Source organism: Anser anser, assembly GCF_964211835.1.
Source record: "Anser anser genome assembly, chromosome: 35".
NCBI lineage: Eukaryota > Metazoa > Chordata > Aves > Anseriformes > Anatidae > Anser > Anser anser.
In genome coordinates this window covers 1-134,606 of record NC_139756.1, presented here as the reverse complement: position 1 = coordinate 134,606, position 134,606 = coordinate 1, and the positions used below count along the sequence as shown (strand labels likewise).

Below are 134,606 nucleotides of genomic sequence, written 5' to 3'. Positions count from 1 at the left end.
GCCGAGGACGTGGTCAGCCTCTGGAGCCTCTGCCAGCGACGTGGGCAGGTCCTCCTCCACTTGGAGCCCTCCACCTGCAGCTGGCTGGGTGCCACGGCCCGCGAGCAGGATCCAGGTGGGAACCCCTGGGTGAGAACACAGCAGGAAAGGGCTCTGGCTACACGATCGTTACGCTCCAGCCGGGCTTGAAGTCCAGGAACGTTAATAACCGAACGGTTGGTCGCATGTCACTTGTTCCCGGCCGGTCCCAGAAAGCCACGAGCACGGATTGGCTCTCTTGTTGGGTTGGGTTGGTGGTTTTTTGGGTGTTTTTTTTTTCTTTTCTTTTTTTTTTTTCCTTTTTACTATTTCACTTCTGCTGTAACAGAAGGATGTCGGTGTTAGGAAAGGGACAGGTTTGGACTCAGCCCAGATTTGGGCTGGGCTTGTGCCTGAAACACTCTCCCAGCTTGCTCCTTCCGTAAGACGCTGAGGTTATGGCTAAAAGGCTGCTCTTTACTCCCCACAATTCATCTCAAATTCAGTTATTATTTTTCAAGTGTGAATTAGAGAAAGACAAAGAGGAAAGGGAGAGAGGGAGAGGCAGGGCGAGGAACGTGCGTGCAAACGCACTGACACAAAGGAGAGAGAAATCCCACACCATTCCAGTTGGAATGTCCCAGGCACCGCAGCCGAAAGCCACTGCACAGCGCAAATCCATGGTGGTATTTGGAAGGGATGAGCCCACCCCTGTAAGCCTCTTCATCCTGCTCCACAGAGTTTGCCAGGAGGATTAACCTAGTCTTGTTCTCAATCCCAGTTTATGAGTTCCCTGCTGGTGGGGAAGATCCTGTGTGTTTAAACAACAGCCTAATTAATCCCTATTTTATTACTTTCTCTTGTCAAGTGGCTAAATAGAAGCTGTCAGCCGGCAGCCACCGCCGCTCACATTTGTTTAGATCCCAAATTACTTCATCAGAACCATCTGCTCGGTGCGCGGGGCGCTCGCAGTTGTTTATGCCTCTCTCTGGACACGGAGTGGGGCACAAACACCTCCCGGTGGGACTCCCCGCGCCAGGCTCCGCCAAGCCCTGGGGACTGTCCCGGAGGGGTCTGCAGAGGAAATCTGCCATGAACCTGGCGAAGCCAAGCAGCCAACAGCCCTAGAGAGGAAGAGGGGACACCCAGCTCTGTCCCGATGGGCCAGGCACGTTTGCGTTCCTCCCTGGGGTTACAGGTGGTCAGGAAGCCCCTGAAAAAGACATTTTTTGCTGGATACGAGGCTCCACACATCCACCCGCTTCCTTCCTTGGCTTCCTGAGCCCCTCAGGGATGGAAGGAGTTGGGTGTTTTCACCCTGGAGAAGAGCAGGCTCGGGGGGACCTCATCACAGTGTTCCAGTACTTAAAGGTGGATACGAAGTGGATGATTCTCTCCACGAGGAGCCATGTGGAGAAGACACAGGGCAATGGGTACAAGCTGCACCAGGGCAGGCTTCATCTTAATGCGGGAAGGAAATGGTTTACGGTGAGAGCAATCCCTGGAGGAACCTCCCCAGGGGTGTGGTGGAGTCCCCATCACTGGAGGATTTCAAGGTGCTGTTGGGCAGGGTGCTGGGTAACCTCATCCAGGCTCCCTTTTCCCACCAAAAGCTTGGACCTGGTGAGCTTTTGGGGTCCCTTACAACCTGGGCTATTCTGTGGCTATGTGATTCTGCCCCGGCAGCCCCGCGCAAGTGCCTAACCCCCAGGACCTTCCTTGCAGGCTGTTCCAGACCAAGTGCAGCAGCTGCCTGAAGGCGATCGCCCCGTCCGAGCTCATCATGCGGGTGCTGGAGAATGTCTACCACGTCCACTGCTTCTACTGCTGCGAGTGCGAGCGGCGCCTGCAGCGGGGGGACGAGTTTGTGCTCAAGGAGGGGCAGCTGCTGTGCCGCAGCGACTACGAGAAGGAGAAGGAGATGCTGAGCGCTATCAGCCCCGCGCCCACCGAGTCCGGTGAGGGGCCGGAGCAGTGCCGAGGGCGGGGAGCGGGGCAGGCAGGGTGGGCTTGTGGGGTATGGTGGTATTTGGGAGGGGTGAGCTCATCCCCGTGAGCCTCTTCGTCCTGCTGCCAGTCCCTAATTAACTCCGAGGAAGGCTCCGGAGGAGGAGGAGGAGGTGGGTGGAGGTTGCAGCGCCTTGTCCCCTCGGTGAGGGCAGAGGGGCAGCCCAGGGTGTACCTCGATCTATTTGGTGTGTCTGGAGAGGGTTGGTTGGGCTGATTTGAGACGTTATGGGATGGAAGGTGCGGGGCCAGGCTGGTTCCTCAGCACCACCGCTTATTGACCGTGTTCCCCTGAGCCGCAACTCAGCCCGTGAGCTCTCCTGGCTTCGTTCTGCGCTTCTGGCCCAAATTGCTCCTCGTGAGGAGCAAAACTGAGCGTTTCTCTGCATCCTTGCCCTGGGAGATGGCCTGGAAAGGCCACTCTCTGCTGAGCCACCGCTCCCGACCTTCCGTTGCAGTGAAAAGCGAGGACGAAGACGGCAGCCACTCGCACGGCAAGGGCGGCGAGGAGAGCAAAGACCACAAGCGCTCCAAGCGCCCGCGCACCATCCTCACCACGCAGCAGCGGCGGGCCTTCAAGGCTTCCTTCGAGGTTTCCTCAAAGCCTTGCAGGAAGGTATAACGGGGCCGTTACACGATCGCAGGCTTGGACCCTTTTAAGCGTAATTAATTTCTGATTCAGCTCTCCGCCCCTTCGTTTTGCGGACAGGTGAGGGAGACCCTGGCAGCTGAGACGGGCCTGACCGTGCGGGTGGTGCAGGTCTGGTTCCAGAACCAAAGAGCCAAGGTGAGCAACGGTCCCTGCCCCACAGCTGTGTTCCCAACACGGCTGGGATATCACACACTCATCCAATTCAGAGGAAACACAGGACAGCTTAGGAAAAGAGAAAATGGTCAGAACAGAACAGCTACGTGGGACCAAACCACGGGTGCACCTCGCTGTGCAACAGGGATCTAATAATAGCAAAAGCCTAGAGAGGAATGTAAGAAACCTATAGATGTTTGCAGAGCTTCAATGTTCTCCTTTTTTTTTTTTTAATTATTATTCATTTGCTACTTGCTACTTTTTCCCCCTCACTGTGAGACTGGGAAGACTGGAAGGATTTCCCACTTCTTCCCTCTAGAAGTTGCAGGGAAAACGTTTCCAGCGGTGCAGGATGTACAGGGTGGAAGCAGAACCTGCCTTTGTAGTAAACCAAAGTCCTTTGCTTTTTAAATTGTGCGTGGCATCCCCCGCAAAGATCCTACAGCCTTTCCTGCCAGCCCCGCTGCTCACAGGGCTTGTCTTGGCCGGGCGTAGAGGATGCTGACTGCGGAGGAGTCACCCCGAGCAGCCTGGCAGAGATATACCGTGGCAATGCTCGGTGGCGACGAAAGGCAGGTGGCAGTCATATGCTGCCTCTCCCCCCGCTCAGAGCCGCCTCAAATCTGGGGTCTCGGTCTCCTTGCAGATGAAGAAGATCGCTCGCAGGCAGCAGCAGCAGCAGCAGCAACAGCAGGAGCAAGACCAGCTGGGCAACCCTCGCCTGGGGAGCGGGAGGGGGACCGGCCGCAACAGCAGGCAGAGCAACGATGACAGCGAAGGTGAGGAGCTGGGGGGCACGCCGACAGCGCTGGGGGCTGCAGGCTGGGGCGGGGGGATTGGCTCGAACAGATCGGAGAGGGAACACACACGGGGAGTAGCAGAGAGCAGGCAGGTTGTCGCCGAGTTGGTGCGCAAGTTGTCGGTGACCACAAAGGTGGAATGATGCTGGGTAATGCTCGGCGGGACTCAGGGGTACTCACGATGCGGCGTGCCTGGCCTCTTCTTGGGAAGAGGATCCTTTTTATAACATCGCGTGGATGTTTGTAACCTTGCATCCATGCTGCATGGGTGCCCTGAGCCTCGTGCAGTGCTGACCCCGACTGGGACTGCCGCACACCGCTGCAGCGACGTGAATAACGTTCCTGCACCTGCGCTGCGCGCCCCTTCTCCAACCCGTCCCACTGCTTGTGTCTTTAGACGGTGCAAGCGTTCACGGCCTGGACGGGCTGATGGTTCCCTATCCTCGCATCCCCCAGCAGCAGCTGCTGCCCCTGGATCAGAACGGCTACAGCACAGACTTGTACAGACAAGGGCTCACACCGCCCCAGCTGCCAGGAGACCATCTGCACCCCTACGGTAGGAGAGCGCCGGGGAGCTTGCACCGAAGCCGTGTCCCTGCGCCAAAGCTGCCCAAGCCATGAATCCAACCCTGCCAATGGTCCACGGGACTTGGACGTAGCTCAGAGCCTTTCTCAGAGGAAGTTTGGCGAGGCCACAGCCTCGGGCTGAGCTCTGCTGGAGGCTGGGGAGTGAGCCTGGGGTCTTCTCTCCAACGGGAGACGTTTGGGTGAGGGAGGGAAGAGCCGTGCCCAGTGCCGGTCCCGGTGTGGGGTCCCCTCGTGCTCACAGTGGTTTGTTTTTTTTGCGATGCAGCCACACCCCAGCTCCCCCCGTGGAACGTGCCCGCGCCACGTCCCCACTTATTTCCCTCTCCTTCCTCTTCCAGACTCAGAAGGAGTTTTCCACGACATGGACAGCGACAGCATCAGCCACCTGGGAGACTGCCTGCTGTCCACGGCTGAGGCCAACCTCCTCCAGGCCCGTGTGGGCAATCCCATCGACCGACTCTACTCCATGCAGAGCTCCTACTTCACCTCCTGACCATAGAAAAGCTCCCGGCTCTTCGCGAGGATCTCGGGTGGATGCTGCTCCAAATTCAGAAGTGGGGGTGAGGGAGGAGAAACCAGACTGAGACCGTCGGAGACATTCCTCGAGCACTGCACGGCGGAGGAGGCAGCTGGGTCCGCCACACACACGAGCACTAACCCACAGGGACCTTTCACAGCCTGAAGGACTTTGGATTGCCTCTCTCCTTTTTTTTTGTCTAGCCACGAGTAGATCAATGGTATGATGTTGTTTAGCTGTACCTTTAGCAGTTTGTCCAGTGTTTAAGCTTTTGAGCATTATGTCCTTCAAACAAAGACTGGCCAAGCTAACCAGGGTGGCCCCCCGAAGTAGCAGGTGCCCTTCGCACACAAACTCTGTTTATTTAAGTCCCGGTTGCAGCTGAGCTGCCCGCCGGGCTGTTTTGCCTCATTTCCCAGCCTATGGGACAAGGTTAATTTTCAACATCAAAAGCCAAGGTCCTGAGGCGTCTCCGAGGGATGCCACTGCTGCTTCGGAGATTCTCTTCGTGGCTGTTGATCAGTTGGCACGGTACGGTTTTTTAATGGTTGACATTTCAGAAATGCACGACAGCCTGGCTCCGGAATGAAACGGCTGTGCTCGGGTATCTGCTTCAGGAAACAGCAGTATTCGTGCTCCGTCATGCTCAAGGACGCCAAGAGAAGTGTAACACATCCACAGCGAGCTTTCTATTGCCTTTACGTCTGCCTGTCTTTCTCTAAAGGGGCACTTCTACTCCCTTTATGGGCGGAACAAAGACTGTCTTCTGTTTGTTTCCTTTTTAAAACAGCAGAGTGAAATGGTTTTACTCTAAAAATATTCCTGCTAGAAAGCCCCTTCTCTATAGCAGGATTTCCCACTCTGGCTCCTCTTTCAGGCATCCTAACACCCCGCTTCCTTCCAACAAGTGATGGGAGAAAGAAATCGCGTTGCATTATCTCACTTACCTCCAGCAGGCTACGTCTGGATTGTGCTTTGAGGACAGCCCAGCGGTGACAGCAGGACTCAGCCAAGAGAAAAGCGTGTCTCCGCTGTGGATAGCGAGCAGAAATCCATTTTCTCCCAATTTTTTTCTCGTGAAAGAATCCATTTCTTTCATCACGATGCCCTCCTGCATGAGGCAGGCAAGAGTTACGAGACGCCGACGGGTGCCGATGTGAATATCCACAAAAACTAAAATGGGCAAGAAAGAGAGAGCAGAGACTGGGAGCCTGAATTATTACCAAAGGGAAATCCTTCAGTCTCCTGCCCAGGACCCAAGCCTGGGATTTGGTTCTTTGTATTTGTGAAGGACAGCCAGTATTCCTAGAAAGGTCAGGTTTCCCCAGGAGCACGCCAGCTGAAGGGACAAGGGCCTTCAGAGCTTCAAACTGTCTGTTTGAGCAGTGACTAACTGGCAGGCAGCTCCAGAAGGAAATGACGGCTTCTTTTCACATCTCCATCTCCAGGGTTGTGAGCCTAGAAACGCAACCTGAGAACCTGGCTGGCTGCTGTTTCTGTATGTGGTGTTTTACTTCTACGCCTCCACAGGCTTGCCGGTCTGATTGTAAAAGGTGTGTATCCTCTCAAATAAGAAAAAAAAAAAAAGAAAAAAAAAATGGCTAATTAGTGTTGTCTGTGGTTATGGCGGAAAATACCCAGGAGCTATATAATCCTGGCTTTGGGGATGAAAGGAGATGCAGTCCTGATGCATTTTGCTTCTTATCAGGCATTTTTCACCTTCTCAAGACTACTTATAGAGAACGGACACAAAGATGCTGTGTAACAGAACCGCAGCCCTATAAAGCTCACGCCACCATTGCTTCACCTTTAATAAAGCTGTGTGAATGTGACACGTCCCGTTGTGTTTGCAGCGCCAGATTCTGTAGCTGGACTCTCCTTTGCTCTCACCATCAGCCCGTGTACATAGTTTACAGACACTTTGGCATTTCTTTTCAGGAGGGAAGGGGGAGCCTTTTGCAGAAACAGGCGTTTCTGACGTATGTTCGCCCACAAGGACGAGTTCTAGGCCCAGCTACTGCAGTTGGTTGGCTTCCACCTTTGTTGTGTGGTCATCCGCCCGTAAGAAATGAAACTGAAAAACTCCTGAAGCTGCACGTTTCTTTTTGCACAAAGACGGCCTCAGCTTAGACTAAGTTTTAAGAGAATGTTACGGTGAACTCTGTGCAAATTGGTGTTTCTCCCGGACGCTGGAGCCAGCTTCACCCGCCGAAACCCTCCCTTCTCTTCGTTGTGATCTAGTGCTGTGATGTGCCGATGTTTTTTTTTGCATGTACGTTTGAAAATAAAAAGCAAACCCTAAGTGGAAACCTGAAGCTTGCCTCAGCGCAGTCAGGCAACCTGCATGCACAGGCAGCCCCAGTGAAGGCTGGCCTGGGCTCCTCGGATGGCCCAGCCCTTCCCTTCCCCGGGAGCGAGGTATCCCGGAGCAGCTGAGGAACTCGTGCTGGCAGCTCTCCACCTCCCCAAGCAGCCAGCTCAGCAGCAGGAGTCCCAGGCAGCTGCTGGAATCCCAAGGCGAATAAATAAATACGGTGAGCTGCTGTGAGGAGCTGTGCGAGACCCGGAGCTGCTGAGAAAAGGAGTCCGATGGTGACGAGAGATCGAGTGCAAAAGCCACTTCAGGGTTATATCCTATAGAAACGACCGGCTGTTAGCGTGCAGGTGCTCTCCAGGTCTGGATTCTGCCCGAAAGGAGCAGAGGGAAAGCAGAAAGGTGGGCACCAGAGCCACAGCCGGTGCTGTCCGTGCCTGGGGAGCTAACGGGCTTGCCAAGCGAGCCCTGACGCCTCTCCTGGCATCAGCCCGAAGGACAGGGCTGCTTTTAGCGTCGCCAGCATGGCCAGGTGTCCGGTGATCGCAGGTGAACCTGCTCTCTCCTGCAGCTCTTGCGTCTCCATTCTTGCAGACACGAGGGGCCGGGGGAGGCACGGAGAGGAGCGGCAGCGAGCACCGACCCTGACCAAGGGGAAGAGGCGGAGGCAGCTTTGTGACCATCGCCCACCGTGGCGCAGAAGGGACCTGACCCTTCTGCACCTCGGGGGTAACGGCGTGCATCCCAAAGCTCCCGCGGACGTCGGGGAGCTAAGTCTCACGGCTATCACGGGCCCTGGAAATAATTCCAGGAAAAGGCTCCAGCCACTCGCTGGCAGAGCGAAGAACAGAGCCACCTGCACCCAGGCTTTCCGGCTTCCCCCTTTTGCTCAGCATTTTCGGAAGATTTGCTCTCCTCACGCAGGGAGACGCAGGCTCTTGGCTGCGGGATGCCAACGCAGGAGGGTCGGGGAACGCCCACAGCGTGCTGAAACACCCGGCCGTCCTCTCTTTTCTCTCCAGAGAGAATAAAGGTGAATGAAAGCGGATCAAGGTGACCGCCGGGTGAAAAACGTTCCCCCTCTGCCCATCCAATTCCCCTCGTGCTTGCAAGGGACTCAGAAACCAACTGGACAACGGCCAAGCAAAGCAAACGTGTGTGCGGATGGAATGTGGCCCTGCACAGCTCCCTGCCCTCGGCTGCTGCCCATTTCAGCCCTGGCCCTGCCAGCAGCACTAAATCTCTCCCGGTGACTGCAAACACCAAAGGAACACGCTGATTTATGGCTCCTTTAAGTAAGAGAAGCAGAGTGTAAAACGAGAATATTTTCTGGATGAAAAATTAAAGAGATGTTTTTGTTAGTTCCTCATTCTAGGATCGTGTGTAATTTACCTTATTGGTTTTAGAGTTCCACTTGAAAGGAAAAGTGACATCAACAGGAGTTAAAGCAACAGGCTGAAAAAAGCCCTGACATACTTAACTTCGTATTCTGAGATCTAAACCTAAAAGGAATTGAGCAAAAATAAAGGAGAGAATGAACCTCGTGATTCTTAGCTTTCTCTTAGTTAAGGACCTCAGAACTCCTTGCATATATTAATTAATTATCCCTCACCGCTCCCCAGCCAGGTAGGTGTTATTTATTTCAGAGGTGAGTAAACAGAGGCACAGAACACGTCATGATCAGCATCCAAGGCCCCACAGAAAGACAGAGGGTAAGTGAAAACACAACTGACATCCAGGTCGCTTAAACTACCAGCCAAAGCGCACATCTGCCTGAAAACAAGCGCTGAGAGCAATTAAAAGCGGAGAAAGCACAGGACCAGGAGAGGATCACCGAGTGAGAACGGAAAAGCCCGTGCCAGAAGTAACAGGACACAAAGACTTGGTGAATGACGGATCGTTTGCCCTCAGAAGTCTGACACGGCCTTCCTGGTCCTCAGGCATCTCAGAACTTGGTCCTCTGGGTTCTTCTCCTCGCTGCTGCGGGGGTTTAGTGTTTATTTCGGCTATCTTACGTTTGTGAGGACGTGAGAGGTCCAATCTAGCCAAATCCTGGTCTAAATCTCTAAATCTTTTTTTTTTTTTTTCTTTTTTTTCCCCTAAGCCTCCCTCTCTGGGAAAGACGGGCTTATTCACTTATCGATTTCAGCCACTTGGCGTTAATTTAGCCGAGTCTTTGCGGCCTTTGGAGATAAAGCTGAACCTACCAGTTTGATTGACTGCCTGAGGTCTTCTTCCCCTCGCTCGGCTTTATGTCAGTATCTGTCGTACCTGTAACCGCTTCCCGCGCTCGTTTCCACACACCTGGCCTAACCAAACCCGGCGGCGTGAGGTGCTGTCATCTTCCTGCGGTACAGGAACAAAGAAAACGCTTCCTGGGTCCCCAATTCTTGTCCCACTCTCAGGTTTTTCAGACCTCTCTCTTGGCAATTTGCACCTGGGGAAAGATAACGGAGCAACTGATGCTCCTTTTAGGAAGCATTTGTGTGGCTGCGTTTCCAATGACAGGACTAGAAAACTGGATTTGGAAGAGCTTTTTCCTACACTTCCAGGGACTTGCCCTCTGCATCTGGCTTTGCCCAATTTCCAGCCTCTATCACACACCCACAGCCCTTCCCTCACGTTTGCCGATACCAACAGCTGCGGTAATTGCTACTCCGTTTTTATTCCAGCAGCCAGCAAGAACAGGTAGCCCATAGCAGTTAGAAAAAGAGCTGCAAAACTCCTGCTCCGTGCTCAGGAGAGGGCTCAGACTTAGCCTGCTCCAGCATGCAGCTACAGATTCCCTTCGGGCTATGAAGCAAAACACCCCTTGGCTTCTTCCAGCCATTTTCTGGCGCGGCCCGTTGCAGGAAAGAGAATCGCCGATATTCCCTTCACTTTTCACGACATTCGCCAAATTTGACGAGGCTACAAATGGATTTAGCCTAGAAACTCTTCCGAGGGCGCTGGTAAACTGAAGAAAGCACCGATTTCAAACGGCAGCCACCACCCCAAGACTTCCCTACGTGGGCAGGTTCTGTCCCAGTTCTCTGTTACGTGACATTTGTGTAGCGGGAGCTGTACGTGGACATTCCTTATTCAGAGCAAAACTTGCAGCTGCCTCACCGGTATGTTCTCAGAAAGCCTTTATCTCCTCGATTGCACACAGAAGCGGGATGGAGCAGCATCCTCCTCTGCCCCCTCTCCCTAGGAACGAGTTTATTGAACCCCCACGAGCGTTTGGCTGGTCGATGGCAACGGCAGCTCAGCGGTTAATGCGCCCGAGCAAGTAATAATAGAGCGGCTCAGGCTCCTGAGAAGGAGGAGACATAACCGGGCTTAAGAGGGGGCCCAGTGCACCTTAAACATAATGAAAAATGGCTTTTCTGCTGACAGGCTGACATTTCAATACAATGTCAACAACATGTAAAGCACCTTCGCTCCCGTCTAACGGCACCCTTAATAAAGCTATTCACGCCACAGACATTTCTGACTAATAGGGTCCTGCCCAGCACAAATAAATTTCAAAAGATTTCTCCTCCTTTTCTGGTAGCACTTGCCTCCTCTAAATTCACTTTGAAGCGAAGCCACCGTCACCTTTTTCTCTCAGCTTTTCCACCAGGAGATAAAACATGCTTTATCTTTACTCTTTTTTTTTTTTTTTTTTTTTTTAACATTTGCAGCATTTTTACGTTTGCGGCATTTGATAAAAGGAAACAAAGTGTTTTTTGCAAGTATACATGTTGTTAAGACAGGGCCCCAGCAGCCAGACACACTTCGAATCCCATCACTGCTGAAATGCAGCCACCTCTGTGCGGCAGACAGCAACGCCGACGGCCAGCTTCGTGATTCGGGCTCTGCTAGAAGCTGGAACAGATCAACTTCAATCTGCTGTCCCTCTCCCCAAAGGAGTTAAACTCTGCCCAACTGGAAAATGCTAAGTGATGTTTGCCAAACACCACAGGCTCGAAGGCAAAAGCTTGGACTTGTGCCTGGCTGAAGCACGGCTAAGGATTAATGTGTCCCTGGAAGGGGGGTACGAACCCCTGGGAACCAGGTCAAAGCCAAGTTTCCTGCTCCGTGCCTCACCCTTAGGGGGACAAAAACCTCACACTGAAAACACAGCAAAGCTGCGCTGTGCTTCCAAAGACTGCTGGTGCCGTACACGACACTTTCTGCACGTGCTCTGCTGGCTGCACGCTTCTGGAAAGTGTTGGTTTGTGGTTCCCTGGAACTTTTCTGGAAGCTGCTACTCTGGACAGCAGCAAAGCCCTCACTCAGCAGACGCTGCGTTGTGTAAGCAGGCCGTAGCAGCTCCTTTCTCCCTCTCTGTAGCTGGCCTGCGAGTATCCCAAAGGGCTTTCTAAACCTCAGAGACCCGTTTTTGGCTAGGGGGGATTCTCAGTCCCACCTTACACACTGCACATCAGCAGACCCACAGCAATTTTCAGCCGCCGGCACGCTGGAGTAGGGCCACAGCTCGCAGTGCCTCCGCAGAGTGCTCACAGGTCTCACGAGCCCTGGCTCTTAATTCACTCCTTGTAAAACCAGCTATTCTTACACCACTATATATTTTTCCCCCCACCAGTTACAGCCCAGAAACCACCCTTCCTCCTAGCTGGGCTCTTTGTGCCCCTGTGTGAGAACACCGGTGGTGGCCCCCCCCTGCACTCAGAGATCATTGTGCTGCTGATAGAGCAGCAGGGTTTGAGGAGAGCTCTCGAGTCCACAGTTATTCTGCCGTCTCCGCTGGCAGGAAGACTCCCTCTGCTGTTCTGAAACAGCAGAAGAGCCAGGGCACCCCCAAAACTGGGAGCTGCACAGCAAATTTTCAAGTGGGAACCTTTGCGGTCAAGGAAACGTCACCGTAGGCAGTCCAGCTCTGAGGGCAGCTTCCATCATCAGCGGGAAAAGCCAGAACTGGCCTTTGATCTTCAGGAGCGATTTTTATTGGGACGAAGGAAAACACTGTGCTTAATTATCAAAGAAATTGTTGAATACAGACTGCAGAAAAAGAGGTAAAGGCTGATTTTAGCTTTTGGTTCCTATTCAAGTACATCTGCAGGTTGCTCGCTGATCCTTTGGTGTTCAGCGCAGCTCTGTAATTTTTTTTTTACTTACAAAGTTGCTAAGGGCATGGAGCACCAGCAGCGAAAACCCAGCATTAGCAGCACACAAGTACCAGCAGATCAGGAACGCTCCGACAGCTGTGTCAGAGTCCAGCTGGTCGTTGAAGACAAGCACCAAGAGAACCACGTCACAGGGCTGCACTCAGTTTTTCAGAGGGGAGAAACAACCCATCTGAGCATTGGAATGAGACTCCAGGGTACGGAAAGAGTTTTCATTCACTCCTGAGGATGAACTTTAATTCCGAGGATCCCCTATGGAAAAAAAAAACAAAAAACAGCACAAATAAAAGAATCAGGTATGCAACACCCCAGTCGTGAGGCAGAGTAAATTACCTTTTCAGGTGACAGGCAGATGTCACAGTCAGTCTGTTCCTATATGCTTAGTAGCACATTATTTGCTTTAATGTAGCTCCACGGAAGTTTACAGGATCTTTATCCCAGTGCTGTGTGCCGCAGCCTGACCCACCCCACAAACCCATTCTGCATATATTACCGCGCAAACCTGATGAGCCAGTCGATTAATAGAGTTGGACCAATTAAACCAAGACTTTACGTCAGAACAAGACTGCCTTCATCCCAGGGTCTTTTACCGCAGGGCAGCACCTTAGTCCAACACAGAATGACCACTTGGAAAAACACGCTGCTGCGCTTGTGGTCACAAACAGAGGAAATACTTCCCCTGATGAGCCATGCCAATGGGTTTAACCTTGATATAATTCCCTGCTATGCTTTCAGAGTAGCTGGGGTTGGAAGGGACCTCGTGGATCACCTGATTCCAACCCCAACGCCACCCACTAGATCAGGTCGCTCAGGGCCTTGAGCACCTCCAGGGATGGGGCATCCACAGCCTCTCTGGGCAACCTGTTCTAGTCCTTTATGCTTTTCTGAGAGGACGCTAGGTCGGAATTTACAAAAGGTGGGAGAGAAACATGGGTGTAAACAGAATTTGGGCTGGCCTATTGCGATATTGCTGGGCTGGCCGATAGCAGCACGGCCGCTCCAGCTGTTTAAATGAGAGAAACGGAGCGCGGAGGGCCCTGCGCAGCAGGTCCCGAGCGAAACCAGCCCCCGCAGCCCCCGCTCACCTCACGCGGCGACCTTCACCTGCTCGGCGCAGCGCAGGAAGGCGGCGACGTGCTCGCTGCACTTCCCCACGGCGGCCTCGTTCTCCTGCAGGCACCTCTCGAAGGCGGCGAAGGGCTCGGCGCAGTCGCTGCGGATCCTCCTGACGATGGGGCTGCGGGGACACCGCGGCCCCCTCAGCCCCCCGGTCTCCTCGGCCACCCTCGGCCCCCCTCGGCCCCCCCGGTCCCCTCCCTGGCTCCCTTCGGCCCCCCCGACCCCCCCCGGTCCCCCCCGGTCCCCTCGGCCCCCCCTCGCCCCTCACTCACTGCGCGGAGGCGCACCGGGAGATGCCGAGGCGGAGGCTGTGGCAGTCCCGCTGCCACGAAGCCGGGCTGGCAGCCACGCAGCGCCCGTACTGCTCCAGCTCGCTGCGGCAGTACCGCGCCGTCACCTCCAGCGCCGCCTCCCTGAGGGGCGACACCGGAGTGAGCGCAGCGCGGCGCGGCGCGGCCCGGCCCGGCCCAGCTCCCCCCCCCACCGCCGCCCCCTACTCACATCCCGCCGCTTCCTCCTCACTGCGCATGCGCCGCCACCTCGCCCTCCTCACTGCGCATGCGCCGCCGCCCCTCTCTCCTTTCTGCGCATGTGCCCTCTCCTTGCAATGCCACCAGGCTGCCAACGCGCATGCGCAGCCTCCGCAGCTCCCCGCCCGCTGTGCCCTTCTCGGTTGTGCGCACCGCGCATGCGCGTCGCCTCGCGGCCCACGCCCGGAAGCGGAAGCGCGCCGTTGCTAAGGGGAAAATGGCGGCGGCCGGCCCGGCTGCGGGCCCCGCGGACGAGCTGGTCTCGTCGGTGACGCTGTACCGCCGGCGGCCGCGGCTTCTCCACGGCACTGTGCTGCCCTTCGTGGCGGGGCTCTACCCGGCCTGGCTGTGGCTGTGGGGGCCGCGGGTGTGGGCAGCGTGGGGGGAGGAGAAGGCGGCGGCGGAACAGCGGGAGGGCCCCGCGTCCCCCGAGGCCGCGCTGCTGGCCCTGGCCGCCATCGGCGTGGTGCATCTGCTGACGGCGCTCTCGGGGCTCTGGTCGGTGCACGCGCACTGCGCGCTCACCTGCGTGAGGGTGAGTCCCGGGTGCGGTGCTGGCCGCGGGGCCGGGCCGGGAGGTTGGTCCCGGGGACCCCACGGAGCCGCCTCAGGCACCCAGGGAGGCGCGGTGGGTCGCTGTGCACCGAAACGTCGCCGCTTCGCTCGGTCCGACCCAAATCTGGGGTGATTTGAGCGTTTGGAGCGGGGCTGGCTGTCTTTGCGACCGTCAGCTCTTCTGCGCTTCCCTGAGGGGTGATCCCCACGCCTTCTTGGTGGTCGTTGTTGCAGCCGTGCCTTCGTTGTGTGTGCTGTCTGCCAATAAAATATTGGTTTATAATTTCTTAACATAGTCATAAGCTGGGGACAAGCCTACGGATAACACTAGTTGGTGGGGTTCTGTTTTGAGGAGGGATTATGATACCCAAAACATCCTCGATTGTCATGCGTTTGGTCTGCAAAAACACCTTGCTGCATGGATTTCTTTACTCTGTGTGTCTTAACGTGGTCCAGAAATGGTTCTTCCTGTCTCTCAGAGTATAGTCTTCTTTACGACGTGTGATGTGATGTCTGTGTTTCAGGAACCTAGTCCTAAGAAAGCCACATTGGCTAAAGTTGTGCCAACCCCAAATAACGGATCTGTAGAACTAGTGCCGCTCCACAGAGACCAGGTAAGGACGTGGCCGTTGCAAGCAGAACTGAAATCTGTCACGTGCCAGGAAATGGCATTTTCGTGTCAAATATGCAGACTCTTGGTGACATTTCTTAGCTCCTAACTTAACTTCTTAGGGAAATGTCAGCTGCAGTCAGTCACGGGTGGGGATGTTGAAGATTGCATTTTATTTCCTGCTGTCTGTACCACAAGCAGAATCGTACAAGAATTAGAGATGTGAGGGATTGGGATTTCTTTCCTTTTTCAGCTGTAAAGTGAGATTTTTGATGTGTATTCAATTGTTGTTTTTTCCTCTTTGCAGGATGAGGATGGGCAGGAAGCTCTTTCCTTTGAATTTCAGAAAATCAAGTACTCGTATGAGATAAACGGCAAGAAACAATTTCTTCCTGTAGCTTTCCCCGTGGAGCATCCCCTGTGTTATTACCAGAATGCCCGAGGCTATCAGGAAGACAAAGAGATCCGAGCAGCTGAGAAGAAATACGGCACAAACAAGTGAGTTTTCCAGGCACAGATCTGTCTTTTCGGAGTGAGAGGGGACCAAGGTATCTCAGTGTGTCAGTAACCAAGGGGTAGAACTACAATCCTGGTGCTGATTTTCAAATGCTTGCTCCTGGCACTCGCTTTGCACAGTGTCCAACTTCTTTAAGGCCCTAGAACGGTGTCAGAGAAGATTGTAGATGGAAAATAATTGTGTGTAGCAAAGTGACTGAGACAAAGCAGCTGAGAAGAGGGAGATTGTGCATGGATAGTGTGAAACACAGCTTGGACTGACACCAGGTGGCTTTGGGGTTGGGCTCTTGTTGAGAATCCAGAACTTTTAGCCTAATAAGGATTCAACTCTTTCCCAGGGCTGAGATGGTGGTGCCAGAGTTCTTGGAACTCTTTAAAGAAAGAGCTACAGCTCCATTCTTCGTCTTTCAGGTAAAGCGAGCAGACGTAAAGGGCTGTAAATACTTTGTCCTGTTACTAAAGGAAAAAATTCCTTATAATCCTTATTTGAGGATCGGAATCAGTTTTCTAAAATCAAAAGTACGTGCTGTTCTCACACCCTTAGAATGATTTTATTTGCCTGTTGTGGGAGTGAGCCTGTTTTTCCCTAATGAGTTAATACAATTAAATGCATACCAAATTAGCTGGAAAAAAAAAAACTGGAAATGGAAGGCTTTTGTTGTCTGAGTGAGATTAGAACAACTTCTGCATTGTTTTTCTCCCTGCAGGTGTTCTGTGTGGGTTTGTGGTGCCTGGATGAGTACTGGTATTACAGCGTTTTCACCCTCTCCATGTTAGTTGCATTTGAAGCTTCCCTGGTCCAGCAACAGATGAGAAACATGTCAGAGATCCGAAAAATGGGCAACAGGCCATACATGATCCAGGTAATCGGAATGAGAGAAGAAATGGTCACAAACACTGGAAAATTGGGTACTTGGCAGTGAGACCAAGAGCCTAGAAATGGGAAAGATCATCGCTGGCTGTGAATCTTCTTTCTAAAAGGGGCAAAAGTCCAGTGTAAATGGAATAAATTATTGCTAGTTTAATCTGAAATTCTTCATCTTTTTGTTCCGTTAATTCTTATAGTTCTGGCTGTATTTTCTATCACATGTTCTTTCATGGTTGAGTTGGTGTTTTTTGTTTTTTTGGATTAGCTTGCTTTGCATAAAGTTCTTGACGGAGCTGTCTTTCAGCTGGCTTGCTGTTTCTTTTTCCCATCTTTTTCCTCTGTCCTTTTTGACTACGCTGATGCACGCAGGGCTTCTCAAAGTGCTTTTTTTTTTTTCCTGCAGGTTTACAGAAATCGGAAGTGGCGACCCATTTCCAGTGATGAGATTATTCCAGGGGACATCGTTTCCATTGGTAATGGCTTGCATGATGGTTGTAATCAAATCCTTGTTTAAAATCAGATTCCTTCTGGTGTGTGAGGTTGCACAGTGAATAAAAATGTAACAGTCTTGGTTAGGTGCTTTTGGAGACTTTGGTTCGTAAATGTCACGATTCAAGGGTCTGAGGGATTGATCCTTGGGCTGGATCTCTTGAACTTTGTACTGTCTTGAAGAAAGGTAAACAGCTAGATCAATCAGCTGCAGGTTCCTACCTCAGCTTAGGATTGTGAAGGTGAAGAGTTCCCTTCCTCCCAGCAATATCTTCCTTGAATGGAACAGGGAAGGAAGTGCAGGTCTCTGTCTTAACCGTACTTTCTTTTTTGAGGTTGTATTACCTCAGGATGCGTTCCCAGTTCAATGGGAACTAAGTGACTTCATTTTGAAGCTTTCCTAGCCCGAATAAAGTCCTAACCTTCAGGGCCTCTTGGTTCTCAGCAATGTGGAGTCAACTGAGAGACTTGTCAGCCCTTGAGTGGTTTGAACCTTTAGCAAACTTCTTTATCTCAGCTAAACTGGAGGAGATCTGTTCCCTTCCGGTCAAATAGCCAAGCAGTAGTCATTTCTGCCTTCAAACTTCAGCGTTCTCGTGTATTAATTGCAGGCCGATCTCCTCATGAAAATCTAGTGCCGTGTGATGTGCTGCTGTTACGTGGAAGGTGTATTGTAGACGAAGCCATGCTGACAGGAGAGTCCGTGCCGCAGATGAAGGTCTGTGGGAAGCATCTTCTATGATTTCCCTTTGTTACAACCTGGAAAAGTAAAAATATTCAAGCCACTGTAGTAGTCATGAATGCAAATGAATCTCTTTGTGTGAATGCTGGCCCGGGCGACCTGGTCTGTTTGTTATCAACTCCCTATCAGTGATTGATGGTCTCTGGTAAATGAGAAACAGAATGCCTGTTTTGTCTGGCTGCCTCTCCAGCCTTTGAGCCTGAACTGCAACATGTGGGCACGGCATCGCCCTCCTACGCATTCCCCCCAGTCTGGATTCTTTTGGCTGGGTAGGGGGTGGGAGGAACAAGTGTAAAGCACTTCAAAACCCTGCACCTTCCTTCTTTTTGTGCCAGCGAGTGACTTAAAAATGATAAAGTAGTGCTTACAGAGCCTCCCTTGCTAAATTCACTGTGCCAAGGGTGAACTAGTCCTCTGAAACCAGAATTTCCACATGAACCAGGCTATAAATCAGAAACTGAATGGCACGTTCATGTCTAGATTCAGTTCAGGCCACCTGTGGCCGAAGCGAAGCTGAGAGCATCTCGTGCGAGATAAAAGAAAGCAATGCGTGAAGATTACTTTAGATAGCTGTGAATCTGAGACCGATCGTTGTCCTGCAGGAGCCTGTGGAGGATCTCAATCCAGAGCACGTCTTGGACATGCAGACGGATGCCCGGTTACACATCATATTCGGGGGAACAAAGGTGGTGCAGCACATCCCGCCCCAGAAAGCCAGCACAGGACTGAAACGTACGTACCTGCGCAAATTCCCTCCAAGAGGGCGCATAGTATGCTCGCAGGTTTATTTCATGGGGCTTGGTGCAACTTTTGAAGGTAGTTATTGAGTTAAGTCTCCTTGGCCCTGCTTACTGTGATTATTAGACTGGTTTTCTGCTCAAGTTGACTATATCCCCTTGTAAGTGAGAGGAGGCTGTAATTTCAAGTGTATTCTCTCTGTGATAAACCTGTAAAAGATTTGCAGTAAACTTACTGTCTTCATTCCTGCTGCTGTTCCAGCTGTCGATAATGGATGTGTGGCATACGCTCTGAGGACAGGCTTCAACACATCTCAGGTAAGACGTGAACGTGCCTTCTCGCCTCTGTCTTGTCAGTGACGTTGGTTCTGTTGTTTAGTGCTTTGCTATAAGGAAATCCTCACGAAATACAGCAGTGGAAAATAGAAATCAGGGCATCAGAACTGCTTGTTTGGTTGGAAGAGGAACAAATAAAGTTGGTCTCTGGCACTCTGTTCTGTGCGCGCCAAATAAGTGGTCTGATGTTTGATGCAGAAGCCTGGGAGTCAGCATTTAGGGCTGGTTTTGTGACTGGCAGCGTTATATATATTATAGTCCTTAGCTCCTGGTTATCCCTGTTTGTGTAATGAGAATTGTCAGGAAGGGGTAACTGGGGTGTGTTTGCAGAGGCTGGAGATGTGAATGTGAGCTGCTTAGAAGTCGATTGAAAATTTAAGACTGATTAAAAAGATGTAGTGAACTTAAGTGGCTTAGGAGTGGGTTTATTTTTTAAATAGATTAATTGTGGGTGGCTCTAGGCTGATGGCTATTAAGAGGATCACAGAACTGGGAATAAGTTTCAGGCTCTGGCACCAGCATACCAGAGTGTAACTTTAAAATTGGGTTTCAGACGTATTTTTAACAAACCACTGCATGCTGCAGAGATAGCTTCTTGCACTGAAGGCTGTTCTTCTCAGGGGAAATTGCTACGTACAATCCTCTTTGGGGTGAAGAGAGTGACAGCCAATAACTTAGAGACCTTCATTTTCATCCTGTTCCTGCTGGTCTTTGCCATTGCTGCTGCAGCATACGTCTGGATTGAAGGTGAGCTTTCTTCTTGCCTCTTCCAGGTGTCTGCACAGGAGTTGTACCAAAGCTTGTGGGAAGGACAGTTGACGTAATTTCTGAGAGTTACAATAGCTGGGTTGGGCTGCTCCAGTGTTTCAGTGTAGGGGCCCAGACTGCATTCTGGATGCTTTTCTTGCCCTCCCACAGCTCTTCCTAGGTAGGTGTGCTTCTTTGTGCTATTCGTCTTAGTTCTGTGGGGCACACAGTCCAAGGGTGAGGAGTTACAGGTGGTCTGTCTCATCCTATAGGCACGAAGGATCCTAGCAGGAATCGTTACAAGCTCTTCCTCGAGTGTACTTTAATACTGACTTCGGTTGTCCCACCTGAACTTCCCATTGAACTCTCTCTGGCTGTCAACACCTCCCTCATTGCCTTGGCCAAGCTCTGTAAGTACCAAGCCTAAACGCAAAACCAAAAATCAGACTGCTTTCTCGCACCTGGAACTGTGGGGGATGTCGGTGAGAAAATGGGTGTGAAATTCCTGTAGTCTCCTCATTTCTATGCGGCAGCAGTATCTGACGTGGGTTTTGGAGCTGGTGTATGAGAGTGGGGCGTAAACCCCAAACGCAAGAGCCTAGGAGGGGTGTGCTTTGAAGTGGGTCCAAAGTAGCTGAACCAAAATATTTACATGAAAGCCTGCTTGCTCAACAGTCGTGCAGTTCTGCACTGAGCAGGTTCCTGTATGCGGATTAGGAAGGTCGGTGGCTTCTGTGTTGGACTGTGCTGCTACAACTTCATGTCCGTTGTGGTTTTAAACACTACAAGATTTCAGAGCGGAGAGCTGAACGCCATGTTTATAGCTTCTGTCCTGTGATAAAAGCTGCTGATCTGTCCTGGCGTTGTCGTAGCTGATCTGTCACAGGCTTTCCTCTCCTCTCTTCTAGACGTGTACTGTACAGAGCCCTTCCGCATCCCCTTTGCAGGCAAGGTTGAAGTTTGCTGCTTTGACAAAACTGGAACGTTAACCAGCGATCACCTTGTAGTGAGAGGAGTAGCTGGGCTCAGGTAGGTGACTGTCGTTAGAGTGACTTGCTGTGTTCTGGGCTTTGGGCACGGCAGCACTCCTCAGGCCCAGCTGAAATCGCAGTGGGGAAGGGAAGATGATCGGGGATTCAGAGGGTGAAAGAAGTGGCTTGAACTGGAAGGGGAGAGGGTTGTTAGTCTCTGGCAACAACGCTCAGAAAAAGGCTTTCTGGCCTCTGGATTTCAAAACGTAGTTGTCTCAGGGGATTTCTCACACTGAGTTTTTATGTAGCTGATATATTTGCAGCCTTTCCGTGTGGTAGCATCCTGCCTTCTCGTTTGCCGCCTTAATGAACTGTGCTAGAAAGCTAGACGCCACAGCAGGGGGATCTCTTGGTCCTTTGATTCTACAGCTATTTAAATGTGTTAGTTCAGTCTTCTGTTTTGCGTGTTCTGCTTGAATCAAGTTTGCTCTGGAGAACTGGTAAAAATTATAGGGTTTGGCGCTGTTTGCAGTTGAGACAGAGCCAGGTTTCCCATGGCTTTGATCTTGCCATGAGAAGCTCTGCTGTTTACTGTGTTAGAGTAGATTTATTTTATTTTTTTTGCTGGGAAAAACTCCAGGGTTTGTTTGAGATAATGTGAATGGGTCTGTTAACATGGGCAGTCTCTTTTATGTCGCAGGGATGGGAAGGAAGTGACACCAGTATCTGACATTCCTGTAGAAACCCACCGAGCGATTGCTACTTGCCATTCACTTGTACAGCTGGATGACGGGACGCTGGTGGGAGACCCGTTAGAGAAGGCAATGTTGATGGCTGTGGACTGGACCCTGACCAAAGGTAAAACCTTCGTGTGTTTGTTTTGGGAGGGTTGATGGTGATAACGCTGCTTTTTGTCAGTTGGTTTGAGCATGAAATGATCTGGTCTCTGGAGATCTCCTGTGCCTCATCCCGGCTTTCTGCAAATCGTGAATTTGATCTAGTGAGGTCCCAGGAACTGGCTTGGGGCAGTGGAAATCCTTGCACTGCGTGTCTCGGGGACAGCAAATAGTAAAAGGCTGTTCTCAGGACTGCAGATAATGCATTCTGCAACCAGTATGCTTGGGGTGGTGCCTTTTGGTTCTAATTAAGCAAACTGCAAAATGGGGGCGTGACTGGCTAGGGCAGATCGCAGTTGTGAAAACACAACAGTGTGTGTTGTAGCACGGTCTGCATGCAGTCTCTGGAGGTTTTCTGCTCTGCTTTCTTGGCTCTGGCACACGCAAATAACTAAAGTAAGAACCCTCTAGAAATCCTGAATGCATATCTCCCTGAAACCCATGCGGTTGTGTTTTCTGCTTCTGGATTTTGACCTGTGATAAAACTATAACGGTGTAAATGCACCTTCGACCTGCTGCGTTGCTCTTCATATTAATGCACTTAGACATTCTGACTGGTTATGTCCCTTAATCCTTGGCGTTAGAATTTCCAGCTTTGTATGCTTGTATCTAAGGAAGAAATTCTTAAGCTCTCGGTGATCTGTGGGTTCCTTTGGGACCTGAAGGGAGGGGTGTTGCCTTTGATACCGAGAAACCTTTCAGGATTTCCTGATCTGTTTGTTTCCAGATGAGAAAGTTTTCCCCAGAAGTATTAAAACTCAGGGACTGAAAATTCACCAGCGCTTTCATTTTGCCAGTGCCCTGAAAAGAATGTCTGTCTTGGCGTCGTATGAGAAGATTGGCTCGACTGACCTCTGTTACATTGCAGCTGTGAAAGGGGCCCCAGAGACGCTGCACAAAATGGTGAGCGCAGCTCTCTAGGAGAGGGAAGGCCTTCTCCAGCACGTGTGCTCGTGCCCTTACACCTCAGTTTGTCCCTGCAAAGTCTGGAGCCTGAATGCAGGACGTAGCTCTTTTGCAAGACGAAATTCCTTACCGAACCCGTGCCTGAGAACAAACTCCACCGGGGAGTTTCAGTCTACCCAAATGTGCCTCTTTTCCCTCTCAGCATATTTAATGTGAAATACTGGAATGTGCTACTGAATTGTGTTTGGAACCATCTTAACGCGACTTTTCCCCACATCTTCTCTAGTTGTCTCAGTGCCCAAGCAACTATCATGCTGTCCACACAGAAATTTCGCATGAGGGGGCGAGAGTGCTGGCCCTTGGCTACAAGGAACTGGGGCACCTCACTCACCAGCAGGTATGCCTCTCTTCTTAAGCCTTCAAACTGAGCACCTGTCAAAGGAAACAGATGGCGTGAGCAGGGCTGCAGAACAGTGAGATCTCTTTTGGTTTGCTGTTGCCCAAAGCTGCAATAGTTGTGTTGATTTTACAATATGGATCTTCTGGGAAGATCGCAGCCTCTGCGTTGTGCTCCCAGCTTTGACTCCCACGTTGCTTCATTGATGCATAATTTTTTCCCCAGTTTGTAAAGCAGGGTCAACTCTTTTCCTTGTAGCAGCTGGGGAGAGGCTTAGCACTGAACTTCTCAGCTGTGAACCTGTTACTGTGTGGGGATGGGCACGTGTAACTGTGCTCAGGGCCATCTCTGGAGCTTTTTCCCAAAGAATTCTTTCTGGTAGAGCAGCTGACGGGTTGCTCTGTGCATCTCAAAGCACCAGTTTTCTTTCTAGTGATGCTTTGATTGCCAGGAAGCACCCACTGGAAGACCAGATTGCTGCTCTGAAGCACCAGGTAATGCTCTGGTTACTGATTTGCTTTGTCAGGTGCGAGAGATGAAGCGTGAAGCTTTGGAGTGTGATCTTCGATTTGCCGGATTCATTGTGGTTTCCTGTCCTCTCAAAGCTGACTCCAAATCTGTCATCAGGGAGATCCAGAATGCATCCCACCACGTAAGCATCAGCAGCATCCGAGCCGTTCTGGCAGACCTGGTGTTCAGGAAGTGGAATTTCAGTGACAGAAACTTACGTGGAGTGAGGGCAAAGGCTTCCTTGTGATGAAGGCAGGGAAGCTTTGTGGATGTGATGTTACTTTTGTGACAGGATTTGCCTTGACCTAGAGAGAAAAGGCCTTTCTGCAAGGTGCTGCACAGAGCTACATCTCATAGGGAATGTGTCCAGCATGCCTGCTAGGTGGAACTCTTTTCGGTGTAAAGGAGTTTCACTGAGAATGGCCGCTTGCCCTCCCGGAACTCATTTTGAACCTCTTGTGCTTTCCCCTCAGGTAGTGATGATAACAGGAGACAATCCTCTCACTGCCTGCCACGTGGCCAGGGAGCTCCACTTCCTCCAGAGGGAACACACCCTCGTTCTGCAGCCTCCTGTGAGCAAAGGTGACTGATTCCGTGCAGGAAAGGGTTCTGCATTCTGGGGGATAGCAGCCAAAGCCCTCCTGGGACTGTATCCAAGTTAGCCACGTGACGGCAGCGTGGCTGCTTGATGCCGATAATGGAAGCTGCTCACTTGCTTTCCAGAGCCCCAGACAACCCTCTGTTCTTTGCCCCTTTCTTCTCTGAGTGCTATGAGAGCTCTGCCAGCTCCTAACCAAGCCACCAGAGCACCAAAATTAACAAAAACAGCAGCAGCTGGAAGGCCTCTATCTTGTGCAGATTCAGAGGCCAGAGCTGACACAACAGGAGTGAGCTTGTCCATCTGTTAAAGCACGGCGCAGCCTGGGGAAGCTGAGAGCGCTGTGTCACTGTCACTGACTGCCAGGGGCTGCAGTGCAGGGAGTCCACATAACGACTGCAGCTGGATGGGAGGCGGGGAGTGTCACTGTCACGAGAAGCAGAGGAGCCTCGCGTCTTTAATGGCGAGGGGCTGCAGACAGCAGGGTTAGCGTACGTTGGGTGCCTGGGAGCGTTACTGACAGCCAGGCACCTCACAGGCACGTTCACGTCAAGCTTGTGCTTCTCTTTCCAGACTCCAGCTGGCAATGGCAATCCATCGATGGTGCTGTCGTGCTCCCGATCTTGCCAAGCTCCTTGCGAGAGCTGACCCAGCAATACGACCTGTGCGTGACCGGGGAAGGTCTCTCTCACCTGCAGTCTGTGAACAGACAGCAGCTGCTGAAACTTATACCACACATCCAGGTGTTTGCCAGAGTGGTGCCAAAGCAGAAGGTGAGGGGTTTCGGCTCGGGTAAAACCCAACTTTGGCAGGTTTGCCAGCAGGGCTCACCTGGTGCCTGGGAGCAACACAGATACTAGCACATGATTAGCGCCAAAGCTGTTTTCAACAAACCAGTGTAACCACTCCTGATACCCATGCCAGCTGGCAGCGAGAACCAGAGATCAGGATGTGTCACATAGTGTTCCTAAAGACTCGCCAGCCCATTCTAGCTCTGCATGCATAAAACGAAGCCTGAGGGCGAACCTTTTGGAGGCTGAGTGTGAGGCCAGCAAGTTCTTGCAGAACAGAAGCACTTGATCAAGACAGGTAGCTCAGCCCAGGCTGCCAAATCTCACTACACAATTCTTCTTGCAGGAGTTCGTGATCACTACATTGAAGAGCCTGGGCTATGTAACGCTGATGTGTGGGGATGGGACCAACGATGTTGGAGCTCTGAAGCACGCAGATGTGGGTGAGTGTGCATGCAGGACTCGTGTGCCCTTGTCTGAGCTTTGCTGGTGTTCCTAAAACTAGTGTTCATTTCTCTGGTGGTTTGGGGGCTGGGATTGATCTGACCAACATCATTTGAAGAAGGATCTCTGTGCTGGTGGAATACTGCTGTGCATATACAAGCAGGTAGCGGGAATTAGCTGCAAAGCATTTTCCAGAGAGAAAGATTATTCGTGATTTTTTTCCAAAGCTTTGCTTCAGCAAGCGTAACCTGTCTGAAGTCTCTGTGTAAGCAGCCTGCTCACCTGGCTCCAGGTGTAGGTAGCAGCTGGGATTTCTGTGTGGTGAAAATGCTCTGCCAGCAGAGGGATTACAACACTTCCCCCTACAGCTAACGTTTTGGTCTTCCAGGAGTGGCTCTGCTGGCAAATGCTCTTGAGAGACTGCCAGAACGGAAGAAGAGACCTCGAGATGGACCCAGTGATGGGAGGCCTGCTTTGCTGTCAATGGGGAGCGGGACTGTGAAGCCCACGTCCCGTGGTGCCAAGCACAGAGTCATGTCCCAAAGAGAGGAACAACTGGCCATCCAGAGGGTTGGTAACTAGATGTTTAAAAGCCTGTTAACTTATCCTTGCTCTTGGTTCTTCCTCACGTTTACTACTAATTCGTGAGAACTGGAAACGGTAGGATGTACTGGGAAAAGACCAGCCTCTCTGGTGTCTTGTTATCCTGAAATAGAATGATTTGGGCAGGGAAGATGCTGCTTTGCTAGGCAGCTCTCAAGCTGAATGAAGATTTCTCAGCCTCACCTTGGAACTGGGGTGTGGGGGGAGGATAGGGAAGACTGTCATCAGTCCAGGTTGTGAAGGTGGGGTGTGAATGTGTGTCTTTCTCTTACTGGCCTGCAGGAGCGGATTAGTCAGGTCCTGAAGGATTTGGAAGAGGAGCGTGTGCCAGTCGTGAAGCTGGGCGATGCCAGCATTGCAGCCCCCTTTACCTCCAAGCTCTCCTCCATTCAGTGCAGTAAGTGCAGGGGGGTAGCTGAGCAGTTGGCGTGGATCTCCATGTGCTCACATTCCTCAGTGAGAATAAGTCTGGATTTGAAAGAAGCCCCAGAGGGCGTGGGGTGGTGAGAAATGCTCCCAAACCCATGGCTTTGCCGGTTGGTTGCATGGAGGAACCTTGTGGAGGGTTCTCAGATGGGGGTGCTGTGTACTGCGCCTCTCTGTACTGCTGCAGAAGAGGAGGAGACTGAGGGACAAAGCCCCCAGACTTGTTTTGTTTCCAATCGCTGCTTCTTCTTGCTCCTTAGTCTGCCATGTGATCAAGCAAGGTCGTTGCACACTAGTGACAACACTCCAAATGTTCAAGATCCTTGCCCTGAACGCCCTGATCCTTGCCTATAGCCAGAGCGTCCTCTACTTGGAAGGGGTGAAGTTCAGCGACTTTCAGGCAACTCTGCAGGGTCTGCTGCTGGCTGGCTGCTTCCTTTTCATCTCCAGGTCAAAGGTACGTGGGGGGGGACGTGCATTAGGACAGTGGCTGGTTGGCATCAGTCTTATCAGAAATAATGGAGGAGTGCCTCTCTCTCTCAAAAAAAAGCTGTTTTAATAAATTAATAGCCCAGAATGCTCCGGGGGTGAGGGTTTTAGTTCCACTGCACTTGGGAAACTCCCAAGGCCAGTGCTTGCTTAAGGGAGCATCTTGTGGTTGTGGGCAAGCAGCTTTGTTCAGCTTTGGGAAGAAGAAGAGGTGGGAAGGGTAATGCAGATAAATGGTTCAATGGAAGCCGTTACCTGCACCAGCCAAGCTGTGAGCCTTACGTTCATTGGCATGAAGTGGAATCCTTGCAGGCATTTCCTGAGAAATGAGATTGTGCTGGACAGCTGCATAGGGATGGTCAGAACTGTTCTAGTCAACACTGCTTGGTTTTTGCTCCCAGCCTTTGAAGACGCTGTCCAAGGAGCGCCCGCTGCCAAACATCTTTAACCTCTACACGGTCCTGACGGTGCTGCTGCAGTTCCTGGTGCACTTCCTCAGCCTCATTTACCTGTACCGCGGTGCCCAGGTGCGCAGCGATTCCAAGTAAGTGTCTGTTCCTCCGGCACAGAACACATTTTCTCCAGCTGCTGCTAAGCAGGAGGGTGGAAAAGACACCACAGTGCTCTTGCTCTGAATGCTCCGTTGAGCACACCGAGCATTAGGAGTTTAAAATGCGCAGAGAAAGCGTGCTGTGCTGTACGTTGAGTGTGCTGGCAGCAGCCCAGCAGGGCAAGGATGATAGAAGTGGTGGGAATAGGGTCTGTGATACGCTGCAGTTCCAGTGGTCTCCTGGCCCCAGACCGATGAGGTGGGTTACTGGAAAGTTTTTTTTATAAAATAAATAAATAAATAAACTTTTCCACTTGATTTTTGTTTTGTGGCCAAGAGCCCCGTGCTTAATTGTGCTTGCAGCACATGCGGCTCCACTCTCAGCTGTGCAAGCATCCTTGTGTCAGAGGGAGGGCTGCTGCTAATGGGAGCCACACCAAAGTTTGGGAACGACCTGCTGCTGGCCAGCAGAAGTTGTGCGTAATTTAAATCAATCAATGTCAGTGGGGTGAGGCAAGGGAAACTCTGTTCCTGGTGATCCTGAGTCTGGTCCGCTGATGGTTCAGCTTTGTTCTCTTTCAGACGGGAGGAGTTTGTGGATCTGTACAAGGAGTTTGAGCCCAGCCTCGTCAACAGCACTGTGTACATCATGTCGATGGCAATGCAGATGGCCACCTTTGCTATTAACTACAAGGCAAGCCGTGTTTACTTGCGTCTCTAGTAGGACTGGAGGAGTGATTTTACAACTAAGATACCGTAGAACAAATCAATGCTCTTGCTTTTCTGCAGAGAAAAGCTCCCTCTCTTTGCACCAAGTCAGAATGAGCCACGTGTCCCAAACCATGTCAGGAATTGCTCTGTCCCCTACCGTGAACACGCCACCAGTGGGCGAGCACAGTGTCACTTTTTGCTCATGTGTTTTTTTTTCCCTGCTGTGTTTCAGGGCCATCCATTCATGGAAAGTCTGCAGGAGAACAAGCCTTTGCTGTGGAGCATCATCCTTTCAGGCCTTGCCATTGTGGGCCTGCTCACTGGCTCTTCTCCGGAGTTCAATGAACAGTTTGGCTTGGTAGAAATCCCTACTGAGGTGAGCAAGCAGCATTTCTCTGTGCCTACTGCATTTCACACACAGTTTCCACAGGGAGAACAGGAATCGGTCTGTTTTCAGAAACTCTGAAGGAATCTAAAGGGTTTTAGCAGACAATAACTTACAGGAATACCAGCTACCTGGATAGCTTTAAGTAGAGAATGTGGTAGCAATCCTCCTGGAGCACTGGGGTAACTGTAGCATGGTGCAAAAGCAAGTTCAAGCTTCTAGTTAAGCAGTTGCTGCAGAGGTACTCTATTAAAGCGCCTCAGCGCGGAGGTTTTGTTCTGCTGGGAAAGTCACTGAAGTCGGGGAGGAGAAGGGGCTAATCACTTGTTTGTTTCCTAGTTTAAGATTGTGATCACGGAAGTGTTGCTGGCTGACTTCTTCCTCGCCTTGCTAGTGGACCGAATTCTTCAGTTTCTGCTGGGGAGCGCAAAACTTAAAGTGCCTTCCTGAAACCAATGACAAGGTCCCCGCCCCCAGCAGTGCTACACGAAGGACAGCACCCAGGGCCGTGTTTTGACACCACAAGAATCATCTTTACTGTTTTAACAATAACTCTGATCCTGTTCAGAAACAGGCATGGGGAAGCTTTCTTCCGTATCCCGTGGAAACCACCTCTGTGAAACAAGACCTGACTTTTTAATGTTTCCAGGACACGCCACCACCTGTTGGGAGTTTTGTACTGCCCTGTTTGAGGAAACGTTTACAGAATTTGGTTAACTAAATCAAAATCGATGTATTTTGAAACATGTTCGGAACTTCCTTTTGGGGGGCTGAAAGCTTTGTGATGTTTTTAATAGACAGCGAGACAAAGCACAGGATTAGATCAGCAGTAAACTAAAGATTAGGCTCAAAGGCAAGAGGGTTTTACACGACAGTAACACTAAATGCTCTTGCACAAGCTAATGTTCAGAATAAAGGGTTGACAAAGCATAGGAGAACACTGCCAGGAACTCCTATAACGAGACTCTGGTGAAGCCCTCTAATTCAAAAGCATTACAAAAATATTTTGGCAGTTGAGAAGAGAAACACATTTATTTTTCTTCCCCAGTGATTCCTGTAATTGGATATCGATTAGGTTTCTTCAGGTACCCTGAACTTTAATCTGTGAGAGAGAGAGAGGAGCTCAGAGCAGCTTGGATGTTTGTCAGCACTTTACATCCTCACGGGCCTGGTAGACCCCGGTGCTAGCAAATGCTGGGTGGGAGTCTGGCAGCAGCTGTCCTTTCCACTACAAAAGCGTAATTGTACTGAAAACAATGACAAAAAACAATCAGTCAAGGCAAGACACAGGTATTGAAGAAATTCAGACTGTTGCCACCAAAACAGGGGTGTGGTAAAAGCAGCCTGCTTACCTCTTTCTCAATGTCAGCAAGGGACTTAACATTCAGCTCTGCAAGAAGAGCCTAAAACGGGCATTAAATGTTTCTAGGTAAGCCTAGTTAGGAGCTGGGACTAACCAGCGGCGCGTCAGCACCTTAAACAATACTCACGTTACTGCCAAAGCTGAGGGAGCTTTCAAATTTGGGATGTAGTGTGAAAGGTACCCCATCCATTGCTGAAAAGAGAAGCAAGGGGCAGGGGTTTTAATAACGCCAAAGGAGACCTCCTGAAAACACTCAGGGTGCTACACTGAGCAGCCGAGGCCATCTTAGCACCTCGAGAAGAAAAACTTTGCACAGGAGGCCAGTGATGTCTCCTAATGCAAGCCAGGAACAGCTTTCAGGGGGAAGTCTCTCACTAAAAGAAGCTTCCTCTAAAAACTTTGCTCAGCTGCAACGTTTAAAAGGATCAGCTGTGCAGAAATAACAGTGTATGAGCCAACACTCTGATTTCAGTTGAAGCTCTCTTAACTAGGGGTACGCTTTGCTTTACGCAGCTCTGTGGTGCGTGGCAGATGAAGGGCGGGCTTACCTGAGAGGTTGTAGATGCCGGAGCCGTCATCCGCCGAGTTGTGTAGTGTGAAAGAAGCTCGTTTGGTGCCACTCCGAGCCAAGGGCCTCTCTGGTGCCCTGTGGGACACCAGAATTAACTCAAGGCTCACCTGGAGGCTGCATTAAAACGCAGCTGACCCTACAGGGGTGGGAACCACGAGGTGGCAGCAGCAGGAGCTGTTCCCAGCGCCGGCCAGGTGCAGGTAAGGCTGGAAGCGTTTAACGCATACGTACTTCTGCTCCGCGTCCGCAGCCGGCTGCAGCGAGAGCTGCTTCAGCCCCAGGCTGACGGTCCTGGGGCTGGGGACCGGTGCGAGGCTGGATTTCGGCACCGGCCCTTTTTTACACCAGACAGCAAAGCCACCCAGTTCCCTAGGGAGGGGGGAAAAAAAAAAAAGCAAGAAAGGGCGTTTTGCAGCAGAAAGCTGGGAAGGGGGGGAGCACGGGTGAGGGGCGCGGCCTCCCTACCCGATCTTCATGTAGTGCGGGATGGCTTTGCTCTTGCTGCTCAGCTTGATGTCGAAAACAGCCGTGTCGGCGGCACTGAGCGGCTGCAGCCTCACGTACACCCGCTTCTTGCGGGACACCCCGGCACCTGCGGGGGGGGAAACAGCGGGCGGCAGGGGCTGGGGGCTGAGCTCCGGGCCCCGTTACCTCCCCCCGGACACTTACGAGGCTCCGGGAACTCGGGGACACGGCTGTAACCCATGGGCTGTGGATTCCGCTCGCTCAGCACCTGCACGTCGGTCACCACGGGGCTGGCTGCTGCCTGCATGGGATGCGGGGGGCTCGGCACCGGGATTGGAATGGGGATGGGGACCAGGATCAGGACCGGTTTGGCACCGAGACCCGGACCAGGACTGACTCGGCCCCAGGATGAGGACGGGGGGCTCAGCCCCGGTACTGGGACCAGGATCAGGATTGGCTTGGCACTGAGACCCAGACCAGGACTGGCTCAGCCCCAGGATGAGGACCTCCTCCCCAGGAGGAGGACCGGGGCCTCAGCACCGGTACTGGGATCAGAATCGGGACTGGCTTGGCCCCAGGATGAGGACCGGGGGCTCGACCCCGTTACAGGGACCAGGATTAGGACCAGCTTGGCACCGGGGGCTCAGCACCAGGACCATGGGAGGCTCGGGACAGGGACCTGGACCGGGGGGTACTTGGCCCCGGGACTGGGACCAGGATCGGCACCGGGGGCTCGGGCCCCGGACCGGGATCGAGGGCTCGGGACCGAGACCAGCTCAGCACCAGGACCGGGGGACTTCACCCCCCTCCCGCCGCGCCCCCCTCGCCCCGCAGCCTTGCCCGCTCCCCGTACCTGCCCTCCGGTGCTCACGCACAGGTACCCGCCGCCCTTGTGGCCGAAGCCCTTGCCCAGGTTGGCCGCGGCGCCCTCCACGCTGGTGGTGAGCTGCGGGCACGGGGAGGGTGAGGCCGGGGCCGGGTCGCTCCGTGCCTCCCCCTCGCCCCCTTCTCCCCCCCCCAGCTCACCACGCTCCACCCCGCGGGGGCCGCCTCGGGCGTCGCGGCCCAGCCCACGCCGGTGAGCGGGGCCGGCGGCTCCTCCGCCGCCGCCATGGCCGCCGCCGCCACTTCCGCGTTGAGAGGCTCCGCCCCCACCCCGCTTTACCGCGCGGCTATTGGCTGACAACGAGCGCGGCGCTGAGGCGATTGGAGGCGGCGCTTTGAGCGACGCGCAAAGCGACCAATGAGCTGCGACAGACGCCGAAGGCGGAAGAGAGTCGTGTTTATTGAGCGCCCCCCGGCCCGCTCCCGCTCCCGGTCCCGGCTCCCTCAGCCATCCGGCGGCGCCGGCCTCCGCGGGGCAGCGAGGAGCTTGCGAACCGGCGAGTCCTCCAGGCGCTGGAAGGTCCGTGTCGCTAGAAGAGAGGGGCACAGAGAGGCCGTCAGCCCCCGGTTGGGGAGTAACGGTCCCGGTAACGGTCCCGGTAACGGTCCCGGGGGGATCGGCGCTTACCCAGGTGCTGCGACAGTCCCCGCAGGTACTGGTGGCCGTCCTCACCGAAAGCCCGCAGCAGCTCCACCGCCTGCCGCAGTTCGTCGAGCTGCGAAAGGCCGCGGGGCTCAGCGAGGAGGGGCGGGAAGGGGCACGGGGCGCGGCGCGGGGCAGCGCGCAACTCACCGCCAGCTCCACGCACTTCAGGACCTCGCCCTGCGCCTCCAGGATCTCCCGGTAGTTGGGTTTGCTGCTCAGGACCCGGGCCTGAGACGTCTCCAGGTAGTTCGGAGGCTCTGCGTGTCCTGGATTAGCCTTGCACTCCTCCAGCTGCCTGGAAAAAAAAAAGGCGGTAGCGTCGTGCGCTGCCTGCGGCATCGCTCGGAGCAGGCTTCTGCGTTTCTTTTTCTGCCAGAAAGTTCTCGGGTGCCACTGCACGTAACAAGCCGCACCTGGCCATTTCTTCAGCGCCTTTCTGGTAGCGCTGTAAGAGCTCGTCCCAAGCCCGACATTCAGCAGAAAACCTAGGGAGAGAAGAAAAGAGGTCTGCACGCGACCGGTGTTCCCTTTGTAAGGTTAAATTACAACACTCGCCCTCAGAAAGCAGGGCCGGAGAACTAAACACACCACAAACGCAACCCTAACCCTCTATGAAAACCCGTTTTGGTCTTTATACAGTCTCAGAGCGCACACAGCCCACCTTACCTGGCGATATGCTCCTTGGCTTGGGCCACTGACTCGTCTGAAATGGAATCCAATGAACCCCTAAAGCAGAGAAGTGCAACACCAGTACGATATACAGAGATAAAACACTTGTGTATCGTCACAGAGGGCTCGGGTGACTGCTTAGCGCTTACACAGCAATGCTTTAAACTGCACAGCATGAAAGAGAAAAGCCTCTTGGACCTCCTCAAGGAAAATAACACCCCTGTAAATATTCACCGGACTGTTTGCTCGGCCATGTCATTGCCCCCCAGGAAGCCTGGCACCCACAGGCAACAGGTTGTTCGCTGTTTGCAAACTGAGACGTCTGGGCAGGGCCACGAGGTAAAAACAGAAAAATAATAAACTAGAGATGAGCCAGGCGAGTCCTTACATTTCAGTCTTCTCTATGCAGGTCTTCAGTGTTCCGTCTAGTTTCAGTTTCTCTATGTATCGCTTCAGGTCTTCTGAAACCGAGTTGACTGGAGAGGAAAACAAAGTAAGATGGAACAGCGCTTGTACCTACAGAATTCGTAATACCGAAAAGCAAAGCTGCTACCTAACCTGCACAATACCAGCCTGATTCCTCGTCAGGAGGCATTCTAGTTATTACTCATACTGCCTCTAAAGGAGTAACTCATCTCTGGGACCATAGTTCAGTGTGTCCATTTGTCTTTACCCCCAAAAAACCGTGGTCATGCGCTGGATCTTACAAAGACCATCATTCAGGTAATTTTGGCAGCACCTGACCTCTCCAACCCCTCCTCTCAAAGACATCTGGTTTCATCTCAAGAGAATGCCAGCGAAGGGTAAGTATTTAAAACCTTGGGATTACCCCTGTTTTGTGATGCACATAGTGCAACTTACCGTTAGCTTTGAAAGCCTCAGGACTAAAACCCTCTGTCTGCTTCAAGACGTGTTCAAGTTTCTGCGCAGAAAACTACGAGAACAGAGAAAAGGTCTCAGCGCCCTTTAATGTGCCATATGACAAAGTTAAACAGGTCACCCCTAAGCTCTGTATGCTGTATGACTGCTCTTTTTTTACCCCCTTAAACACCTGCGTAAGGTTAGACCTTCTGCTGTAAGCTTGCAGGATGACTCGTTACTGAAGGACAAAGGAGAGCCTCCTTCCCTGCCCCTACCTCACGGCTCAGTTACAGGAATCAGAATGTCAGAGAAAGTCAAGAGAAGAATAACGCACTTCCACAACAGAGAAGCTTACCTGGAAACTGGACAGCAACAGCATAGAAAGCCGATCCGTCTCTGGCAGATCAAGGCTAATTGACTCGCACAATTCTGAAAAATAAAATTTAGGAACAACTTTACACCAAGCCACAAGCAGCCGAAATCATTCCACAAGACGCTTGTTGTACATGTGTGCCATCTGCAGGACACAGAAGGGGAAGGGAAAAGAGGCAGAAAGACCTCCTAGCCAGAAAAATCCTCCTTAAGGCTCAGCCATAGAAGTAAAAAGGCAGAGACTGCAAACAGGGGTTTACAGAACCCATTAGCACAGCAACCCCCTTTTAACTTCAAGTACCCGGACCTCAGAGACCATTGCCAACACAGCCACAGGCTAGTAGCTTGGAATAATGCAATTACTCTGTAATTACAGTAAAAACCATTCCATGAAATCAAATTTCAACTTGCAGCAGGCCACCGCATGAGTTTTTCGAGAGAGTTCAATAAAGGGAGGCAGAAGAGCATTACCAGTGACATCCTGGTGAAAAGGAGGCAGAGATTTCCGACGTTTTGTCCCCTTCAGGCTTGAACGACGCCAAGAGCGACGCTTGGCTTGAGGACTGACAAGGAGCGGGCTTTTCCTGGGGCTTGGACTTCCATAGGATCTTTTCCTTGTACCTGCTCCAGCGTTCACAAGGGAACTAACGTTCTCCTTGCTCATAGCAATTACATCAGGTGCCTTTACGGGTTGCTCAGCATCCCCTTTCTTTTCTGCGGGGTCAAGTTCTGAGAAAAACGCGCACGATCACCACATTGCTAACGCCAGCAGGAGAAGGACAGAGAGAAACGGGCTTTTCCTGGGGGTTTAAACGTACAGGGCCTCGCTCAGAGCAGCAGCAGTGCGGCGTGTGAGGGTTAGATCAGCACCTTTTCCTCACAGCACCCCAGGACTGCTGCTGCCCGCGGCCTCCCCTACCTGGCACAGCACCGTCAGCCGCACAGGGGGCTCCACCGGGGGATGCCTGAGGGAAAAACGGTCCCGCAAACGTTACCACACGCTGCGGGGCGGCCCCGCCGCCCCCTCAGGCCGCCCCCGCATCCCTCCAGCGCTCACCTCCTGCCCCGCCGCCCGCTGCGGCATCTCCTCGGACCTGCAAGAACGCTGCGGTCAGGCTCACGGCGGCCGTGCCCCTCTGCCCACCCCTCAAAACCCCCGGTCCCGGTCCCGGTCCCGTCACTCACCGGCACCGGGCGGGCTCCGCCGTCCGCGCCAACATGGCGGCCCCCGCTGCCCGCCGTTGGGCGCGGGGCACGTCGGGAAATGGCGGCGCCCTGAGGAGGGCGCATGCGCGGGAGCTTCCCTCAGCGTCCTCCCGCCCCCCCCCCCCCAGCCCCTCACGGAAAGGCGGGAAAGAGGAAAAATAAAAAAAATAATAATAATAATAAAAAAAAAGGCTTTGGAAGTTTATTATCTTTGATAAAATCTCAACTGAAAGTGGTGGTCTTTGTATTAACAGCGGCAGAAATGCACAGAACCAAGGGGGGGGGGGGGGGAGGCGGTTTTACACTAGACATTAAATTAGGATTAGGGGTGACACAGGATGGAAGGGGCTACCCGAGAGCCAAGTCCAGTGAGAGTTTTGGTAAAGCAACGTTCTGATTAATCAGCTCAGAATGAAGTCTAGGTAAGAAAAGCTTATTTTCCTATACAAAATTACAATACAGAGAACGCATACAATTACAATACAGGGGGGTTTAATTGTTAGTATCTATCAGCTAGAACAGAAATCTCAGAGTAAAAAACTTTATGGAAATTAAAATAAGTCAATTTTCTTAAGCTGTAAAACTTGAGACAAACGCCAAGTTCTAGAAGAGACACTTTCAGATTCTTACCATAAAATTGATATTTAAAAAAATGAATTTGGTTAGGAAAATGAAGCAAGTTCTTTTAAAACAATTTCACATCCCAATGGGCATAAGTAAAAAGAACTCAACTGCGTGAGGCTGAGAGGTAGAGAGGTATCATTGTAATCACAATCTTCTATTGGTTCCAGGGTTTTTCTGAGGTAATTAGCTGTGTGTCAAGTTGTATAAACAAGAGTATTGGCAAAAGAGCAACATTGACAAATTACACTAATGACCTCTTTCCTCTCATCAATAGGTCCTAAAAACTTAATTAGACGCATCCGAATTAACACTTCCAGGATCTCCAGCAGGTGAAGTGATTGATGAAGGGGTGGTAGCATCCTGCCAGCTGCCATTAGCCTGAAGGTAAAACAAACATCATTTCATTAGATCTTTTAAGAAACTACTTGCAGACAATAAAGTATGCCTTCATATGCTTAAACCTTACAAGTAACAGTGCTTATGAAATCAAATAGTTGTTATTTCCTGGCAAAGAAGGCAAAGAACAGTCCAGGAACGTCCCATAACACCTCCTCCCCGCCCCACCCCGATTTTACAGTAGCATTCTTACTGCCATCTGTTTGTGGCAAGAATAAACCGAAAACTTCTACTTTCAGCTTTTTCCTGTCCCCACAACAGACATCTCAGGGGGTAGGAAATGAAGTTAATGTTTATTTACAGATCAGTAGCCAATCTCAGGCATGAGTTTTGTTTCTACTAGAGTAATATTTGAGTACATCTTACATCTATGCGCTGCGTCGTGTACAAAGGATTCCCCACAATTGTGTCATATCTTCCTGTCTGGTGTATGACATGATGCAAGGAATCCATCTATAACAAGATCCCACAGAATAACAACAATAAGAGAGAAAAAAAAAAAGTCAAGTCAAAGAAATGAAGTATTATGAGTGGGATTACCTATTTTATTTTAAAACTTTGAAGTTTTCTTTGCAGCTTCTTGCTATTAACTGAGCTATACTTAACTAGGTCATTAAACAGAATTAGAACCTGGTATCAAGCCTACTGTCACATACAGCTTTTCATAGAACAACTAGGGTTCCTGTGAGAGGAACAAATTCTGTGCAGTTCCAGTGCATTTAGGAATTCATAAGAAAGCTTACAGTGCATCTGACAATACCATTAATCAGAAAAACAACAATGCTACACAAAGTTCTACGTATACAGAGCAAGACTGACTCTAAAATAAGGACAAACCAGTTCAGTAATGTAAATTTGAAGGATGGAAGAATACCCGTAGGTTAATTTAGATCTTACTCATTTTAAAGGGTCTGGCTGAAACAGAAAACATACATTTGAGCAGGTTTGTTTCTTGACTCATTTCAGCATTTTGACTCTAGTCACTTCTTGCATTCTGGTCAGTGCTAGCTAGAGAACCAAAAATCCATCCTTATCTGATATTAAGAGAATCTAGTTTTAAAAAACCTGCTTACCTGCGACTGCACATTGCCTCCCACTGGGGAGCTCTGGTAGGAAGTCAATGACTGCAAGTTTATAAACGAATCTCCGGAATTTGTCATCTTAAAAGAGCCAGAGGAAGCTTAAGAAAAAAACAAACAAACAAAAACCACTTTGTAATGCAAAAGCATAGATACTGTAGTACTCCTAGAAAAACTAAGTTTAACGGAAAAAGAAATCCTGTGACAGGTTCAAAAAACAATAGCTCATGGTACTTGTCATCACAGGAAATAATTAGAGACTTTTCAAGCAGACACTCTCCTCACTAGCACTCTCGCTTACCTGAATTTGGTGTAGATGGAGAATTTGCCTGGTTGCCTTGAGCCACAACATTTGTTGCATCTACAGCTGTTTTTGCAGCATAAATATTGGCTTCTTCTTGGAACTTCCCCATGTTTTTTTTGTATCGAATTCTTTTGTTACCAAACCAGTTGGAAACCTGGAGACATATATCCCTGTTAGCATTCGATCAAACTAATACATTTACACTGTATTCACAAGTTACTCAAAGGCAGCATTTTAAAGCAGGCTTCAAGCAGAAAACGCACCCTACTAATCCCTTCAGAATAACCTAAATGCTGTGTACTATTTCACAGCAGTGAGTGAAGCCTCTTGCTAGCTACTGGGGACAAAACAACACTATTTAAGAAAAGAAGTCACTTAATTTAACTCCAGATAAAATCCTTCATACCTGTGAAACTGTGATGCCACCTTTCTTTGCTAGCTCTTCTTTGGCCTCTTCACTGGGGTAAGGATTACTCAGATGCGAATAGAAGTATTCATTCAGTACTTCTGTTGCCTGTTTGCTGAAGTTACGTCGTTTACGCCTATCAAAAGAGCACAATTATTCCTACTTAGACCGCGTGACAGAGTAGACCTGACAGAGAACAACAAGCCAGTGGTCTACTCCAAAATATATCCCATTTGAAGGAGAACATAAGAATTGCACGGAATTAATCAGATGTTAATGTCAAAGTAAGCATACTTTAGCAGGCAGAACAGGTGGCAAGTTGTCAATACTTAAACTAAGTCAACACTGGGAATGACAGACTCAAGGCTCCTTATGCAGTCATTGGCATCGAGCAACAAAGAAAGTCCAGACTTAAACATCTGTTATCGCTAGATTGTGTTTTCACAGTACCTTGCATCAAGAAACCGTGAACGCAGGATCATTACTGCCTCGCACGTGCTCTGCTTCAGTTGCATCTGGATGGTGCTGAATTTGCCATGGATTATGTTCACCATGCGCTCTATTTCTTTTGGCGAAATTGGTCTTGTTCTACTCTGTTCCCTAAGCAGGTTCATAACGTGGGTAGTAAACTCACTGCAGGCCTGAAAATAAATACATTTGTATCGACAAACAATAAAATACCCCGGAATTAATTTCCCCAACAAGAATACATATCCAAAAACTTTAGAGGAGTTTCCATGTTTCAGTTTTACTTTTATTTACTCTTACAAAACGCTGCAACAAAGATAAACGAGACATTTATTATCTTTAGTTTGATGTCCAGTCCCTCTATCTTCACCTTACTTCTGTAACACTGAGATAAGTTTTCAACCGAATTTGATATCCTTGCATTCATCTGAATTTATTATGCTTCCTGTTCTGTTCTTAAAACCAACACCAAAGGAAAAAACGGTTATTTTTAATTGAGATGATAAAAACTCTTCCATGCAGAAAGATCACCTGTTCATATTTCTCTAGCTCAGAGTGGTATATCTGTCGGATCTGTGACAGCTTGGCCCTGTAGTCAGAGTGTTCAATGCTATTGTCATTTGGACAGCCACCTGATGTTGCTGCTACAGCCATTGGTCCTCCTCTTCCTCTTTTCTCGGGCCCGGAGACACCCTCTGCCAGCAACATGTTATCTAGTCTCATTAGTTGAGCATCGGGGGGATCTTCTTCCTGAATACCACGAATACTTAACACTAGATAAATATAAAGAGGGAATCAAAAGATTATTTCTGAAACAGGAAAGAGCATCCACTTCAGATCTGGTAGAGCATTTAAACACCCTTCACAGGCTTTAGAGGACTTCTTGAGGTCAAGGGAAAAAAAGGAAGCAGTAACGAAGCCAGGAGACAGCACATCAGAAGAAAACATCGGTCAGATCGAGAGACATGAAATCACAAGGCGAGTTTTCCAACGCATGCAGATAATAAGACTACTCGGGGTCCTACTAGTTTACACTCCATCCACATTTAGAAATTGTTTTAGAGCTCACGGACTAGCATGCCTGGCAACCTGTAAAAATTAGGAGATTTTTACAGAGCAGCTCACCACCTATCAGCCTGCTGCCTGGCTGCTTGCACGGTCCTCAGCAGTAATCGGTACTGGATTATGAAGACAGACCGCAGTAGGTGGACAAAAGGCCTGAACCACTACAGCTGCTACATTTCCAAGTCCAGGAGCTGAAAAGAATACCACGCCACTGTAAGGTCCTGCTGAAATCTGTCCACAGGGGACAAGTTTGACCTGGGCTGCTTAATAGGCCAAGGACACAATTATAGCGTACAACAACAGACTACGTTTTGTCCTATTAAAATCTGAAAAAATAAGAAAATATGGACGAGAAGCCAGTTTCATTATGCTTATATCCAACAAAGCCAGACTCTGTGCTCAGATTACTCAAGATTGATTCTGAGCAAATTTGTTTTGAAAACTGAATTTCCCAGTTTTTGACAATTTATCATGAACTCCCTTAAAAAAAACCAAAAACTCATGAGATACTGAGTCAATTCAGAAAACGCCAAGAGCTCTTTGCCTTTTAATTGGATTTTAATTGCTAGACAATTTTAGTTTAACGAACAGTTGGTCTTAATCTTGTGAAGCTACAAAACTCAAATGACCTTTTCCAAATTTTAATCAGCAGGTTAACAGGAATATTTTATTCCCTACCAAAGCTAAGCACAAAACATCTCTTGTTATGCATAGATGCCAGTATGAGGGCACGAGAACAATGTATATGTACAGAGACATTTAACATAGGCATTTATAGTAATATTCAGCATTTTATAGGCAAACTAGCACATTTTAAAAAAAAGCAATGCGTCAGGTGCACAACTTTGAACGCACAAACAATCTGAACTTACAATCACATTGCTGAACATGATTTTTTATATTGATAAATATATTATATGATAAAATATTATCATATTTTGCAGGCCATACAGAAATTACTACACAGTTCTGAAGAAAAGAGAGCATTTGGGGTGGCTGCAGATCTTCTCTCTGTCACAACAATCAAGGTCTTCTCCAGGACGCCCCCGAGCTCTTTGCAACCAGAACAAGGTAAAGCAAAAGCAGCTAAAATGTAGCACAAGGGATGGCCGCTAAATATAACTGTTGAACTCCAGTTACAACAACAAGGGAGGTGTCCTGGTTTTGGCTGGGATAGAGTCAGTTTTCTTCACAATATCTGGCACGGCCCTGTGTTTTGGACTTGGAAGGAAAATCGTGTTGATATATATTGTTGACCCAAACTGACCAAAGGGGGGCTGCTGTTGCTCGTAGACTGGCTGGGCATCAGTCAGCTGGGTGTGTTTTACATCGCTTGGTTTGGTTTTGTGTTTTTTTCCCCCATTTCTTCCCCCCATCCCTTTTCTTTCTTATTAACCTTTCTTTATCTCAACCCATGAGCTCTCACACTTTTCCCTGTTTCAGTTCCCTCCTCCATCTCACTGGGGGGCACTGAGCAAGTGGCTGTGCGGTACTCAGCAACCTGCCAGGTTAAACCACAACAGGAGGGGCCTGTTAAATATGTAAAACGTTAGTTGATTTTCTAACCATTATGTAATTAAAATGAGAATATCTTAAAAATAATAGCAGACCATCTACAGCATAAACCCGATGGTACCGAATGAACAGGAAACAAAACAGAGAAAGGGCTCTTTTTTCCAGAAGGCCTTGGCACAGCAGAGAATGCTCCTTGTTTTTTGTTTTATTTTTTGACAAAACCCACTTTAAACTGTTTGGACTGGCAAGTGTAAGTCTGGAGGAACGGGTATTTTGGTGTCATGTTCTTATTTGAATGCGTTTCTGCCAAACACCTTTTTATGCACATTATGATGCATATCAGCATACCTCATGTTGAAGTCAAGCTCCCAGCTGCAGCTTAATTTTATGTCACTTGTCTAATTATGGTAATTAGACATTAGTTATCATCAATTACACATAAGCTCATCTCAAGTTGACTGCTGAAAAGCATGTATAAAGCACTTCCATAATCTCAAGGGAAGAATCCGGTTGGCTGGAAGAATCTGGTTAAGCAGCAAGAAACTAGAGAGGAGTTAACTACCACTAACATGCTGTAAACTGCATTTGCAACCCAGTAGTTCAAGGGTTTATTGAATGAACTCCTTCAAAGATGAACAGACCTAAGGATCGATGAATGCAAGCAGCTCAGCTCTGTCCGACCCACTCTCTCGGGTTGATTTCAAACTTTTTTTGGCATAACCGCATCTTAATTTGCCTGACAGATAAAATACAAGTTCTACAGAAATCATTAGCACAGATACTGTCTTTAAAGTAATGCCATCATCTCCTGGAATGGATACCTTGTGCTTGAACTTTATCTTTACCCCTAGCATCTTCACCCAGTGATAGTATTTGTACAGATCATAACTTACATGAGATTCAGTCAAAACTACCTAGTCAGTGAATTCATAACCGTGTTTGCTGCGTGCAGCAGCTGATTCTAATTTCCAAGTACAAGAGCTGCAGTCACTTGTCTACCAACCTCCCAGAGTTGATAATCTCAACAAAGTGACGAAACGGGAGAGTAAAGCCTTTGCCACTGTAGGAATGCCGTGCTCACACCAGCTTCTGCAAGTCTCTTTCGACAGCCTAGCAAGAACAATGCCAGAAGTACGCGCTGTACCAGCAAGCAGTTTGTCAAGGGAGCTTCCTCTGCCCTGTGAGCTTTTGGCATGCTCTGCAGGTCAGGCATCACCCCCTTTCTGCACACAGTCCTGATAGATGGCAAACTCCTGCTGGCATTGTGGCTTCTGTAAAAACTAGACTGGATTAAACAATAAGGATTCCAAAAGGAGAGAGCTTACCACTTTTAACCACGCACCCTAATCGACAGACTTGTTAAACACGCGTGTCCTTACCTACTGATTATTTTCTACTGACTCACAATGCTTAGAAGGCCAGAAAGAAAACTTCCCACTCTCAGCAGCCTTCTGACCATCAGATTTTTGAAGTTCCCACACCACTTTAAGAACATAGCATATGACAGCTCTTTATTAATACTCAGAGCTTTGAGTCAAGACGCTAAAACACTGGAGCATGGGTACAGCAAAAGCATCAGGAAAAAAATAGCTGCTCCCAGCAGCTCTGGCAAAGGCACAAAGAAGCTCAGTAACTATGTAATTCTTTGGCTGCCTTTAAATACAAGCTTTGAGAAAATACAAATTATCCATTTTATTTCCTACCTGTTGAGAGGACAGCTGAACACTGGGTTTGCCCTTCCACTAAACCAGTTACTGCACAGTTAGTGTTTTATGAAGTCCTCGTGTAATGGTACGTTTAAATATTTCACAATATTTCACTTTTATGAATGCCTAAGAAAACCCTAGACTGGATCAAAACGCCTGAAGAGTCGCTCCTGTCACAAGCACTAATATAATATTGTGCATTCTCTTGCACATCACCTACCAGATATTCATCAAATATGTAAAATAATTATACTAAGCAAAATGAAATTCCCGTCATTTCTAATTAATCTTTAATTAAAACACATCACAACCTAAGGTGCTGAAGCCTCACTCAGTATGCAAATGCAATCATTACAATATATTTACATATCATTAATTAAAGATTTGCAGTTCTGTAATGAACTGTACAAGATCAGTGGTACCAAAATAAGTGATGCACACTTTGCTTAGACTTGCTTTCCTTTCCAGGTTTTCCTTCAAAGAGCAAATAATGCAGAAGAGCAAGATGAATGCATCTAGCGGGTATAGAATATACTAAGTCAAAACCAAAAATTGTCATCTTAGGGCCAGAAATGAACAGCCCATGCTGTATTTAGCAGAAAATACCTACGCAGAGTGCAAAGAAGTAGGCAGCTGGGTCCCATGTTGGCCGCCATTAGTTTGCTTTTGATTTTTGCTTGTTTCTTTTTTCAGTGAAAGCACACGAACGCGCCTCGCCAGCACAGCACCAGCGGTGCAAGCAGACAGCACCTTGCACTAATGCTGCGCGTGTCCAGTTCCACAGACCTGCGTGCCTCCTCCTCGATGGCTCAGTTTTCCCCCCAAATGATCCTATCACCTATGTTACACCTGCAAACATTTATCCTATAAATACTGCTAAATACTGACTTGTGATGTTTTATTCAAGGCGAAGGGTTTCCTCCATTTGGCATTCCATGCAGCAAATCAGACTGTTAGGTGAGAAGGCAGCTTTTTTTTTAGTAGCAGGTCACCTTAAAACTGGCTTAAACCATCACAAACCCCTTCCAAACCACTTCTCAGTGCTAGCATAACCCCGCACACACATTACCAAACAGATTTTTCATCCAGCAGCCACAAGAACAATCTTCAGGCATACTAAACACCGCGTTTTTCAGTCAGTTAGGATACCGGCTTCCCAAGAATCCCAGCACAGAGAATGACAGCGCTGTTGGTTCAGCTGGTCTCAAGGCATTGTAACAGGAGAGCACTTTCTCAAAATTCAAGGCAGTCTTGCTCACTCAGAGAGAGGCAGGGGGAGAGAGAGAGAGAGGAAAGCGAATTGAAACAGAAGACAAAAGCCAGCAGGGCTCCGAGTGCTGAGGAACAAGGCACAGCTACGTAAGAATGTCAACAAACCCAGCAACAAAGAGAAAGCGTGTTCTTCGGACACACCGTTTGCCAAGTTTTATGACCGAATCAAAAGGTACCCATTGAACGAACCGAGCCGAGCGCCAGCACATTCAAAGGAAGGCCAGCGGATTGTAGCTAGCAACGGCAACAAAAAAAAAAGAGAAAGAAAAGGCAAGGGGAGGCACGGAATGTGTTTGTGGAGTACCACAGGTCAGAAATACAGAATCTGGGTCCCACTGTGCAGCGTGTTCCACAAAAGTGCGCAGAAACACACTTTCCCTGTGCCAAAGGGCAGCAAGCCCCATCACAGCCCAGCATTCCCTTAGCACAGTACAGCCAAGACCTCCAAAATGTAACATTCAGCACCGAAAGCATGCATCTTCCACACTACAGACATTTAATTCTGATTTTTATTACAGAGTTAGGCCATGCTTGAATTCAGATAGCTTGAATCATATATCTGAAGCGTAACCCAACCAGCAGCACACCAAAGCCCTATTTGCTGCATAGATTAAAAATGCTCCTGCTTCTGTGAGTTCCCAAAAAAAAAAACCTAAGTAGGATTTATTGGATTAGATGCCTCTTCAAATAGCTCCATATGCTCCAGGCATACATAGTTAAGACCTACCTGAAAACAAAATACCCATTTTCCCCATAACTGAATAGTTTAAAATGAAAAAATATATAAATATATAATTTTAGAGGAAAAAATAGGGCTTGAACAATTACAAAATGTGGCCAAATCCGAGTCATTTGTATTTTTTTTATTTAATATACTGCTGTTGGGCAGAATTTTTCAGCACCTTTCAGCTGGCTGCCCCTTGCAAAGGCGTACGGCTTATCCTGAGCTATTGTGAATGATACTAGCACTCCAACAAAGGACGAAAAGAAAGATGGGGGGGAGGAACATGTTTTAAACTGATTTCAGAGCTAGAAAAGAAGCTTGTGTGCCTGGGTCACAAAGAAAGCCCAAAACCTTGTGCTACAGTATGTCCAGGCTTTTGTTTGCTTGAAGCCGTAACATCTGCTCCCCATAATTTAAATAAGGAATAGACAGACCATCAGACATTCAAAAACCTATGAGACCAAAACAAATCCAGCATAACCGGGATATCAGAGCCTGTTCCTGCAAGTGCATTTAGCTCAGAGAAGTCACAGCTTCAATCAATAAAGCCCAGAAGGCAGCTTTCAACGTAGAAAGGAAAATCAGATGAAAGACCCTCTTTTAAGGATACCGGCACTCAAAGTACAGACAGAAAAGCAGATCCAGACAGCACACTCACACTTATTCCTCCGTTTTTCTTCCGAAACAAACTGCTACCGTGAGAATGGGATATATGCAACCAAACCCTAAAAAGGGGACATCAACGTCTGCCTCAAAGCTGCCTCGGATGACAAGGGCAGCACAGAGGACGTAACCGTATGGTCTTTATTTGGCGGCGTTACGAAATGTACTGCAAGGTGCAATACACTTTTAGAAGAAATAATGCAAACACAGGTTGAGGTTGTCAAGCATCAATACAGCTAGAAGCTGAAAAAGCACCAGTTTAGTTGCAGATAATGAAAACAGATATTTTCTTTTAAAAAAATCAAAGTTCACTACACCTTACAGAAATTAGATATTCAAGCAACATTGCTTAAGAGGTTATGTATGAGTGTACACTGAGTGATCCAAAATTGAAATCCGTTTGCTCCCGATGCTTCTGCTCTTCAAAAAGACAGTTGCATGATACACCCAACAATTCCACTTCCCGCCACTTCTGTGTTTTCCAGTATCCCAAAGCTTTCTCTCTTACTGTCTCCTTTCCTCTGTAATACAATTATTTGTCAACTTAGAACTCTTACTACCACTGCAGCTTTGGTACCAATTCCTTAAAGGAAAAAAAAAAAAAAGCACAACAGCACAGTAACATTATTCAGGACAGCCCAGGTATTTTGCCAGGTATCAAAAAAGAAAAAAAAAAATCTATAGATTTCCTCCCTCAGCACAAGCAAAACACTTGTGCAAAACAAACAAACAAACATTGTTTTCTCCAAATGAAAACACTAACAGCATTATGAAAAACAAATCAAAACAATTCCCAGCTTGCAGAACACTATTAATCCCCAAAATAGCCTTCAGTAGTAGAACCAATAAGGGAAAATCTGGGCCACATTAAACAAGAGCAAAGCTAATCACTGACTGTTGGTTGGGTTGGGTTTTTTTTTTTGCAAGTTGAAACCAGAAGAGACACCAACGCACCTGTTTTTTCCTTGATCTCACACAGCACGCTGAAAAGAGCAGGCTTCATTCTGTGGCAGTTCAAGGCATGTTTTCTGAAATGAAAGAAGAAAGAGTGAGTGAATGCCAACAGGAAACACAGAGAAGATGCCAAGGCTTGCAGAGAACTGGATCGTGCTTCAGTAATAGCAGGTTAGCGTACAAGATTAAGAAGTACATTTGCAAGTTCTGGTGATATATTTCATTTAAGTGCTATACTCATTCATCACGGGGAGCAAGCTGTCATGAAAACACACAGGCCTTTAAATTCAGAATTTTGCACAGCTTATATGAACCATAAGCAACTTCAGCTCTACCAAAAGAGTATTTTATGTGGGGGCAAGAAGTGCAGTCTTCACAGAATTACATCCCTTGCTTAGTTGAAAACAAACGTGAAGTGTGGAGAGCAGCACATAAGAGAGGAAGCTGAAGTTGCTCACAAAGGGTGAGCAGCATTTTCCACAGATACCGGCTGTTATCAATTTTAAACAGCAGCCAGCAGGTAGGTGCCTCGCTTGGTTAGTGCCTTGCTTCCACTAACTGGCAGTGGGAAGAAGTGCCTAGCTGCAACATACGCCTCAGCGAGTCTCTTTTGCTTCTCCTGACCTCTTTTGTACTTCAGAAATAATATTTAAATCACCCTCGCGCCTAGGTTTCAATGCTTTTGACGGTTTTTATATAAACAAATTGGCCTTCGGTCTTGCACATCAGCCAGTTCTCAGGCTATTGGCAAAAGCACAAACACAGGTGCCCAGCTTCAGCTTCCTCACAAGCTTGCACCAATAACATTTACAGCAACTGAACCACCAGTGAACGTCAGAGCACTGGCTTTTAACAAAAACAGCAGAAGCTGAAGTCAATTGGCCGGTTTCGTTCGTTACACGGCCGAAAGAAGCATAAACCCAGTTCATCTATATAGATGTTTGATAATATCAACCCAAAGACAAACAGCCTGAGAACAAAGGCAGCTGAGAAGACAGCCTAGTGGAGTCTATTGTCCTTGCCTGATGAGGGAAAAAAAAAAGGGGAGGGGGGTTAGGGGGGGAAGGGAAAGGGAGAGAGAGGGAAAATGAACACTAAGCCTCAAGACTGTACTCTCCACCTGGGTTTAAAAAGCGGTGCTTTACGTACAAGGCAGGAGGGTAGAGATACTAGAGCCAAGAAGCTTCCCAGGAATCACTGCATAATTAATAACGCCTCTAACTCTTGTCAAGAGCTGTAAGTTGATAAGGTAACACGTTTAATAGCAGCGATGAACTTATCCTTGCTACATTAATTTTCTCTAAATCAAACTTTGACCCAAGCTTTCATCTTACGGTTTAAAAATCCGAGTTATGTGCACTGAAAGAACTGAAAGAACTCAGGAGAACCCTCGAACATTCAAACATACATACAAATAATACAAACAAAGTACAGCAACATGCATTTTTAATACAAAAGAATAAATGTAATGCCCGACAAATAAAGCCGTTAATCATAGCAATGCTGTTCCACTGAGGTATGAGAAGTCCCAAATCCCCATTCGTGTCCCTGGAGCAATGGGTTTAAAACCAGGCCCCAGTTTTACTTTCTCAGCATTAAGTCCTCTTAAGGACATGCAGGTTTTCTGAGTAAACCAAACAAACTTCTTGTCCAGAATACAAAAGCCTCTGTTATGCACATAGACATGAAAATATGGTAAAGGCACTGTAAAATTTTGGGGCCTTCAAAGTCTGCCATGCTTCCAGTATATTTTGACTGCATTTTTAAGACAATGAGTGCAGATAAAGTAACATCATTTAAACAAAGTTCAAGCCATTTTTCCAAGCCCGTTCTTCAACTGTTATTTGGATCCGAAGTTCCCGACAAATTTCTTTTGCTCTCAATTGCCTTAAATATGAGGCTGTAAGAGCTGCAATTTTCTTTTATGCTACCTATAGGCCATTCTCCTCCTAGAGAAACTATACGGGAGCTGCACACAGTTACTTCTGAGATCTGGTGCCAGGTAGAAAAGAAAATCATACTTGAGCGTTGGGATGACTTCCTGCATTACCAGTAGTCATATGCTTGACCCAGAGCAAGCACCGCTTTCAGGTGTTATTTCCCTACACCCTGCAGTTGAAAGTTACCTGGAAGAGTTTTCTTTAAGAACAAATGATGACCTTTGTTGAAAGGACCATTTTTGCTTATATTCAGACAACCCACTCGAACCGCCAGGAGCCTAGCATCTGCCTGGGCTGCGTCAGTCACTGACAGCATCCGACAGCAACAGGTGTACCTGAATAGGGCTGAAACTTCAGGCAAAAATAAAAAAATGAAGCCGCTAGTTATCGGCACCATTACAACTGGACTCGATGGGGAAAACTGGGGGCAAGCAGAGAGGGTCAACTGCGCAGAATGCCTGGGCTTCACAGCGGAAAGTCCGAGCAGCACGCGACTGACTGGAAGAGGAGGCCAGAAAACCATGTCGCCGATTTCATAAGCCCGCTCTGTTACAGTCTCCACCTTCTTCCAAACTGCCTCATCATCGGGGCTGCCCACCTCTCGTAACCAGCACACGCCAAGTAAGCAAAGCATGTAATTACACAGCGCCAATCAGGGCCAGACGTACCTCTAGGGCAAAGAGAATACACGAGAAGATGCTGAATTATGGTGATTTCTTTGCAGCACGTTATGTTATTCCCTGCAATTATTTACATCCCAACGAGGTCAACGAGACACTACAGCGTGTCCAGGAAAAGAACGAATACAATTCTTTTCCCTTTTAATGTGGTTCTAGGGAAACTCAGAGCAGCGAGGAGGCGGTGACAGATCTTTGGGTGCAGCTGCCCCCTGGTATCTTGCACCTGCACCGGGCCGGGCTCCCTCCTTCCCTGCCAAGCAAACCGTGATCGAAGCGCCAAGCGCCTCGACACTCAACGGCAGCCACCGCTTCGCCGCTCCAGGTCTTGGTCCCACCATGCAGAACAACCCCAGTTTTACTGGGGGTGGTGGCTACAGTCCGAGTCCGAAGCCCAAACGTGAATTTGTTAGTGGGCTATACTGAAAAGGAAGGGGTCTGAGAAGTAGAAGTGAAGAACCCGCGTGTCCTCCAGGCGCTCCATCCAACTATTCAAGCACATCCCAGCGGAGGAGAAGCAAGGATGCAGGAAGACGTGGGGAACTTTGTGCCTCCGGACCCCGGCTCCCCACCAAAGAGCCTTTAACGCCGACGAGCCCAGCACAGGACCACGGCACATCCCGAGCCGGACGGGACCCCGGAGGAACAGACCCCAAACCCCAGCAGCGTTTCCAGGCGGCGTTCAGCGGCCGTGCCCCCCAAGCTCTCAGACCCAACAGCCCCCCCCTCCGACTCCTATCGCGACATCCCCGACACGACCCAGCGGCCCCCGGCCCCCAGCTGAGTCACGGCACCGGGCTGCGGGGGAAGGCGACCGGCACCCACCCGAGCCCCCCCCACCGCCGTACCGGGGGTGTCGGTGGTGGTGGAACCCCGGGGCCCTCCCCACCCACCGGGGCCGCTCCCTCCCCACCGCCGCCGCCACGGGCCCGCCGCAGGCCCGCGGTACCTGGCCTGGGCCTCGTCCAGGCTCTGGTCGGTGATGGCCATGATCTGCTGCAGGACATCGCCCGTGTCGTGAGGGGCGGGCGGCGGCCCCGGCGGCGGCGCAGCGGCCGGATCCCCGGCGGCGGCGGCGGCGGCGGCTCCTCCGGCGGGCGGGATGCCCCCGGGCAGAGCCACCCCGGCTCCGTGAGCGGCCGCCGCCGCCACCAGCAGCCGCGCCGGGTCCTCCATGGCGGCGGGGCCGGGGCCCCAACGGCTGCCACACAACAGGGCCGCGGCGGCCGCAAGCCCACCCCCGCCGGGCCGCTCCGCCCGCCGCGACGTGGCCCGCCCCTACCGCCGCCCCTCCAACCCCCCCCGGTGGCCGCCGTCCCCTCCCCGGTCGCCGCCGAGCTCCGCCCCGGGCTCCTCCGCCACCGCCTCCCGGCCGGCCTCGTCCTGCGCGACCCCCCCCCGGCGCCATCACGGGGCTGGCCCCTGAGGCCTTGCCTGTCACCGGGCTTCTCCCCGGTGCTGGAGAACGGCAACGGCACCCCGCAGGGCGATGGCCCCTTGTCCCCATCGCCGCTGTCCCCCTCCCCAGTGTCCCCAGCCCCGGTGTCCCCAGCCCCGGTCTCCCCCTCCCCGGTGTCCCCCTCCCCGGTATCCCCCTCCCCGGTGTCCCCAGCCCCGGTGTCCCCAGCCCCGGTATCCCCCTCTCCGGTGTCCCCAGCCCCGGTATCCCCCTCCCTGGTGTCCCCATCGCCGGTGTCCCCCTCCCCGGTGTCCCCAGCCCCAGTTTGGCCTCCCCCCCCAGAGCGCTGTGCAGAGGAAAGGGCTCTGGGGGTGCTGGTTGATGCTCGCCTGACCACGAGCCAGCAGCGTGCCCAGGTGGCCCAGAAGGCCATCCTGGCTTGTACCAGGAATAGTGCGGCCACCAGGAGCAGGGAGGGGATCGTCCCCCTGTGCTCAGCTCTGGTGAGGCCGCACCTCGAGTGCTGGGTTCAGTTTTGGGCCCCTCGCTACCAGAAGGACATCGAGGCGCTGGAGCGTGTCCAGAGAAGGGCTACGAGGCCGGGGAAGGGCCTGGAACGAAGTCCTGTGAGGAGCGGCTGAGGAAACTGAGGGTGTTTGGTGTGGAGAAGAGGAGGCTCAGGGCAGACCTTATTGCTCTCTACAACTCCCTGAAAGGAAGGTGTGGGGAGCTGCGGTCGGCCTCTTCTCACCGGCAACTAGTGATAGGACCAGAGGGAATGGTCCCAGGTTGTGCCAGGGGAGGTTCAGGTTGGAAATTTTGAGAAGTTTCTGCTCAGAAAGAGCGGTCAGGCGTTGGGACGGGTTGCCCAGGGAGGCGGTGGAGTCCCCGTGCCTGGGGGTTCAAGGAAAGGTTGGACGTGGTGCTTGGGGACATGGTTTAGTGGGTGACATTGGTGGTAGGGGGACAGTTGGACCAGATGATCTTGGAGGGCTTTTCCAACCCTTATGATTCTATGATTCTTCGTCAGTGTAGCGATGGCTTAGGCTTTAAACTAAAAGAGGGAAGATGTAGATTAGTCACGAGGAAGAAATCCTTCACCATGAGGGCAGTGAAGTGCTGGAACCAGTCTCCCAAAGGAGCTGCAGATGTCTGGCCGTGCCCACGATCAGGCTGGATGGGGCTTTGAGGGGTCGTGGACGTGGCAGGGCTTGGAATGAATCTTTAAGGTCCCTTCCAACCCAAACCGTTCTGTGCTTTTATGATTCCCCAGAACCTGTCAGGAGCAAATTCATGCCATGTGTCAGTGCAACAATCAACCATTTTACAAAACTATATTCAAATAAGCTGTGGGATTCACCAGCTAAACGTCCCCTAATTTGTCTGGAATCACAGTAAGCAATCTAAACATGCAAATCCGCACTTAAATGGGATGCAAGGATTTTGGAAGTGTTCGAGAGGCATTTGGATAACGCCCTCATTCCTTTAACTTTTGGTTAGCCCTGAAGTGGTGAGGCAGTTGGACTTGGTCTTTGAAGATGCCTTCCATCTGAACTGTCCTATCCTGTCCTGTCCTATCCTTTGCTAAGCTGCCTTGGTTTTCACACACACCTGATGTCAAGCCAAGCATTGAACAAACTATACTTCATCCCGATTCTCCACTGTTTGTACTCAAAAGAGATGAGAATGATTCCGATCAATGTTCATGGAGTCCCATCAGTAAGAATCACAGCTGAGGGAGGAATTAGATTATATATTTTTCCTTTGTTACTATTCACTTTTTTAAGTAACCTGAGGAAATTGCCTCACCTTGAGCTAGTTTATTCTGCCCAGTTGGTACTAAACTACCGGTTTCCTGAAACACCACCACCACGAGCACCAAATGGCACCAGAATCGACATCTTCCATCAGCAGGCAGCACAGAGGGCAGCCTGGCCTCAGCTGCGACTTTGTCATACTCACTCATGGCTTTGTGACCTTGGAAATGGGCTTTAATGTGACCGCACGCAGATCTACACTTGCAGAGGCTCCAGCACCAAAGCTGATGCAGATCTCACGTGCTTGCAGCTGGATAAGGTTTGCAGCTACTTAGCAGGGTAGGAAAAGTTGCTTCTTGCAGAGGGTCACCCAGACAGCTTTGTATGAAGCCTGGGCACCTTCCTAGGCTGCTACTTTAAAGTCATAGCATTATATCCAGACCTAGGATTGAGTAAAAATATAATTTTAACAAAGGAAAAAATGCAGATTTAGATTATGTATTTCCATGCTTATGTGCAAGCACAGAGCTCTCTGACTGTCAGTTGTCGTTTATCATCTTTTTCTAAGTTTTCCCTCCCAGTAGTGTAATGTGCTTCCAGGATTTATGTCCCTTTACAGCTGCACTTCAAGTAGAAGCATCTTCCATGCTCCCGATTGCTAACGATCCAATGCTTGAATCTTCACCTCATAGCCAAGGGTAATTTAGTGTTCAGTGTTGCAGTTTTAGAGCTGTTTAAAATAACAATGATATCAATTCTGCAAATACTAAACATTGCAAGCAGGCGCTCAACGTTCCTCTGCTGCTTCAGGACACAAAATCCGGATCCAACCCCTCCGTCAGATGCGTGGAACCCTGGTCTCTGCATCAGCCTGGAACACCAGCCTCTCTGACTGCTCAGCAAAACCTTGGTAAAGAAAACATTCCCTCCTAGACAAGATGATGAATGATGAATGTGCTGCAAAGTGATCTGGAGCTTCCCCTCTGGGGATGTTCCACGCGGAGCAAGTGCAGCGTATGGGCAATTGTTCAGCTGAAGTAGCTGAGCTCTGACAACACTAAAGCACCTTTTCCGTTTCTCCAAAGCAAGCACATGGAAGTTGTTGAGCAAAAAGTTTATTAAAAGTGGCAATTGTGGTAATGGGCAGGGTCCTTCTTATCACCCTGCTGCAAGCCCTGAGTTCACCACACCTCGATTGCCTCAGCTTTCAGAAGCAGTGACACGGTTTTATTTCTGCACCAGGCTCCTACTTAGGGACCTTTTATTCTTGGAGTTAAGCAGAACGAGTCCAGCGCTTGCTTCATTGCTCTTTTTGATGAGTGACCACAGATAATGATCCTCTTTCACCAGATAACTCCAGAAAAGATACAATGACTGTGACAAGTATTTTACATCCAGCCTTAATCCTATTTGATAGCAACTTCGCTCCTCTCCCTCAGAGGGAAAAGGTCTAATTGATTTAGAGGAAGGAGGATGGATGACCGTGGCTGGCTCAGCCCCGTGCTGCAACGAAAGACTTCATTTCCGTAAAAATTAATGGTGATGACATGAAGAGGGTGTTTCTCCACTAAATTTTTAAAGCCTTGTTGATGCTGTTAATTCTGGCACTTTAGTGTTTAACAGCTCAGAAGACTATACACACGCACACGCATTTTTAAGGAACGAGGGGACTGAAAGCATTTAACATATTTGTTAATACCTGTGTTTTGCTGATATCTTTTGGAGGGAGGCTGAGAGAAGTACACCATAGGTGGCTCTTCTGATCAGCAAGCAACTGAGAGCAGGAAGAAAATCTTCCAGAATTACCAAGGAGGGAAAACTCCTCCTCCTCCCGTTCTCAGTTTAGCTGACTCTCCCCTATAACCCCATATACTTAAACCTACTGCTAAAACTAGAATCAAAAGTTTTAACATACCGCTGCTCCTGGGGGGCAACTATTGTATCTAGAAAAACAGGCAAAAAATGTCACTTTAGAAAGTTTCCAAGAACTTGCCCTATCAGCAAACGCAAACATGTAAGTACTGAGTTCCCAGAACTCTGCTGGCCTCTGTACAGATCGTGAAGTCTTGTTTCCAGGCAGAGCCTTACCTTTCTCTTCGTATCGGTGCATTTATTGATTGAACTGGCTGAAGCCTTAAATCCGAGGGGAAAACAATAACCCCCCTTAAGACTCTCAATCGACCTGATCTTTGTGTATTTATCTTTAAAAAAAATCGTTGGGCGGTGTTTGGACCATAACCAGCATTAAAGTCCAGAAACAGAGCAGCTTCTTGCTGTTTTATTTATATATATTTATATATATAGTTATAGTTATGGTATCCCATTTACAGTGATTACAAAGCTTCCAAGCTAAAGCAACCCTAGCTTGACCCCTCTCTGGATCCAGTTGCACGTGGATGATGCTTACATTTCCAAACAGCACTTTTGCTCACCCTAATGCTTTCTACCACATTTCAAGATTAGCACCAAACTGCAGCTTACTTGTTAAAATTTCCAAATATGAATAATTCAAACTGAGCTTTAACATTTACATATGAGGAGAACCAAAATTTATTCTGGTTCCTGACTTCAGGAATGTTATGGTATGTTTTTTGCCTTAATTATGGCAATGGTATGTTATGTTTTTTTGCCTTATGGTATGTTTTTTGCCTTAGTTATTTCAGGTCAGAAGTTTTAGCTAAAACTCCAGTGGAATTATACAGAGAACGTCACGAACAAGGAGTAACTTACTTGGAAAGGCATCATACTGGAAGTAAGAGGATGAAAGCAGGTGAGAAAGAGCAAAGCAGGGATAAAAATGACAGTGAGAGGAAACAAACATTGCAAGTCCCTGGGCTGTGGCTTGGCTCAGGTCAACCCCTCCTCTTTGTTACCCTAGCTGGGATCAGCAGGCTGGCCCTGCTCACCAGAACGCGTGTAAACGCTCTGCGATCATCCTGCAGCACAACTTCTTGGTGGAATTCCACAGCATCTGGGGATCTTCCATCTGCTCCAATGTTGTAACGGATTTAGAACTCATTTTAGGCACCTGCCCGGCTCAGTATGACAGTGACCCCCTGCTTTGTGATGCTGAGCACGTGCATGTGTTTTTTCAGGCTTTATTGCAAGCAGCATCTTTCATAAAACACTTGGGCCAAGTCCAGTTCTGAGTAACACCCATTAAGAGCCCAGAGAAGGCAAAACCCAGCTCCATGCATTCACACCTGTCAGGTTTTCACAATGAGAGAACTAATTTTCCCATGTCACAGGGTTGAATGTTTATGACCCTGTGGCTCTCTGAGTACTTGGGGAATGCTGACTGATGAGATATAGAGCAAGCACCGCTGAAGAACTGCTGTATTTCTCAGCCTTTTGCTAAAATGATTAATAAACCATCTTTTCTCGTTCACGGGCTGACTATAGGGGTAAAGGGAGCTGGATTAAAAGATGACAAGAAATTAAATTGTCTCGCAAAAGTTCTTGCTGATGCAGCCAAGGGAACAGGGAGAGCTGTCTCCAGCTCTCTGATAAATCGCCCTGTGCATTTCGATAGGAAATGGACTCGGGTATAATTAGCAAGTGAATTCTCTCCTGTCAGCACAAAAAAAAAAGGGGGGTGGGGGAAGAGTTCATTTTAAAACTAAAGCCAGGACTTCACATGTCAACCGACAATTTATAAACTGAGCCTGAAACCCACAGAGCATAAAATTCACAGGGAGATTCACCCCCGCTGTAATCCATGCCTTATCTCTCGGCATTTCCATAGCAAGAGCTGAAGCCCAAACAAATGTTTGTGTTGTGATGGGATTAGATGAGCTGCTAGACAAGCAATCGCTGCTTTTCGCAGTCATGAGCTCCCTCTGGAGAAAGAAAAACAGCTCAGTTTGGGAAGGAAACTTGACCCTGGCTGTGTCACAGAGTCCACCTGGACAAAGAATGGGCTTGCTTGTAAGGGCAGTGCCCATAAAATGGGTAAATTATATGTACACGTGCAAGAAGATACCTGCACTCCATCCCTGTATGCTGTTCATTCATACAAACATCAGCTTTGCTCTCACATCTGCATCTATCAGCACATGGACTGGGTTCCACTGATAACATTTTTTTTTCCTGCCAGAGGTTTCGCTCAGCCCCAAGCCCAGCAGGGAAGCTGTAGGAACCAAGCTCAGCGCCTCAACAAACTGTCCAGCCCCTACACTTGCATCCCACCGACAGCACGGGTGGCACAGCCCCCCGGGCAGCATTCGGAGTAATCAGAGTACTAAAAAGTGCCAACAAAGCACCGAGTTATTCCCCAGCTAGCTACCAACTTCAAGAGCATAAAGCATCAGCTTCAGTCTTCTGGTCTCTCTGCTCTTGGGCTTCTACTGGGAAGTTTTACAAGAACACCAGTACCAAGTCGAGAAGATCTGCGGCCAGAAGCAAGTGCTGGGGTAGGGGATAATGCATTTCCGTTATGAACATCTAATGTAAAGGAAAAATAATGAAAAAAAGCTTTCTTACTACATCAGAAGAGAAGTTTTATGTGCGGATGATGCACCGCAATAAGTATCTGACATTATGACTCACACACTCTAATAGTTTTGATCCAGATGAAGCCATCGTGAGACACTTTGTGGCGTGGTTGGTCCGCGTGTTGGCTGTTAGCACAGCACTCGTCAGGAGCAAGATGAAAGAACTGAGAGAACCCAAAAGGATTTCGTTGGTCTCCGAGTGGTGTCAGAGCCTCACGGGGCGCAGCGCATGCACAGCGTGGGCCCTCCTGGCCCTAAAAACACGGCCTTGTGAAAACCCTGTGTGCTAGATGGTAAGTGATAAAGATGGCTATGCGAAAACCCTTAGCATTAGGTTCCTCTCCTGGATGGGACAAGACCTTGAACAAGATCTGTTTTGCCAGAGCACAGCCAATTTCTGGCAGAGACGGGGCTCCAGCAGCCTGCCCTCACCCCATAACACAGCAAGGAGCACCAGGAGTTACACACCCGTGTTATGAAATCCAGCTCACAGCGAGCCCGGTGGACAAGCCCCCTCCAGTGGCTATTTACTCCAGCATTTCTAAAAGTGGGGACAAGTTCCAGGAAAACGCCTGGTGCAGGTGAGACGAGAGCTGCCGAACTCAGCAGGCTGTGGCTGTACAAGTCTCCGGGGACAGCTGGCTGCCGAGGCTGTGCATCCCCTCCTCAGGGGAGGAGAAGGGACACGAAGCACCAGGCAGAGACCAGAAAACCCACGGTGAAAGAAAGGCCTGATGAAAGAAAAGCTTGCCCTGCATTGCCTCCCGGCGGAGGAAAGCTACAGCACACTGCACACAGCTGCTTTTCCAACCAGGAAGGGGCCCGACGAGCTACTGCGAGGAGAATCTTACACTCACCATTTCCAAGCACCGTCCGTAAAGATCCCCGTGCGCTCTGGAGAGCTGCATCCCGCTGTCACACTGCTCCTGTGGCTGTTCACACACGTCCTGGGGCTTCAGCCTCAAATTGCTCACGTATCCCCGGCTGCTGCTGCAGTGGCCCCGGTGACACTGAGCAGAGCTACAGCAGACGAAGATGTTTGCACAGCCCACGCAGCGCTGCTGATGCAGGGCACCACTGGCACCCCCGGGATACCCCCTCCACGCTCTGGCTTCTGGGTTTTTGAAGTGCCTCCTGGACTCGTAGGGATCTGCTAGGGCTTTTGACAGAACGGTTTCCAAGTGCTGATACCGGTTTTGCTTTGACTGGGGCTCTGCATTAAATGGTTTCTTAGAGCCAGACCGAGCAAATAGTGAAGTAAAGCACTGAGAGCTGCAGTACACGCTACAGACCACAGCAGAAACCACCAAGATACAAGGATGCATCTCTGAACCCTATTGGTAATACTGCAATTTCCCTGACAGCCAGCAGCAAAGAGCAAACACTGCTTCAGTGAAGGTCCCCAAGCCACAGGCAGCAGGGAGAAAGGCAGCAGTACCAAAAGCAGTTCTGCTCCTCTCTCCCCATATAGCACAGTCAGCTTTGGACAGCCCCAGATCCTACCTGCTACACCTTGCTCTACCACCCACGTTTATCCTGGCAGAAGCGCTAAAAATCAGAGCTGGGTAGCACCAAAAATTGTTCTGTGATGAACAACACCAGGGCAAAATTCAGCGTGAAAGTTCCTCTTACCTGCGGGTTGATGGCACATATCTAGATGACCTCGTGATTATAAGACTTAAATTCTCTTGCTGCCTTTGGACTTTTCCATGCAGTACCCAGACCAACAAGGGTGTGACGGGGACACTGCAGCGTTAGAGACATCTACAGGCACATTCTTGTGTAATGCAAGGCAGAACTTCCTGAGAAACCCTAGGCACAATTTTTGTGCGTATTCCTTGATTCCAGCGAGCAGAGAAAAACCTGAAGAGTAAGACTGGTTCTACCACAAGAAGGGGCAACGCAACACAACCAAATGCTCTTTTTTGGGTGCAAGCCAAGCAGGAGTCAGTTGAACGCTCTCTGTCACCATTGCAGAGGAGACTCTGACGTGAGATTTATCAGCCAGTGGGTGTGAACAACTAAAGGACAGCTTTATTTTCCCTGCTGGGGAACACAGGCGAATCAGAGCTCCTCCTTACCTCTTCCTTCTGGGGCCTGCTGCGATCTTGTTCTGTTCACCCTAGACTTTCTGATCGTCCTGCCAGGCGATAGGGCAGGCAGTGCTGGTTGCAGTATGCACAGAGAACGCAATTTGGGCATCGTTTGGCTTGAATGGTGCACTCACCTTTGAGAGGATTATATCCAAAAAATCCTGCACTAACGGCAACAGGTCCAGAAGGACTCTTTGCGCAGGAATACTTACAGCATCAGCTAGAAACACTGAATTTCCCTTGAACATCCCAATAGTCGAAGGAAGTTAGCTTATGCCAAGAGCTATGAAAATAACTGGCTAAAGGATGTGAGGTTCACGTTCACATCAGATTGCCAACTCTAATGACTGTGGAACAGCTAGGGACTCTGAAAAGCAGCCTCGTTTTCAGAGCTGCTGAGCATGCAAAATATCGAGCCCGGTCAATGACCGGAGCTGCAGCGTGGTAACTATCCCCAGGACTACTTACCCTAAATTTAGGGAACATCTCAAGCTAGCACTGAAGCCTGATGACTTGGAGACTTACCTCTCATCACGATGTACTTGATATTCTCTGTGACAGCCACAGCCTAAGGACAAAACTTGGTAAAGACCAGTTAGAAAGGTAGCATCATCTGCCAGAAGCTCAGTTTGAAGCTGGACCGAGCTGTAACAGCCTTCAGACGAGGTGAAACGTGGGCTCTTCTCACTTTTGCTCACAGAAGTCACGCTCATATTGTGCAGGAGTGTGGACTCACAAAACCCAGCTGCTGCTGCAAAGCACTGTGCTTTTCGTAGAAAAGCTTTCACAGAAATACCCTGGGAAGTAATTACACCATCGTTGTGACCTTTCTTTCCTAAATTTTCTCAGCTACATGTGCCTTCCAGTGCAGAAAGGAACCAGGCTTCGCTTCCCACCTGCATTATCGTGTGTCCGAGCCAGGAAGGACTACTCACCCCGTGAGCTTCCAGGTGCTTGCTGTCCTCAGCCTGGGGAGCACAACACAAACCAAGGCTACCACGATCATGCAGACCAGGGGCCACAGGTGTTACACCAGCCATCCTTGCACACTAAAAATAATCCCTTAGCCCTGGTATTTCAATATTGTCCAAGACCCAGAAGAGCCCAACTGATTCCAGAAAGCTTAACCGTAAGCACGGCCAATGCAGAAGTGCATCAGCACGTTTGATTTCCATTTTCCATGTCTCAGTAGGTCAGGAAGAACTGAACCTTAAAAGCAAAGAAAAACACACCATCACCAGCTTCCCTTTATTAATCTTACTTTCCCCATTTATTCTGTCTTCCCCCTTCCTGCAGACATTTTTTCCCCCCCAAAAAAATAAACTTTCAAAGTCTATCAGTCCCTACAGTATTAGTCCCCAGGGTTACCCTCCCCAAAAACACACACCAAAATCTGTATTACTTTTGGCAGCAGCTTGCTTCAGGAATTTCAACCAGTCAGCAAGGCATGACCTCTCATTCCTGGAGCCGTACGGCCTATCTTTGATCAAGTTGTGTGTTCCCACTTGTCCCACATTCGATCCCTTTAAAATAGTTCCTAGGTGTCCCTTCCTTCCTCCCACCCGATGCAAAGCGAGTCTAGAACAATCACATGCCTGACAAAAAAAAAAAATGCTAATTTCAGCCTCCAGGGAGATTGCCTCTTAAAAAAATGGTGAAACCAGCAATGAACCTTAAAAGGCAGTTTCATACTGTGATTTGAAAAGAAAAGGAGGAGGAGGCTTCTCTACCTGAACACGAGAGGGATTAAGGTAGATAAATGTGGTGTACCTACCTTAAATTAAGATAGATATACCAAAGGCTGTGGATCGTGCCTTTACAAGTGAACTACCCCATAAATCTGGCAGCAGCCAGCTCCTTCCTTACTCAATGACAGGGTTATACTTCAGGTCTTCTAAGCAGGTTTGGAAAATTAACGTGTAATCAGTAGCACCACACCCTTTTCTGCAGCTTCTTGTTTAGGACACAAAACAGTGAGGGGAAAACAGAGCGACGTGATTCCTGCCTCCATACAGGTAAGCCAGGCTGCGTGTTTCAAAACAAAACTAGGATGAGAAGTTGCCACAATACTGAAAAGCTTAAACCCCCCTATTCTGCACTGCAAGTTCTTTATACACCATTTACATCTCCCGTTCTTGCTTCCCCCATCTTCAAAGCTGGGAGGGCTATTAAAATCCTTCTATCGCTTCTGTTTCATTGAGTCACCATTTCTTCCCAAAATCCCACTGAAAACAGCATTCTCCAGGCTAGCTTCTGTGCCTCCTGATTCCCTGTTCTCTTGTCTATTACAGCCAGCTGGAAACAACTGGAAATCAAAGGGTCCCAAGTTACCCAGGAAGAGCAATCTCCAAGAATTTCATCTCCATTCCTGGTGCACAGCAGCCATCACTCAGGAGCAAGCTCCAATAAAGGTTTGGGACTTTTTTCTTCCTTATACTCATGAGTTTCTATTCACCTTTCTGAAAACATGCATTTTGAAGACTGCTAGACCACAAGCTGCATTGATACATTCAGTTTTCATTCTTAAGCAGACTCTATTTTTATACAAAAAGCACTGACCTCATCTGGGTTCTGCTTGGTACAACCTGGTCAAATCCTTGATACACTTCCAAGCTTTGAATAGAGTTTAGTACTTACACCAGTAGGGCCATCAGCCTAAATTCAAATAAGCCATTTAAAATATTGGGGAAAAAAAGATGATCCCCTCTATATGGTGATCATAAAGCATCAGGAGTCAGTCATCAGCAATCACGTCTGCCTGTGCTGAGGGTACCTGCATGAAAGCACTTGTCAGAGTGGGATCACATCGCTGGAACACAGCTCAGCAGCCAGCCAGCAGAAGGGTGAGGTAAGGCTAGTTAGCAAAGCCCTCAGGGAAGAACATGTGCAGCCCATTAGAGGCCCAATTGGGCATAAAAGCCAATTGCAGTGCTTTTGGGAGCCAAGTGTCATCTCACCCACTACAAAGATTTCATTCACAGCTAAATTCAATTCCATTTTACAGTTCAGACTAGTACTAACCCCACATACAAACTGTCATTTTCCTCCCCACCCCCTTTCCTTTGTTAACAAGAAGCAGCAGCCTGACATGTATTTATTTGAAAAATTAGCTTCGCATGAAGTAGGACTCATGCACTTCCTGCTTTGGGGATGTTCAGAGAAACAGAAAGAAAAAGTCCAAGTTTGTTCCATCCCAGCTTCACTCCCAGTAACAACTTTCCAGGTGTTTCACTATTAGTCTTCCTCCAGCTCCTGCATATTGACCACCTGCAGTATGTACACACAGCCTGATACCCGAAATCAATCTTTTCCAAGGAAAATGAAACTAGAATTCTTTGGCAATAGAAACCATTATCCATTCTCTTAGCCCTGGTGCCTTGTATACTTTAATGGTGAGTCATCTTCCAAAAAAAACAGACAAGCCTGGTATTTGCAAACAGAAGACCAAGACTGTAGTCTTATCCTCTGCTCTGGCTGCAGTTACTTCCTCCAGTTCTCTTCCTGGTCTCTTTCTGGAGGCTATAACCCCTCCAGACACCTTCTGGAGGCTATGACCCCTCCAGACACTCAGGCAGAGCCCTGCAGCCTACCTAGAAGGCAGAGCAGTGGCAGGGCAGTCCCCCGCACAGCACCTTGCAGTGGATGCAAGCATCAAGGTTGGTATTTGTCCCTTCCAGCCCCACAACACAAAACTGGAGAAGGACACTTTTCGCAGAGCCAGGGCTTTGGGGGAGGGGCGGGGGAGAGGCAAGGGAAATAGGGAAAAATTCCAAGTCTTGTTTCTAAAACCCAGGACAAAGTATTTATTCAAAAAGTCTCTGGGACACAAAGACAGGAACCATATTCCAAGGCTGTTTTAGTCGATCCAAGAGTGTGTCACCTTAACACAGTCACTTTCCTGACCATGTTCTGCAAGAAAGTCCATACACGTGCATTTGAACAACAATCCCTCCAGTAAGTTGTCTTCTCTGCCAAGGCACCTGAGGTGATCAGTCAGGAAGCTGGTCATCCGACAGAACCAGGCCATTTTATTAAAAAACCCTGAAATTCCAAGTTTAGACTTCAATGCAAATACTCAAAAAACTGCCTTCTGTTAGCCTCTCCGCTCTCACAAAAACCCATGACTATCGATTTTGGACTGACGCAGGCACATTCACACCGTTAAAAATTTAAGTGAAGGTGAGGGAAACCTGCAAAAAGCATTTACAGTTCCTTGGCCATGAATATTCTTCTGCCAGCAGAGCATCTGCTCTCCAGTCATGGCCTCACAATCAAGAGGGACTGTTTACATCGCGTGTCAGATGCAGCAAATGGATTTGCTCAGAAAACTAGATCCTACTCGCACTGATATTAAATAATACTGCTAACTTTCTTACGGTGCTTTGCGGAGAGAAAGACTACATTTGAACAGACTTAACACATTATTGGCGCAGTTGAATATTAAGGTACAAACTGCACATTAAAACCTAAGGCAAAAATACTGATTGCCTTGGAATCTAACCTAAACCTGTCCCAAAGGGCTTTCAGCGAGTAGAAAGATGGTTTAATGGGAACATGACTCACTCCACATTTATGAATAGGCAATGAACTTGTGCATACCACATGGTATCACTTAGCAGAACACAAACACAACTGCAGTTAGTTACAGCACCACTCTCCATTTTAGGGAAGAATTAGGTGCTCTTAAGACACCCTCCAGCAGCCCAAAAATACTTTGAAATTCAGTAACAGACACTTCGGAAAGCAGGAATCTGCTTCTCAGGAAGCAATTCAAACAGATTCCTCTCTGAAGAGGCTTTAAGAAGAATACGACTTCTGAAAAGTGTGGAACACAACCCGAATAAGAGCCCTCTTGGGAAACACTAGGCAGCTCTGTTTAGGAAGCGATGAGTAAAACTGAAGGGCTTTGGGTCTTTGGAGCACGCTACCACCGGAATGACTATTTCTGAAGGCAGTAATACTGAAGTACCAAGAGAATACTTTCCTTGTGGAGAGATCACACGAGATTCCCGTTGCATACAGCATGCTTCTAGAGGCTGCTAAATTAAATCAACCTTGCTTTAGAAACAGCAGTCTTTAATAACAATGCTACTCAAAGTACGTTTGTCCTAAACAACGCACCATTCAGCAGTTCCTTAAAAGCACCTCGTCCTTTATCGATGACAAGCATTCTATAGAAACATTTATGCTTGAGCACAACAGAGAAGTCTCTACTGCTTTAGAAGCAGGTTGCTCTTAGCCTCTGCTCTTTTTTTTAATCCAGAAAGTGGCCACCGCAGAGCAGCGATGCTGAAGAGCTAAATAGAGGAGTCCACGGTAAAGTGCCCGTTCTGAGAAAGTGTTCTGCGGTCTGTGGTGTTTAACTTCACCACCGTGGGTGTGTATTTGGAATTCCTATAACAGATGAAGCAGAGGATCCTCCGGAACGTGCTACGCATCTCGTTGTCCCTGTAAGAGTAGACAATAGCGTTTATCAACGAATTGATCTCTGCCAGCAAAAGGACGTATTTCTCCACCGCGAGAACATTGCAGCTCTTGCAGCCCAAGCCATCCAGCAGGAGCACAACTTGTCCTGGAGTCCAGCAGATAACAAAAGCACCTGGGAAGAGAAGAACCCCCGTTAGAGAAAAAGCAGGTTCCTGGCCCTGCCCAGTCACTCACCACAGGGATGCTCAGCGGAACCACTGGTGTTTTACGTAGTGGAAAAATTAAACAGGGAAAACACCAGTTTCCCCTCTAAATTTTTGCTTCGTGCTTGGGAGGAAGCCTGAGGATTCTGCCACAAACTACTGAAAATGGAGACGTTGGCTTTTCTTCTCCCCTTTCCCCCACCCCGTACATTCACAAACATTTCCAAGTAGCTTGACTTACCTCCCCTCACTGCATTTACAAAGCGGAGATGAAGTGCTGGTGTGGTTTAACACTGATGGGCAGCCAAGTCCCACACAGCTGCTCTCCCACTCCCCCTCCTCAGCAGGAGGGAGGTGGAAGAAAATGAGATGGAAAGGGGGAAAAAAAATTGCAGGTTCGAGATAGGAACAGCTTAAAAATCAAAGAAAAGCAAAAGCCACGTGGAAGCAAAAGGAGAAAAATTATTCTCTACTTCCTATCAGCAAGCAATGCTCAGACATGTCCTGGGAAGCAGGGCTTCAGCGTGCCTAGAATCTGCTTGGGAAAACAAAATGCTTTGTAACGAGAGCCTCCCCTTCTTCCCGCATAAAAGTTAGGGAAAAGCCAGAGGAATACAAGTTCAATGAAGTCATCCTCGCCGTCCCTGCAGTTTATGGGGATTTTGGGTTAACAGCCTGAGTTTAGAAGAGCCGTGGCCAACGCTAGGGCAGGGCGATGGAGTCCACCTTGCACAACCACACAGCCGAGCAATGGGCCGGTCAACGCGAGGGCTGAGCCGGACGGGCTCCACCACTGATTCGGTCTGTTCTTGCCACCACCTGCAAAGCTCTTGGGCAAAAGGCTAATTGCTATTTGGCATGGAGCGGGAGGTGCCTGCAGCTCCTAAATCCCTTTTTACGGTCACGGCTTTAACTCTCGGGCTGACGTAAACGGAGCACTCGCCCAGCAGCGCGCCGGGAGCTCATGCAGGAGGTTGTGTCTTGAAGCACGGGAGCTGCACCCTGCTGCGTCTCCTGGGAAGGGGTGGAAGAGAACCAGGCTTGCCGAGAACTTCGCAGCTACACCCTTTACTGGAAAACATCTGAGACGGGAAAGAACAACACAGCCAGAGGAGTCGCACCAGAATGAGAGGCTGAATTCAAAGCTGTCATTAAATGAAACGCCGCGCTGGTGAAGAGCCAGGGGAACACATGTAAAGGATCTCCAGGGTTTCTTGAAGCGTTTGGGGCTGATTATAGGCAACTGCATCCTGTAACCCTTTTTATTTAAGCAAACTGTGCTCCCAGAAGGTCAGCACAGCAGCCACCGCATCTGGGCCAGGCAGCTTTCCCTGCACTCGCGGCCAGCACTCTGCTTTGCCCCCTTTAAAATTAGCAGAACTGTAAAATAGATGCCTGGCTGTCACGAGGGAAGGTCCAACGCTTCTCCTTTAAATCGAGTCAATCTGCAGGAAAGGGACCTGCTTGTTTTGTGATGCAGCTTTCTTTTTTGGCCAGGTTTTCAGCATCTGCAACGAAAGCCAGATTCTCTGGAGAGACCGGCTCCCAGCAGCATTAAGTAAAGCCAGGTGAATATTAAAGATGGAAGGGGGAAAAAGAAGTACCTAGAAAGTTTTAGCTGCTTGCTTTGCTCCTTAATGGAAACTGAAGTATGCCAAAAAGAAGTCTGAACTCTTAATAATCCCCTCAGCATGGCCATAGCAACTCAGCCCCGTGGTTTACTCATCAGGGGATCCCATCCCGCTCAACTGGCCTGTGGGAAACTCCCTGCCACCTTCCAGATGTCCCTTGAACTTCTTGTTGATTTCCCAGGCCAGCTTCTCAGTGCCCAGGACCTGCAGGATTTCTACACTGCGGGTACTTTGCCTTGCAGCGAGGAGGCATGCAGCCTCTACGCCGCACCCTCTGCTTCCTCCACGCTCACCAGCAGCTACACCCTCTGATGCATAAGGCGCAAAGCATTCCTCTGAGCAGAGTCCAAGTTTGCAGAAGGCCAGGGAGCTAGGGTGGAGAAGGAATTACACCAGGGCTTTCACAGGGAGAGGAAAAAACCCTCTGCAGTCACAAGCACATGCCGGGGCTGAGCTGGAAGGTGTTGTCCCTGTGTTGGGGAATTCCTCCCCTTGTTCCTACCCGTGCAAGTGACCTGTATGAAACAGTCACTTCCTTCCAACGCTGCAGGAAAGGGGAAAAAGCCCTCGGGTTACGGGAGTCCTAGAGGCCCGAGGAGCTCCTCGCTCTCCCTCAACTTTCCACATGAGTTTCCTCCCCGCTCTGTCCAGCCCCAGCCACCAAATTCCTCGTGAAACCACAGCAGCTTTTCCAAGCCTCCTGTGACCCAAGCATTTCTCACTCGAGGGAGAAGACAAAAGCAGGCAAGCCAAGCCAGGAGTGGGGACAATAAGAGGAAAGGGATATCCCAAAACGAGGCGATGCACCAAGCATGAATTGCATTTTTCCTTGTAGCCCAGCATTCCCACCCTGCCAACCCTCTTCCAGAGGAGACTTGAAGTGCCATAAAATTAAGTAGTCCTGCTGTTACCATGGGATGACCCCTCTGATACTTTTCCAGAAGGAATGGAGGAAACAAAGCTTTCCCCCTCTGCTCTGGATTGCAGAAAATAAAAAGCAAATTATTCTTTAGACCCTCTACGCTGCATCTGATCGGCTCCGAGGCAGCTGGAGCTCCCAGCTGTGCACAAGGGATGGCGAGATCGCAAGGCAGGCAAGGAGGCATCCCGCAGACGGCAGGAACAGGCACAACCCCCCCCCCAGTTTCGGTGCCTGCAAGTTACAACAGGACGCAGCAAGCAGCGGAGTGCCCCCGAGCAGGGACGCACCGAGCAGCAGAGCCTGCTCCGTTCTGCTCCCCCCACTGCCGAGCCCGACGCTGCCAGCAGGAGTTTGCAAGGGAGTAGTCTTTGTTTGCAGCTCCGAGGTTTCCCTGACTGAGCAAATTCTGCACTTATCAGGCAAGATTTACAAGCCAGGGGTTGTGACCGTAAGCCCAGAGTCGAGCGGGGTTGCAGAAAACCCGAACGCGTTGATTTATGTCGCTCTAAAGGAACTTTGCTAGACCAGTAAAACGGATTTTTAAATGTCGTGGAGTGATCTGCTGATCAACTCACGAGCACGCCAGCCTGCCTTGTTAGATCTCCAGTATTCCTCGGAGGTGTCCTTCAGAGACAACCGCACACCCGCTGCTGTCTGGAGATTGCAGACAGAAGCCTCTGCACAACTTAGAGACAAAACGCACAAAATGGTGTTTGAAAGCAGCATTTACCCATTTATCTCGGTAGCCTCGCCGGCCTACCAAGACGCACAGCACCCTGCAGAACATACCCGCATAAGGTTAGGTCTCTGGATGATGTTAAAGAGCTTGGAGAGGCAGAGCCTCAGTGCCAACCACTTCCAGTCACTGATCTGCTCCTATTTGCACTACAAACTGAACCCAGCCGGGCTAACTTGCAGGCACTTAGCGCTCTGCTGGAGACCCCGCTCCGACCGTGAGCTGAGATGTCCCAGTAATTTATTTACCAGCGCAGACAGACCCAGCACTGGCTGCTTAAAAAAAAAATCAGAGCAAAGTTTAGTGCTTTGTTCCAGTAAACAGTCGGAGGAATTTGGACAGAACTCCCTCATTGTCTTCCCTGTCACCTTGTGATGTCTGCCCCAAACCTCCTTCCATCCTTTAAAGGATGGATCCTTCTTGATAAGGGCTGAGTAGGGGCTCTAGTGCCATGCAACCGTTGTGTGCTTCCTCCGTGGAAGAGCAGAGGGCTTTTTGCTTGCCTAAAGCACCTGAACGTAGTCAGATATTACAAAAATGACATTAGTAACAGCCCCTTTTCTCTCTGCTAGCCAGAGAAGGGATTCGGGAGCTTGCATTCTCTCTGCCTGCCTGCCCCGACCACGGCTCACACAAAACTCAGTCCCAAAACCATTGAATTGCCCAGCAGCCAAACCCAACGAGCACCCCAGCAGCTTCAGAGAAGCAGAGAGGCAATTCCCCATCCTCCCCGTCCCAAGGGCATTCACCTGCAGCCCCACGCAGCCCAGAACGGAGGATCGGGGCATCGACTCGAGCAAGGGGACTTACTTAGGATAATTGTGACCGTCTTGACGAGGCTGATCATGGTCTCCTTGTAGCGGGGGTGGAAGCTGGTGTGCTTGGACATCCGCGTCATCTTCCTCTTCACGTAGATGAAGATGTGCGTGTACACGACCACCATGATGAGGAAGATGACCAGGTTGGAGATGGCCCAGAAGGTCAGGTAGCTCCTGCTGTAGAGCGGCGCCATGCTGGAGCACTTCTCCAGGGCACAGAGGCAGTGCCAGCCGTAGGACGGGATGAGCCCCAGCAGCAGGGCCGTGACCCAGATGCAGAAGATGAGGATCATCACGCGCTGGTTGGACATTTTGCTGTGCAGCTGCATGGTGAAAACAGTCTGGTGCCTCTCCACCGCGATTGCCAGCAGGTTCACCACGGAGGCGGTCAGGCTGGTGTCCAGCAGGCTCTGACGGATGAACCAGGTCTTCAGGGAGAGCTCTGCAGTCCTGGGCCCCGTGTGGAACATGAGGAACATGTAGGCGATGCCAGCGAAGAGGTCAGCAGCTGCCAAGTTGCCCAGCAGGTAGTAGATGGGGTAGTGGAAGCGGCGGTTGATGATGATGGCGGTGATGACCAGCAGGTTGGTCAGCAGCACGATGACGCTCACCGTCAGGCCCAGGGCAACCACCAGGACGTCCTTCGTCCTCCAGTACGTGGTCAGCTCCTTGCGGCTGTTGTTGTAGAAGAACCCCACCGTCTCATTGTAAAAGCAGTGCTTCATCGCTGCTGTCCTGAGGAGGGAGCAGAGTATCGTTAGCTCGTCGTGCCCACACGACTCTTACCGGCCCAGAGGATGCTGAGCATCGCCTTAGTGCCCTTGACACACACACAGACAGGGGGGATGAGCTCGACACACGCAGAAACAGCCTCAAAAAACAAGAAACCACATTCTGTAAGAGAAAAAAACTACACATCTCCCGGGCTGGATCCTCATCTGTCCTCAAAGCCATGCTGAGGATGCAGCGAAACCTTGAATGCTCCCGGGAGCTGCCTGCCAGATCTGATAAGAGATTCTCCCTGCCTGCCCCATGCAGTCTCTCAGGGATGACAGACAAAACTATTTTTGTTGTCCCAGATGTCCCGCTTCAGAAATGCACAAACAAAGCAGCAGCAAAGGAGGTTTATCAGGCAATCGCTAAAAAACACTGATGGAGAATGAGCCTCTGCAGCTGTTGCAGTCCCCAGGACTGCTGCTTCTGGTTCAGGAAGCACGCATCTCATCTCGCCTGGGGTAGCTTTATCGCTTCAAGGCTAATATAAGCCCACCGTTGCTCCTGAACACCACCACACACAGCATTGGCTGGTCCTTCCAGACCAGATGAGCACTCTCCAAACTCAGAACCAAGAGGAAAAGTACCTAGAGCCGGGCCCAAGAAAGTAAGTGGCAGCAAGAAGCCTGCACGTACTGCCGTGGGGCTGGATCTTGATGAGCTGGATCGTCAGGAAGAGCTGCAGCACTTCTAGGCTACACACCAGTATGTGGGTCAGCATCCCACGCTTCCAAACATCAACCAGCAAGTCACCTGTGCGGGAAGCAACTCCCTTCCAGGTCTGGAACAAGGCTGCAATTCAAGACTCATTATACTTGGTGACAATTTGATAGGAAGAGATGTGCAAGTCTCAGGAAGGGCTTTCCACATTTCTCTGAAGCACTGGGCATTGCTGGGAGCAAGAGCAGGCAAGCCGTTTGTCTGGACCGTAACAATAAGTCTTAATTTTCAAAGCCCACGTGCCTCTCTGACATTTTAACTTCCCGTCCTGTGGACAACCAAACACAAGGCAGCACGTTAAGCTGAAAGATGCTTTACATTACAGCTTTGGGGTCAGGATTTAAACCTGGTAATTGACACATCTTTGCTTGTCTGTGGAAAAAAGTGACAAATGCAGCACCATGAACAAACCCAAGGGATGAGAAGCCCAAGCATTACATCCCACAGCAGATATTCGTGTTCCTTTCCTAACCAAGAGCTTGGAAATCTCAAGTCAGGGCTGGCTGCAGTCCCTGCTGGGAAGGGCAGACCCAGCCTGCAGCCTCCTTCCTCCCAGCACCGCGAGGTGCTGAAAAGTGACATCGTTTTTCCTTACCCTCCTGAGCTCTGCTCATGAAGTCACTGGTTCCTGTCCTCTCGTGAGCTCAACCACCGCTCTCATTTTAGAGAAAGCCCGAGACCATGCAGCAAGAGCACTATCCTCTCCAGACAGGGAGAAAAAAAAAAAAAAAAAACACAAAGTTACTGACTTGCAATTCATTTTAATCACCCTGAACCCGCAACAGAGTTCAGGAGCCTTAATTACATCTTCCTCTGCTCTCTTGGCAGCAACCTCCCCATGTTCCTGGACGCTTCAGCGGCAGCTCCTGGCACAACAGCAACGCTGTCGCTGGTACCAGGGAGGAGAGGTAATCGCGGGCAGGCCGGCTCATTATCACCTGCACCGCACCCAGCCCTGCCTGCGCACACCGCCGAGCTGTGCAAACAGGACGGCTGGGTCTGGAAAGCCTGCCGTGCTGCTGAGCTTCTGATCTCCACTGCCTGGTGGGCTCCACATCAGCCTGCTTCGGCCAAAAGATGGAAAAAAAAAAAGCACAACTTTGCTTAAAAAAATCCCATCTCTGCTGCTGAATAGGGAAATATCCTTATAAATGCTGGTGAGGAAAAAGGATAAAGAGAAATCAACCGATCCCATGGGACACTTGTGGCATAGTGAAGTAATTCCATCCAGGTAATGGTGTTTGTAGACGTCAAGCTGTAGGGCTGTTTGGGCGAGTAGCACGGTCCAAGCTCAGCACAGGGGGTGAAAGCAACCAGGTAGGTTCTGCCGAGATACCATGTGGAGACTTAGCAGATCGCTGGTGAGGGTTTGGGTTTCAACAGCAGAAAGCGATGGAAGAATGAGGAAGGGAGGAAAGCTAAGGAACTGGATGAACACAACCGCGGTGAATCACAGGCAAGTAGATGGCCACCTGTGCAGGGTGTATCTGGGGAGGCACCGGCCGCATCTCCACGTGGAAATCATCTACGTGAAATCCAGGGCTAGGCCGTTCTTGTTGCAAAAGAGTTTTGAAAGCACAAACCCCAAACCAAAAAGGAAACTGCTGCCGAAGTTAGATAAATCACTTTGTTTTTTAAGATTACGTACAAGGATTGCCCAGGGAGGAAGGCTGGAAGAACCTGAAGTGGCATCAAAGTTCAAAGCGCCCCGTGTGCTATCCACCCACATAAACAGGGAGCAAGTTTCAAGGGCCCTGTAATCCCGTTCACATTTCTGCTGGGGAGCAGCGTTAAGCGCTCCCTCCCTCAGGACACAAGTCTGAAGATCGTCATGGCACGGGCGCTTGCCTGTGCACGCTGTAGCGCAAAGACAGCTCATACCATAGTTAAATTTAAGAAGCCTTACAATATCAAAGTGAAATAACATGGCGATGGACCTAGGGTTTTCCTCAGTGATTTCCAAGCTGACACTAAAACAAATGAAATCCAGATTAAACTACCTTTAAATCAGATTGAATCCAGATTAAACTACCTTTAGTTGCCACTATATTACGGAAACCAATCTGATTTTGTTGCAAAAAGAAGTTCAGCAGCTATGATGTGCCCCGCAAGCTTCCTGAGTGCTCGCTCCCAAATTGTGAGCTTTTTTCACAGCACAAGTACTTCAGTGGTACACAGACAGGGGGAGGGGACTACAGAGCTGCACAAACCCACAAAGGAGCTGTGCTCTGCATGTACAAAGCAGCAGTGTAGAAAGTTGCTAATCCTAATGACAATTTCTCAACTGCTTCTGTAGGCAAGACCCAGCTGGAGCACAACAAGAAGCCGGAGAGCTGCGATCCCTCTGAAAGGTAGCGAGGTCAGAAGCTGGACCCGTGCAATTCTGCGAGCTGGGTGGGGTAAATGACAGGTAAATGCCTGTGGCAGGCCCTGGGAGCTGGCACACCAGCTCGTTGCCGCTCTGCAATTAGAAAACCACCCTTGGAGCTTGGCAGCAAGGGCAGACAATGCTGCAAATCAGAATTTAGCAGGCCAGGGAAAAGAAACACCCTGCCCACAGCAGCAAGCAGACAGAAAGGCAGGCTGGGGCCATGATGCACAAAGGAGCTGGAGGAGCCTATTGTTCAGTGTCCGAGCAACCCCCGTCCGTGGCCTTACACTCTTCAACGGGATCCTACAAGATTTTTCCCTAGCAGTATTGCTGACTTGGTAAAACAAAACGCTAGCTACACACCGCAACAACTACAGCGGCCCTTTGAGCAATGCACAGACCCGTCCTCTGCTCTAACCACGCTGCCTCGAGCTCAGCTCAAGTCTCTCCCCCTTCACACTGAGTCTGGCTTTGCAGGCAGTCCTTGGTAGAAACCACTGCCGTGTGAGCACACAGAACGAGTGCAGAACGCCTTTTCTCCCTGCCCGAGTTATCCGTACACACACACGTGCTCTCCCCCTTCTTACTCAGGTAGTCTCTGCTCTAGGTTCACAGTAAGCTCAGAGTTTTTACGCAGAAAGTAAAGGTGCAAGCGTCCCCCCTTCTCCGTTTCCTCCTGCTTGCACAAGTGGAAAATGCTGCTCAGCTCCTCGAGACCTGGGAGGACGTTCAGCATTTGGGAACAAGCTGCCAGCCATCGATCGCAGCATGGAAATGAACAGGGATGAATGGCTGGTTTTATCCCCCCCTCCCCCCCCAATAACCACAATTAGTGTTGATTAAAACAGAACAATGGATATAGAAGTCAGCTTACAGGGACTCTAATCCAGTTTGTTTCTACCGGTGTCCGCTGCACGTAAATTTATGTGGCCAAACGTTCAAACCGCTGCTCCTTTTTTTTGTCATTGTCATTTAAGCCATAAACAGCACAAGGTCTTACTCTAAAGAATAAGTGTTCTTACCTGGAAGCACAACCACTGCATCCAAACCTGACATTTAGCATTGGTCCCCCCACCACAGGAAACCAGGCCAGCTCTTCAGCAAGGAGATCCCCATCTCGGGAGGGCAGAGGTGCTTCCCAAGCCAGAAAGAGCCAAGTGCCTCCCAAGAAAAGTTTCGATCCGTGATGGGCTGCGAACCACGGGCTTCTAAAGGCAAGTTTGCAAGGGCTCTGCGAGCCCGTCCCTCCTTGGGTCCTCCCCTAGGCGGGCCCTTGCAGGAGCCCCGATCCACCCCGGAGCTGTAACCCGAGTCCTTTTCGCCTCTCAGAGGCATTTTTCCAAGCACCTCCGGTTCTGGAGGAGCTGGCCCGGGTCTGGCTGGAACGAGTCTGCTCCGATCTGCTGGCATCAGGCTGGCGGGGCAGCCCCACCGCTGGCAGGAGGAGCAGCGAGGTGTGGGAACGGGCACCCTCCTCCGGTCCTGGTCACCCCACGCCAACCCCTCGCCCGCTGCCCCAAAACCTTCGCGCCGCTGCAGGGTGGCAGATGAGCAACCGGGTTTGTTCCTGGGACGGTGTGTTGCCTCTGGACCTGAAAGTCTCGTTTTCGTAGCACAGCTATGCTGCATGCTATTTCATGCTACAGCTGAACACCCACGTCTCCGGCGTGCTGCTCAGGCAGGATCTGGTCACCCGCATCTGCTGCGGCAGACACTCACCTCACACCACACAGGAAGCCTTGATGGACACGAGGACGGGGGGGCAGCAGCTTTTTCAGTAAGGTATAAGAGATGTCATGAGACAGAAGGTAAACTGAGGCACAGGCTGGGAAGAAAAGTTACCCCAACTCAGTAAAAAAAAAAAAAAAAAAAAACCACATGCCACTACTAGAAAAAAGTGCTCACATTTCTAATACGTCAAGGACTGTCCAAGATTGTCTTACCTAAGTGCCATACAAATACAGACAGCACACTTCGTGCTAACAAACCGGAGCTGTGGAAGTTATGAACAAAAAAAACCAGAGCACCAGATTTGCAACACACATTCATTTTGATTTACGCCTCTTGAAAAGGCCCCAACAATTTCCATTCTGCTCCAATTTCCTATTCTCCCACCCTCCTCCTACCATCATCTGTTCCCCAAGGAACAATGTTATCTCCAAGCGCAACCCTGATCTACTGCCAGCCAGATACATGGTAGAGCTTGGCAGAGCCGAGTAATGTTTTGTAAGGCAGGCAGAGATTTACAAAGAGAGCTGAACACAAAGGGGAAAGAGATAGGGCCAAGGATCCAAGAAATCATTAACAGATGAGGACAGCCAATAAGTGGAAGCAAGTCAGTACGAGCACTAGCAGAGGAAAAGATGGAATGGGGCAGGCTGAGATATCAAAGGGGCAACTACGGAATCCTACAGAAGCTGCAAATTGCACCAAGCTCCCTAAGCTCCCCCTCCATTCTGTCTCTATGTCCTGCAGCCACCAAAGGTGAAAATCATGCCAGAAAGCTCATGCAGGCTATAAAAAGGTTCAGAAGGAACTGATCATTGCCACCTGCTTACAAATGCTGCACCTTCAGACTGGCAACGCAAACCACGAGACAGCACCGGGCACAGGGCCTCTCACAAGATTTCTTGACTTTCATGACTTTCATGAATTTCATGACCCAGAGCCCTGTCTTGGAAACGCTGAATTTTAACAGACTTGCTTTCTCATAGCAGAGAACAACTGAGGTACCAAGAAGTCAGGTCCTGACACAGGGGAGCCAGAAATCCTCGCTGTAGCTAGACCCCTTGGTCACAGATTTACGACAATATTGTGGTTACAAGAAGTCATTTCAAATGATTTCTGTGATTCTATGTGACCTGTCCGAAGTGACACAGAGCTGATCCTCCACCTTCCCCCAAGGCATTTCTTAGCCGTTTGGTTGCACGATGGCTTTAACACCAAAGAGGCAAGTGCAAGCTGGAGTAAAGGAGCCCCCCCATTTCCCCAGCCCTTCCTTTGGTCTGCTCCAGCCCTTGTGCTGCCAGCAGTGGGTTTAAGCCTCTGGTCCAACCCACCCCAAGAGTGCACAGGCAGCGGAGAGGAGCAGAACCCAGCTTGGGGCAGCCCTTCGGCAGCAGCAGAGGCATCAAGACAGCGAAATCCACCCGCTGCAGCTGCCGGGTGGGATGGCAGCAGGCTTTCAGGTTAAACTGGCGCTCACCGAGCACTCTGGAGGCGATGTTCTCATAAACAATCGAACACCCAGAGCAATCAGGAAAGCGGCCCAGCATAACTGGTTTCAACTGAAGTGTCAACAATCCGCCACAATAGCCCAGCACGTCAGACAGACCCGGCAGGTTCGCAGCACCAAGGGCTGACAAAGGGTCAGGAGCACGTTTGCAATTCTGGCCCCACACACGCCGGATCCAGGACAAAGGGGGATGCAAGAAACGTCAGGTTGGATCAGGCCAGGGCTTGTGTAAGCCTGTCACAGACAGTGTCTGCTTTCATATGAAGGTGAAGGAATATCTCTGACCTTAACAGCATTTTTTTTTTTAGTAGTTTTGTCTAGTTACAAAGAAAAAAATAACTTTGTTGCATAACAGAAAAATAGGGAGTCCGTTTTCAGATTTGGGGGATATTTAACAGACAAATTTATTTTGTGTCTCTAACCTAGCTGACTAGACCCTGCACAACCTCACCTTTCAGGGTGCTACCTCCAAAATCAAGCACACCTGAAAGCCTCAGACCAGCTTTGGCAGCTGTGCACCTACTTCAAGACTGAGCTCAGGCATCTCCCAGCAACAACGTGCTGGAGCGAGCACGAGCAGGACCAAGGAGACCAGACACCCATCGTGTCCAGCCCCTCCGTTACCCCCTTCCCCTCCCATCGCTCTGGGAGTTTTCCTGTTTTCCCCATCCAGAAGGGGCTCGCAAGCGCCTTGTGCAGCGCCTGGCCACCAGCAGAAAGGCCACTCGAGCACAGTAACCTGATCTCGATGCAGCCTGCAGGTCCGATCACATCCTGGTGCCCAGCAGAGAGCCGGTACAGAAACGTTTCAGAAGTCAGACGTTTCCCTCCCCATTACTACACTTCTGTTTTTCAAAGCAGAGTTAATTGCCTTTGTAGATATTGCGTTTTCAAACAGACTTAAAGCCAAGCTTTTTCTTTGAGCCTCATAGCTGTGACCGCTCCTGTTGATGACAATCTGAAGGTTTTTTCCCCCTCCTCTTTTCTGTGACCCCTCTCCTGGAATCCCTGGAATGTTAAAAAGCTCCTGGAAGGAGCATTCCCCCCCTTCCCTCAGCCCCCCCAGCAGCTCTCTGCAGAGAACCAGTTCCTCAAATTAATACCTCCAAGTCCCGACTGGCCCAGAGATTCCCAGACTCGGTGAGGAGCACTCCCTGGAGTGCAACAAAACCACCCCACGGTTCCTACAGCTTCAGCTCACGGCCACATCTTTCGCTGGGGAGCAGCGCGTGCATCAGCCTTAGAAATGCAGGAATTTCATAACACCCACTGCTGCTGAAATGCTGCCAGCTCCGAGGTGGAGCAGAGCCGTGTTTGCAAGCCTGCAGCATCAACGAGCAGTTTTCAACAAAGGTGTGGAGAACAGCAGTGCCCACCAATTCCACCAGGAATTTTCTTTCGCTCTGGCAAGTTCGCAACCACTTACGATCAATTGCTGCAGGACAAATCACAGCGAACCAGGAAAATTCTCCTCCTCCTTCCACCTCCCTGAGGTTTGCCCTGGCTGCGTTTCGATATTTCAAATCAGGGCATTTCCATAGGGTAGGCAACACCTTAAATTTGCACGGGGAGACCTCCGAAGCAAAACACGGCGTTGGACCTTGCCACATTTGCCTTGTTAAGCAAGATGGAGAAACAGCTGAGTAAGAACGGCCTGGATATTCTCTCAAATGCATCTGGGTCCTGGCAAAACACCCCTCTTACCTTCGCCAGGTAACTATCCTGGAAATGGGTTTTGTGCGCGTAGGGCTAGCTTCCTCCTGCACAGTTACTGCCTGTTCGAGCCCTCTCCAAGATGAAAACATTTGCTCTGCAGCAGTGGAGAGAAACCAGGGCAGGGAGGGAAGAGAGGGTTATTTGCAGTGGTGTTTTGTTTGGAGTCGGGATGGTCTAGGGGCCCCTCTGCTGCTGCTCCTCCTAATTCACACAGGAAGAAGGAGATTATCCTGCACAGAGACAAGCAACGCTGAAGGCAGAAGCAGCAGTTCAGAGAAAGAATAGCTTGGCCCCTGCATGATGTCACATTATTAGAAGCCACAGCGAGGTTAAAATCGAGTCAGGATGCTGTGTTTGTGGAGCAGGGCTCGGCCCCGTCTTCGCCCAAAGATAATTTCATCTGGCGCTTCGCACTATTGTCAATAAAAACAGAACTGGATAGAAATTCCCTTCCCGTGAGCCACATGCGGGCAGCCCCCAGCTCAGCCTCCTCTTGCAAGGAGGCTGCACCCTGCCTTGCTCTGAACCCCGATCTTGGCTGGCACCCAGCAAGATGAAGCTTCCTGGTTTAGTTGGCACTCGCCAGAGGAGTCAGGGAACTTTACAGGCACTCCAGCTCCACATGCCTCAGCCTTTGCTTTCACAGGGATTATTTCTGAAAACCCACTTCCCCCGTGTCTCCATTTGGTTTCATGTCGGATGCCTGCAGCTTACGGCCGGAGAGTCATAAAAAGCATTTAACATGCCTTTCTGCTTAAGTCTGGAGAGAAAAAAACAAAACCAATTCAGAAAAGCCTCCAGCTAGAGAACAAGCAGATGCAGCACAACTGCAGCTTTATCTCGAGCAAGAGCATCAGGGACTGACACATAGCTACTACCCCCAGCAAGGAAAGGGAGAATCAGCCTCTTCAAAGACGTGTGACTTCCTCCTGCGAGCTAGCCTTTGGGGTGGTCTTGGTCGAGCCGAATCCTTGGTGAAGGCAACGCGGCTTTTCCCCAGTTCAGTGAAGGTTTCAGATCACTCCAGGGATATTTAATTATGCCCACAGTTGCCTTGTCCATGCACTGAACCATGCTACCACGTCTTGCATTTCTTAAGGATCGGTTCCCACAAGAGGGAGGTCACGTAACAGGCACGGATTGCAACACCGCTACTTTTAAAAATAAAATCAAATGCAAGTTCGTGACCCTTTTGGTGCCCAGACGACCTGGCAAGTGCAGCTGCTACCACCTGAAAACGAACACCAAAAGCAAAGGAGCCCAACACCGATCATTTGAGTTTTATGGGGCTCCCACAAATAGTTGTTCAGCAGTGGAGGACCAGCAAAGTGGATTTTATGATGCAGAGTCCCCTTTGTTGGTGCATTGGGAGCTCTATAATCAGCAGCTCCCTCTGCTAGCAGCCCAGAGCAGCCTTCTTTAGTACAGATCCTGACCTTCTGATCGCTTTTGGTGACGTTTTTCTAACTTTATAAAGCCTTTAGCTTTTAAGCACTTTTCTAATGGAAGATTACTTCCATTCTTGCTCCCATGCCTTTTTCTGCTGCAAAGGCTTCAAAAGCAACAAGAAAGTTAAAGGAACATTTATCTTGCAGCAAGAACTAAGTCGTTCTTGTAAAGGGCACAGGAAGCCTACAGGTTCCATCTGTTAAATAGATTTATACTGAGAAATAAACTGGCTTCAAGAGAGTTGTATAAGATACCTACAGAACTGACTGCCTCTAGGGCCTCGGATGCCAAGTATCTGAAACCCGCTGTATAAGCAAGGCTTGAATTACAGCCCTACAAGTCTTTTTTTAAAATAAATGATAGAGGAAAGCAGCCAGTGCCCTGAAAGGACTCTAGCCACAAGCTGTGGGCCTGGATGGATGGACATTGATTTGGTTTAGCTCATCCCAAGCTTTCCCGTTGCACATGCTTTTCTTGAATGTCTTAAGGTGCACGACGCCTGCAGGTATGTCTGTACTGCAATACAAAGGAAGGGATGGAAGCATGCTGTCTCAGCGCCTTTTAGCAAAAATTCTCAAAGCAAACTGCTTTCTGAACCGCAGATGGGCGAGTTCTGGCTGATCAGATACGCCTGGCTTACTTTCTCTCCCAGCTCCCACATGGTTATAGGTGCCGTTACTCCGCGCAGTCACAAAAGCAAGAACATCACAAAACATCCTGGGGCAGAGGGGGAGAGAGAAGAAAATAAAAGCTGTTTGTCTCCAGCAGCATGAACTCCCAGCAAGAGGTGCAGAGCAGCTCACTTTTCACTACCTCATCTGCCCAGCACTCTGCTGCATCCAATCTGCTAATTAATTGTTGGAAGACAGCTTTTAAAAATAAAACAAGAAAGCAGTGATGCTGACATGTCTTATACCCTGCAGCACTCCAGATGTGTTAAAGCTATAGATAGAAATAATTTCATTCACTGTGAAATAACAAAAAAAATTACACGGCTCTCCTGCCGCGAGACATTCCGTTGTAATGCAGGACAACAAAACAGCTTCAAAGAAGGAATTAAAAATAAGTTTTGTACCTACTGGTGACTGCTGGAATAGCAAGGCTGAACAGAATAACCTACGCTGATCTTTAGCTACAACTGGGCGAGGAAGCATCCTGCACAAGGGTAACGTTAGCGCTTCTCACCCTAAAGGAATGAAACCTTCCGTCCAAATATAACAGACCCCAAACACAACCCCGAGTTGTGTCTGAGCTAGCCTCAGGAAGACAGCAGAGGTGCTGCTTTATAAATAGCTTCACAAAGCAACCCCAGCTCGACTCACAGATTCGCGGGAAGACGTTTGCTGTCTGGTCACAGAAACATTCAGTGACAGCTTATCTCCTTGGAAGCATTCACTCCGCGTACTTTTAGGGCATATTGCACATACACACTGCACAGACTGCTAAATTTTGGCATGTTTTAAGTCCCCGTGCCCCAGTGACTCCTCTCGAAGCAGGTGAGCCACAAGGAGAACCCAACTGATAAATCGGCTTCTTGTACCACCACCTCGTATTCAGGTGGCTAAAATAAAACAAAAACTCTGCCTCATTTCACATTCGAAGGAGGGCAACCAGTTAATCAAATACTGATATTTTTCTTACCCTTAGAAAACAGTTTGTGAATCATAAAAGCTGCCAGAAAAAAAAACTGCTTCTGGGAAACCAGCAGCAAACCCCAAAACCACCCATATTCCCCCCACCACAGCCTCAGGCCATAAACAGGCCAGCAGTCCCTGTCTTTATGCTCTAGGGCTGCTGTTACACATGCAAACAATGACAGAGTGTCAAGGTTCAAAAGGTAACACCTGTAAAGGAAGCCTGTTTTCAGCTAATAAATGGCCTGAACTGTCTTTTATTTTCTCTACTTTTTTCCCATAGATTCTCCTGCTGAGGGTAATTTTAAGAAATACCTCACGTGTGTGCTTTAATCTCCATTTAGCTTCTCCAATTAGATAATGAGAAACAGCAACACAGAACAAAAGTTAAAATGAAATATAAAAAATAATTTAAAAAGGAAAAGAGAAGACGAAGAATGGGACCAAAGCCTTGAGCTCCCTAAAAAAAAAAGGTGCTGCCTGTTGCTTTGCTCACCCTTGTTTTGTTGGAACACGGTAAAGGTAAATCCCTCAGCAGTCTTTACTGGAAAAACCTGAAAACCCTTAAGAGTTGTAGTACTTGCAGGTTTATTTGCTTTGAGCTTTTTAGAAGGATAAAGGTAAGTTAAAAAGCTCCTTTATTGGAGGGCAGGAAGTTTGGGGGGGGGGGGGGAATCTGCTGAGTTTATCTGAGATGCACTCTCATGTAGCCTGCTCGCAATTAAACACTCAGTGATTAGCAAATGACAAACTCCAAGGGGCTTCTCCAAGAAAAGGGCATCTCCGCTCCCTGCCTAAAATTAACTGGTGCTGCAATTTCCCTAATTGAATTCAGAGGGCAGCGTACGCAGCCCGGCTGCGATCCCTGTTTGGGGAGTCCTGGGGCCTTTGACCTGCTCAGTGAGGGAATGGAATAATTGGAGGAGGGAAGAAAAAAAAAGAAAAAAGAAAAAAAAAAGAAAAAAGCTTGAAATAGATTGGTTTTGCTGATTAAAAAATAAACAAATGAGAAGATTGCTCTGGTTTCACGTTATCAGCTGCATGGCAAATGCTGTGATGTGGCAGCTCCACAAGGTGCTGCTGCGAGAACAGCTGGCTGCAGGCAGCCTTAGGAGCTGACAGGAGGTTTAAAAGAGCTTCCCTGCTCCAGCTTTGTAGTAGGAATGAGGAAAAAAGATGATGAGGTGGTTCCTTGTCAGCATTTCCCAGGATCGGTGCCTGTCCCTTGCCATACATATGTGTGGCTGAGGTTCCTTTGAAGTGAAGATAGAGTCAAGGAGGGGGGGAGAACATGAGGAAATGATGTTTCCCCTCCCTGCCAAGCTTGTTTGAAACTCAGCATTTCACTTTCCAAACCAAACCATGTTAGCTGTGGCTGGATGACAGAAAATCCCCATCCTAAGCAGGAGGAAAGAGGTTTCTGCCGCTGCGTCCAAGCTCTCCCCGTGTGAGTGAGACCTGGCAGCTGTACAGCTCTGGCTGGAAATGATGCTTTGGCAGCTCTCAGCCCTAACAAATTACCGGCTCTGCAGAAAGCAGCAAGTAATGAGGAGTTACAAGGTAAGAGTAAGTGTTTTTTTGTTGTTTTTTGTTTTTTCTAATAGCTTTTTTGTATACATTGGACTGCTGGAAGGAAAAGCAGAGGGCAGAATTGCTGTATAAGCCCCGAACACTTCTCCTTCTAGAGCAGCTCTCCTATTTAACTATTTAAGTGTGCAAAAGGAAACTAGCGTTTTACCAGGGAGCCCATTTCGGCTTTGCTGGTTCCTCGGATTATGAATTCTTGTGGGGAAATGACACTTTAGTTTACAGAGACCTGAGTGCAGCTGGCACTCATAATAATAGTCCACTAAGTGTTTACTTAAGCCTTCACTATGCTCGTTTAGCAAACACAGGATAAGCTCATAATAAAACACCCAGTCATTTATTACAGAAGCTCCACAGTAAAAGATAACTTAGTGTGCAAGAACTCAAAGCAATATATTAACAAATGTACATTGCTCCAGAGATGCAAACTCTCTGTAGGCTAAACTGTACAAATGCTAAGAAGAGATGCTAAAGAATTAGCATTTCTTCTACAACTCTGCTAAGACCAAAACGTATCTGTTGATGAGATGAAAGAGATCTGGCAGGCAGGTTGCTGAACCTCTTCAGCTGCCTGGGAAGGTGTAATGTTTTCTTTTAGCACTTAGCTCTTACACCTTCATGCACGAGCTGGTGTCTTTGCAGCTGATGGTAATCACCGAAAACAACCCCGGTGCAGGGCTGTTTTCCAGAGTAAACCCAGAAGTTTATATTGTATTTATATTTACACTGTATGCACAGCAAAGCACCGAGGGGACCTGCAACACCGCCCATCGTACGGTGCAAAGCTATCCCCGGGATGAGCCGGCGGGTGTCGCGAGGTGGCACTGTAGGACTGAGATCCCTCCCGTCCCACCTTGGTGGGCAGAAAATCTGCTGCAGGGGGGGCAGAGAGGAGCCTTGGGGTGAGCCCCGTGCAGGTGAGATGACGGAGCCCCAGCACCTCGGGGTAACCTCCTTTTAAGACCGATCTTAAGGTCTTCTCACCTGCTGGGGGTTCGGCCCCTCTGTGGCAGCACCAGCGTCACAAGTGCTGCAGAAGCTCGAAATGATTCGAGGGAAAGAGTTAACGTTTTGGAGAAGCGGGTCTGGCTCAGGGTACGGCAGTGTCTTTCCCCTTTATAAAACGTCTTTGTGCTGACCAGCAAGTGGAAGTTCCAGCAACGCAGGCATCCGGAGTGCATGTGCTTTGCCCATGTACCCTGTTTTATTAGCGTTACGCTAAAAAAATGCTGTGAAATAAAACCAAGGAAAATCGCTGCTTGTCACAGCTGCCAGAAAACGGCCACTTGGGGATGTTTTCTGCCCAGTGTCCTACATTTCAGTTACCTCCTGCCAGGCTACATCCTTCCAGCCAGACAGCCTGTGTTTCCTTTCCTTCTGTTGTGCTTCGTGCTAACCTGGGCATGTTCCAGAGAGAGACACCAGGCTCGTGTGGGTTTGCTGACAAATAAGCAAACCCTGGGCTGGCTCAAATTCCAGGTAGTTCCCAGCAGAAGCCTTTTCTCCAGCCTGCTTTGTAAATGCGACTGCTAGGATGTTATTCTCACCCTCGTTGCTCTTCCATCCTTCCACAGGAATTGTGGCGTGGGATTTCAGTCCCTTTCCTGCTGCTTTTTGCTGTCACCTTTAGGGGCTTTGCTCCGGGAGCGTCTCTGGGCTGAGTTTCACTTCTTTCTCAGCAGACCCCAGGCTCTCCAGAGAACCCTCGGGGGACGCTGAAGTCTCGTCGGCTTTAAGCTTCGAGATGATCCTGGCTGTTTCCTCCGTGATCTCAAAGTGTTTGAGCTGCTGTTTGCTTCCTGAGCGGCCCCTGAGCATGCTGGTGTCGGGCGAGCTGTTCCTGCTCTGAGTCCTCTCCCCCAGGACGTCCTTTGCCGTGGAGCTGCTGTCGGCAGGGCTGCCTTCTGCACCGGCATCCGTGACCGTGCTGGATAACGTGGTGGTCCTCAAGGGCAAACTGGAAGGCTTGGGAATGACTGGTTTCATTTTTGCCTGCACGCGGATGTATTTCACGGGCTGCCGACTGAAATGGCACCTGGGCTGGGTGCCGAGGGCCGTGTCCGAATCGCTGTCGGTCTTCTCCTGCACGGAATCCTCCAGGTCCTCCAGCTCGGAGCCAGTGCTTGTATTCATCTCTGAACAACAACGACAACAAAAAAAAATAGACAGTTATCTTAGAGCAGTGAGACAGGGTTACTGCAGCAAATAGTTCTGGCTGAGGATTTCTCTTGCTGTTAGAAAGGATGCTGAAAGCCCTGCTGTACTACCAGGCGAAAAGTCCTCCCTCTAACAGCTTTGCTCATTGGAAGAAATGTGAGATGCACGCTTGGAAGAGGCACGAGGAATGAATCAGGTTTATATTCTTAGAGCTGTCCTCGGTACACTGAAGCCAGCAGAGCTGGCGGGTGGCTGTGGGCCTGGGCGCCGAGGCAGCACACACTTTTCCTGCGAGCACCAGAAAATGCGCTTGCACTGCCAGGCAAGCTTCATGGTGCTGTTCTGCACTCAGCTATGAATAATTATGATGAAAAAGGCCCGGCTACGCTTCCCCTGCTGTGTACCATAGAGGTAGGAGGTGCACGACACAGCCAGCGTGGTACCGGGCAGCCTAAACCAGCACCAGCACCACGACCACCGCTTCGTTTACCTAGGGCATCCGTGCTTAATGGGCTGGGGGCTCCCTCCAGAGTCAGCTCACTGACGGCTTCCCTGGAAGACGAGTTATCAGAGACACAGTCCGCGCTTAAACCGTGCTGGGAGGAGAAATTCTGTTGGAAAAAGCCAGGACTGTTTATACAGGACACTCATTTGACACGAAGATAGTCAGCTCCCGCTTCACCCCGCCTGCTGCTATAGCCCAGTGAACGGAAGCAAAAACTTAAGTAGAAAATGGCCTGATTTGTCTTAGATTATCTATAACGCCTGGGGGAGAAGGGAGGGAGTGTGCAGAAGGTCCCAGGGCTGGGCCAGAGGAAAATATTTTGGTTCAAGAGCAGTGTCCAGGCTGGCAGACCCCAACTGCCACAAAACCCCCCTGGAAAGCGGTTGTGTGCTGGAACTGAGGTTCCTGTGCCCCGTTTCAGGACAGAAACGGGGAAACGTCTGAATCCAAGCAATTATAGCACCAAAATTATGATTGAATGCAGATGGATGGGTGAGGGAAGGACACGGGGATGCTCGGGAGCTGGAGCTCGCGTGGAACCAGTGTGAGTTTGCACAAGGACCAGGACACCCGGGCAGGGGCTCCAGAAGTCGGTTTTATTAATCACAAAATGAGTGCCCTTAGAAGCAACTCCCCTTCCTAAAGGCTTGCGACACCTGTAGGATTCGGTCATGCTGCGGACGTTTGTAAAAATGCCCTTAAAAATAGTCCAAGGCAATAGCTGTGCACATCTCAGTGCTTTCTGTGGATGTTTATGAACCCTGTGGGATTTCTGCACACAGGGATTGAATTATGTCTGTGTTGGTGATTTCTTTCATTATTTTTTTCCAGCTGTCTTCACAGTTACTCCAGTTTCTGCTTCCTCAGTGTTTCTACACGGCAGGCATGGGTGTGATCGTGGCAGACGGGCTGTCTTGCAGGAGGCAGAGAGCCCCAAACCAGGGCTCGACTCCCTTTGGCTTAACTTTAGGAAAGTAATTTCCTCTTTTTTCACTCATCACACCAGCCTTGGAAAGGAAAGAGCAGCCATGTCTGGCTCGGGGGTGTTATGCCAATTCTTTTTAAGTGCTGTGGAGTATGGGTGAACTATTGTGAGGAGAGAGCCGTCAGGAAAAATAAAAAAAAGTAAGGATCCACGGCCAGGGAGCAGGAATGCAGCAGAGCCCTGTAGGGTTCCACCAGGGAACCCGCTGGCTCTGATGTAGCTGCTTCCAAAGTTGTCGAGCTGTTTACACGGGGAAACAGCAGTGTCCAGAGTAATTTAGCATGGAGAAACCCACAATTTTTCTGAATGACTGGGATATAAACCATGGAGCAAAACCTGCTGTCTAGAGTGGACTGAGAAGCTGATGAGTGATATCTAGCTTATATACATATATATATTTTTTCTAGTTCTCCCACTCCATATGCAAGAGGCTCTCCATCCCTTCCTCTTGGAGTAACCCTCTGACAGTGAACAGCTTTTTTTTTCTTTTTCTGTGAATAAAGTTCTCTTTATCTGCCAGTCTGCCTTCCTGTCCCTACAGCAGGGTCAGCAAGCCCAGCTCAGCGTCCGGCAGCTCTACCTCTAGGGTTATTTTCTGGACTGTGCTTGGGCTCTGGTGTCCTTCATCCTTTTCTGCCGATGCTTCTTGCGAGGGGTTTTCACAGCTGAGGGACAAGGATGGAGGCAGGTCATCCATCCCGAACACCCTTTCATAGTTCTGGATGAGAAACTCCACGATCTGGGCTTGGTACCCGGAGTCAACGAGGCAGGACATCGAGACGTCGCTCCCCGAGCCCGGCCGGATCAGGGTGGGCCCAAACACTATGCCCAGGTTGTTTGGGGACATCTTGTTCTCTTCGTATTTCTCTGCCACCCTGAGGAAGGGAAACAGGACTGTGAGGGGCTTCCCAGCTCTCAGCCCCAATATACTGAGTACGCAGAGGGAATGCACCGGCCCCACGTCTCCCGGTAGAGAGAGAAACCCCAGCTTTTACAGGGGAAAAAAGCTCTGGTCTGTGCACAAAACCAAGAGAAAAATCCCCAAGATTGCCCAAATCTGTCCGGGCAGCTCTAACGAGAGGTTTTTTCTTGGGATCCCTGCTCTGAGCTGCACGAGAGGGCCCCGATTCACACTACGTGACCTCTTGCTCTGCATTTAAACTACAGAGTGTTGTCAGCAAGGAGCTTCTTGTATTTTTTTCTTGTATTTTAATGACCAAGCTTGGTCATTAAGACTTTCTCCTAATTGCTGCAAGCCTCTCCTTCCCACAAATGACTTCTTACCCTCCTCACAGCCTCCTGCTCGGCTCTAGCCCAGGTCGAGGAAGCCCAGGAGCTCACCTTGGATGCTTTTGGTGCTGAGCTGGCAGTGGGGTCTCAGCAGTGGCCCCCCGGGGGTCAGCACCTAACGCCCCCAGCACGCTCCTCACCTGTACAGGTGGGCGATGAGGTGCCGCAGGGTGTTGTAGTTGCTTCCAGGCAGTTTGCTCAGCAGGTCCTTCATGCTCTGGACGGGGTCCGAAGGGAAGCCGCCGCAGTCCGTCCTTTCTTCCCCGGGTTTTTGCAGCTCTTTGGCGAGCGCGATGAGGCTGTTGTAGAGCTGGTACAGCAGCACCGGTCCCGAAAGCTGCAGCGAGAGGGGGGTGGGGAAAACCGTGTCACTTCATCCTGCTGGCCTGGTGCTGAGGAATGTGGAGGGCTGATACGTGGCGGTCTGGCGGAGGTTTGGTACCCACTTCCTTCAGGAAATGCTTCAGCACCCCGGTGATGTCGTGGGGGGAGTGCTCGGAGAGCTCCACCAGGCTCCTGCCGTTCTCAAACGCCTGGCACAGCTTCTCCACCCGGGCTTTGGACCCGCTTATCCGATAGATCCCCTGTGTCGGGGAAAAGGGAAGAGGTCAGGAGCTTGGGCTGGAGCGAGAACAGATCGGAGAAGGCGATGACGCTGAGACAAAACACGCGTCGGAACAACTCACCTGCACGCCGAGGGCACGAGCTTCGATCTCCGAAGTGCATTTCACCACGATGAAGGGAACCTCCTCGGGGAAGTCTCGAGGAACTTGGGTGAAGTCGATGCCGAAAAGGGGCACTCGGTTGGGCAGTTTCCTGTGGCCGCAGGTGATCAGCAGGCTCTCCAGGCACTTCTTGTGGCAGGCCAGGTAGCACTGGAAAGGCAGAAATCCCCCCGCGTCATGCTCTAGCTGTAGTCCAGGTCTCCTTGGAGGACTTTTCCTATTCCCGCTCTACCAAAATCCCTTCCTGGGGTGCAAGGGGGCTGTTTTGGGCAACGGGCGGTGTACCCATGCACTGAAAAATGTGCCTGGTGTCGGGAGAAAAATCACGTAACTTTACAGGGGGGCCTTTCATCCCCTCAGACCTCCAGTGGGACGATCGCCGGCTGCTCACAAAGCATCTGTGATGAAGGCTGAGCTCTCACCTCCTCACACTCGAAGCCGTTGACCATGAAGGTGTCGCAGTCCCGGCACTTGGACGGCCCCCGCAGCTTCCTGAGCCGGTGGGTCTGTGCCGCGCTGGAGAGGAGGATGTTCCTGAACTGCTGCTGGGATGAGCCGTTTTCTGCAGAAACAGCACGAAAAGGAACCGGTAACTGGGCAGGAAAGCACGGTGTTCAGCTCCTGAGTCAGGTATCCAGGTCGCTCACCATTTTCAAAGGTTTGCAGCGAATCTCTTTCCTCAAAATCGTCCGAGGAGGACATGGTGCCGGTGGATGGAGCTTTCAGCAGCTTCCTGTTAGAGTTTCCTGGAGAAGAGAGAAAATGCAAAGAGCTGCTCTCATCCTTGTGATCCTCTTTGTGGACCAGCATGTGCTTTATTTCCATCCTAGTATGCACGGAAATAAAACAAACTTGTAAAACAAACTATTAAAAAAAAAAAGTAAAACAAACTTGTGTTTACTTGTTTGTTTTACTTTTTTTTTTTTTAATAGTTTACTTGCATCTGTTTTAAATCCTAGGTAAGAATCTGTGTAGCTCTCACCTGGGCTGGAGTTGGGGGAGTCCAGGGATCGGGACTCGCAGCTCCCACCAAGGCTTTCTGTGTCGCTGCAGAGGGATCTGTTTGTACCTGCGGGAGATGGGCACGGTGACCAACCAGCCCCAGCGCACCTGGGGTAACTGCTAAGAATCGCCTTCAGCTGGGGCAACCTGTGAATGCCTCTAACTGGATGTTTATTGTTAGCAATTACGTCTCAAAACATCTGCTTATTTATCTGGGAATGTCCTTTAAAGCAAGAAAAACAGGCAGGTACTCAGTAAGCCAAAGCAGCAATCTGTCCTGAACAAGTTAGGCTTCAAAAGACATATATAATAGATAAAGACATCTAGATAATGCCCTTCTGTATTAGAAAAAATAAACTAAAAAAATAGACAGCTTCTACTCTAGAAGGGGATGCGTTACAGATGCTGTTAGATAGTGAAATACATTTTTAAACCTGTAAAGAAATGTAATTTTCCTTGCTAGAATGATATAAATACACTTAAAGAAAGGCTGAGCTGAAACAGCAGCTGTGAAAGCCTCACGAAGCTCCCAGCTGCATCACCGTTCATCCTCTGCCACGATTCCTGCCAGCAACGGTCGAGCCTGGGTTTACGAACGTGCTACTGGATGTATACAGGTTTGGGTCAAAATTCAAGCCAAACTCCCAGAAAATCTGTATTTTCCAAGAGTAAGAAGCAGCAGCAAGATCTCTGTGCTCTGTTCTCTCCCAGTTGGAGCAAAGCCTTAAGCACTGCCCTGAAGACCTGAGAACATCTCCTGCCTCTTTTTGGCTACACCAGTATCTAAATTAAACTACGATGACTCAAAAAAAAAAAAAAAAATTAGGTCTTTATTAAATTCAACCTACTCTGTTCACCATTTGGGGAGAACTGCCTTCTGGACGTGTCTTCTGGAGTGCTCACGTCCTTGCTGCATCCCGTGTACTGCAGTGACATCTTCTTCCTGCTGCTGGGGGGAGACCTGGGGAGGGGTCGCAAAAGATTTTCCAAAGATGAAGAATAACGAGCAATATCGCACCACAGAGGTGCTTCGTGGGTGCCAAAAGACATCTGTTTCAGGCAGCTTTTGGGTATAAGCCAAGTTTTCAAGGAGCAAACACTTGCGTAAAACTAGGAAAGCATTTGTTCAATGCAATTTCACTTTGTCTATCCACAGGAAAAAATGGGAATTAAACCAGCACCCTTCTGAGAACAGAGCGATCCAAGCCTTTGGCAAATGATAGAAATAACCGCTTTTTTGTCTTCCACTTTTTTTTTTTTGTTTCTTACCTCTGCCCTCCAGAAGCAAGAGGCTCGAATTCGAACACTTCCATGTGAATGTCTTTCTTCTGCAGGGCCTGAATGAACGCCAGGTACTTCTCGCCCACTTTGTACGGCTTGCAGACCTCGGCCAGGTGCTGGTATCCCACCGGGATGTGTTCTGACTGAGCCTGCCGCTGCTTAAACATCCTTAATGTGACCTTACAGGGGGGAAAAAAAAAGAAAAGGCATTGCATTACCCACCTCGGTTATCTGTACTTCTGCTTAATGTCATTATTCTGCTCTGCAGGATGGACAGGACGAATTATTTGTTGCTGTTTCTTGTTTTTGCTTTGCTAGCCTTTCTCTCTGGATATCTGTCCTGCAAGCAGTAGTAATTGAAAATATTCTTATGTATCTGAGAAGTGTTTGAGTAGCAGGTCGGTGACAAAGCGCTGTCGGAGCGCTCGTCTGATTTCACCTGCTGGAGAATGGCATTGAGTAAAAAAAAAAAAAGAAGACAGTGGTCTTATGCCAAAGGGGATTTTCTCTGAAATGAGGGCTGGAGGAGAACTTATGAGAAGGAGAAATTACACGTACCCACGTCAGCACCTCGTCTCCCTGGTAAATGAGCTTCCGAATGTGGGAGACGATGCGTGCCCGCACTTTCTCCAGTTCCTGCCGCCGAAAGTTGGCGTCGTTAATGCACGTCTTGTACAGGGCTTCTGTTTCCTGGACCTGTGCGGGGTGGGGAGCAGAGGGAAGGAGGAGAAAGTCACCGGGATGGGAAGGGAGCTGCCGAAACACAGCTCACGGGCTGGGTGCGGGTAACAGCAGCTGGCCCGAAACTCGTCACCTTGGCTTGTGCCTCCTCGCAGGAGCGGCGCCGCTTCTCCAGCTGCTTGCTGGCGCTGCCGGGGTTGACGACTGCTGCGCTCTGGTATTCGTCCTCTGCCTTGGCGCTCAGGTACTTGGCTTTCTCCAGCTCCTCGCAGCGCTGCGCGTACTGCAGGCGGGACTTGCGCAGGGATGACAAGGACTCGTTCTTGGACAGGCAAAGGAATAGGGTTAGGAGTCCACGTGGGGTTAGGAGTCCACGTGGGGCCGCAGGAGGAACAAATCACAGCAGTGCTCCGCTTGGGAGGCAAGCACCTGCCTCTTGCTTCAAGGGACTGTTACAGATGATATCCTCCAAACACTCCCCCTTCCTCTCCTCCCAAAGCTCAGGCACTCCTTAGGAGTCCTTGGCAGGATGCATATTACACTATTTAGTTATCGCTTGTTCGTAAATGTTTTCGTTTACAAATTACGTTTACAAATTTGCAAAATTGTTACATTTTCATTTGTTTTCAGTGTTTTGAGCTGTGACCAGCGTAAAGGTCAGGCCCCTCTTTCAGCCTCTTACCATTCTCTTTTGCTCCTTTGTCCACTGGTCTTTGAATTCCTTCCTCCACTTCTCAATCTCATTCTTCTTGGCTGACAGAGGCTGCGGAGGAGTCAGAGTTAGGATGGCAAGTTTCTTAAGAGGTAGGAAAAAGTATCTGGCAGATGAGGGCACGACATAGAAAACAAGCCTTGCAAGGTGCTTCCTTCTCCCTTAATCCTGGTGTGCATTTCCATCTCTCCTTCCCCCAGCCCCACTCCTGTTAGGTTTCTGTAGCGCTCCGGCAGCTGCCACTGCCTGATTTTCCGGCGAAGCAATCTGTTCTCCGCAGAAATCCAGTACCTGGTAGAATTCCTTCTGTTGGAGCAACCCCACGGTCTCACTAGCTGAATTTCCAACCTTAATGTCGTGTTCCAGGACCATTGCATAGAGCGCTCGAAGAGGCATGTTGGACTGCAGAAAAAAAAACAACAAAAAAGGTATAAAATGACAGATAACCACTCCAGCTTTCCTAAATTCACGAGCTTTCGTTAGCTACGACCAAGCTTTATTACGGTGACGCTAGAGCTGTGTGCACTGGTTAAACGAGCAGGCATTATGTTTTATTTCAGACACAGGTTGCGGAGTGCTGGAAGCAGAAGAGTTTTTATGCTGCACAGCATCGTGCTGACTTCCTGCCCTCTGATTCTCCAAACAACCACTCCCTGTGTTGTAAGCCCACGGAAGAAAAAAAGGAATTGTTCCAACACCGAGAAGTTCAGGAAGGTTTTTGGAGGGTTAGTCCCTGTAGGATTTACGTTCGCGTGTGTGGACAGCCTCACGTTTACTCCGTGTAGGACTCCGGAGGAAACCCCACGCAGCAAAGCAGGAACATCCCGGGGACCCGTACCTGCTGGATGATGGCATTTCGTCCCGATTCTGCTATCTTCACAATCCCTTTGGCAAACTCTGTTTCTGTAGAAGGATCAGACACCGCGTTAACAGCCGCAGGGGTGGCTGCGAACGCCGGGGTGTTGCCAGGTAGGATCGTTCAGGTAAGGAAAAAATCTGACTCAAGCTCTTTGTCTTCTTATTTGGGCAAAGGAAGTAAAAGGTAAACGTTTGGCTTGGTTCTCACTGCTATAATTTCATTTCCAATTTTATGTTCTTGGCTACGATTAAAGAAAAGCTATCAGGCAGTGTACGGGCTCCCAGCTGGTACCGTACGCACTGACTCACCGTAGCTCAGACGTTTTTCAATCCAGTTGAGAAGCTCTTTGACATATTTACACCACATTTTGGCATACTCGAGGGCTGCGTCAATGCCACCTTCGCATTTGATCAGCATTTCATCTGCCTCTTCAACTGGGAAAAAAAAAAAAAAATCCAGATTCAGCGTGGCTCTAGTTGATGGACAGAGGCTCCCCCAGGAGCGGCAAAATTTGGAGTTGGTGCTCTGAATACCCAAATAACAGCCATAAAAAGAGGTCTTTCCCTGAACAATCGTCATGACCTATTTCATGGCAATCTCATGCTGTCCTACCTGTCAAACCGTACAAGTTCCAGGCAGTTTAGACCTGTGTATTCCTCTACCCCCGCTTTTAATTAGTGCTTTGATTTAATTTGAAAACCACAAGTGGGGAACTCAACGCGTTACTGGGTGACAACGTATGGAGTCGCAAGGATTCCTGTTCCTTGGAAGAAGATAATTATGCTGCAGTAAGCAAATCTAAATACATTTTAAGTTGAAATCTGTGAGAAAGCAGCTTAGAAAATCTCATTTTTTTTCCTTTGTGGGGACTTCATATCAAAAAACAATTTAGTGTCACGTTTTTTGATGCCATTGACAAGCACAGACCCAAAGAGAATCGTCCCAGTGGGCAACAAAAGTGCTTCAAAGAAAGATCTTCACTGTGCCTAAAACCTTTTGGGACTGAGGCCTCAGTATTTGGAAGTCAGGACCTCACGAGCGCCTTCCTAACGAGACGTTAATTGATGAAATATTCACGTCATCGTTTGAATTTGCGATCTTACCTGTCATGTCTGCCTGCGCTTGTTTTTCTGAACTGCTTTTGCTCTTGCAGAAACTTTCGCTCAGCTGTGGGGAGGAAAAAAAGAAAAAGAGGAAAACGGTGAAGGAAAAGGAGTAGCGAGAAGTTGGGAGGATCCTTCAAAACAGTATAAAAAAGTATAAAAGTCTGCCATGAACAGAAATGCAGAGGAAGCACGTCGTTAATGCAGAGAGATTAGGGCTGGAAAAGGACTTCTGTGACTGAACGCTGGCAGCTCTTATTTTATTACGAATCACAAAATATTTGATTATTATTTTTTTTAGTTCAGCTCTGAGGATAATATGATTACATGAGGACAGTGGCTGTCAGAGAAAAATTAAGTTCCTCGCCCCTTTGTTTACACAGAAGGGCATGAAACGAGGCCAATTACCCCCAAAAGACCCACACTGCCCAAAGCAAGCAAAAGAACCATTAAATTCGATTTTAAAGGGCTTCTGTTTGTCAAAGCCAGAACATGAGAAACGTTTGATGCATGACTCCCATATGTATTTTAGGTCTGCTGTCTTGTCTGATCTTTCTCTTAGAATGCAGAACGTAAACCAGCAATCTCCACATCTCATTTTTCAGAAAAAAAAAATTATATATAAATCTGAATAATCCTATTTATGATATAATCCTAATAATCCTATTCATCCTATATGCCTGTATGTTCCCACTAAATATTGTCTGTTCTTTTGCCACCACCATTACTGCAATAACCAAACGTTATGCAATTCTTTTCTGTCTGCTCAAGTAAAAGCCGTAACTATTTTTTCAGAGGGTCACCTAAAAACCGATTTGAGTAACGTGCACTTTGGCAAAAGACATTGCTAATTTTTTTATTAAGTTGGTCTCGTTCCTTGCCTACCGGAACAATCTCTCTTTCTGCAGGCAGGTCTGTGTCGTCAGTGCTGTCAGCATCACCGATGAACAAATCAACCGTCCTGTAAAATGAAAAGGAATGATAAATTAGGGCTGCAAAGCCCCAGAGGAGTGATTCCGCCCCGTATCTCTACGTACGCGTTGCCGATGCAGATCTCCAAGTCGTCCAGGCTCCGGAATATCTCACTGTATCGCTTCTTGTTTTCGGGTACCCTTTCTTGACTATCGAGACCTGGGGTTGGAGAAGAAATCGTTTCACTGGAGCACTTAGCCCAGAGCTCCCTGAGGTCCGCAGGGTGGTTTCCAGAGCTGCAGGGGGACGCGGCTGAGCTCTGCTATCCCGAGTGGATTCATAGGGAGGTGACAAACTGCAATGGCCAGGGAAAGCATAAGGTGAGGCCAAAAGTAAGATGGGATTTAAAAGAAAACACCGAGCAATAAGTTTATCGGGGTTCCTTGGGCAGAACCCCCTGGAAAATGAGCCTGCTGACGTCCCCAGGAGACACCCGTGCTGTTCCAGGGCTTGCGATCAGACCCAAGCTGTGAAAAGTGCACAGAAATCTTCGTTACAGCTGCTCCGAGCTGCAGCCAGGGCACTGCCCTTGGTTCGGGGCTGGCAGACCTGGTGGAGGGGCTCACGGGGTGCAGAGCGGTGCTCTGAACCTGGAAGGAGCACAACGTGCCCCGAAGGACCACGTGCAGGGCAAAGCAGCAGAAGTGGCTGCAGTCCAGCGGTGCGCGGGCGGAGTTGCACAAGTCGCCTTTTCCTTCTGCATCACGTGCGCGTTGCAACGCGCAGAGCTTCCCCAATATTACGTACGTGCTTATTTACGGTGATAATCCGCATTATGAAATGCTGCGTCTCGTTCAGTCCCCAGCAGGTACAACTTATTGGTCATGCAAAACATAAATTGGACTTGTTCCCACATGAGGGGCGATGGGTTCCTGCCACAGAGCTTTGTAAAGCCTAAGCGTGTCCTGCCTGCAGTCACACACAAAGCACGGAGGAGGTAAGCACATGCAATTTACATGAGGTGATCGGTGCCATTAATCTCATTTTCCACTCAGTTATACATTTGTCACTGAGGGCAGGAACTAATGTTGAGTCAGGCTGAAAGCCTGACTTGAGTCAGTGGCTGAAAGCCACTGCAAAAAAAAAATAATATATATATATATACACAAAACTGGGTACAAGTGTTAAAAAAACAAAAGAAAACTTCACTATTCTTTGTCCTTTTGACATTCCAGGAAACAGGATGTGGTTGACCTAAATCTAAAGTTGCTTCACTTGTAGTTGAGTTTGCTGTCAAAATGAGCAAGTGCTTGCAAATGTCACTTGAATGATGCTTGGTGGAAAAGTCAGTTTGTGTTTCATTTAGCCATAGCTACTCCTGGGCCTTGTGGCAGTCCTGAAAAATACAGATTCTTTGAGCCAGGGTTTGATTAGGAGCTGCCATACCATGAAGCCTACAAACGTGGTGGTTTAAGCCATGATTAAGCAACAGCAACAGGAAGAAAAGAAAAAAGAAAAAAAAGGGGGGGTGTGAATTAAACCCATCTATGAGCCTCAGAACAGAAATAAGTGTGAAGAAGGCTGGGTGGGACGCTGAAGGTATGCTTCAGCACAGAGGGGTGCAGACCAGATGCCGTGCTCACTTCTGCACCCAGAAATGAGCTGGAACGCTCCGAGCTTTACTTGCCTTTGAGCGAATAATTCAGATTTTTGCTGGCCTTGCTCTCTAAGAGTTTTATGAGCATTTTACTCCGAAAGCGAATGGGACACTGAAAACATGTGAAGACGCTCATTTTTTTTACCGTAAACCTGAAGGAACTGCAACAAACCGTTCAGAAAGACCTGGGGAAGGGATTAAAAGCACTGGTGGTGCTAACACTGCGAGCCGTACCCAGCGCACGTCCTGGTTAATCGTGATAAACCCACAAAATCCACGTCTCTAAACCCACGTCTCCCACCCTGCTCAGCCAGTGCCCTGAGGGGTTTCGCAGGGATTTTGCCAAACCCCTCACGCTCTTTCTCGAGAAGAGGCGCAAATATTTCATAATCCAAGGCATAACAAATCCAAGCATGTCAATTTAACGTGAATCCTAACGGGTCTTATTACTTTGAGCAGACAGACGTCTTCAAGTTCTTGTTTACCACTAGTGGAAGGCTGTACAACAGGAAGGAATGACTCAGTTTAGCAGTGCTGGTGACGAGCAGAATGAAACATTTCGCTTTTGAAAGCAGTCATTGTAAGGCACGGTAAGATAAGCCAGAGCCTCGAGCTCTCACAAATCTTTCACTTATCTTTTTGCTTACAGAGGCAGGATGCTAGACAAGCCGGACCCAAGGAGTTTAGCTAGCCTTGCTGTAGCCGATGTCACTAGCTGCGTTCTCGTGAGTTTAAACGTTTGCTTCCCCACATGCAGCCCCTTCCCTATATATTCCCCTTGTCCTTCAGCAGCAGCACCAATTTGCCCCGATCTCTACACACCCCCTACGTATCCCTCGAAGGAAATGAAGTGCCTCGCACGTATCGCCACGGCTGAGCTGCCAGACACCATCCAGGTGTCCCTTCCTGCAATCAAGCCCACCCGTTAAATGTGCAAACGTCTGTACGCCTTTTCCTGTACCGCCTGGCAGGCTTGCAGGGGCTCCCGTAAATATCCACAAATTCATCTTTCAAATCCTGCTCACAGCCCTGACCGGGGAGGATCAGGTCGCAGGTTCACAGAGCATCTGGGTCATAGGACTCCGGGCCAGAGAGAGATGCAGGTTCAGTCCTTTTTGTCACTTCCCCGTGACTCTGTTGCTTCACTTAGAGATGGAAGCTTCATTTCGAGGCCAGTTATCTCACTGGACATCCCAGTGACAACTGATGCTGATGCAGAAGGTGATTAAAAGCTCACATTCCTAGTCTTGTTTCTCTTGAAGGACCTTATTCTCCTTATAATCCTTATATTCATCCTCATTCTCCTCCTTCATCTATTCTTTATGCAGCTCTTCAGGCTCCCTGATGCAGTTTTCTCACTGAGAAATGCAATAACAGCTTCAAATGCTTTGCTTGCACACCATATAACTATTTTTAAATACTATTCTTTAATAAGAGCTACCAAGATAATCCGAGAGAGCGTGGGTTCTGACAAGGGATTCTCTCTCAGGTGTATACTGGGCACTGTTTTTTTCCTATAACCTGCACTGTTTTTTTCCTGTTGCTGCACTGTTTCTTTCCTGTTCCTGCACTGTTTTTTTCCTATAACCTGCACTGTTTTTTTCCTATAACCCGCACTGTTTTTTTCCTATTCCCTTGAGAATATATCCATAAAGATATGGCAGTTCTTCACCATGTCTGTTAGCTCTTGGGCAAAGATTTAATTCGTGAAAGTGGGAAAAAAGGTCTGCTTGGATAGCAAGTTTTTGCTTTCACCTGAAAAACTCAGAGCCCTGAACACAATTCGCTGTGATGGACGTGGTTATCCCAACAGCAGATAAGGAGACTAAGACTGAGCCTACCCGAACGTCTAGCAATTTTGTCCTAAAGCAAAAGGATGGTTTGAGAGATTAGTACAATATTGCCCCTGGAATATAAAATGGATGTTATCACATTCTTCCAGTCTGCAAATATTTTCCTTTCTGTGTCTTCTGACGGTGATTATTGTTTAATCCTCCTTATTCTCCCTGACATCAAGCAATTCCAGCGGCAGGGCAGAAATCCCTCCCAGCACCAGCGCTGGTGCCTGCGTCCTGGAGAAAACCTCACGCCGGAGCCGAGCAGCCGTCATGCAAAGCTCTGCCCCATCTGTGGGTCTCGAGGGAGACGATGCTGTGCTCTGATGTGCATCGACCACCTGGGAAGCCTGCTGCTCTTCGTCCTGTGCTGCCATCGCGGGGAGAACAAGCTCCCGCAGAGGTGGGCGTGCAAAGTGCCGCGGGTATTTTTGGAAGCCCTTGTTCTGCAGTTTTAGCAGAAGCATCACTTCCCTCTCAGCTAGGGTTACCATGAAATGAGATAAACGTCTGAGCCCGAATTCAGCACGGCACTGTCGACCGAATATCGCAAGTCTGCCTCAAGAGTTCCTGGTAGCGCCTTCCTCCTCCTCTGCGCTCGGCTTGGCAGTTCGCAGCGCGGCTTCTGAAGTTCTCCACCACTGCAAATCCCCTGCACGAGACTTGCACATCACAGCAGCAGCTACACAAAACGCGCTCTGTTAAGTTACAGCACGGTTTGTAACAAGTTGGGCCAAAAATCTCAGGTCTGAAAACTCAGATTTTCATTATCTCTTTCTGTGTGAAATCCTCCTTTTTTACCCAGGCTGTTAAAGGCTGCCTAGGTCAGCATCTCTCTGCCTGGAATTAGAACAGCCTTGGAACACCAAGCTTCTCGACAACGGTTTTGCAAAACCAAGACCACTTCCCATCTGCTGCTCTGATTTCTCATGTTATCTCTGTACAAAAGCCCTGGAACAAACTGAATTTACAAAATCAGCTAATTCTTGAGTAGATCAGAACTGCTGCAGAACAGTGTGATCACAGGAAATACCCGCAAAGGCAGATGTCTTAAATAGCAGTACGTATTAACAAGGGGATTAATGAAACATGTCGGTGTATAAAAAGGAGAATTTCCACTTACTACATCAATTCATTTAAAAAAAAAAAAAGTGTGTAAACTGCAAATGTTTCTGAAATGTCTGACAGCAGAAACTTAGCGCAGGTGCATTAGCTTGCAAAATAAAAATGAGATTATTTCATCAATATTTTCCTGTAAAGCTGGCAGAGCTGTGTCTTGATAGATCGCAGCACCGTGCAGTGTTCAGCTGCTTACTAAGCCTCGCTTTTTAAGTGATCAAAGAGCTGCATTAAACTTCTGGCTTCTTGTTTTTCTTTAATATTAAGAATAAGGAAATGTCAGCAACAGTTAAGAAGGATTTAGGCTGACAGTGAAGCCCACTAGATGTTTCCAGTACTGGAAAGCAGTAGAAGGAACTCCCAGTTAGTAATAGAAGAATGAATCTAGGACACTTAGTGGCTAAAAAGGTAAGACTGAGCAAAATAATTCACACCAGTCATCTTGGTTTTGCAGAAGAGCTGTCGAACAACCCCCCCCTTTAAAACAGGAGGTTCTGCTGATAAAAGGGATTCTGTGGATACAGCTCGCCTCGATTTCTCAGAGGACTTACAGACATACCCCGTTCTGGAGGGGATTCTTGGTCACAGGTTTGTCGGTGAAACCTTTTTTAACATAAAAATACAGCTTTCATCAACGCGCGGAGTTCTAGAGAGGTCTCAGAAACAGATGCCTGCTCCTTGTGCTCAACGAGACGATGATCGTAAACCAACAAAATAAGGCAGACAGCCATTAATTGCAGTCTTTAGTGGCCTCAGAAATGGTTTTGCTTCCACTGGGGAAAATAGCCGAGCAAATTAGGCGTGGATGCCGTTCCTCCAGGCTGGAGGACCGCCTTGAGAAGCAGAGAGGGACACAGCAGGTGGTTGCCTAACAGGGGGTTCACATGCAATGCTGTGCAAAGAGGACCTCTGCAAGCCCTGGGTGGGTACAAAAGGGGAACTTCAGGCAGAAAAAAAGCTCATGCTTCTGCACAGTGCTGTGTGGTGAGCACATCAGCTCTTAATGTCACTTGTGGGGCCCATATGGAGGTGTTGCTGAAGACACCAAAGCAGTCTGTGGGGCAAAGGTGCACGGAAAGCTACTCTCACAATACAGCCTGTAAGCAAACTCAGCTTACCAAAGACATTGAAGCATCCCTTCGCTATCCCTGCACGTGGTCACGAGATACAGAAATCCTATTAGCCATTTTTTTTCCAATTTTTATGACAAAGACATGACAAGACCCAGCTGTGGAAGGTGAAAGGCAAGCTGAAATAATGAATTTTCTAGCTACAAGCTTAATGCAGCATTTAAATATAATAGCAGGGAAAGGTCTATCTAATGTTTCTTGTTGTGTTTCCTTGATTACAGAGCCAGGGAGCTTTTTTCATCTCTCCCCAAAGTGCCAGGGACTGGCCCTTGCTGAACACAGGCCTCTGGCAGGAGGGATTCAAGTTTGGTACAGAAAACTCTTACACGCTCAGTAAGTGTTACTCAGATTCATGCTGATTACGTTCATAATTTAGGCTGACACCTTTAAGGACGAGGATTTATAGCAAAGTTTTGTCAGAGAGACTTGAACAAACGATGTGCAAGTACCAGCACAATGTACCAATCTCTTGAGACCTGCTGCCTCCTGGAAAAAAAAAGGCAGTTTGCATCCTTGCCTCTTAAGTAAGTCAATGTCCAGCACAAATGCATCAAAGAATTTCATCCGTCAGAGAAAGATTCAATGAGCTCAGCAGTCAGGATCATCGTAAACCCCATTATCACCTATATTTGATAAGTGGCTGATCTGGCACTCACGTCACATCATGCCCCCAAAAGCTTACATTATAACGAGTATAAAAGGTTGTATAAAAGGTTGTATAAAAGGTTGTATAAAAGGTTGTATAAAAGGTTGTTTCAATGCCATCACGTACCACTTGGTTCTGGGTCCCCCATGGCCGAATCTTCACTGTTTTGGTCCGAAAGCAGCAGAATCCCAAACTACCCAGCTTTGAATCGCGGCGGAATCAAGCAAAACACGAATTCCTGGTCAGATGAGATGCTGTGAGACGATCCGGAGGCTGCATGTGAAGGGGACCTGCCCGAAACAAGTGGCAGGGGCGCCGCCGGTGAGCGTGCGGCCGCTGCAGCCAAATCTGCTTCCTGCAGACACGCTTCCGTGTGGGGAAGCAGTGCACAGCATACATTTATTTGATCATCCCATTTGCATAACTCATTTCGGTCTTGGTACACAGCACAGAAAGGACCATTTCGGGGTCCGTTTTTCACTTATGCCCACGAATTTCTGAGCCTCCGCTGCGTCGCTGAGTTTCACCCCAAATGGTTCGCCACGGGTGTAGGATTTTTCACAAAAACGTGGCCACTGCTTTAAGGGGCTCTTGATCTCATCCCAAAGGTGATGCCAGGCCACGAGGGGTGGGTTTGGGACGGGCAGGTGGCCAGGAGGTGGTGGAAAGGGGCCAGGAGGGATCCTCCACCGCTCCTCCACTCTATTCATGTGTGGTGTAAGAGTGTAAGGGAGCCTTCTCGAGATCACAGCCCACCTCGGTTTTAGCCCAGCAAAACTGAAACCTAACCTTTTTGGGGGTTGCTTCTTTAATAAAAACAAACCCTGATTTTGTAGGCTTTTGATAAGCGAAGGAAAAAATCTGTTGCTTGTGTCAAGATGTTTTTCAGCCTGGGAGCATTAGCCCAGCAAAACTGAAACCTAACCTTTTTGGGGGTTGTTTCTTTAATAAAAACAAACCCTGATTTTGTAGGTTTTTGATAAGCTAAGGAAAAAATCTATCGCTTTTATCATGTTTTTCAGCCTGGGAGCATTCTCCAGACCCTGGGCTGGGGGGTGAGCCTTTACATCCCACCCGTCCCCCTTGCTGGATGTTTTGCCGCACCTCGGCTACGAGATATTGATTTACCGAGCGCGAGAACCTAGCTAGCACCGCTGCTTTTAAAATCAGTTAATTTCGTCTTCAGTTTTGTGAGGATTTAGGGATGAAGCTGTGATATGGGAAATAGAAAACATTTATTCAAAGACTCAAGCGAGCAGAAATCTAAGGGAACTTCTGCAAATATTAGCGTGAGAAAACGATGGCAAAAATGTGACAGCCAAAAAACCAAACTTGTGCTCAGCAGTGAATCTATTTTTCTTGACTAAACTATGAATAATTAAAACAGCTCTGTTTTCTTATGCAACCTGAACACATATTGATTCAAATCTGTTGAAATCATGGTGCTAAATCCCTTTCGTTTTATCTTCCTTCTTAGCGTGAGCTCTGACCTCCAAGGCCGTTTGGTGCGTGGAGAAGAGGAAAGCACTGCCCATTTTTTGGGGCATTAATCCTAGGCCCTAGCTACTTGCAGGTAGGTAAAAGGGGGTAGGTTTCCTGCAAATCTGAGTGAAAATGGTGTTTTTAGAGTGCAGGGGCTAACTGTTTTTCACAAGTTTCTGTGGTTTTAAATGCACAAATGGGGACAAAACACATGACAGTTCCTCTAAGTCCTCTTCTTCCTCTTCCTCCTCCTGAACTCTGACTTAGTTTTGTGATCTTCCTTTCTCTTATTGTTGTCTCCGGAGTGGGAAGTCCAATCCTCTAGCTGCTGTGGCAGCGCAGGGAGCTGATCCGAAGGGATACGCTGCGGGCACATTATGAACGTTTTCATTTGAGCTCCCAGAAATCGTTTCCCTTTCCTCAGCATCCGCTGGAGGCTGAAATAATGCGGCTGAATTTCTTCTGCAAAACTTCTCCCTGTGGTTGTGCTTTGTGGCAGACAGATCTATAGGTTTCTCCCCCAAAACTTAGCTGCAGGTAGCCAGGAACAAGTCATAGCTAAGGCTCAGCTGGCCTTTCTGTCGTTAACGCTCGTTTAAGGTTAAAAAAATAAAAATAAAAATTCCTGGAATCCCTGAGTTACTGCTTCTGTGTCGAGTGTTTCAGGCTCAGGTGGACACGGCATGTGTGAACTCCGGTGATTTCTGCTCAGACTCAGGAATTAACGATTGACTTTTAAAAGGCAGCAGGAGAATGAGGATGCACAGCCACAGTGAGGTGCTGCTGGGATCAGCAGGGTGTCAACGCGATGAGTTTCTCCTATCAAAGCTTTCCTAGCCCGTGTCTCAGTTCCGTACATTCAATCCATGTAATTACAGGTAGGTTTAGTCACTGTAATTATCACATCCAGTTTGTAAAGGGCCGTATTTACAGGTAAAAGCTATAAAAAGCGTGTTCGTAAAGGTATTTATAGCCAAAAGGGTTGCAACAGAGTATGTCAACACCCCCAGTCCCTGATTAATAAAAAAGCTAATAAAAGCTAAAAGAGGACAGGGGGTGTGACTCCTTATTTTCCAGAAATACAGCTCATGATCCAAATTCCCAGTTTCATCACTCTGTCTCCTAAACATTCTTGCTGAATGAGTGTGTCTCACCCTTTTTTTCATATGTCTCAGCCTTTTTTCCTTGTTGTAAGAGTAGGGATGGTAAAACTCCAAACCTTCTTTTGCAGATCAGAGGTGCATAAAAGGGAAGCCCAAGAGCTCCTGAGATAGGGCTCATCTTCCACTTCCAAGGCAGCGTGGGGTTTTATACAGCATAATAACACGGTCCCTTAGCAGTAATTTCCACTTGCCGGTGTCGCGAAATCACCATTGATTGTGGAGCAGAAAGCTGCTTCAGCTCTCGTGTTACTACGATCCTCCAGAGCAGCCTGCAAACTCTTACTGCTTCTCTAAAGAATTAATTTTATGAATTCCTATTTTAGAACAAGTACAATGGCAAGCTACTACCGTGCACTCTGACAATACCCAGGAGCAGCCCACCACCAGATCTCATTAGACTTCCTTTTACGTCACCGCTGCTATTTTATAAGTCAAATATATTTTCACATCAGCAAGGCTTTTGAAGATGGGGGAGGAAAGGAACCGCAGAGTGAAAGCAGCTGTTTGCTTGGTGCACTTTCTTTTTTTTCCAGTTCCCTGACGACAACCTCGTGCCAGTGCTAGCTCTGCTCTGTGCGGCCCATACGGCAGAATATTGGGACAGGACATTCAATATTCCCTCTTGAAGCTCACCTGGTCCCAAAACAAGGGCCAGAAACCATCGTGTTTTCAACCAACTAGATTTCAGGTGAGGTATTCCACCAGATTTAAGTATATCTGAGCTCCCAAGAAAGTAATATGCAACACAGGAATAGAAAGAACATTAAAGACTCATATTCCAAGAAGGTCAGAGTGGAGTAGAACAGTAATTATTCTTATTTCTTCTTTTTTTATATCTATATATTAGTATATCAGTAATTATTATTTCTAATTTCCTAGAGGCTGTTATCAGTATTTCTTAATTGGTGTGTGGTGCCCTGGTGACCTCCAAGGGCTGTGTAAGCAAACTATCCCTACAGTTCTGTGGGTCAATCTAATTCTCCTCCTGCCATGCTCTCACAAGCAGACGTGTAAAAGCATTTTGCATGGGGTTATGCAGGAATTCAGCACTTACAGTTGAATTCAGCTTCGGTAGCGGCACGTGCTTTATACACCCATGTACGTGTGCTGAGCCTGGCGTGAAAGCTTTCCATTAGCACTGAGCAGAAGGCAGTAACTACAGCAGCTGTCAAGTTCTCTAAGGTTACGGATTTACCATGGATTTTGGTGATAAGGGTCGCTACGGCGGGCTGGATGGCATCCCCGGTCAAAGCAGGGTACATGTTCAGGAAGGAGGAGATGGCTTGCAGGAGGTCTGCCAGTCTGGCTTCAACAGGGCCTGAAAAAACCTCTCCTAAAATCAAGAAGGGGGAAAATTATGATTTTTTTGCATGCATAAACTCTCATCCTCACTTCTCCCGGGGACAAGTCGCTTCAGTGGTGCAGCAGAGGTACCCCGTTCTTCCTCAATACTGAAGTTCTTTGCAAACCAGAAAACAACAAACCCTGCAAAATAACAAGCCAGCAAAGCTGAGCCAGCCCAGGCAAGTCCAATTTCCACGTTCACCTGGCACAGTTTGGGGGCTGTTAGAAGCAAGCTACGAGCATCACCGCAGCTAGGAGCTGGCTGGAGAAGCATCACCGACCCGACTCGTTCGGCATGCCTGGGGTACGAGTCCTGCAGGAACGGAGCTGTTCTGGGAAGGAGGGAGGACAAAAGTGCTGGCGTGCAGGGCAGGGAGGCACAACACTTCTGACAAATCCCAGTTCTCTCAACAGAGTCACCGCAGACACCCTTTTTTTCAGCCCGTTTAACTCACTTGCAAGTAATTGCAGTGTTGTCGGTAGCACCTGGGTGTTTTTTTGCATTGCATTTGAAGGAAACTTGTGCACTTGGGTGGCTAAGTGCTGTGAAATTTGATCTGTTGATGCAATTCATTACGGGAGAAGACATTTGAATAATTAAATATCCACGCAGAGAGAAGGCACCCTAAATTATCCGAGGGCCATCTAAATTCATTGTTTTAAATACTGCAGCAAGAACGGCGCTGGGTTGCTTTTGCCCACGGTTGTGATATGTTGAACGTTAAGCTGTAAGCAAATAAATGGAATTTTGAAGGTTTACCTTTTCGGAAGAGCTCCCTTAAGTTCTGAAATCTCCCGTCGATGTCCCTCAGGTGTTTGGCGACGCGAGACACCTCGCCGGCCATGGGGTCCCTGCGGCTGCCCTGGTCCCCAGGGACAGGGCTCTGCACCGAAGCCCAGACAGCAGCCAGGAATTTGGAGTCGTGGCCCGGTGGAAGGAGCCTGCTGTGGGACAACCTGCCCACGGTCCGAGCAGAACCGGCGTCATCCCAGGCACCCGTCCCGTTCATGGCACAGCTGCGGCGCTGCGCTTCCCAGTCCCCCGGGTGAGCTTTTTTTTTCTCGGGCTATGTTTTGGGGAGCAGAATCCCAAAGTCCTGCAGGTCCTGAGCACGCCTCTCGCTCATCGAAGGGAAGAGGAGCGGCATTCTGTAAAAGCCGCTGGAGACGCAAGATGAAATACACGGAAAGAGATGGAGGGGGTGAGATGAATTCCCATGCTCTCAGCATTTATTCACTTTCTAATCCAGGAGAGCTGTAGCCAGCGTCTTCTAGGTTTCTAGCTTCTTCATCCTGCTAGGTTTTAATTACCGCATTTCCTTGTACCCTTTTCAGCAAATAGAAACCTGAGTTTAGGAAACTTTTTCCTAGCAAAACTTGGAAATCAAAACAAGCCCCAAATATCCGTATGCAAAGGCACTGTATTTCCATATTGGTCTCTCTTATTTACCATACCTTTATCTGCAAGTAAAAACGTTGTCTTGGGCAACCTGTAGAGAATATTTCCCACCTCTTCCATGGCCTGTCTTCAGCTGAAAGATGGATCAGGAAAAAGCCACGGCCTCTCCGAGGGAGGAATCTCTTGGCCATTTACCCCAAGTCCCGCGGCATCTCAGCGTGTGCTGATGGAGCCAGAAAAGTGTCCTTGTTCCCTCCCGGGGGCTGCAGAGGGGCTCCGGAGGCTCCGCCGCGTCCTGCCCCGTGCCAGCCCCTGCAGGGGAGCGGAGCTACGTGCCGCCTGCGTGGGGTGAGTCTGAAACCCCAGGCAGGTGTCAGCCGATGCGGATTTTCCACATTCCTCTCGGGAGTTATGAAATTACTCACTTCCCAGGCTATCTCTGCCATCTGTGGGATCAGGCTGATCCTCCTACCTGGCTCGCATTAACTCTTTGCTTTCTAAAGCCTCTGAAGCATCTTCGTGATTCTGCACATTTCTTCCTCGGTTATAGGTACAGTGCAGCGTGGCCTTTTGGGGGAAGCATTGTGTGACGTGAGAAAAAAGTAAAGCAAGAATTACGCAGCCTTAAAGTATAACTTTTGAAGAGAATAAATATATCTTTTTTAAGTAAAGCAAGAATCACACAGTCTTATTGTAAAGCATAACACTTGAATAAATATATCTTTTTCAAGTAAAGCAAGAATCACAGTCTTACTGTAAAGCATAACACTTGAAAAGAATAAATATATCTTTTTTAAGTAAAGCAAGAATCACAGTCTTACTGTAAAGTATAACACTTGAAAACAATAAATATCTTTTTTTTTTTTTCACTAAAGGATACTTAGACACAACCATAAGCATTCAAATACCTTTTGTTCTACACCCTATACATATAAACCATGAGCGTGACAGATGAAACCGGAGCTAAATGCCTTACAACGCCACGCAACGCTTCCATGCAGCGAATTGGTCGGGGTGATTTTCATATCTGATGGAACTTGAGAAATAATGGTCGTGGCTGATTGTTCCTTGCAGGATTTTTCTCTCACCCGCAGCCAGCCCCGGGTGCAGTGCTGTGTTCACTCACTAGGCAGAGCATCTGTGGTCGACGTCCCCTCTCGTTATCAGATCTCCGGAGCGGCTCCTGCCCACGATGCGGCTTGAAGATCTGGCTTTGTTGGCTTCCGACGTCCTGCAAAGCCTTCTTGGTTATAAGACAGGAGCGTCTCCAGCTCAGCTTTTGTCCAAAGTACATGCGAAAGCATCATGGCCTCTTTTACTTGGCCAAAAAAAATAAAAAAATTGAAAGAAATTGAAAGAAAAAAAAAAAGAAATTGAAATTGAAGAAGAGAAAACAAAGCTCTAGCCTCTCGTTATTAGAATGATGATGGTAGTAGCACTTCCCAGTGCCAGCAGCTTCACTTTTCACAGTTGCTCAGTGGCCCTTTCTTGGCCTGTATTTTCTTTTTCCTCAACACCATAATCCAAGAAAAGAATAACTTTTGGTTTTGAACCCAAGATAATAAAAATACCGTGCTTTAAAAAAAAAAAAGTAGGGCTGGTAAAAGTCCCCTTTTTATATTATTTTACTTTACGTAAATTTTGGTGTAGCGTGTCCTTTTATTGGCATCAGAGTCCCATGGGGACGAGAAGCACAAGCTGAATGCCAGCTAATAGCCACGGTACTCACGCGGGCAGCACTTACAGGTGAAAACATTGCCCTTTGCCTCCCTCTTATTTCTCCATGTTCCTTTTTTGTGATTGATTTATTTGTTTTAATACAGCTGTAAGCGTTTGCCCTACTAAGCAGACGTTGCCGCAGGTAAATGGAGTACTGCTTTATTACTGACCATCAGAGCACGCCGGACAGGGGAGTTTCACTCGCCCAGCAGGTGTGTGACCCGAAAGGACTCTCAGATTTTATTTGCATCCCTTCGCGCGGTGTCCATGTGCCACACAAAAATACAGGGAGCGCCTTGAAAAGGAAGTACCCTTCTTGCTGTGCATAACGCAGCGTCCCTCCCATCCATTTGTTTTCCAGGACTTCTTCCCTCGCCTACCTGCCAGACTTGCCGGGTAAAGAGAAGGGAGGATTAAGCGAGAAAACGAGTTGAACGAGCTGGCCTTGCACAGCCTCTCTGTCTCTCTTCAACATGCACATTACTTCCCAGGTCCTTCATGCATCCAACAAAGCTTTTTCAAACTCTCAGCTCACCCCCCAGGGATATAATGGAGAACCCAGAAAGGAGCAAACGAACGAATCCCTCCCATTGTGCTGCTACCCTTCGGAGCCCTGGGTTACAGACAGGGGAGGGTGGGTGCTGCACGATTCTCTGCAGGCTCCATGAGCAAATTTTTGGTTACCGAGCGTGCACCCCAAGGTGTAAAACTGCCCTCCTAGCTGCTCAGAGAGTCACCTCGATACAAGTCTGTTGAAACTGAAAGGGCGAAGCAGAGAGCTGCTGGCTAAGGATGTGTGCTCAGGAAAAGCTGTACAAGGGAGTAGAACTCATTTGTCCTCGAACAATTTACCTTTCAGAATACGAACGCAATTTTAGCAGACTTTTATAACACTGATGTTGGTGTTGCTGTTGAGAGGCAGCCAGGCTGGGGGCAGCAACCCAAGGGACGTCCCCAGCCAAGTCAGCCCCTACAAAGACTCCTCATCCTCCCCTTTCCCCTCTTCATCCTTGGCCTCCGTCCTCTTGTCCACCTTGTACTTGAGGCGGCGGAGGGGGTCGGTGATGCTTCTCCTAGCCCAGTCGTCAAAATCCTCTGCCAAGAGAAAATTCCTGTCCACCAGCTCGGCAGCCTCCTGCCAGTTTCGGAAGCAGGCAGGGCCCAGGCGGCTGATCTCCTCCACGGCGTCCCCAGCGATGACCTCCCCGTTCGGCTTCAGCACCACCACCCTGGGCACGTCGGACACCGCGAAGCGCTGCTCCAGCTCCCTGGGAAAAAAAAAAAAAAAAACTCAAATCGAGACACGTCACGGTCCTCCCGCCGCACCCTGAGCTCCTTATTTTGTTCATTAGGCTGGGTAAGAAAAAGGGAGGCTGCCGTACGCGCTGCGGGATTATGTGCAGGTCCCGTATGGAGTTAAGTGATGCTTGGCTGCTTGCTGAATATCTGCCTCGGGCAGAAGTGGCCTTTGGAAGCAAGACAGGATAAAAAAATCACCCTTCTCGTTCGTTTAAGCGCTGGTAATTATGCAGAGCAGAGCCATATGCAGGTCTCTGCAGGGCCAGTAAGAGGGGAAGGGATCCAGGTCCTCGGGATAACTGCTGCAACTCGTTTTACACGAGCAGCGCACGGCTAACCATAGCAGCAAGAACCCCCGAAACTGTGCCGTGCTCCCGTCTGAGAAGGGGCTGGAAGTAATCCCGAGGATTAACCGCAGCTCGCCCCGTGGCTGACGAGGTTGCGGTGGATCCGTGCGCGTCTCCCACCCGTCCCACCGCACAGGTCAGTGACCGCTGCCGTTTTACGTGCCCTGCCCCGGGGGGATGCTTCACGGCCGGAGCTCCTCGGACGTAGAGGCACGCCCGAACGCCGTGGCCCTACCTTTTGAACCGGTCCCCGAAGGGCAGGGCCAGCCACCTCTTGGGCATGGTCCTGAGGAAGGCGTCCTGCTGCTGGGCGGTGGCATCCCGGGAGACGTAGACGAGGCCGAGCTGCGAAGCCCGCTCCACGTAGAACTCGTCCGTCAGCCTCACGAAGAAGTCCCTGAGCACCGGGGCGAACCGCCGGCACCGCGGGCACCCGGCCGCCCCGAAGTACAGCAGCAGCACCTTGTTCTCCAGGGCCTGGCCCAGCTCCCGCTCGGTCTCCACCTCGTCCCGGTCCCCGTTGTTCACCACCAGCACCTTCCCGGCGAACAGGGAGGCCATGGGTGGCCTCGGCGGACCTCCCAGCGACTTACCGGCCGCTGAGCGCCCGGTTTGTGCGGGCTGGGAGGATGCAAGGTGCCCCCCCTCCCCCCCCCGCTCCCAGCTATTAATAGGGGCGGATTGCGCCCAGCCTCCCGCGATCCGCTTAAACCGGGAGGCCAGCGCTTGGAGGGACTTCGGAGGTCGGTACCGGTGCAGAGGCCGGTACCAGTGCGGAGGTCGGTACCGGTGCGGAGGCCGGAGGCCGGTACCGGTGCTGAGGCCGGTACCGGTGCGGAGGCCGGAGGCCGGTACCGGTGCGGAGGCCGGTACCAGTGCGGAGGCCGGAGGCCGGTACTGGTGCGGAGGCCGGTACCGGTGCGGAGGTCGGTACCGGTGCGGAGGCCGGAGGCCGGTACCGGTGCTGAGGCCGGTACCGGTGCGGAGGCCGGAGGCCGGTACCGGTGCGGAGGCCGGTACCAGTGCGGAGGCCGGAGGCCGGTACTGGTGCGGAGGCCGGTACCGGTGCGGAGGTCAGTACCGGTGCGGAGGCTGGAGGCTGGTACCGGTGCGGAGGCCGGTACCGGTGCAGAGGTCGGTACCGGTATGGAGGCCGGAGGCCGGTACCGGTGCTGAGGTCGGTACCGGTATGGAGGCCGGAGGCCGGTACCGGTGCTGAGGTCGGTACCGGTGCAAAGGCTGGAGGCCAGTACCGGTGCGGAGGTCGGTACCGGTGCGGAGGCCGGAAGCCGGTACCGGTGCAGAGGTTGGTACCGGTGCGGAGGCCAGAGGCCGGTACCGGTGCGGAGGTCGGTACTGGTGCGGAGGCTGGAGGCCAGTACCGGTGCGGAGGTCGGTACTGGTGTGGAGGCCGGAGGCCAGTACCGGTGCAGAGGTTGGTACCAGTGCGGAGGCCGGAGGCCGGTACCGGTGCGGTGGCTGGAGGCCGGTACCGGTGCAGAGGCCGGTACCAGTGCGGAGGCCGGAGGCCGGTACTGGTACGGAGGCCGGTACCGGTGCGGAGGTCGGTACCGGTATGGAGGCCGGAGGCCGGTACCGGTGCTGAGGTCGGTACCGGTGCAAAGGCTGGAGGCCAGTACCGGTGCGGAGGTCGGTACCGGTGCGGAGGCCGGAAGCCGGTACCGGTGCAGAGGTTGGTACCGGTGCGGAGGCCAGAGGCCGGTACCGGTGCGGAGGTCGGTACTGGTGCGGAGGCCGGAGGCCGGTACCGGTGCTGAGGTCGGTACTGGTGTGGAGGCCGGAGGCCAGTACCGGTGCAGAGGTTGGTACCAGTGCGGAGGCCGGAGGCCGCTACCGGTGCGGTGGCTGGAGGCCGGTACCGGTGCAGAGGCCGGTACCGGTGCGGTGGCTGGAGGCCGGTACCGGTGCAGAGGCCGGTACCGGTGAGGAGGCCGGAGGCCGGTACTGGTGCGGAGGCCGGTACTGGTGCGGACGTCGGTACCGGTGCAGAGGCCGGAGGCCGGTACCGGTGCTGAGGTCGGTACTGGTGTGGAGGCCGGAGGCCAGTACCGGTGCAGAGGTTGGTACCAGTGCGGAGGCCGGAGGCCGCTACCGGTGCGGTGGCTGGAGGCCGGTACCGGTGCAGAGGCCGGTACCGGTGCGGTGGCTGGAGGCCGGTACCGGTGCAGAGGCCGGTACCGGTGAGGAGGCCGGAGGCCGGTACTGGTGCGGAGGCCGGTACTGGTGCGGACGTCGGTACCGGTGCAGAGGCCGGAGGCCGGTACCGGTGTGGAGGCTGCACCCTACCGGGCCTTGCACGGCGCAAAACCACCGGAGACAAAGAAGACAACGCCGTTTTTTATTAAAATTACCCCCCCCGACACCTCCCCCCCCCCCCCCCCCCCCCCCCCTCCCCCGGCGGCACCGGCACGGAGCCTCCGCTCCGCGGCGCTCCGGAGGCCGCGCCTCCCCCGCGCCCCCCCCCGGTGGGCCGCGAGCCCTCGGCCAACGGCGTCGCGAGGCGGAGGGGAGGCCCCGCCCCCCCCGGTCCCCCCCCCCCCCCCCCCCCCCACCGGCACCCCCCCCCTCACCCCCGGGACTCGCGGAGGCCGGGCTCGCTGCGGGGCAGCGGGGGGCAGAGGCTCGGCCTCCCTCCCTCCCTCCCTCCCTTCCCGGCCTCCCGAGAGCCCCGTTCCCCATCCACACCCCCCCCCCCCCGAGCAGCATGCAGCCGGTGGGGGTCTGCACGGCCTCCCTGGGCTCCCTCGGGCTGATGAGGTTCTTCGGGGTGCCCTGGTCGTGGAGCCTCGCCGCCACGCTGGGCGTCTGCCTGGGCAGCGGAGGATGGAGGCTGCTGCGCGTCCTCTGCAAGACGGCGCTGAGGGACCTCTTGTAAGTGCTGCCCCCCGGGGGGGGGCCTCCTCCCGGGGCCCGCTGCCTGCGGGACGCGTCCCCGCAGCGCGGGGCGACGGCTGGGTGCCAGCCTCCATCGCTGCCGCTGAGCCTCCGCTCCGCCGGCTCTAAGCGGAGGCTGCGCTGCTCGCCCCCTTCTCTGCCCTCAAGGAGGGAAAAGAGGAGGGATGGGAGAGGCGAGGCCGTAAACGGAGCGAGCGAGGGCTGGGAAATTGTCCTCAGGTGCCCCGGAGCAGCGCGGTTTGGCCCCGCGAGCGGTGGCGGGGCGATGGAGGCCGTCCTCATGGAGGCCGGCGGGGCGATGGAGGCCGGCGGGGCGATGGAGGCCGCGCTCCGTCGCTGGCGGGGCGATGGAGGCTGAAACGCGGGGCGTGAAGCGGTCCCCGGGGGCTTGGAGGTCCGCGGGTCCCTCCGCGGGGAGCCCGCTGCCACCGCCGTCTCGCGGAGGTCCGCGGTTTCCAGGCCTCCGCGAGGCTGCGCCTCCATCGCGGAGGATTGAGGGCTCCTGCTGCTGCCAGGGCTGCCTGGCTTTGCTGCGGCTGTCACCGCGCTTTGAAGGGCTGTTTCCTCCCGATCGCCTGGCAGAGCTCGAGAATAAAACCGGGCGAAAGAAAGCCCCTGAAGTATCTGGGAAGCGCAGCAAGCCCGTGAAAAGGCTCCTCTGTTCTGCCTTTGGCACGGCTCGGCGGCAGGTCACCGCCAAAGCCCCGCGGCCGCTGCCAGCGACTTGCTGCCAAAGGGATCCCTTCCCCCTCCGCCAGGCCTTCGCTGCCCCCGCTGCTGCTCCCGGCACAGCCCTGAGAGCTGCGGGGGCTTCAGAGGGCTGATATTAAACGACCTTTCGAGTTTCTGGGGACCCTTCCGACTTTTTGTTGCCGCTACGAGACCCGTTGCGTGCGCCCGCCGTTCTCCGTCGGACGGCGCTGGTCGCGGCGGGGTGGTGAATTTATTCCCGTGCCCCGGTTGTAACCGATGATAGCCGAAGGGAGGGAGCCGCCAAGTCCCCAAAGATGCCACCGAGTCCCCAAAGCTAGCATCCTCCGAGGGCATCGGAACGGCGTCCGTGGAGCGGCTGGAGCTCACGCAGCAGCTTTGCCATCAGGCCAGAAGTGTGTCAAGGTTGAACTGGCAGCCACAGAGACTCGGAATAATTATGTAAATTACAGGAAGCCCCCTTAGATCAGCCTGCTTTGTGCACGGTCACTCTTCATGCCCACAGAGGCAGCAATTTTTTCTTTATAAGGCCCCCCGGGCTGGGTTGTTCTGATTTTAATTTAAATCTGTGCTTTCTCCCTGGCAGTTTTTAGACAGCCTGGGTTCCCACCAGCCCGGACGGCATCGGAGGCTGACTCACGGGAGACGTGTGTGCGAGCAGCACGCTGGCAGCTCTGCCTCCTCCTAGAAGCAGCATGCCCGCACATTTTGGGGCTAAAAAGGGAGCTTTCGGCTTCGTTTGCTTGGAGCTGAGCTCCCACGTTGCTGTTGAATGGTCGGGTTGTCTTCATCATTTAATTACCTTCAGATCCCGAGGGGTACGACTGTACAAAATAACCAAGATGCTGCAGAGTGTGCCGGCAGGAAGGATGCTTCCTTTGTATAACATCACCTTTTTAGGTGAAAGCAGTGGTTGCAAGGTCCTTTTTTTTTTTTTTAATTATGCCAGAAGACATCCTTAAAAGAAGGGCTTGTAATTTAGCCCCTCTGCTATTTTCCGCAGGCTTGTTGGAATTGGTATCAGCGTGTGGCTTTTCCCTGATTTGCGGCATGGGAAGTTAGTTACCGTAATGCTAAAACAGGCACGTAATGCTAAAATAACCATCGTGCTCTGTAGGGCAGCAGCCCTTCAACGTCCCAGGTTCAGCATTTATGGTTAAACTGTCCGAGGGCAGCCGAATTCAAGTGGGACCCCCACGTGGGGCACACGCATCCTGTCCTTTTCCCCTATAACATGGAAATTTGCGTGGAATATTGATCCGAAAGCGTCAGCCTTTAAAAAAAAAATCATTTTAATATAAACCGGAGAATCTTACCAAATTACACAGCAGACAGGCAAAAGCCATCACCAAAGTTGGTGGAGGTCCAGGTAGCACCAAGTGGCCCTGCAGAGGGAAGCACCCCAGCCTGTATGTGAGCGTGGATGTGTGAATCTCAGGTGCGGGTATCGGACTGTCTGAGGACGTTGTAACTCCTGCTGTGCCCTCTCTGTCTTTGCAGCGGCCTCTCGGTGCTGTTGCGAGTCAAATACAAGCTACGAAGGCATCAAAGGGCCAAAAGCACCATTCCGAAGATGTTCCAGGACGTCGTCCGCAGGCACCCCGACAAAGTGGCCCTGATTTACGAGGCCACCGGTGAACAGTGGACCTTCAGGGGGCTGGACGAGTACTCCAACGCCGTGGCCAACTACTTCTACCAGCAGGGCTTCCGCCTGGGGGACGTCATCGCCATCTTCATGGAGAGCCGCCCCGAGTTCGTGGGCCTCTGGCTGGGCATGGCGAAGGTTGGCATCGAGGCGGCCCTCATCAACTTCAATTTGCGCTTGGATTCCCTGGTTTACTGCGTGACGACCTCGGGTGCGAAAGCCGTGATCTTCGGAGGGGAGCTGTCTTCAGGTGAGCCTCGGGGTGCTCGTGGGCTGTGATCGGCTCGCGAGCCGTTTGCTCGGGCGTGAGAAAGGTGATAAATCTTGGGAAAGATGATAAATCGTCTCGGGAAAGATGATAAACCTCCTAACGGTGTTAAAAAGCAGAAGCATTCCGTTAGTACCCGAGGCTAAAAGAGGAGCAGAGCTGCAGGACAGGCCTGTCGGTGGATGCAGCTTTTAAGCGCATCCTCGCTTCCCCAGTGAACTCCGTTCCAAATGTCATTGTTAGACCCGACGATTTATTTTCCCGGCTCATCTGCGTGAAATCACCGCAGATCATGACGTGGTGGGCATGTGGAGGGGCAATTTCGCACCTTTTTTTTTAACTTCATTGATGCAGGTGGTATCTGGACAGGTATGATGTAAATATTGGAGAGGAGTCCCTGGTTCTTCAGGTCCTTCCATGGCGGTGGTGTTTTGGGGCAAAATAGGATGTTACGCAGATTATTTTTGCCACTGCACTTGTTGCGAAAGAGCCTTGCTTTGTGTTGCAGCAATATCCGAGGTGAATGGGATGCTGGGGAAGAACATGGCAAAATTCTGCTCGGGCGACTACAACCCAGAGGTTGTTCCAGCGGAGACCCGACATCTCGATCCTCTTCTGAGCACTGCATCCAAATCGCCCCCGGCTCAGATCCCAGTCAAAGGTTTAGATGGTAATTTTATGAGTGATTTTTATTTCTCAGCGTGACGTGCGTTAAGAGCTGGGCTAGGTGACAGCAAAGCAAGAAAACTAAGCAAGTAAAGACGGAGGGGCTAAATCAACCCGGTTTGGGGTCAGAAACAGAAGAAGGGGGGGAAAAAAAGAGAACAAAAACTAAGATCCGTGTTCCAGGGTATTCTGGTTTAAGTTTCTCATTTCCCGAGACTTCCAAACTTGACCTGCCGAATGTGTTTAATACCTGAAGGAAGGGGATTGATGCATTCCCCAAAACAACTTCTGTTACAGGAGAACGGCCACTGGTATGTGTACGGGGTGAAGAAACCCGTGTGCCAAGGCTAACCTACTGATTCGTTAGCTCCAAATTTATTTTTGTCTGCAGCACGGAACAGCCCGCGTTACCTTCCCCCGCAGCTGCCTTGCGTGCGATGGAAATCTTTCCCGGTGATATGCCTGTGCAGAGGATGCATGTCGGTGGTTTTGTGATTCAGGAGAGGGAAAGGAAGAGGCCAGCTGGCCTCCAGTCTGTGTTTAAAGAGCGCGAAGCACATCCGAGGTCGATCAGGATGAGACTCCCTTTTGGGACTTCGTTTTCTGTGGGAGGAACGGTGCTGCGAAGAGGCCTGAGGCATTTCCCCCTTTAGATTTATTTGTCGTCAGAGTCTCAGATCTCCTGCCCGCTGTCAGACGCAGGGTGAGACCTTTCCTGTGGGTTAGTTTGGAATTAGCGTCTGGCCTGGAGCACTAATTGAGTTCCAGGGCAATTTGCTGTCTGTTTACCTCGGCGGGTGACATTCAGACCCTCTGCTCGGGCTGCAGTGGGACTTTTGTGTCCGCCTCCGGTGCTGTCACCGTTTCACAGCCTTTCTCCATCTGCTAGGGACAAACCCTAAAACGCCTTTTCTCGAGGGGTTTTCTCAGGCAGCTGAGAGCAGCCTCTCTGACGCCTCTCCCCGTTCTTCCAGACCGGCTCTTTTACATCTACACTTCGGGCACCACGGGGATGCCCAAGGCTGCCATCGTGGTGCACAGCAGGTGAGGACCTGGGGCGGCCCTTCCCTCTCGCCGTGCTTTTCCCGTAGAAAACCCTGAATCTTCACCTGTCTCGTGTCCTTAGCCTGTGCCGTGTTCTTCCAGGTATTATCGCATCGCTGCCTTCGGCTACTACGCCTACAAAATGCACCCGGAGGACATCGTCTACAACTGCCTCCCGCTCTACCACTCCGCAGGTAAGCCTCCTCCTCCTCTGTGGCAGAGGGGTCGTGTCGGTCCCCTGGGATCCTCCCAACGACCCAGAACAGCCGAAGCTGACTCCGGGACCCTCGTTTTTCAGGTAACATCATGGGAGTCGGCCAGTGCCTCATCCACGGCCTGACGGTGGTGATCAGGAAGAAGTTCTCGGCCAGTCGCTTCTGGGATGACTGCACCAAGTACAGATGCACGGTGAGGGCTCCGCTGGCGCCTTGCTGAGCAGTTGCTGTCTTCGGTGCTCAGCTTGAGAGTCCCCCGGTGCTTGCGTTCCACTGCTTCATTACTGATCTCCAGATAGTTCCCCATTTTTGGCCTGTCCTCCATTCCTGTTACTTCTTACCCCAGTCCTTGCCTGCCCTTCCTTGCCACTCGGCAGCAGCTTTCCCCCAGTTCTCAGCATCCTCTCTTTGCTTGTCCTCCCTTGTCAGATATCGAGGCTCCTGTGCCATTCTCTGTGGGTGGGGAGGCTTTAAGTTACGCAGGAAAGAGGAATTGAGGAGGGGATGGGGAGGGCACAAGGAGGGGAATGGGGTGGCCAGCCCCTTGTCTTGGAGGCTGCTGCTCCAGTGGTGAAGGATTCCTCCTGGCTTCGCTCATGAAAGTTTGCATGTGTGAAGCTTGGGTCTCCAGCACAGGGAAATCAAACAGGAAAAAAAAATAAAGGGAAAGGATTAAAAAGGAACTCTTGAGCAGCGTGGGAATAAATAAAGGGTCTGGGCAAAGGTAGGAGGAAGGAGAGGTGAAGTCCCTTTGGGAAGAGAAATACATTTGAAATTGCTAAACCTAGGCGTGTGGGACTGAGAGACTTTTTGAAGTCTTTCATCCATCCTCACCTGCTTCCCCTGTAAAGCTCTCAAGACGGACTCCTGAAACACAAAGGGATTTGTTTGCATCCATTGCTGTTGGGGGAAAAGCTGTTCCTGAACTTAACCACACTAGGAACGCCTCCAGGGGAATTCTCTTGGCGATCGGTAGCCAGTAAATACCTGCTTGTGTTTGTGTCAACATCACCCGCTAATTTAAGCAGCTTTTTCTCCTTCCTGGTGTTTATCTTGCCCGTCCCCCACAGGGAGTATTTATAGATGGTAATTGGATCCCCGCTCAGACTTCGTTTGTGGCTGACCGCTCATTCCCCACATCTTTCTAGGGTGCACCTATTAAAGCATGAGGGGTTTTAGTTAAGGGCTATCTTTATTCGCACCTTCTCCACTGTTTTCTGCTGTTAATGTGCAGCTTCCAGAGGGCGGTTGCTGATTTACTTTTGTATATTTTATCGTGGAAGAGAAGAAAAAAAAAAATTAAACTTGCAAACACTGATTTTATTAAAATGCCTGCCTTGTCCAGCTCCACGGGGTGCACTGGTGCCAGTGGCCTTGTGGTTGGCTTTTTCCAGGGTGTTGTAAGGGTCACCTGAAGCCTAAGCTGTGTTTTTGTGTTTGCTGCTTCAGATTATTCAGTATATCGGGGAAATCTGCAGGTATCTCCTGAATCAGCCGGTCCGGGAGTCAGAAACCCAGCACTGCGTGCGGCTGGCAGTGGGCAATGGTTTGAGACCCACCATATGGGAGGACTTCACGAAGCGCTTCCGCATCAAGCAGATCGGAGAGTTCTACGGAGCCACGGAGTGCAACTGCAGCATTGCAAACCTGGACGGAAAGGTGAGGGCGATTTGGGGTGGTTTTGCTTGTCTCCTCTTCAGTGGAGATTAAAGAAAGATTCCCAGAAAGCGGCAATTCCAAAACCGAGCAGTTTTCCCCAGCCTTTTTTTTTTTTTTCTCTGTCTTTTGGAAGGTCGGTGCCTGCGGCTTCAACAGCCGGATTTTGCCCAATGTTTATCCCATTCGTTTGGTGAAGGTGAACGAGGACACGATGGAGCTGATCCGTGATTCCAGGGGGCTGTGCATCCCCTGTCGCCCAGGTGAATGTTAACCTGAACAAATCAATCGCAGATCTTTGTTCTAAAGAAGGAAAAACAAGCTCCGATAGGTTTAAGGGGCTTCTGGTGTCATATATGGGTTCGCTTCTGGATGTTTCCTCCAAAGATGGGTCAGTTCGTTTACTGAACATCTTTGAGACAAAGCAGCCACTCAGTGGCACGCACAGAGCTTAATTCCTCGTGGAATACATCACAAGCTGCTGTCATCTTGTGCTGTTTCATCTTGTTGTCTGCAGGAGAGCCAGGATTGCTTGTGGGGCAGATAAATCAACAGGATCCCCTGCGCCGGTTCGACGGCTACGTCAACGAGAGTGCCACCCACAAGAAGATTGCTTACAACGTGCTGCAGAAGGGGGACCAGGCATACCTTACAGGTACCGTCAGTGGGAGCACGGGATTCACCGCTACCGACTGCAAACGTCCCTCAGCGTTGTGCCAAGACGGTCCGAAGAGACCTAAACCTGAGGCTCTCTTCTGAGAGGAACAGATGTGTTAGCGCTCTGAAGTTGCCAGCCTTTGAGCTGCTCTGGGTTTAAGGAGAAATGTCTGCGCTTCAAGGAGGGGGAGATTTTTCCCTGCCGTTTTTCTACGGCTGCAGCTTCCTTCTCTCCCGTGATTTGGAGGTGCGGAGCATGGTGGTGGAAAGACACCAACCTGGTTCTGTGCTTCCCCGGGAAGAAGGCGATGCAACATCTGACCCGGAGATGAGAGGGCGGTAAGGCAGGCTCGAGTGCTGCTGAACTGCGTCGTGACATGGCCCGGTGTCTTCTCTCCCTCCTAGGAGATGTGCTGGTGATGGATGAGCTCGGCTACATGTACTTCAAAGACCGCAGCGGTGACACCTTCCGATGGCGAGGAGAGAACGTCTCCACCACGGAAGTGGAGGGGATGTTGAGTCACATCCTCAACCAGACGGACGTTGCAGTGTATGGAGTGGAGGTACCAGGTAAAATCTCACGTCAGAACTCTGAAGCTTTTGGGAGAAAGGTAAATGTCAGGCAAACGTACCAGATCTGTGTCACGCTGCAGAACAGGAAGAAATCAGTCGCTTTTATTGAAACCGGGCACCCGAAAATGAGAAGATGTGATGGAGGCTGACAGTGGAGTTTGACAGAGTTGCCTTTATTCTGAGCAGTAGAAATAAGCTGAGCTGCAGGGGTAGAACCTTTATTTCTTGGAAAGGGAAGGTTATTTTGATGTGAACTTCGCAGAAGCAAAGCGTGAAAAGACCATTCTCTGTATGTGGAGGCTTTAAGTTACGCAGGAAAGAGGAATTGAGAATGGGATGGGGAGGGCACAAAGAGGGGAATGGGATGGACAGCCCCTTGTCTTGGAGGCTGCTGCTCCAGTGGTGAAGGATTCCTCCTGGCTTTGCTCATGAAAGTTCGCATTTGTGAAGCTTGGGTCTCCAGCACAGGGAAATCAAACAGGAAAAAAATAAAGGGAAAGGATTAAAAAGGAACTCTTGAGCAGTGTGGGTATAAATAAGGAGTCTGGACAAAGGTGGGAGGAAGAAGGGGTGAAATCCCTTTGGGAAGAGAAATTTGTTCTGGGCAAGCATTGGCCAGAAGGGTGCCCTCTGTGGCAGTTTGGTCCCCAGCTTTTTTTATCACAGCATATGTGAGAGAAATGTGATGAAAATTATGAAAATGGAGGGGTGCATTGCTGGTGGACTTGGTGTTAAATTGGGTTTTCCTCAGTGTGTTGCATGGAAAGAGGCAAGGGGGAAATATCTGTCCTTGAGTCTCTCAAGTTTCATGCTTAACTTTTGCTGCTTCTTCGTGTCCTGGTGTCTGTACCCGAGCTGTGCTCTCTTATTTCAGGGGTGGAGGGCAAAGCTGGAATGGCAGCAATCGCAGATCCTAAAACTAAGGTGAACCCCAACGTTCTGTACCAGGAGCTACAGAAGGTGCTGCCTCCTTACGCCCGGCCCATCTTTCTGCGTCTCTTACCCCAGGTTGACACCACAGGTATGGGGGATTTGTGTGCCTGCTGCTCTCTGGGTTCAGATTTCAGAAGGGACTGGGTGTTGCCACCTCGGGGTGATGGGAAAGCTGAGAAAGCTGCCCTTAGGCAATGTGCTGTAACCGGAGTCAGTTGGCTGCCGTCCCTCTTCTTCAGAGGTTGCGTAATAAAGTCCCCACTTGTAGTACGCCAGGCACATAAATACCATTAATAAAAACTGCACTTGAGCCTTAAACAAGAAACGAGCTAGTTCCAGGCCAATAAAGCTGGAGTGTTTTGCCCAGCAGTGAGGTTCTTGGGAATGTCTGTGAAGGAGCCTTGCATGTGTGCAGCGCCACAGAAGAAATGTGCACAGAAATGTGCTAAGAAGCTCTTGACCCCTCTAAACTCCTCTGTGCACCCTCTGCTGCCATTCCTGGGCTGTCGCCTGGCTTTAATCTGGTCACCCCTGTGCCCACACGCTCTTAACCTTCCTCACAGTACGACCAACAGCTGTTAACACAAGTAATGATTTGGCTGCTTTCTTTGGTGTTTTCAATTTCCTGGGAATCCAGACAGCTCTTCTGCCACCTTATGCGTATGGAGAAGCAAAGATTGCACAAGCTTTCTGTAAGAGCCGGGTAACGATCAGTATAGTTGCTTCAGATAGCTAATTCTTGAGCAAAACTGAACTAAAAATGAAATGCCATCTGTGATGTTTTTCCCTCACTGATGCTTACACAGCCTTTATGGATACAACGTGTTTTGAGTGTTTTTTTTCCTCCTTTGAAGGTACTTTCAAGATTCAGAAAACCCGCTTGCAGAGGGAAGGATTTGACCCCCACCAAACGTCAGACCGGTTGTATTTTCTGGATCTAAAGCTGGGGAAATATGTTCCTCTGGATGAATGCCTTTATGAAAGGATTTGTTCTGGAAAAGCCGCTTTATGATCTAGTCCGGATTGAGCCTTTCAGAGGAAACTGTGACTAACTGGAGGGATGATGCCTGTGGGAAGCGGCAGATTCCTGCTTAATATGCAATGTGAGATCCTCCTACAGTGAATCACCATCGGGGAAACATCTCGTGGGGTGTTGCCCTCGCCTAAAGCACATTAACCTGTGACCTGCGCCTTTAGAGAGCACTGACACCCCATTAATCTGCTGTTACACACCTAGAGAGAGTATTTTTGTAACCACTAACCACTTAGGTGGAAGAAGTTTTATGGTTTATATTTATTCGTATCCTGAGGATAAGCGGAGATGCTCGTGCCCCGCGTGGGTTTCTTTTTGCTTCATCTCCGAACTTGACTTACCAAGTTAACTTTTAACAGTGCGGGTCGGGCAGTCTTTAATTGTGTTAGGTGACGTTTTACGTTAACTACACCTGGAAATCTCACATTCACGTGTGCCAAGCCCTTAGGGCCAGGGAGTTAAGGACATTAGTGCCTAGAGGCTAGCCTCTGGACTCAGAGCAGGGTGGGATGAGCACCGGAACGGGGGTCGTGATGGGCTGGGGGGAGAGGAGGGAGCCTGGCGGTGCTGTACCGTGCTAACGTGAACTCTAAGGAAATGTTAACGGCAACGCTGCTGTGCGTGTTCCTTGGGGAGGGCAGGGGGGTCCGGCGAGCCCTGAGCCCAGCGGGATGGTGGCGGGGAAAGGGGGGATGAGACAGGGAACAAGAGAAAGCACGTCGATTTTGCAGGTTTTAGCTGCAAATACACAGCAAGTATGTTGTGTATCAACCGCAAGGACAGGCCTGAGGCAGGGAGTATGAGGAGGGGACGACCCTAAAAGATAAGGGAAGAAAAGACTTTGTACACACAGTTAATAGAAACAGCAAGAACTGACTTGGACTGCTGAAGTCTGTAAAAAAGAAAGGAAGGGTCAGAAGTTTAGCAGTGAGGAAGACTCCTGGGCTTCATCAGAAGACCACCAGATTACGCTGGACGACCACTCGAGGACCCTAGAGCGCAGGTGAATAGGGGTGGGAACCTATGTTAATGATTCTTTGGAGACCTCATGAATACGCAAGAGACTTACGGGGTTGGGGGGGGGAGATGAATATGTATATATCCCACTAATATAAGCAATGTGGCAGTAACCCTTGGTGTGTGTGTTAGGTGGAGCGATCCCCCACACACCCAGTGCCGTACTGAAGAATAACTGCTTAATAACTTTGGTTATCGAGTTTTCACGGTGTCAGGAAGGAGGAGAGTGGCTCAAAAGCTGTGCAGAGGAAAAGGATCTGGGGGTGCTGGTTGATGCTCGCCTAAACACGAGCCAGCAGCGTGCTCAGGTGGCCCAGAAGGCCAACGGCATCCTGGCTTGTATCAGGAATAGTGCGGCCACCAGGAGCAGGGAGGGGATCGTCCCCCTGTGCTCAGCTCTGGTGAGGCCGCACCTCGAGTGCTGGGTTCAGTTTTGGAGACCTCACTTCAAGAAGGACGTTGAGGCCCTGAAGCATGTCCAGAGAAGGGCAACAAAACTGGTGAAGGGCCTGGAAAAGCAGTCCTGTGAGGAGCGGCTGAGGGCACTGGGGTTATTTAGTCTGGAGGAGGCTCAGGGCAGACCTCATTGCTCTCTACAACTCCCTGAAAGGAAGGTGTGGGGAGCTGCGGTCAGCCTCTTCTCACAGGCAACTAGTGATAGGACCAGAGGCAACGGTCCCAAGTTCCGCCAGGGGAGGTTCAGGTTGGAAATTAGGAGACGTTTCTGTCAGAAAGAGCAGTCAGGCGTTGGGACGGGTTGCCCAGGGAGGCGGTGGAGTCACCGTCCCTGGGGGTGTTCGAGGAAAGGTTGGGCGTGGTGCTTGGGGACATGGTTTAGTGGGTGACAGTGGTGGTAGGGTGACGGTAGGACCAGACGATCCCGGAGGGCTTTTCCACCCCTAACGACTCTCGGATTCACCGCCCCAGCAGCGGCCGCCGCTCCCCGGGGCCGGGACGGGGATGCCGCGGGCTCGGAGGCGCGGCCGAGGCCTGGCGCGGGGCCTAGGCCGCGGGTTGCTAGGCAACGCGGCAGCGCGGGGCTCGGCCCTTCCGGGTTCGGCCGCGCTCCTCTTCCGGCCGCCGGCTCCCCGTTTCCGGCCGCCCGCCGTCCGCTTCCGCCGCCGCCATGTCGCGCCGCGTCTCGGTGTTCCCGTCCCCGCGGGAGCTGGGCCCGGCCCTGGCGCAGTTGGTGGCGCAGCGGGCGGCCGGCAGCGGCGGCCGCTTCTCGCTGGGCCTCTCGGGGGGCAGCCTGGTGGCGCTCCTGGCCCGGGACCTACCCGCCGCCCTCCCCGGGCCCGGCGGCGGCGGCGCCGAGCCCTGGCTGGTGGCGTTCTGTGACGAGCGCCTGGTGCCGCCCGGGCACCCCGAGAGCACCTCCGGGGCCTACGAGGTGAGCGGGGCCGGGCCCGCGGGCGGCCGCCGCCGGTCCCCGGCCTCCCCTGAGCGCCTCCCGCCCCTGTCCGCAGGCCCAGCTGCTGCCCCGGCTCCCCGGGCCCAAGCCCCGGGTGCTCACCGTCACCCCCGGGCTGTCCCCGCACGCTGCTGCCGCTGACTATGCCGCCAAGCTCCGAGAGGTACCGGGGGGGGGGTTATGGGGGTGAGGGGGGGGTTATAGGGGCTGGGGGGGGGGGTTAACGGGGTGGGGTGGGGGTTACCGGGGTGGGGGGTGGGGTACCGGGGTGTGGGGGGGGTTACCGGGGTGAAGGGGGCTTCCCAGGGGGGTGGGGGGGAGTTACCGAGCTGAGGGAGGGGGTTCCGAGGTGGGGTGGGGGGTTACCGGGTTGGGGGGGGGGTTACCGGGGTCTCCCGGGTGACGTTACCGGAGAAGAGGTGTCCGCACACGGGGAGTGGGATTTGGGGGGCTCCCAGCACGGCCGAGGTTGGGAGGGATCCCGGGGGATCTTCCTGGTCCGAGCCCCTGCCGGCAGGATCACCCCGAGCACGGTTTGCAGGATGCAGGCAGGTTTGGGTATCTGCGGGGCAGGAGACCCCGCAGCCTCCCTGGGCAGCTTGGCCCCGTGCTCCGTCACCTCCCAGCGCAGAAGCGTCCCCTCACGCTGAGCCGCAACCTCCTGGGCTCCGGCTTGTGCCCGCTGCCTCTCGTCCTGTCGCTGGGCACGGCTGGCAAGAGACCGGCTCCGTCCCCTCGACGCCCTCCCTTCAGATATTTGTACGCATCGACGAGCTCTCCCCTCGGTCTTCTCTTTTCCAGCCTAACCAGGCCCGGCTCTCCCAGCCTGTCCCCGTGCGAGAGGTGCTCCCGTCCTCTCATCGCCATTGCAGCCCTCCTCTGGACTCGCTCCAGTAGCTCCTCGTCCCTCTGGTACTGGGGAGCCCGGAGCTGGGCACAACGCCCGCCGGGGCCGAGCAGAGGTGGAGGTTCGCCTCCGTTGCCCTGCTGGCCGCGCTTTTCCCGACGCAGCCCGGGATCCGCCGGCCTTTTTGGCCACGAGGGCACGTGGCCGGCTCGCGCTCAGCCTGCCGCCCTCCAGGACTGCCACGTCCCCCTCTGCAGAGCCGCTCTGCAGCAGGACGCCCCCAGCCTGCGCTGGTGCTTGGGGTTTGTTCCTCCCCGGGTGCGGGACCCCGTGCTTGCCCTCGCTGATCTCGATGGGGTTCCTCTCGGCCCAACCCTGCGGCCTGCCCAGGTCCCTCTGAACGCGGCATCAGCCCCGACTCCCAGCTTCGCGTCCTCAGCGCTCCGTCCCTCGCCCAGCTCGCGATGGATAAATAAATCGGACGGCACAGGACCCCGGACGGCCGCCTGGGGGGCGCCGCCAGCTCCAGACCCCCCAGGGAGACCCCGCGCCGCCGAGCACAACCCTCTGAGCTCTGCCTGCCGCCCCGTTCTCGTTCTTGCAGCCCCGTAACGCCGCCTTTCTTGCAGGCCTTTCAGGGTGACGGCGTGCCCGTCTTCGACTTGCTCATCCTGGGCGTGGGGCCGGACGGCCACACCTGCTCCCTTTTCCCCGACCACCCCCTGCTGAAGGTGAGCTCGCGAGGAGCCGGCTCCGGGGCCGTTTTCTCCCTGAAAATCTGACAGGTGTGATGCGGGGAGCTGCCGCCCCGCTATCTGGCGAGTGACCGCTGCGTGCGAGACAGCTCCCGGCGCTGGGATGTTGCGTTTAAAGAAATCAAATGTGAAATTTAAAAAAAAAGAATGTTGGGAGGGTAAAAAAAAAAAAAAAAAACCACCTCCCGAACCTGATTAGCACTCAGTGCCCTTTTAAATTTCTTCCGCTCTTGGGAGCGGAGGTAAAAAGGAATAAATAACTCGTGGTGGGTCTCTGCTCGCCCTCAGCAGCCGTCTCTCCCCGTTTGGTTGTGGTGCGGCTGGAGCCAGGCAGCTCCCCCTCCTGCCCCCGATTCTTAACCGCCTTTTTAATGCCTTTTTGCTGTTGTCCTCTGCCAGGAGGAAGAGAAAATCGTCGCTGCCATTACCGATTCTCCCAAGCCGCCGCCGGAGCGGATCACGTTGACCCTCCCGGTGCTGAACGCGGCGCGCGCTGTGGTGTTCGTTGCCACGGGGGAAGGCAAAGCCGCCGTCCTGAAGGTACCCAGGGCACGAGTCTCAACGAAAGGCCGAGCTCTCAGGGCTTTGCTGCGGACTTTTCAGCTGCCTTTCCGGGGGGTGGAGGAGCGATCAAGGCGTCCTTCGGGGAAACGGCGGTGTTTTTAGGCGCGGGGAGCGCCTTGAGGCCGGCGGCGTTGGTTTGCGGCCCCCTTTCCCTGCCCGGCCTTCGCTGAAACGCTCTCGTTTCTTCGGGCAGCGCATTCTGGAAGGTGCCGAGGAGAACCCCCTCCCCGCTGCTCGCGTCCAGCCGCACACGGGGCAGCTGCACTGGTTCCTGGACGAGGCCGCGGCGGCGGAGCTGACCGTTCCCTTCGAGAAACATTACGTCCTGTAGGACCGAGCCCCTGGCCGGGTTTTCGGGAGCCGGGCGGCGGCGGCGCCCACTGCGTGACGTCCCGGTTTGAGGACTCCACGTCCGGTTGCGGTACTCGGGAGGGGCACGAAGCTAACGCGGGCTTCTCGTCCCCCGGCAAAGAGCCAAACTGCGCGGAGCGCGGATTTTCGTGTGATGATTCCTTTGGTTTGGCGTGGACCACGCGCCGGGGCGGTGTCCGGGGGCGAACGGCGGCGCCGGGAGCTGCACGAGGCGCTGGTGTCGTGCGGGCTGTGTCGCGCGTGGTCGCTGGGGTGTTAAACGAGCGCGCGGCATTAAACGAACACATTCCAGCTCTCCTGCTCGCGTTTGCTCCTTCACCTGCTCACGTTCCTCCCTAAAAAGCAGCAGCAAGTCGCTGACGGAGCAGGCGCGGGCTGCGTGGCGGCGCGACGCAGGGACATCCAGGTCTCGTCTGGACCAGCTCCGAGCTCTCAGGCTTTCCGTTCCCCCCCCCCCCGTAGTTTGTTGGAACCCTCTCGGCTTAATTGTCGAACTTAATTGTTAATTGTAACCCTGACTCGAACCTCAGTTCGTGAGAAACGCGGGGCTGGGGCTCCCTCCCGCCCCGGCCTTGCGTTTATTTCTGTGCACCGCCGTACGGTTTTGCCTTGGGGGCTTTTCGGTCCCCAAGTGATGAGGGGAGCGGAGCATCTCCCTTACGAGGAGAGGCTGAGGGGAGCTGGGGCTCTTCAGCTCGGGGAAGGGGAGAGCGAGGGGTGACCTGGTTAACGTTTCTAAATATGCACAGGGCGAGTGTCAGGAGGAGGGAGCCGGGCTCTTCCCAGTGACAGGACGAGGGGCAGTGGGTGCGAGCTGGGACAGAAGAGGTTCCGCTTAAATAGGGGGCGAAACTTTTTCACGGTGAGGGTGACGGAGCACCGGAACGATTCCTGATCCTCGGACTTGACAAAAGCAAAGGTGGTTTTGCAAACAGGAGTCCACGAACGTGCGCCGTCAAATTTAGGTGCAGCCGAGGGCTGCATCAGGTTCCTCCCGCCGTGTTGTGGGAGCCTGCTGCTCGTGCGGCGCCGCCTTGTGATTCTGAAGCCTTTTTCCAGCCGGCCCTGCAGCTTTCTCTAAAGCATCCCCCGACGATTTCCTTCCCTCGGAAGTTCCTTGGCTTTTTGACCAGCCCGAGGACTGATGCAAGCGCCAAACGTTTCTGCTCGGCGTTTCCTGTTTCTACGCGTCCTGTGGGGCGCGAAGGGTATCAAAAACTGCTCGCTGCGTAGCAGCAGAAATGGAAGATTTAAGTCCAGCTTGGTTGGGGAAGCAAGAGGAGGTGCAGTGAGGAGCAGCACGTAGCTTTGTTCCCACAATACGCCCTCAAATGTAGAAATAAGTCAGCAAAATCCCCTGGCTGCATCCCACGTCGCTCCTGAACACCCTGGGGGGTTTGTCAAGCGATGCCTCGCGTGGCCGGGAGGGCACCAGGCGGGCAGGGCGCGAGGAATATTTCAATATTCGTGTGGTCTGGAGGAGGGCGAGGCGGAAAAGGCCGAGCACCGACGCAGAAGACGGGAGGAAGGCGTTCGAGCTCGCTGGACGGGAAGCAGCGCGGGTAGGTGAGAGGTGGGGAACGCCTCCTGCTCTCCGCTTTGCTGCTCCTGGATGGGGGGGAAATAGAAATTTTGTTTACGGTGAGGTCTTTGTGCAGCCCAGTCCCCGATCCGTGCGTTTCTGTATTGCGCCGGGCGAGGGGAAACTGCCCCCAAACCATCTTGGGGAAAACATTTGCGGGACCGAGGCTGTTGGACCCCAGGCGAGATGGAGTCTGCTGCGGTCAGAGGTTCACTCGTAACAGCTGCTTCATTTTAAACAGAAAATTCTGCGCTGAGAGATGAAAGACGAGCAGGGTACTCGCAGGGGTGGCAGAGGACCCTCTGCGGAACCGACCCAGGCGCGCGCTGAGCTCACGTTTGGGCTCCACGAGACGCGAAATCTGATTCAGGTGCCGGTTTTCTGGCCTTAACTGGACAAAAAGGGCGGTGTGTGTGAAACTCGCCTCGAAGCCACCTTCCCCGCTGCCTTTCTCTTTGGACGCTGCGCGGGAGAGGATTGGGAAAAGCCTCATTTCGGGGCTGCCAGCTCCCCTTCCTGCCTCCTGCCGTTACCTCTGCAACGCGTCGCCCTGCCGGCCGACAGGGGCAGGGGATGCGCCTCTGTGCTCCGATTCCTCCGAGCTTGCGGCGGGTTTCGGGGTGACGTTTCAACAGCTCGCTCATCAGTGACTTTGCCCCCCTCGTCTCCATCCTTACAGCTGGCAGAAGAAAACGTTTGGAGCAGCGGTGGGCACGCAGAAGTCTTTCTGTATTCCCGATCGGTGTCAGGCTCTCCGACACTCGGGATCCTTTTTTTCCCCGTGCTGTAGGGACCCAGGGTGACAAAGCGCCGGCTGTTCGGGGCCCAGCAAGCGCAGGAAACAAAGAGCTGAAACCTCCTGAGATGAAGACAGGTTCTCGTCCGTGCCCCGGCGCTCGGTTTCCTCTACTGCAGCCTGGCGCTGGGTTAAACTGGAGCTGCTGGGTTTAACTGGAGCTGCTGGGTTAAACTGGAGCCGCCGGGTTTGCGGCTGAGTGCCAGCCGTCGTGCTGCGCCCTGTGCCGTGGGGCTCAGCCGGTGGCTTTGCTTCTTCGAGGGGAGGAAAACGCCGCCGAGGAGCTCGATTCAGCCTCCCCGATGGGACCAAGCGACCCCGGCTCTGTTCTTGCTCTTCCCCGAGGCCACGCGGATGCCGCGGTGAAGAGCTCCGTGCCCCGTTACCAGAGGCAGCTCCCGACCTCAGACGGGTATCGGGGGAGCTGGACCCCCACGGCAAGCCTGCCCTGCAGCTCCTGCCGTGCTGGGACGGGATCTGCAGCCAGGGATTTAGCTCCCGGGGCGGTGTGATGTCCACAAAACCCTCCCGGCACCGCCGAGAGCTACCAGGGAGTCGGAGCGCCGCCGGTTCAGGTGCTCTCCTTGCTGCCTGTGGCCGCTAGATGTCCGTGTTCGAGCGCCTCTGGCCATTATTTCTATTTTCATAGCAAAAAAGTCTCGGTTGGGGCAGCCTCAGCGCAGCACGCAGCGTCTGTCCATCCGTCCATCCTTCCCCGCAGAGCTCTGCACCAGCGCTGAGGTTTGCTGTCCCGGTACGACGGCGATTCCCGCGGCTGGCAGGACAATTCCTTCGTTCTTTTACCCTGCGGTGGTTGGAAAGCGAAGAGGTGAACGTGCTCCCGCCGCAGGGGCTGTGAAGCCGAGGATTTTTGCTTTGATCCTGCCTCACAAAAACCTCGCGAGGCAGAGCCAGAAATAGGCGGGGGGCGGCACAAACGCCTCTGCCCGTGTATTCTGTAGCGCCTCCGTCATCAGAATCACGCGGCGGCGCGAGGTCGGGCAGCGAGGGGTGACCCAAACGGCAGAGGCAGCGATGGCACGGAGCAGGGTCCGTGTCCAGCACAGGGACCTCGCACCTCTCGGCGGCGGAGGGAAATCGTTAAGCGGGGGCAGAGCGGTGGCGAAGGGGACGTCGGGCTCCCAGAATCCGGCAGGGCTGAACGCGGTTCTCTGCGTCCCTTTGCTAGCCGGGAAAGTCATGTTGTAAAAAACCCAAGTGGCTGGGAACTGAAGTCATGTTTTCAAACCAAGCGGCTGGAAACTAGAAGCAGCTGCAAAGAAACCGTGCCAATGGCCAAACCTCACCCGAAATGGCTTTCTCTGTTGGGCTCCTCGGCGTGCTGCAGCCCTCTGTAGCCGTGTTCCGTAAAAGTGCATCTGGTTGCGATTAAAAAGCCATCGGTAGTTTACATGTCAGCTGCAGGCTGTGCAAACGGGGCCAGGATCCTTTCAGCGTGCCGCGGGCGCTGGCCCAGAAGGAAGCGAGGCTTCGCCAGCTTGCTCTCGGAGCAAATCGTTTTGTGCGTGTCCTCTGCAGGCGGTTCTCACTGTGTGTAACGCCGTGCCAGGACCGCTGTCTGCCCCGTCCGAAAGGCGAAAAAAAAAAAGCAAAGCCGAAGGCCGGGCGAGCTCCTGATCCGCTGCCGCCCGCGTTTTGCTTCCTCGGATCGCCCTCGTTTCCTAACGAGCTGCTGGGGCGCTCCGGGAAGGCAGAGCTTCATCGTGGTGCCACGATGGAGTCTGTCCGGGGGGGGATCACAGCCCCGCGAGCAGCGAAGCCGCCTGGTGCTTGTACAAAATACGAATTTAAATCTGTCCCCTGCGCTCTCCCCTCTCCCCTTCCAAGGCAGCGGCTCCCAGCCGTGCTGCGGACCCGGGGCCGGTCCCTGCTGCTGCTCCTCCACCACCCTCCCAAAAACACCTCTGGGCGTGCGCCGAGGCCGCTCTCGGGGGTGGCGTTCGCCACCACGGCGCGGGTGAGGCTTCAGAAGCCGCCACCAGCGTCACGGTACGGCCAGGGACGTCTGAGAGCTGCCGTGAGGAGCTCTTTGGGGGACTCAGAAACCCCTCGAGCTCGTGCTGGGGACAGCGAGGGGGCTCCTTGCGGTCTTTATTCCTGCCTGGGATGGCCTCCAGCCGCGGCGTTCCTGTGGGAATTCGCTCCGTGGCTGCGGAGATCGGGGGTCGAGCTGCTGTTTAGACGATTTCCCCTCTTTTTTTTCCCCCGCTGCCAGTGGATTGTTGCCCTCGGAGGTGGGTCTCCTTTGGCACCTCTCGTCCCAGCCTTTCCTGGTCACCATGCTGCCTTCACACGGGTGTAATTTGAACACGTGTAAAGTTGGCCGGGTGGGTTTTTTGTTGTTGTTGTTTTGTGTGTTTTTTTGTTTGTTTGGTTGGTTTGTTTTGTTTTTTTTTCCGAGTGCCCCTGCTTCCAACCTGCCTTCTGCCTCAGAACTACAGCAGAGGGATCCTCCGGAGGCCGAAGCCTTCCTCGAGGCCGTACGACCTTACAAGATCTTCTCCCGGGACCGGAACCCGAAGTCTGCGCGGATTTGGGGACCCGAGCGCTCCCCGCGCCTTCGCCGCTCGCCCGATGCGGCTCCCTCCGGGCTGCAGATCCTCGGCAGCGCGCTGATGGAGGACGCGCTGCGGCCGTCGGAGGGGCAGGGAGCCGGAGGACGCGGCCGTGGTGGCTCCGGGTGATGGGACGGCCGCGGCTGGGGGGGTGAGGGGTGGTTTTGGGGTGCCCTGGGCACTGGGGTGCTTGCCCCGGCTGTGGTTCGGCCGCTCCGAGAAGGGACGAGCCGGGATCTGAAGCAGCTCGGTGGAAGGACCGCGGAGGTGAGCACGGGGCATAAATGTGTAAAATAAGAACGGTTTGGGCAAAAAGAGCCCCTGCTGTGGCCGTTCTGCGTTGGCGTCTCCTCTGGAAGCCCTGAGCAGCGTGGGGGGGGGGGAAACGGGGAGAAAACAGGGCCCAAAGGGCTCAGGGGTTGAGGTAAATCCTTCCTGAACTGAGCCGGGGGGGGGGTCTTCAAGAACTGCTCCCACACGGCTCTGTGGGATCCAAAACTTGGATTTTTTTGGATTTGTCCATCCCCCAGGGGCAGCAGCTCCCCCCCCCCCCCCGACCCCTGCTCCTACGGGGGCTCTCCTACGGCCCCCCCGCTACCAAAACCCGGCCACGTAAAGCCACCGGTAATCAGGCAAGGGATTCGCATCTGCGTCTTCCTAAATTTTTGTCTGAGGCCCGGGGGTGCCTCTTCTTTGTCCCCCCCCCGTTTTCTCCATGACCCTCGCAGCTTGGTACCCCGGGCAGGTCTCCGGGGACCTCGAGGCTTTTCGGAGGGAGAAGGAAGAGCTCCGGAGTCAGCTGGAGGAGAAAACCCGCCCGGACCCGGACCCGATGCTGGCTTGAAAGGCCCAGGTAGACGGAAACCTCCAAGGTTGGGCAAACAGGGGAAAAGACCGGGATAAAAAGCAAAATAAATGAATAAAAAATAAATATAAATAAATAATATTAGGGGCTGGTGGTGGAAGATGTCAGGTGGCAATTCCTTTCCCCACTTTCCTCCCTTTCCCCTCTTTTCTTTTCCCCTTTCCATGGGTTTATTTGGATGCGGTTCTGTTCTTTTTTTTTTTTGTCTTTTTTTTGTCCCCCCCCCGACTGGCGCCGCTTCACCGCGCGCGTCCTCCCGTCCTTTCGTGTGGTTCCAACCCCGCGGCCGCGGTTCCCAGACGGATCTGCCCCCGCGCGCGATCTGCGGGGCGGGCGTTTGGCCGTTGGCGCAGCTCTGCCCGCAGGCAGCTTGCCCAGGGCCGGCTCCTTCGGATTTTTCTCCCTTTTCTGCCGAAGCGTTCGGAGCCCCGGCGCGAGCTGCTAAGGGCGAGCCCGCGATGGCCGGCGGGGGTCCCGACGGCTTGGGGGGTTCGGGTGCGGTTCAGCAAGAATCTGGGTGTCGTGAGAAGCTCCAGAGGGCGATTCCTCTTCCCTCTCCCACGCTCTGGGGCCTCGCCTCTTGGAAAAAGCGAGCTCCCCAGCGCGCGGGCTGCCAAACCGCGGCTCTCCTCTGGACGGACACAAATCCGCGTCGCGGCCGTGCCCGTCTCCAGCTGCTTCCCAGAACATTCTGTTTTTAGGTTTTTTTTTTCCCTTTTCTGTCTCCTTTCCCCCCCCTCTCGCTCACTGCGTCATGCCGGAGTGCCGCCTGGCCCCGTTCCCCCTGCGGCAGATCCCGGAGGCGATTTGGGGACCGCTCCTGCCGGGGGGGGGGGGGCACCCCGCCACGTGCGTTCGTCCGGGAGCCGAGAGCGCTTTTGGGGAGACTTACCCGATTCCTGCGAATTCCGCTCGGGCCTCCCGTCTGTGAAGGGGACGCCGAGCGACGCGGGGTCGTAACGAACCCCCCCTTTAATTTCGAGCCGCCAGCAAGGCGGCAGACGTCGGTCACTGGGATAAGAGCAGATTTTGGGGGGCGCGGCCCCAAAGCGGGGGGCTTTGAGGTTTGTCGATGCTGCCCCGTTTCCCCCTCTCCCGACGGACGGACGGACGGACGGACGGACTCGAGGCCTTCCCACGTGCCGGGTGAGCTCCGGGACGCTCACCCACCCCCCCGGGGGCTGGCGGCTGCCTGCCAGCTCCCTCGCTCCCCGCTCGGCGCCTTCCCACCCCGCGGGACGGAGACGAGGAGCAAAAAAAAAAAATAATAAAAAAAAATCATAAATTCATTTTCCGAAGGAGGAAAAAAAAAAAAAATCATTTTCCGAAGGAGAAAAAAAAATAAATTTCATTTTCCGAAGGTGACGTCAGGGCAGGGCTGCGCTCGCCCCCCCCCTCCTTGCGGTCCCGGGGGGGGGGATCGTGACTGCGGCCCTGCAGCCCCGGAGCCGCTTCTGCGCCGCTTTCCTCGCAAGGCAAAAAAAAAAACCAACCCCAAAAACCCTCAAATTAAAGAAATTTCAGCGGCGGGGAGCGAGGCCGGCCTCCGCGAGGCCGGGGGCTGAGCGGCCTCCCCAGCGCTGGAGTAAACTCGGAGTAAAAAGGCGGAGGGGGGAGAAGGGAGGGAGAAGCGCTTCCAGCGCCCCCAGACCCCCCCCCCAAAAAACCACCCCCTGCCTGTCACACCCCCCAAAAGCCCCCCACGTGTGACGCAGCCCCCCCCCAAAGCCCCCCCATCCTCCCACCCCACTGTGACCCTAAAAGCTCCCCACTCCCACCCCTCGTCCCCGCCCCCCCAAACCCCCTGCACCCCCCACCCTTCCTCCCTCCCTCCCTCCTTCCTCCTCCTCCTCCATCATCATCATCCCCCCACAGCCTCGGGGAGGCCGGGCCTCGCCCCCCCCACCCCCCCCCACCCGTGGGTGCGTGGGGCTGGGCTGGGGCTGCTGCCAGCCTCCCCCCCTCCTTCCTCCTTCCTCCTCCTCCTCCTCCTCATTCCCCACAGCCTCCAGGAGGCTGGGCCTCACCTCCCCACGCGGAGACCAGCCCCCCCCCCCCCCCCAGTGGGTGCGTGGGTCCAGGCTGTAGCTACTACTGGCCTCCCCCCTCCTTCCTCCTCCTCCTCCTTCCTCCTCCTCCTCCTCCTCCTCGTTTCCCACAGCCTCGGGGAGGCCGGGCCTCGCCCCCCCCCCCCCACCCGTGGGTGCGTGGGTCTGGACTGGGGCTGCTGCTGTCCTCCCCCCCCCTCCTTCCTCCTTCCTCCTTCCTCC

The 134,606-nt window shown here is 51.1% G+C and overlaps 11 protein-coding genes and 2 long non-coding RNA genes across 29 annotated transcripts in view; 6 read left to right on the top strand and 7 right to left on the bottom strand.

Moving 5' to 3' along the window:
* LOC310888433 (LIM homeobox transcription factor 1-alpha-like) overlaps window positions 1-6,567 on the top strand; it is a 24,629-nt gene extending 18,062 nt beyond the window's left edge. For all 3 annotated transcript variants that reach the window (XM_083815092.1, XM_083815094.1, XM_083815093.1), the window contains exons 4-9: window positions 1,744-1,976; window positions 2,484-2,641; window positions 2,735-2,812; window positions 3,477-3,609; window positions 4,028-4,186; window positions 4,557-6,567. In XM_083815092.1, coding sequence (XP_083671218.1) covers window positions 1,744-1,976; window positions 2,484-2,641; window positions 2,735-2,812; window positions 3,477-3,609; window positions 4,028-4,186; window positions 4,557-4,711 — 916 coding nt within the window. In that variant the 3' untranslated portion in view covers window positions 4,712-6,567. The remainder of the gene's footprint in view (window positions 1-1,743; window positions 1,977-2,483; window positions 2,642-2,734; window positions 2,813-3,476; window positions 3,610-4,027; window positions 4,187-4,556) is intronic.
* A 4,092-nt stretch (window positions 6,568-10,659) lies between these two features.
* Window positions 10,660-13,914, bottom strand: CHCHD5 (coiled-coil-helix-coiled-coil-helix domain containing 5). Of its 3 annotated transcripts, XR_014575908.1 has the most exons (5): window positions 13,781-13,914; window positions 13,552-13,692; window positions 13,246-13,397; window positions 12,153-12,412; window positions 11,958-12,035 (listed from the first exon to the last, which is right to left on the bottom strand). XR_014575908.1 is itself a non-coding variant. In XM_083815119.1 (4 exons), coding segments are annotated over exons 1-3 (279 nt in total). In that variant the 5' UTR covers window positions 13,783-13,909; the 3' UTR covers window positions 10,660-12,412; window position 13,246. The 3 variants fall into 3 exon arrangements, 2 of the variants coding, with proteins under 2 accessions (XP_083671245.1, XP_083671244.1); XM_083815119.1 differs by having other exon boundaries at window positions 10,660-12,412; window positions 13,567-13,692; window positions 13,781-13,909; XM_083815118.1 differs by having other exon boundaries at window positions 11,958-12,412.
* Window positions 13,910-28,830, top strand: ATP13A1 (ATPase 13A1; the record flags this gene model as incomplete). Its single annotated transcript, XM_083815088.1, has 26 exons — window positions 13,910-14,344; window positions 14,889-14,978; window positions 15,282-15,472; window positions 15,829-15,901; window positions 16,198-16,353; window positions 16,762-16,831; window positions 17,459-17,565; window positions 18,192-18,321; window positions 18,589-18,644; window positions 19,283-19,409; window positions 19,682-19,819; window positions 20,318-20,438; window positions 21,081-21,238; window positions 22,004-22,179; window positions 22,469-22,579; window positions 23,106-23,231; window positions 23,563-23,671; window positions 24,261-24,460; window positions 24,825-24,921; window positions 25,311-25,492; window positions 25,808-25,922; window positions 26,212-26,408; window positions 26,842-26,984; window positions 27,573-27,684; window positions 27,934-28,077; window positions 28,426-28,830. 26 exons carry the CDS (start codon window positions 13,910-13,912, stop codon window positions 28,534-28,536), a joined length of 3,675 nt encoding a protein of 1,224 aa, XP_083671214.1. The 3' UTR covers window positions 28,537-28,830.
* Window positions 28,831-29,090: 260 nt separating this feature from the next.
* On the bottom strand, window positions 29,091-31,667 carry MVB12A (multivesicular body subunit 12A). The gene is made up of 9 exons (XM_083815112.1): window positions 31,512-31,667; window positions 31,339-31,431; window positions 30,690-30,786; window positions 30,486-30,612; window positions 30,252-30,389; window positions 29,998-30,095; window positions 29,577-29,641; window positions 29,439-29,489; window positions 29,091-29,333 (listed from the first exon to the last, which is right to left on the bottom strand). The coding sequence occupies exons 1-9, from the start codon at window positions 31,596-31,598 to the stop codon at window positions 29,271-29,273; spliced, it is 819 nt and encodes a 272-aa protein (XP_083671238.1). The 5' UTR covers window positions 31,599-31,667; the 3' UTR covers window positions 29,091-29,270.
* An 84-nt stretch (window positions 31,668-31,751) lies between these two features.
* On the bottom strand, window positions 31,752-35,223 carry DSN1 (DSN1 component of MIS12 kinetochore complex). Of its 3 annotated transcripts, none has more exons than XM_083815096.1 (12): window positions 35,104-35,223; window positions 34,976-35,023; window positions 34,838-34,883; window positions 34,390-34,647; window positions 33,902-33,975; window positions 33,547-33,619; window positions 33,074-33,161; window positions 32,683-32,742; window positions 32,430-32,501; window positions 32,164-32,311; window positions 31,999-32,086; window positions 31,752-31,900 (listed from the first exon to the last, which is right to left on the bottom strand). In XM_083815096.1, exons 1-12 carry the CDS (start codon window positions 35,206-35,208, stop codon window positions 31,815-31,817), a joined length of 1,146 nt encoding a protein of 381 aa, XP_083671222.1. In that variant the 5' UTR covers window positions 35,209-35,223; the 3' UTR covers window positions 31,752-31,814. The 3 variants fall into 3 exon arrangements, with proteins under 3 accessions (XP_083671222.1, XP_083671223.1, XP_083671224.1); XM_083815097.1 differs by having other exon boundaries at window positions 34,976-35,012; window positions 35,104-35,212; XM_083815098.1 differs by lacking the exon at window positions 35,104-35,223 and having other exon boundaries at window positions 34,390-34,718; window positions 34,976-35,018.
* An 89-nt stretch (window positions 35,224-35,312) lies between these two features.
* PBX4 (PBX homeobox 4) lies at window positions 35,313-50,168 on the bottom strand. Its single transcript, XM_083815091.1, has 9 exons — window positions 49,867-50,168; window positions 46,301-46,374; window positions 38,933-39,174; window positions 38,384-38,574; window positions 37,934-38,069; window positions 37,525-37,681; window positions 37,218-37,324; window positions 36,511-36,597; window positions 35,313-36,126 (listed from the first exon to the last, which is right to left on the bottom strand). Exons 1-9 carry the CDS (start codon window positions 50,091-50,093, stop codon window positions 36,034-36,036), a joined length of 1,314 nt encoding a protein of 437 aa, XP_083671217.1. The 5' UTR covers window positions 50,094-50,168; the 3' UTR covers window positions 35,313-36,033.
* A 12,267-nt stretch (window positions 50,169-62,435) lies between these two features.
* LPAR2 (lysophosphatidic acid receptor 2) lies at window positions 62,436-80,931 on the bottom strand. Of its 9 annotated transcripts, none has more exons than XM_083815102.1 (4): window positions 73,284-74,360; window positions 70,486-70,592; window positions 68,389-69,131; window positions 62,436-64,258 (listed from the first exon to the last, which is right to left on the bottom strand). In XM_083815102.1, exons 3-4 carry the CDS (start codon window positions 69,119-69,121, stop codon window positions 63,957-63,959), a joined length of 1,035 nt encoding a protein of 344 aa, XP_083671228.1. In that variant the 5' UTR covers window positions 69,122-69,131; window positions 70,486-70,592; window positions 73,284-74,360; the 3' UTR covers window positions 62,436-63,956. The 9 variants fall into 9 exon arrangements, with proteins under 9 accessions (XP_083671228.1, XP_083671229.1, XP_083671230.1 ...); XM_083815103.1 differs by having other exon boundaries at window positions 70,486-70,585; XM_083815104.1 differs by lacking the exons at window positions 70,486-70,592; window positions 73,284-74,360 and adding an exon at window positions 80,792-80,931.
* A 1,266-nt stretch (window positions 80,932-82,197) lies between these two features.
* Window positions 82,198-105,480, bottom strand: GMIP (GEM interacting protein; the record flags this gene model as incomplete). Of its 2 annotated transcripts, XM_083815089.1 has the most annotated exons (22): window positions 82,198-84,017; window positions 84,530-84,650; window positions 86,110-86,404; window positions 86,960-87,156; window positions 87,266-87,403; window positions 87,506-87,694; window positions 87,967-88,106; window positions 88,192-88,290; window positions 88,527-88,613; window positions 89,395-89,507; window positions 89,816-90,006; window positions 90,386-90,523; window positions 90,642-90,830; window positions 91,191-91,271; window positions 91,512-91,622; window positions 92,059-92,123; window positions 92,388-92,513; window positions 93,183-93,246; window positions 94,068-94,143; window positions 94,220-94,313; window positions 104,322-104,459; window positions 105,231-105,480. In XM_083815089.1, the coding sequence occupies 22 exons, from the start codon at window positions 105,478-105,480 to the stop codon at window positions 83,509-83,511; spliced, it is 3,411 nt and encodes a 1,136-aa protein (XP_083671215.1). In that variant the 3' UTR covers window positions 82,198-83,508. The 2 variants fall into 2 exon arrangements, with proteins under 2 accessions (XP_083671215.1, XP_083671216.1); XM_083815090.1 differs by lacking the exons at window positions 104,322-104,459; window positions 105,231-105,480 and adding an exon at window positions 100,608-101,966.
* LOC310888447 lies at window positions 94,904-106,137 on the top strand. Its single transcript, XR_014575909.1, has 5 exons — window positions 94,904-100,168; window positions 101,959-103,814; window positions 104,535-104,774; window positions 105,283-105,516; window positions 106,003-106,137. It is a non-coding gene; the product is annotated as an uncharacterized lncRNA (long non-coding RNA).
* A 613-nt stretch (window positions 106,138-106,750) lies between these two features.
* Window positions 106,751-109,978, bottom strand: NXNL1 (nucleoredoxin like 1). The gene is made up of 2 exons (XM_083815114.1): window positions 109,470-109,978; window positions 106,751-108,856 (listed from the first exon to the last, which is right to left on the bottom strand). Exons 1-2 carry the CDS (start codon window positions 109,793-109,795, stop codon window positions 108,559-108,561), a joined length of 624 nt encoding a protein of 207 aa, XP_083671240.1. The 5' UTR covers window positions 109,796-109,978; the 3' UTR covers window positions 106,751-108,558.
* A 1,795-nt stretch (window positions 109,979-111,773) lies between these two features.
* SLC27A1 (solute carrier family 27 member 1) lies at window positions 111,774-122,161 on the top strand. 2 transcript variants are annotated; one of them, XM_083815044.1, is made up of 12 exons: window positions 111,774-112,126; window positions 114,362-114,756; window positions 115,283-115,444; window positions 116,415-116,484; window positions 116,587-116,678; window positions 116,783-116,892; window positions 118,149-118,358; window positions 118,492-118,618; window positions 118,873-119,010; window positions 119,418-119,582; window positions 120,460-120,606; window positions 121,373-122,161. In XM_083815044.1, exons 1-12 carry the CDS (start codon window positions 111,960-111,962, stop codon window positions 121,528-121,530), a joined length of 1,941 nt encoding a protein of 646 aa, XP_083671170.1. In that variant the 5' UTR covers window positions 111,774-111,959; the 3' UTR covers window positions 121,531-122,161. The 2 variants fall into 2 exon arrangements, with proteins under 2 accessions (XP_083671170.1, XP_083671171.1); XM_083815045.1 differs by lacking the exon at window positions 111,774-112,126 and adding an exon at window positions 112,170-113,761.
* Window positions 122,162-123,645: 1,484 nt separating this feature from the next.
* Window positions 123,646-126,808, top strand: PGLS (6-phosphogluconolactonase). The gene is made up of 5 exons (XM_083815048.1): window positions 123,646-123,958; window positions 124,035-124,142; window positions 125,456-125,557; window positions 125,981-126,121; window positions 126,339-126,808. The coding sequence occupies exons 1-5, from the start codon at window positions 123,695-123,697 to the stop codon at window positions 126,474-126,476; spliced, it is 753 nt and encodes a 250-aa protein (XP_083671174.1). The 5' UTR covers window positions 123,646-123,694; the 3' UTR covers window positions 126,477-126,808.
* Window positions 126,809-127,304: 496 nt separating this feature from the next.
* On the top strand, window positions 127,305-131,850 carry LOC310888414. The gene is made up of 2 exons (XR_014575901.1): window positions 127,305-128,079; window positions 131,350-131,850. It is a non-coding gene; the product is annotated as an uncharacterized lncRNA (long non-coding RNA).
* Window positions 131,851-134,606: the final 2,756 nt, after the last annotated feature.

Excerpts from the sequence above, each read along its gene's own strand:
- PGLS (XM_083815048.1), top strand. The coding sequence starts at position 123,695 with ATGTCGCGCCGCGTCTCGGTGTTCCCGTCCCCGCGGGAGCTGGGCCCG. Across the intron at positions 124,143-125,455 it reads ATGCCGCCAAGCTCCGAGAG|GCCTTTCAGGGTGACGGCGT; the intron begins GTACCGGGGGGG and ends CCTTTCTTGCAG. Across the intron at positions 125,558-125,980 it reads CCGACCACCCCCTGCTGAAG|GAGGAAGAGAAAATCGTCGC; the intron begins GTGAGCTCGCGA and ends GTCCTCTGCCAG.
- SLC27A1 (XM_083815044.1), top strand. The coding sequence starts at position 111,960 with ATGCAGCCGGTGGGGGTCTGCACGGCCTCCCTGGGCTCCCTCGGGCTG. Across the intron at positions 114,757-115,282 it reads CGGAGGGGAGCTGTCTTCAG|CAATATCCGAGGTGAATGGG; the intron begins GTGAGCCTCGGG and ends TTTGTGTTGCAG. Across the intron at positions 119,583-120,459 it reads GTATGGAGTGGAGGTACCAG|GGGTGGAGGGCAAAGCTGGA; the intron begins GTAAAATCTCAC and ends CTCTTATTTCAG.
- DSN1 (XM_083815096.1), bottom strand. The coding sequence starts at position 35,208 with ATGCGCCCTCCTCAGGGCGCCGCCATTTCCCGACGTGCCCCGCGCCCA. Across the intron at positions 34,884-34,975 it reads AGCGGGCGGCGGGGCAGGAG|GCATCCCCCGGTGGAGCCCC; the intron begins GTGAGCGCTGGA and ends TTTTTCCCTCAG. Across the intron at positions 33,620-33,901 it reads TGTTGCTGTCCAGTTTCCAG|TTTTCTGCGCAGAAACTTGA; the intron begins GTAAGCTTCTCT and ends CTGTTCTCGTAG.
- MVB12A (XM_083815112.1), bottom strand. The coding sequence starts at position 31,598 with ATGGCGGCGGCGGAGGAGCCGCCGGCCCCGCTCACCGGCGTGGGCTGG. Across the intron at positions 30,096-30,251 it reads GCTGCGGACGCGGAGCAGAA|GGCACCAGAGAGGCCCTTGG; the intron begins GTACGTATGCGT and ends GGTGTCCCACAG. Across the intron at positions 29,490-29,576 it reads CCCTCAGCTTTGGCAGTAAC|GCTCTTCTTGCAGAGCTGAA; the intron begins GTGAGTATTGTT and ends TGCCCGTTTTAG.
- PBX4 (XM_083815091.1), bottom strand. The coding sequence starts at position 50,093 with ATGGAGGACCCGGCGCGGCTGCTGGTGGCGGCGGCGGCCGCTCACGGA. Across the intron at positions 46,375-49,866 it reads CTGGACGAGGCCCAGGCCAG|AAAACATGCCTTGAACTGCC; the intron begins GTACCGCGGGCC and ends CTTTCATTTCAG. Across the intron at positions 38,575-38,932 it reads AGCTAGAGAAATATGAACAG|GCCTGCAGTGAGTTTACTAC; the intron begins GTGATCTTTCTG and ends ATTTATTTTCAG.
- NXNL1 (XM_083815114.1), bottom strand. The coding sequence starts at position 109,795 with ATGGCCTCCCTGTTCGCCGGGAAGGTGCTGGTGGTGAACAACGGGGAC. Across the intron at positions 108,857-109,469 it reads TTCGGGGACCGGTTCAAAAG|GGAGCTGGAGCAGCGCTTCG; the intron begins GTAGGGCCACGG and ends TTTTTTTCCCAG.
- LPAR2 (XM_083815099.1), bottom strand. The coding sequence starts at position 77,301 with ATGTTTTCATCTTGGAGAGGGCTCGAACAGGCAGTAACTGTGCAGGAG. Across the intron at positions 69,132-77,200 it reads AGGATAGTTACCTGGCGAAG|GACAGCAGCGATGAAGCACT; the intron begins GTAAGAGGGGTG and ends CTCCCTCCTCAG. Across the intron at positions 64,259-68,388 it reads GACGGTCACAATTATCCTAA|GTGCTTTTGTTATCTGCTGG; the intron begins GTAAGTCCCCTT and ends TTCTCTTCCCAG.
- CHCHD5 (XM_083815118.1), bottom strand. Across the intron at positions 13,398-13,551 it reads TCCCGGTGCGCCTCCGCGCA|CCCCATCGTCAGGAGGATCC; the intron begins GTGAGTGAGGGG and ends GTGTCCCCGCAG.